Source organism: Leucoraja erinacea, chromosome 30 (assembly GCF_028641065.1).
Source record: "Leucoraja erinacea ecotype New England chromosome 30, Leri_hhj_1, whole genome shotgun sequence".
Taxonomy (NCBI): Eukaryota; Metazoa; Chordata; class Chondrichthyes; order Rajiformes; family Rajidae; genus Leucoraja; species Leucoraja erinaceus.
In genome coordinates this window covers 5,555,709-5,680,811 of record NC_073406.1, presented here as the reverse complement: position 1 = coordinate 5,680,811, position 125,103 = coordinate 5,555,709, and the positions used below count along the sequence as shown (strand labels likewise).

The following is a 125,103-nucleotide window of genomic DNA, read 5'->3' as shown; positions in this document are numbered from 1 at the left end:
TATATTGTTTTTAAATTATAGGAACACTAATCATAGACATATTAAATTGCTTGTGTTATTTTCACAATACCTAATTACATTTAAGTGGAAAGCCCCCTCAGAATCACAGCTGATCAATGACTTTTTTCATGGAACATTGTTATCTTATTTTTCAATATGATTTTGATACATTCCAATGCTGTATATTTTTTGCTAATGCAGTGGTGATAAGAAATAGACTGGCTTAATAATACTACACTAGGAATTAATGCATTACATAAACTAGTTTAAACAGCTATCTTCTTTCGGAATGTAATGCCTTGCATTAAGTACAATGTGATGTTTCAATATGCTATTGGAACCAATTTACTTTTTACAAATTACAATAATGCTCAGGAGAGCATCCAATATACACCACAAGAATATTTAAAGAATATGGGAGTTCTCCCTGATACCCTGGCCAATACATTTCTTCTTCTTCTTGTGTATGGCGTGCACGGCCTAAAGCTGTAGGACAACTTGTTCTATTTGATCTTATTTGATTGTGCACGCGGGGTTGATTGCATTAGTCGAAACAGGGACCACGTGAAGGTTGCAATCTTCCACCCCACTTATTCCTCTAACAACTCAAAACAAATGAACTGTAAATTTAATTGTTGGTTGCAGGAGCTTGCTGTGTACAAATGGTTGCTGTGATTCCTACTGGTTTTAATTGCCTAGTTTTCAACTTTTCTGTAAATTGTATTAGTGCCATTAAAGGAGTGTTCCTTCCAGTACCAGCGTACCCTGACTTGACTTTACCTTTGTTCATTTTAATTGCAATTCCAAAAATTGAACATTTGCAATTAGGGGCAGTGAAATGAGAGGTGGAGAGCTTTGTTCCCATGTGTCATCAGCTGTAGAGGGCGACACACAGAGTGCCAGGATAGAGGCTGAAGACATTTTCAGGCTGTGATGACATTTGAAATAGAATCTGTGAAGAACTCATCCCAAATGGCCAACATGCCATAGTCTTAGCTGCCAGTAACACATGTCAAGGAGCGGTTTGGCTGGAAGTGGTGCTAAAGGGTCCAGTTATGTTTGATGAGGGCTCTGGTAATGGTTCTCACCTTTATTGACCTCGAGCCCAGGAAGGAATAGAATCAGCAAAGTTGAAATACTCGGTTGAGGCATAGTTCCCACTGTCGATTTGATGACTACAAAATTCTTACTTTTCAGATGTATTTTCAGAAAAGCCCTTCAGTATGCTCAGGAATTATGTCTTATAGGTTATACGCACTGGCTAAACAAGTGTAGACAAAATTACTGGAGAAACTCAGCGGGTGCAGCAGCATCCATGGAGCGAAGGAAATAGGCAACGTTTCAGGCCAAAACCCTTCTTCGGACTGATAGAGAGATAGAGAGGGAGGGTGGGAGAGGGAGAAAGAGAGGGGGAGATGATGGAGAGAGAGAATGGGAGAAAGAGAAAGGGAGGGAGAGAGAAAAAAAGAGAGAGAGAGAGAAAGAGGTGAGAAGGTCATGAGAAAGGAATTAAGTTGATGGAGAAAGTTATTTGATGATAAACAGTGATTGTGAATGCAACATATTTTAATTCATTAACTCCACCTGGTTAACCAGTCGTCTTGACTGCTCGAAGCTCTAACTATATTATGTATCCCGACTTAATCATAATTCAGTGAAGATGATGGTTAGGGAAAAATATGCATGCATATAATATAAAATAAATTCTAGTAGGTGGGTGAAGATTACTGACAGTAATATCATCTTCAAATGAGCAATAAGCTGCTTGAGGCTTGCTCACTGATTGTGACAATGTCTGAACCCCCTCAATTGGACATTTTCTTGTAATCCACTCCCACCCATCCCAGTATTTTCTGTCCCACTGCATTCTTCATGACAGTCAGCGTCTTGTCACGAGAATGTTTCACAATGCAGCTGTTGGCAGAATTTTAAAGTGCAGGTGTGCGTGGGTTTGCGAGCAAGTGGGAGAGGGGTGAGGGGAGTTAAAACTGAGGAACCTGACAGTGTGCCGGGTAGTTAGCTCCAATCCTCTGATTCACACATTTAAGTGCAGCGCGTTGTGATATGTGCAAACCACATCTTTAGGACAGGTGGAATGTCAATTTCAAAATGTTAATTGCTCAATTACAGTGACACTAACACAGATATTGGAATTTGACTATGGGTCCAGAACTTTCTCAATCACCTGATGCAAGTATGACAAAAACATGAGGCAACTGAGGAAGCTAGGACATGACGGAGAAACATGCCAATAAATACAAGTCCACCACCAATTTTCCAGCAATTGGTGCCATGGTCTGGCACATCCTTTAATCCAGACAAAATTATGAGAACGCACTTGAAATTCCTCCTGGAGGTCACCGGGAAAATGTGGCGCCTAGGCCGTGAGATGGCCGGTCTTGAACTCATCGGGATTTCCGCAGCTAGACTTCCAATGGCCGGGACTTCCAATGGAATTCTGGTGGATCCATTCCCACAGCCGACTTCCAAGGCTGAACGGAGGTCACAGCCTTCGGGAGGAGTTGAATTGTCCGCCTCAGCCGCCGAGTTCAACTCCTCCCGAAGGCCGTGACATAGAAACATAGAAACATAGAAAATAGGTGCAGGAGTAGGCCATTCGGCCCTTCGAGCCTGCACTGCCATTCAATATGATCATGGTTGATCATCCAACTCAGTATCCTGTACCTGCCTTCTCTCCATACCCCCTGATCCCTTTACGAACAAGGGCCACATCTAACTCCCTCTTAAATATAGCCAATGAACTGGCCTCAACTACCTTCTGTGGCAGAGATTTCCAGAGATTCACCCCTCTCTGTGTAAAAAATGTTTTCCTCATCTCAGTCCTAAAAGATTTCCCCCTTATCCTTAAACTGTGACCCCTTGTTCTGGACTTCCCCAACATCGGGAACAATCTTCCTGCATCTAGCTTGTCCAACCCCTTAAGAATTTTGTAAGTTTCTATAAGATCCCCCCTCAATCTTCTAAATTCTAGCGAGTACAAGCCGAGTCTATCCAGTCTTTCTTCATATGAAAGTCCAGCCATCCCATGCACCTCCGTTGCTGTACTTTATTTCTACAGAGGATAATTTTGTTTTGAACATGCTGCAACATCAGTGCATCACGACGCTCAATACCCTCTGTTTGATGTTGGTAGACATTTGCTGCCTATTGGAACACAGCATGCTACCCATTAGATCAGGAGTCCATACTTTATCAGTGGTTTTCAAGGTCACTGCTGCCAACAAGATTTTTTTTTTGCCTCAGCATTCTTCCAGGACTGAGCTTGAGATATTTGTGGTATCTCATATCTGGGAGGCTCATAAATGCAAGGCAGGTGACTGGTAGCTTGCTTGCTATTGCATATAAACATGCACTCTTTGTCTGCAGCGTTGACAATCAGAACAAAGGGGTGCTTGGGTTTGCAATCCACATCAACTGCATTCACGTTACCAATTAAGGTATCTGATCAACAAGGAATATTTATGAATCACACAATATCTCAAATCATCAGTATGCAGACATGAAGATACATTTGGCTGTGTAAAAGATTTGCCGCAATTACCATGGTACATTGATCGAGGGGCACAGTGACTCAGCAAGTGTCACAGCTTCGCAACTCCAGAAACCTGGGTTTGATTCTGACCTTGGGTGCTGTCTGGGTGGAGTTTGCACAGTCTCTATGTGACCATGAGGGTTTCTCCTGTATGGGCCAGTAATCTCCTGTATCCCATAGATATGCTGATTGGTAGGTCAATTGGTTACTTTAAATTGCCCCCATCCTACGTTGATGATAGGAAATTCAGAATGGAGTTGATGAGAATGTTAGAAAGGATGAGTTGCAAAGAAATGAGTGGGGGGATGACAAAAGATGATATTGCTAATAGCCAGCATTGACTGGATAGCCCAAATGGCCTCTTTCTATGTCCCACATTAAATCATCCCTGATATCACTGCACCCCAAATCAGTTCATTGTGAATGAGGAATGCTCACTTAAAGAGTGCATCAACATTAACACAGTCAACAAGGCAATACAATAATAGTCCCAACCCACAACGTCGCCCATTCCTTCCCTCCAAAGATGCTGCCTCACCCACTGAGTTACTCCAGCGTTTTGTCTCTACAATAAAAGCCATACCATGCACAAGACAGTGTGTCCAGGTTCTCTCTGATGTCAACATTAAATAACAAAGAGTTACTGGCGTAGCAGGAGTAAGCGAGGGGCAGCATAGTAGTACATCTGGTAGAGTTGCTGCCTCCCAGCGGAGATCCAGGTTCAATCCTGACTTCGGGTGCTGTCTGCATGGAGTTTGCTTGTTCTCCCTGTGACCACGTGGCGTTCCTCCAGGTTCTCCGGTTTCCTCCAGATACTCTAGTTTCCTCCCACATCGCAAAGACGTGTGGGTTTAGAGCTGAGAGTGCCTCGGTAAATGACCCCTAGTGTGTAGGCAGAGGTTGCAATAGTGGGATAACACAGAACTGGAATAGACAGGTGATCGATGGTTGGCACTGATTCAGTGGATCGAGATGGACACAAAATGCTGGAGTAACTCAGCGGGACAGGCAGCATCTCTGGAGAGAAGGAACGGGTGACGTTTCGGGTCAAGACCCTTCTTCAGACTGATCGAGGTGGATCAAGTGGATTGATGCCAGTGGGTGGGGTGGCAGTTTCCACGCTGTATCTCTAAATCTCAAAAGTGTAGAGGGCTTTATCAAATGATTTTGCAGAGGAACAATGTATCATGGCCAGTTTACCAGCCGCCACGCACATTTTTCTCTTCACTATCGCCCTTATGCACAATCCATCAGGTCCTCGACAGCTATTAGTCCAATACAATATAACCATATAACCATATAACAATTACAGCACGGAAACAGGCCATCTCGACCCTTCTAGTCCGTGCCGAACACATAATCTCCCCTAGTCCCATATACCTGCGCTCAGACCATAACCCTCCATTCCCTTCCCATCCATATAACTATCCAATTTATTTTTAAATGATAAAAACGAACCTGCCTGCCTCCACCACCTTCACTGGAAGCTCATTCCACACAGCTACCACTCTCTGAGTAAAGAAGTTCCCCCTCATGTTACCCCTAAACTTCAGTCCCTTAATTCTCAAGTCATGTCCCCTTGTTTGAATCTTCCCTACTCTCAGTGGGAAAAGCTTTTCCACGTCAACTCTGTCTATCCCTCTCATCATTTTAAAAACCTCTATCAAGTCCCCCCTTAACCTTCTGCGCTCCAAAGAATAAAGCCCTAACTTGTTCAACCTTTCTCTGTAACAATGTAATCCTCCCAAGTAAAAAACAAGCAACTATTTTACCGGATCCACACAACACAAAATTAATTTAAATCATCATTCACCACATGAAAAAGTCACTTGCTGGTCAACAAAAAAAAACGATAAGATGGGAAATTATTGAAAGGAAATTGTATTTCTTTTGTTAAAAAACATATCAGACTGGCATTGTACAACTGCATACATTATGAAAGTTTACTGATCTTTAATTTGGTAATTCTAATGATCCAGCACCAGCTTCACCAGAGATCAATATAAGCAAATCAAATCCTCGTGCCAAAGGGGAATCTGCGTCTCAAACATCATTATGGTCTACACCACACAATGTGACCAGAGAATTGTCACTGCTCACTGTTCGTGGCAAACTGACGGCTGATGCCTGCATTTCACAACCACTTGAATTTGTTTAGCAAATGCACAATGTGTATTATGCTCGTTAATGCAGTCAATATAACAGTGAAGTCCATACTCAATATATGGAAGCATGACTAATATTTTGCATTGTTCACCATATTAAAGTACCTAGCCTACTGCTTATTTCTACGCCAAGATTCAATGGTTAAACACAACACCAAAATGTCCAGATCCACTTAACACCTGAGGATGCTGTTATATTGCCTTTGAAATTCCCAGTGACTTTTTAAAATTGATTCAAAAATGTTTGGCTTGGGGACTCAAGCCATCTTAATCCAATGATGAGCCCAGGAAAATCATCAGGTCAGTCTCCATTTATATCCTGAAACAGCTGATATTATCCAGAGTGATGCACAGAGTATTGGAGCCACTGGGTTAGAGAGAAGAAATTGGAAAAAGGTTGTCATCTTGAAATATATGATAAAGTTTTCTCTGACATATTTCAGTTTCTCTTTGGAACTTGCATAGTTTTAAACAAATATATGATAAAGTTTTCTCTGACATATTTCAGTTTCTCTTTGGAACTTGGGCTATCCTCCAGTTACTCCCCCATTTTGTGTTTTGATCGAGGTTCCAACACCTGCAATTCCTTGTGTCTCAATCTTCACTATCCTTGTTTAAAATAACAAATTAAATGTAGTTCAATCTAACAAAATGTACTAATTATTGAAAATCATTTCAGTTCATTTACACTTCCCTATTTATCCAATCACTCGCCATTTCTACTAAAATGATAAGAATCCTCAAAATATGATAGAAATTTTGAAATATCTTGCTCGTTTTAAAACGTACAGACTTTATGGAAAAACCCAGAGGACAATTAAATCACGACTGCATATTTTTTTAAATTACTCACAGAAAACTATACTTATTACAACTTCTTTTAATTAGTCATTGAAAAAAATTCTCCATCAGTTGAATAGTGTTTCTTCTACATAATAACAGTCACAATTTGATGAATGTTCCTGACGTGTTAATATAAATATGCTGGCGTCACAGGATGCTGTACCTGAACAACCTCTAACTTGGCCCGTCTCACCACAGATATAATGCTCATTACCAGCTGGCATATACACGATCCCTGCTCCTACAATCATTCACCCATGCATTCACAGAGTCACATCACTCCCTCCTGACGTCACCACCCACTAATTATGAGAAATTTAATTGAAGTAATTAAGAGAAAGTGTCATAAATGACAATTGCCCATCAAACCAGTAATAAAAAGAAACAATATCTATAAATTACAACCCTTTGCATTTATTCCTTTTGTTTAGTAAGAGTGATAAGTGCAAGATATATTAACTCTGGGGTGGTGGTAGAGCCATTACTTATTGTTAGTATTGTTATTTAGGTTGTGGTATTTATTGTCATTGCATACGTTTCGAGTGAAGCACCTCACATCCTCTTGGTCTCTTTCATACTTCTCACCCTGATGTGAAGTACAATAGGGAGATCATTGTTCATTCCAGTATTCTATTTCTGCTTCAGAATCTTTACCTCTTGACATTATTCAACAGGAGTAAAGCTGAAGTTTACAGATTTATTGTTAACATCCCCAGTCACGTAAGCTGCATTAAATTTCTTCCCATCCTTACCCCAACTCTTAAATCCATAGCTAACCCCTTAGATGGTGAAGCACTTTGGAGATACGAAGCACAAATTGACATAATTTAGCAAGAGCTGCGTATGTATAGTTAATCAGGGGATAGTTGTCATATTTGATGACAGATTGTGCAGCTTTGTGAACAGAAGACTGAGTAAGTACATTGACAATTCCTGTAATGATCTTCAGTACAAAGACTAAATTACCATAAAGGCTGTGCAATGAACTATATCCAGGGAAGGGGCAATCAAAGAGTCAGATCCCCACTGAAAATGTTAATGGTCGTTCATTACATCTTTCAGACCGGCATCATTCTTGAAATTGACAGTCTGCAGTGAAATCAAAACCCTGGTGTGTGTCACCAACATACCACACTCTTACACAGGACTCTGATTGCACCACTGAAAAGATGAGCTGTGTCAGAGAGTTCAGAATTTGCTGATTAATTAACAAGTAATGCAAACTTCACTCCAGCAAATTGCTTCAAACCATCATGCAATTAGTTCACATATTCAGGCAATATCATCTTCCTTTAGAAGGTTATCTAATTGAAATGTTAAGATGATTAAAGTTCAAAGGTTAGACAGAGAGAGAAACCATTTTCCTTGGTTCTGAATGTGCAGAAATTCGACAACACCAACCCACAATCTCAGCCACTATTATCTTCTATGGACTATGTTTTCGGTTGCTCTACCGTCTTCGGTTTTGGAAACGTGTTCAGCAGGTGAATAGAAAGTGCACACGTATTGAAGGCATGCAAATACATAGAAACGGTACTTCCTCAGATATCTAACCGGAAAAAAGCTATTTCCTTCGCTCCATAGATGCTGCTGCACCCGCTGAGTTTCTCCAGCATTTTTGTCTACCATCGATTTTCCAGCATCTGCAGTTCCTACTTAAATAAAAAGTGCTAAATTGCTTCCAGAGAACACAGATTTGGAAGCCATTTGCAAAAAAAAAGCTAATGGTAGCATTAAAACAAATGTATACTCCAATTAACAAACTGCTGGAAGAACTCAGCAGGACAAGCAGCTTCTATGGTGAGAAAGGAATTGTCAACGTTTTGGGTCGAGACTCTGAATCAATTCATTTCCCTGCATTGACCCTCTGAGTTCTTCCAGCAGTTTGTTTTTTTGCTCCAGATTCAAACATCTGTAATCTCCCGTGTTTTAATTATGCTACAATAAGGTATGATCTTGAATTCGTTGTCAGAAAAGATGGTTAAAACAGATTTAGTCTTTGCTCACAAAAGGGAACCGGTGAGATATCTCAGGAAGTACCGTTTCTATGTATTTGCATGCCTTCAGTATGTGTGCACTTTCTATTAGTGAGTCTCGTTTCCAATGCAATTCGAGCGACTGTCTTTCTTGCCATCTGCTGAACACGTTTTCCAATCCTTTGCAAAGTATATTTAAATTACAACCATAGTGTAATCATATGTTAATATTCATTGAGTGTATGTATATAATTTTATGACAATATGATTATTACCAGTGACAGGTGATAATTTACTGTAAGGTAGACAAAAATGCTGGAGAAACTCAGCGGGCGAGGCAGCATCTATGGAGCGAAGGAAATAGGCAACGTTTCGTGCCGAAACGTTGCCTATTTCCTTCGCTCCATAGATGCTGCCTCACCCGCTGAGTTTCTCCAGCATTTTTGTCTACCTTTGATTTTTCAGCATCTGCAGTTCCTTCTTAAATAATTTACTGTAAGTTCACTTTACTTCATCCCATTAATGCTGAATTACTGATGTGTGAAATGAACTGGAGTGCAATAATTCCTCAGGCATAATGTGAGGGGAGGAACTGCAGATGCTGGTTTAAATCGAAGATGGACACAAAATGCTGGAGTAACTCAGCGGGACAGGCAGCATCTCTGGAGAGAAGGAATAGGTGATGTTTTGGGTCGAGACCCTTCTTTTTTTTTTTTTTTTTTTTTAATTTTTTATTTTATTAGAAGTAAGCACAGTCATATGGCACCAAAGTGCCTAATATATATTTTCATAATACATTTTATGTACAACTTCTTTTTTTTTTGTTACATTGAAAAAAGATGAGAATAAGAAAAAGAGGTTAGATAGTAAAGGATAGAAAAATGTGAAATATATAGTGTGTGAAGAAAGAAAACGAGTAAATGAAGAAAGTTGAGAGAGAAAATAGTGAAAAGAAAAGGAGATCATTATTTATAGTCTTGACCAACCCTCGTCCAGTCCTGAAACAGTTATTTTTTACAAAGACCCTTCTTTAGACTGAAACTGAAGTTACTCCAGCATTTTGTGTCAAACTTCTATCCAATTCAGTTTTGATAGACCTCCAGCTTGCAAATGTATTGTTTCGGGAAGAAAGTTGCAAATTTCGACTGATTTTCTGAGGAGGAATGCTTGTGATATCACCACTGAATAGCCCGGCTTCAGTTGTAAGTTTATGTCAAGAGAAAGTAAAGAGACAAGTCAAGGCAAGAGTCATATGTACCTGCAACGGAACAATGAAATCCCTTACTTACTGCAGATTAACAAGGCCATTAATGTAATAACACGCAAATAAATATACTATTTGGCAGTCGCAAGAACGACACTGAATTGTTAAACAAATTTTTATTCGGAAATTCACTTTTCAGATTACAGGCTCTCTTGACATGCGAAAACAAGCAGCCCCTCCCGAGTCATGTGACTGCGGCCTCCGAACACCGGGTTCGATACCTGCGTGCGCCAGCAGGCTTCACTACACTATAATCAATAATACAATAAATTAATAACAGTAATGCAATGTAACCATAATAGATCAAAACTGAAGACGGTAGAGAAATCGAAAACATAGTCCATAGAAGATAATCGTGGCTGAGATTGTGGGTTAGTGTTGTCGAATTTCTGCATATTAAGAACCAAGGAAATTATTTCTCTCTCTGTCTAACCTTTGAACTTTAATCATCTTTACATTTCAATTAGATAACCTTCTAAAGGAAGATGATATTGCCTGAATATGTGAGCTAATTACATGATGGTTTGAAGCATTTTTGTCTACCTTAGCACTTTTTATCCTGCCAAGGCCCTTCATGATTATAACTACCTGTGCCTCTAACCAGCATTCAACCTTCTCTGCTTTTGGGAAAACATTCCCAGCTTCTCCAGTCTATCTACATAGCAGAAGTTGCGCATCCCTGGGAACGTTCTATTAAATGTAAAAACTGCAGATGCTTTAAATCTGAAAAAAAACCTAGAAAATATTTAGCGGGTCAGTAAATATCTGTGGAAAAGCCCAGTCACCTGATGGGGCCAGAAAGATCTCTCCCAAGAAAGGAAGTTGGTGAACAGGTATCTCGTGTTGGCAGTGAGATCTGATGGGTCAACGAAAGGTTAGTCGAATCAGAATGATACTGTTTTGTTCAATATATCACAGTATGGTTCTTCTCTGCTGTTACACCCCAGGCCTTCAGTCCACTGGACAAATGCCACCAATGAGTTCTCTGCAAAGTTCCGCACTGGAAGGATAAGTAAACTAACACCATCTACCAGTTTCAGTTCAGTTTAGTTTATTGTCACATGTACGGAGGTAGAGTGAAAAGCTTTTGTTGCATGCTAACCATTCAGCTGAAAGACAATACATGATTACAATCGAGCCAATTACAGTATATAGATACATGATAAGGGAATAACGTTTAGTTCAAGGTAAAGCCAGTAAAGTCCAATCAAAGATAGTCCGAGTGTCTCCAAGGAGGTAGATAGTAGTCCAGGACTGCTCTCTAGTTGTGGTAGGATGATTCAGTTGCCTGATAACAGCTGGGACGAAACTGTCCCAGAATCTGAAGGTGTCCGTTTTCACACTTCTGCACCTTTTGTCCGATGGGAGAGGCGAGAAGAGGGAGTGGCCAGGGTGTGACTCGTCCTTGATTATGCTGCTGGCCTTGCCGAGGCAGCGTGAGGTATAAGTGGAATAAATGGAAAGGAGGTTGGTTTGTGTGATGGTCTGGGCTGCGTCCACAATTTGATGCAATTGTTTGTGGTCATTGATGGAGCTGTTCCCAAAGCAAGCCACCCGCTAGAATGCTTACCATGCTAACAACATTCTCTCGAATCGTAAACTCCAATCAAGCCCTGTCACGGGTTGAGATTATCAGGCAAACGAAGGAAAAGACTCAAAAATATGCTCAAAGCACCCTTGCAGAAATGCAGCATTCATTGATGCCTGGCGACCTTTAGTTATTTTAAAATCTTTGTCTTAAGCTTTGTTCTGCTACAACCATTCTTTCTGTTTCAGATTACTATTTTCCAATTTGTGTAACAATAACTTTGCTAGCCGAGCTATCAAATAGATGAGACGATAAGTAATAAATTCATTTAGTTATGGAGTCATACAGCACAGAAACAGGCCCTGCAGCCCAACTTGTCCACACTGACCATGATGGTGATCTAAGCTAGTCCTATTTGCCCGCATTTGGCCCATTTCCATGTATCTGTCCAAATAAGTTATTTGGCTCAAAATCCTTTAGAACAATTTCAAGTCCTGGAACGTAAGTGCTTAATTTGATGAATAAGGACACAAAGGGTAGGTACCATATGACACAGATAGACTAGGGTATCAACTTATGGATCGGTGCTGAGTCCATTGGTGATCGTTATTTATATTCATAGTTTGGATGTGAATTATAGGTGGCATGTAAACTTGCGAATGACACAAAAATTGGTGGTATAGTGGACAGTGAAGAAATTGGTTAGGTTTACAATGGGATTTTAATCATCTGGGTCAATGGGCCGAGGAATGGCAGATTGAGTTTAATTCAGATAATTACGAGGTGTTGTATTTTAGGAAGGCAAACCAGACAGGATTTACATAGTGAATGAGGAGTGTTGTAGATGTTGTCAGATCCCATAAAGGTGGCGACACAGGTGGACAGGATTGTGAAAAATGAATCGGTCAGGGTATTGCTTTCAGAGGTTATGCCATCATGTTGCAGCTATATAAGACGTTGGTAAGGCCACATTTGAGGGCTGTTTGGGTTGTTCTGCTACAGGAACAAATGTCATTAAATTGGAAAATATGAAATCCAAGTATTGATTCATAACAGCAGAGATGCAGTTTACATATATGGTTTATGTACATGGTTCTTTGATCAATTCCTAGGATCTTCTCTGAAGCTTCTAAACACTTTTATATAAAAGGCCCTTCTGGAATCAATCAACAAAATGCTATTTGTCCGATCTCTAAATTAATGCCCATTCAGCAATTACTAGGACTTTCAAGGGCACTAATTTCTCCATTTAAATTATTATTTAAATGAGAAAAAATATTGAAAACCACTGCCTTAAACTGCAGATGATGGCACTTGGAAAGTTCCCACTCTCCTGGAGACATCGCCTGGAGTATGGAACGTGAAACGTAATCACCCTTTTTCTATGTTAACACCTTGTCTTTTCAAGATTGACCAGTGACGATATGGTGAATAATATAATCCATTAGAACCACTCCAAGCTTCTATCTTACATTTAGATTCTACTTTCAATGATTCCATCATTTAAATCCTTCTCTCTGGGGGATGTTATCAGTTCCCTTATATCCTGCCTTCCCCAATCCCCCACCTATTGCTTGAGCTGGTAAAAGATTTGATGTAAGCTGGAAGCAGGAACTGGACAAAAGCATCACACCACATAATACAACACAACAGTCCATTTTAGCTTCAGTCCAAGTGCACCATTAATTACTAAACATGCTGCAAGATAACTGTAACCTGAGAATTGAAGATGCAATCCATTCATTTTTGTGCAAATAAGTCAACATATCTCAGTAATTGAAGTTTAATGAAAAAGTGATGGTGTATTAGTTCTCCCTGCTTATGATTCATGGAAAGCCATCTCCTAACTCTTGGAGACTTCCCAAATACTATTAAAATAATTGATTCTCTCCCTAAATCATCAATGTGTTTGATTCAGAAAATTATGTTTGACTATTATTATCATACATAATAAAGGTGAATAAATAATTTTAATCCAGAAACAATTATTCAAATTTAATGAACTTGTTTTTGATTATTAAAAGTTTAATTAAAATATTTCCAGCTGCTTAGAAAGTCAGGTTTAGACTTTAAAAACACCACTTATTAAAGTGAACACAGGAAACTGCAGTAATTAACCAGAGCTTGTAATAACTCACAAGACAGCTAATTATTTGCTCCATTATTAAACTGATTTTGAAATCAACGGCATTCTTTGTGGCGCAGAGCTTGCTGATAATGTTAATCATTCTAATGAACAAGAAAAACTGAATCCCATCATTTTAATTCAATAATCAACAATAAAGCAATTTTGCAGAAGGAGTTCTGGAAATTAAATGCAAATTAGGTACTTGGACTAGATGCCTTAAATCTCTTTCCCTTAAGCATTTTTTTGGAAGTGCTGTATATATAAGTCTGCTATATTTTCAGGAGAACATACAATTAGAAAACTTGTGGAATGATCACAAAGGTATTGGATCAAAATAATTCTCATGTGATGCCATTGATGCACATCTAAACAGAGTAGAGGTCAAATGAAATAGCAAGTTTGCAATTCAGTAGAATTATTTGTGGAGTAATCTATGTTAACTAATGTGACATTTCATGGTTACAATCCAAGAAAGTCAATAAGTAGTTAAAACAATTCCACATTAGTGGTCTTCCATGAAAGCTCAGAGAAATCTGATGCCAGGCTGTCAAATATGAGGTCCTGATATCATCTTGGTCATTGTACTGAAGGCTTATGCTGCAGAACCAGTCACACCTCTGTGGAGATTCCCCTATCCTGGATACACCTGATAGAATAGACAATAGACAATAGACAGTAGGTGCAGGTGTAGGCCATTCGACCCTTCAAGCCAGCACCGCAATTCAATGTGATCATGGCTGATCATAATGACCCTCAGCCATGAGGTAAACAGTGGTGATTTATTTTTTATGGAAAGCACATCCAGCCCAATCTCACCTGAGGTCAAGAACTTAGTACTTTATTCAACGCATACCCAATCCATCATCTATAGTTGGGTCCCCTGCGTAGGTTGACAGCTAGGCTCCAGAGTGGAACATCACAACTTCCAACTTTTCTCCATCTTCTTGTTGTGGATACAATATATATCACTACTCCTCCATCACTGGATCAAAATCTCGGAACTCTATGCCCAACAGCAACATTAGAATATCTTTACTTCAGGGATAACATTACTTTAACACGATATCAGGACTTTTTTTAAGTCTGTCGTGGATGGACAACAAACGTTAGGCTTACTGGAAATGCTTGTATCTAAATAAAATAAAATAAAAGTTGGTAAATGAAGGAACTTAATCAAAATTGTTTAGAAAGAGAAAATAAAGTTGATTGTAATGTAAAAAGACAAGCTGGCAGCATAATTGGTACATTAATCATGAACTGTTCTAGGTCCTGTATTGTGAATATTAAGAAAAGGAGAAAGTCATTTCTTGTAACAATGGAAATTGTTACAAGATTTTGTTCATTGGTGTGAAACCCTAAAGCATAAGGAAATCAGGATAACAATAAGTTAATGAAGATGATAAATCAAATTAATTTAACCATGGCCATTATTCATTTTTATAACTGTGGAGTACATAAAACAAATCAAAGTTCAAGACAAAATTAAGTCAGATACATTTGACTTTTTCAAATACATTAATGGCTTTGGAATTTATCTTGGTAGATGGGATTAGATCAGGCACACAGTGAGCTGTACATTATACCACACTGTGATAAACCTACTGTAAGTATTGTGACATCAAGCTGGATTTTGCACATATTATGAAAAGCTATTATCAAATCGCCAGAGATCATATGAAAAATAGACAATAGTCTTTTGGAACAGCCATTACAGGTTGTTAAATTATTCTGCTATTTATTATTATTATAATGATTGCAGATTTTTTGTGTAGATGCAACACAGCAAAACATACATGTTTCTGAGAATGCTGAAATTATGAGTTGGCTTTCTGATATTTCTGTTTACTCCGACCTTTGAATTAAATAGGCACTACATTTTTCTAGTGTTTCTGAGCAAATGTACTGTAATTATATCACTAGCACAGCAATTGAGCAGTTATGTGCATTTAGTGTCTGACCACTTAGTGAGATCCAAAGGATACAACTAACAACATCAACCTACACACTATCAAAATTCAAGAAGCTCTCCGGAACAACAGCTGGAGAATTTTTGTTATGGGAAATGTTCCATTATTTACATGGATACCACATTTTAGCCTCCACAATTTAACCTCTTTGAAGATTAGCAATAAAAAATTGTATCTGTGAGATGCAGCTTTGTATATTAGAATTTGTAAATGCATGGCTTGGTTTTTTTTTAATATTGTTATTTAAAATGTTGGTAAAATTCATGCTATTATCTATGTTAGGCAGTACATCTAATACATATTCCTTTCCTCCGCATATCACATTTCATATGACAAATAACTCACCATCGCACAGATTTATGTGCCAAGCTGCATTTTATACAAAAAAATAATCGTATTTATGTGGTTCAAATTTCTAATACCCATTCCCTGTTAATTTAAAGTTACTTAATTTGATTCATTAGGTCATTTAAGCACCCGTGCCTTTTTAAAGGAATTACAAGTACTGGATATTTCAATTCCTGTGAGTAAAAAGGATTTTCTTTTATCAGCAATGTATTTAATTTCTATCAGTTAATTAAGCGATAGCTAATATAATTACACAATTTATGCAGGAAATATAGCTCAGTGTAGTCTGTGTGTATCGATCAATCCAATTTATGTTCAACATTCATCCCAACATTCCTCATCTAGCAATAGCAATAGAATCATTTTTTTTCTTCACTACTACACACTCTGCAACTTCCCTTTAAATGCATTTATGTAATTCATCTCCATCATAGACCATTGAAAAGTATAGCACAGGAATAGCTCTTTGGCCTACAATGTCTATGCCGAACATACTGCCAAGATAAACTGATCTCATTTGCCTTCACATTATCCATATCTCACCTGTCGATTCCCTCATATCCCTCCCAACACTTGTGGACATGAGTTCCAAATTATCATGAGTCTTTAGGTTGAGAGTATTTTTCTGCATTCCCTTTGCATTTCATGGTGATTATCTTACACTTGTGGCTTCTTTGTTTTTCTCCTCCCCTGAAATGGAGAAACAGGGATTGTCGGCAAATAAATTACTCTGGATGGACCATCACTCCACCAAATGGGGATTGAGATCGGTCAACATGCTGAAGGTTCTCGTCCCTTCTCTCCAGAGATGCTGCCTGTCCCGCTGAGTTACTCCAGCTTTTTGTGTCTATCTTCGGTTTAAACCAGCATCTGCAATTCCTTCTTACGCAACATGCCAAGTACACCTGGTCCATCTGGAGGAAGACCAGGATGAAGGGGATTGCCTGTAGCACCAGGCATCATTCCCAACATCCACACTGACATTGATAAAATTGTGGAACTCCTTACCACAGAGGGCTGTGGAGGCCAAGTCAGTTGATATTTTTAAGGCAGAGATAGACAAATTCTTGATTAGAATAGATATCAAGGGTTATGGGGTGAAGACAGGAAAATGGGATTAGGAGGCAGAGATCAGCCATGATTGAATGGCGGAGTAGACTCAATGGGCCGAATGGCCTAATTCTTCTCCTATAACTTGTGAACTTGTGAAAAGGTGAAAGTTGAAGGGACCAGCCTTTCAGTCAGAGCCAAAAGGTTTATAATTAGATTTTAAATATCTATGACCCGCAAATGTTTCAATTTATTTTTCAGTATGTTTTTTAATTAAAAATTAAAAATACAATTAAAATATTAAAATATGGAAATCTTTCTGATATTAAACTACATATTTATTAAAAATGTACTTTCCCCATTCTGCAGTCCTAAACCCCTGTGAAGTGAATGTAATCTGCAAGTTTCCCATGTCTAAGTATAGTTGAAGATGCTGCAGCATCTTGTACTCAGTAAACACTGAACACCTGGAATTCTTAACCCCCAAAATTCATTCACTATGTCTGAGGACCAACTAAGGAGGGTGGAAACCAGGCGAGATTCATTCTTTCACAGTATAATTCTGTAATTCCTTTTTATAGAAATACATTTATGCCAGCTACTAAAGTTACAGTCCCTGGCCGTGTACTCAGGATCCATGAGGATCAGCTGGCAGAGGTATTCACAGACATCTTTAGGCTCTCCCCACTCAATTTTTAGTGCAAGCATGCATTCTCAGTCACCTACTATACTCCCTATACACTCAGAATTGTAGTCAAATTTGGCTCTAACTCCATCTTCAAGTTTGCAGATGACACCACGGTGGTGGCCGAATCACAAACAATGACAAGACAGAGTACAGGAGGGAGATAGAGAACTTAGTAACATGGTGTCAGGGCAATAACCTCTCCCTGAATGTCAACAAGATGAAAGAGCTAGTTATTGACTTCAGGAAGAATGTTCGAATTAGTATCAATGGTGCCTAAGTGGAACTACTTCAGAGCTAGCTTCACATTCCTTACTGTTAATATTGCCAATGATCTGTCGTGGATCAACCACATTGATGTGGCAGCCAAGAAGACACACCAACACCTCTACATTCTCAGGAGACTGGGGAAATTCGGCATGTCTCCAATGACTGTTACCAACTTCTACATATGCAACATAGAAAGCATTTTGTAGAAACAAGGAACTGCAGTTGCTGGTTTACCCAAAAAGACACAAAGTGCTGGAGAAACTCAGCAGATCAGGCAGCATGTCTAGGCAACATGGATAGGTGGTGTTTCAGGTGGAGACCCTTCTTCAGGCCTTTCTTTTTTATAGAAAGCATTCTGCCGGGTTACATCACAGCTTGTTTTAAGAACAGCTCTGCTCAAGACTGCAAGGAATTGCAGAGAGTTGTAGCCTAGTCTAGACCAGACTTCCGACCATTGCCTGCATCTGCACTTCACACTGCAGAGGAAAAATGCCAACACAAAAGCTTGAAAGAACACAACACCAGACTCAGGAACAGCGTCTTCCCCTCTGTTATCAGGCATCTCAACGTTCCTTCCATACAGCACTGACCAATTCTCCTCTACCCCATTATGGACATTGATTTTTGTCTATGAACTGATGTGCTACAATAGTGAGGACTATACTCTGCACTCTGTATCTTCCCCTTTGCTTGATCTATTGTACATGAGTTTAACTAAATTGTATTTATGTATAGTATTATCTGATCTGTTTGGATAGGGTGCAAAACCTTTTGCTGTAAATCGGTACTCGTGACTATAATAAACCTACAACGAACATTCAGTCAAACTCATCTCGCATTTATTACGATGCAATGTGGTCAAGATACATAAGGCAAATTGGTTAATAAGAAAAAATTGGTACATCTATGTTAGATCTTGATGACTGGTGAAGATATGAAGAATAATTAGAGAGAATAAAAAAGACAATCGTGAAAAAATGAGTATAAAAATGAATACTTTTTATTAAATACTTAGTAGAAAAATACTTCACACAGACACTTCAAACAGCACACCAACGCCTCTCCCACCACACCAACATCTATACTTTCTGTGACGGCTTAGGAAGTTCGGCATGTCCCCAATAACCTTAACTAACTTCTACAGATAAACTGTAGATAGCTTTTTATCGGGATGTTTTGGGAACAACACCATCCAAGACCCCAAGCTATTGCAGAGAGTTGTGGACATAGCCTAGACCATCAGACAAACCAACCTCCTTGGCATTGACTCCATCTGCACCTCATGCTGCCTCGGCAAGGCCACCAGCATAATCAAGGACTAGTCACACCCCAGTTACTCCCTCTTCTCCCATCTCCCATTGGGTGGGAGGTACAGCAGTTTGAAAATGCATCTCTCCAGATTCAGGGACTGGTTCTTCCTAGCTGTTATCAAGCAACTGAGTGGTCCTCTCATCAGATAGATTGTGGTCCTGACTTCCCATCTACCTCTGGAGAATGTTTAACTATCTTTAACCGAGCTTTATCTTGCACTAGATGTTGTATCCTTTATCTGTGCACTGTGGATGACTTGAATGTAATCATGTATAGCCATGTATAGTCTTTCCTTTCAGTGCATAGCACGCAAACAGAAACATTTCATTGTCCCTTGGTACATGTGACAATAATACACTAAACTAAAAAATGCAATCCTATAAAAAGTAATAATGTGAATATTGAAAAGAAAGTGAAATATGTTGAGCCAATATTTACAGCAAAACAAGAATCAAGTGAGATTAGAGACAGACAGAGGCTCACCAAAATGAATATCAGCAAAATTACAGAAATGAAGGCAATAATAGCATTCATGTGTATTGGTCCCAAGGACTATGTGTTTCCATTCCCGGAATGTACGTATTAAATGAGAACATTGCAGATATCCATCCAAAGTTCTCATGTCCAATGTAGAAAAACTGTTATTCTACATTGGACATGAGACAAAAGCAAATATCTGAAGTTAGGTTGCAGAATGGATATAATTTAATTTTCTGCTGAAACAGACGGAAGATTCTAAATGCACAACACCTGTTCCTATCCTCCAAATCTTCAAATAAATATTGTTTACTGATTCCCAATTACAAATAACGTTGAATCATGTTTTTTTTATCAAACATTTTCTGACAAACATCACACACCAGAGTAGCTGCAGCAGGGTGGGAAACTTCTTATTAACTTCCAGATTATTTTTTCTCATCCACCTTCTATTGCTCCGATTTTATAACTCTTTTTACTTTGAATGGTTTGGTTTTCTTCCTTTTCCGTCTATATCTTCATCTAAGCCTAACCCCCCCATTGTATCTGGCAGGTTCAGCTTGCATGCGGCAGGCTCTACATTCTAGCTTGTAACCGGTTCTGAACCTGAATTGTCATTTGCCAACGCACTCAACTCTAATATTGCCAATTGTTACTTATCATCCTTGGAACTCCACATTGCACTAAAATATTTCCCTAAATTGAATTTATAATTTATTTTAACTGTCAAAGAGACCAGAAACGCAACTTTGGAATTGTTTGCTGTAATGGGATCTGTTGTTCAACTATTTGTATTAAATGTTATGAAATCCTTTGCCAGATCCACATGCATACTTACTCAATCATGCACTTACTACCGGAGTGAACAAAACATCTCGGATAGTGAATACTTTGCATAACTGGAACTTATAAGGCAGTTTCTCCTAACCCTTTATCTCTCGTCAGTGACGGAAAGAGACTGATTTAATTCTGGGATAACAATCCTCGGCCACGTGACGTCGGCCCGGGAAGGATAAAAGTCTCGGGAAAAGAACTGGAGTCAGAAACCGATCCCTGAGCGAGAGAAGATCGAAGGCGAACAGACGAGGTATCGACAAGAAAGCAGATAGATAGATAGAAGATGGGCATCTACACAGCTCACTGCTGCGGGCTCCTGCTTGTATTTCTCCTCCAGGTCCACGCTAGACCCAGTGCCCAGCAAAACCTCCAGGTAAGAGAGAGCTCTCACTCCTGCTATAGGAATCACTGCTCGTAATATTCGCTCTTTCGCTTTGAGCCTTGTGCCATGGTAAAACGTGGACCGCGCAGCCACTGCTCTTTAGCAATGAACTAACTGCAATTTTATGCAATGTTTTCAATATTCGCCAAAGATCTAGAGGGATAACTGTGATTGTTATCTCACTGGCCAGCGTCTGGGTGAAGGAGCTTGAAGGCTGTGTCACCAGCGCTGGGGTCCGAGCAGAGCATTGAGCTATGTAATGCTCAGTCTACGGTGAGAAAACTGCGGTCTTATTGACAAGATTTCAGCACAATCTACCCGGTACTGCTGTGGCACCGTGCTCCTTCGAGAGATCGCGGGCTTTGCACTGCCCGCTGTACGTGTGAACACCTACTTTCCACCCAAACAAAAAGTTATAGCCAGAAATACTCTTTGGTATTTTCAGTAAAAGATGTAATTGTCAATTCTTCAGTCAGAAGTCAAGGACCAGTTCTCATTACAAAGAATGGGTCAGAATGACTCTCCCGCGACAAGAGACGCGCTAGCCCACGTTTATCTTTGAGTATCACGGCATGTACTTATCATTTAACCAGAGCTGAACTATAACGTTTGGCCGTCAGGTGAAAACAGTCGTTTCTCAATCATGATTTACAACCGAATTTGAAAAAAGAAGAAATTTTGAGACGATTTCGACATATTACATGTCCTATCCAAAATAGGGATAGCATCAATTTAAGATGAATATCTTCTTATAAAAAGTCTTATTTAAAAAGTTCTACATTGGCGGTCATTAAAAATCCATCTAGAACACAACTACATGGTAGTGGGAATGCCGCATTTGATAGATATATTTCAATAGACCCGCCCTACATTGTTCTGTCATGATTACATATCCAGCTCTATAATTTGTTTTCATGCTCTTAGTTTAGGTTGTTTAACATGTACTTGGAAGTTTACGAAGTTGACACTCCTCATTCCTGTGATTTGCAGGATTTGACTCAACGACTGGAGGAAGTTGAGCGCTTTCTGACTGATGAAGAAGCCGAAGCCGAAGCAGACGACACATCACCAATCGACACCTCCTTCCACCTGCAAGATGGCCAACGTGAACTGGAACGAGGATGGGACAGGGACTCGCAGGACCTCGAAAGCAGACACACCGTTTCTGATGGTTCCCTGCTTAGAATCCTCCAAGACATTGCCAACGGTCCTCTCAGATCCAGGAGCAGAAGTAAGAAAGGGTCATCTCGAGGCTGCTTTGGAATGAAGCTGGATCGAATTGGTGCAATGAGTAGCCTGGGATGTTGATCGTGTCACTTTAGGTAAGAGATCTCTAATTGTGCAAGTATCACTCTTCACCGATCACGTTTACTTTAAGTTTAAAATGAAAGCAGTTACCGGTTGGGTGTAATTAACGAAATTTTTGGTTAAAAAAAGGTTACATGTACATCATGTAAAATAAATTTAGCTTGACAGTGGGCCAACTATTGGGAGGTCTAGAATAAAGGTAGGAATACCATAGAAACAACGTTCCTGCTACTCCACCAATCACGTTTGCAACTTGAAGTTGGCTGAAAACAATAGAGAAGGTGGCAAACTCTGGAGATAACTGGTATTTCACTCTCAACTCAAAGAAAGCTTTCTTAAAGGGCAAAGAATGATGTTTGTTTCATTAATTCCATTGTTGTCTAAATGTAGAAAATGAAAGGAGTACATGCAAACATGCTTTTTGTGGAAGGGAGGTTACAATGCAACTTTCCCGATTATGCACATTCTTGAATCCTCACTCTATTTGAATCAAATCACGATTAAAACAATCATTAGGTTTTAAATCTGAGGCAACATATGAAATTGACGTTCTCTTTTCTTTTCCAGGGCTTCAGTGAAAGCGCGGGACAGCGAGGACAACGCACTTTCCACACTTCAAAGTTTACTTCCACAACAGCTCTTTCGACTCGTTTTCTGCAAACCTATTGTTAAGCTCTAGTGACACCGTAGGATGTTTACAAGTTTGATTTCGCTGGCAACCGTCCTTAATAGGATCGTGTAAATGTTCCCGAATTTAATTTTTGTTTGTATGAACAGCTATTTATATTAATTTAAGAGAAATGTATTTATTTGAAACTCATCTGTGTGATGTTCGTCTAACTGTTGGAACGCGAAGTTAGTGCACTTGATGTTGAAGTCAAAATAAGCCAGTAGTTGTAAAATTAACAAGGACACGCTAACACTACATTATTTATTTTATTTGTACTTTTCCATCGATGCTGAATTTTGTTCATGACATCTTCAGTGTGTGAGATATGAAAACATCCTTCATTTACTTTTGGCTAATCCTTGCCATTGAAAATCAATGTTGTTTCATGAGGGTGTGGGATGAAGATCGATAGTTCACGATGCTTTTCATTTTTAGGTGGGTGTACAATAAAAGCACAAAGCATAAGAAGGGGTTGATAAAAACATCACCAGTAACAATTGAAACCACTTTATAAATGATAATACTTCCATCCCGGCACCTTAGATAGTTATGAAGATGCATCGAGCTTGTTGAGGCGACCGCCATCTGTGCTTCACGCTGCCTCGGGAAATCAGCCAACATAAGCAATGACCAGGCATACATAATCAATGACCCCGCATACACACCACGGCCAATCCCATCTCTCAGAAGCACCTACCATCAAATTCAAGAAAAGCTCCCTCCCGCCGTTATCAGACTGGTGGACGGACCTCTTATATGCTGAGGATGTATTCCCGATCTCCCGATCTACCTCGTCGCGGCCCTTGCACTTTTCACCAGTACTTTCTCTGTAGCTGTAACACTATATTCTGCACTCTGTTTCCTTTCTCTTCTTGCACTACCAGTTGTACTCATGTATGATGTGATTAACCTGGATAGCACTCAGAACTAAGTGTTTCATTGTATCTCGGTACGTTGACAATAATAAAGCAATGCCAAAAAAAAACTGACGTGTTGTTTATGTTGTTTTGCATTCCATGTTTGTGAGATCATTAAAGTTCGGCAACAAAAGTTGAGCTTTAGGAACGATTGGCTGTTGAGCACAGCATTGCTGCCAAAGGGATTGATGCTTTGTGCACCTCATATGACTCAATATAATTCGAATATCTCCGTTTATTGGAAGGGGATAGACAAAGAATTTGGAACAATCTCATCCATCAGCAATGGGGCAGAAGCTTGCTTGTTGCAATGGTCACTAAACTTAGAAACAGCATTTAAATCGTCATTTGAAAGGAATTTAGAAATAGGAGAGCTCCAAGGGCATTCCTCTTTGTTTTACATTCTTTAATAATTAGTTAATCGGTGAAAGGAGCAAAATTAGGCCATTCAGCCCATCAAGTCTACTCCGCCATTCAATCGTGGCTATCTCAAGTCTACAACCCCATTCTCCTGCCTTCTCCCCATAACCCCTGATACCCTAATTCCAGATGCACGACAACTAAAGGAATATGAATATTTGGAATATGAGAAAGACTAAGACATTGGCTATGGAAATTAGGAAGATTGCAGGAAGATTGCTCCCAATGTTGGGGAAGTCCAGGACAAGGGGTCACAGCTTAAGGATAAGGGGGAAATCCTTTAAAACCGAGATGAGAAGAACTTTTTTCAAACAGAGAGTGGTGAATCTCTGGAACTCTCTGCCACAGAGGGTAGTCGAGGCCAGTTCATTGGCTATATTTAAGAGGGAGTTAGATGTGGCCCTTGTGGCTAAGGGGATCAGAGGGTATGGAGAGAAGGCAGGTACGGGATACTGAGTTGGATGATCAGCCATGATCATATTGAATGGTGGTGCAGGCTCGAAGGGCCGAATGGCCTACTCCTGCACCTAATTTCTATGTTTCTATGAAATACATGTTCCATTCCCTTTCATTTACATATATTAAATTGTTCCTCCAGGAGGAATTAAAATTGTACTAAACCACAAACTGTGTCCAATAAAGTTACACAATCATGTCCAGCAACATATTTGTTGTTGCAATCTATGATTTCAGACCCACCTGCTTGCTCAGAATTAGGTTATATGCTTTAAAAGCACAATATAGATGCCAGACTTTATCTAGTGTGGGCAGAGGTGTGAACAGACTGGTGTCAACATTGATCTGATTCCAACATTAAATGCCTGCTGACTGGGCAACATTTGGCAACAGATTACATAACCTAATGCATTTCCCAAATAATCTGGGGCGGACTGTGGTGAGTACCTAATGCCCATGGTCGTTCCTCAATATAACACTGGGGAAATTTCTTCCTCATATAATGATGTTGGCACATTAACCGAATCATTATATCATTTAAGTTTATGACCATATAAGCCATTCAGTGACTGCGAACATTGCAGGCGAAAGGAACTGCGTAATTCCATAGCCTAGCTTTCTCCTCACAACCTTCCTAGGCCAGAGAACGTCAAGTGTTCAACTCAACACTTATTGAGTTGCTAACAATTTACTACCCTTTCCTTCCTTTTCAATACTTAGTTCTTGGCCGTTTCCTCCACTGGGTGAAAACATTGTCTTCCATTACCTTAAATCTGTGCATTTTAGGTATTGACTCCATAGGTGAAGGGAATAGTTCTTTCCTGTTCACTCTACCTAGACTCAAACTCTGATTCATTATGATTTGTCTACAGCCTTGACCTCAGGAGAGCTGCAACCAGTGCTGTCCTTACATATTGCCTTGGCTGTAAGCTCCTTATGCCTGTGTCCTACCATGTGTTAATCGTACCTCCAAGATAACGACTAAATTATATTCACTTATAGTATCTGATCTGGTAACTGGGTGCATAAAACTGAGTGATGATATTTTTAATGTTAACTTTCCACTCTCTATCCATACAAAGGAAAATACTTTATACCCATGACTGCGTAGCCAACCACAGTGCGAACTCCATCATCAAGTTCGCTGACAACACCACCATTGTGGGGCGTATCACTGATGGGGATGAGTCAGAATATAGAAGAGAGATCGAGCAACTGTCCATATGGTGCCAGCGCAATAACCTGGCCCTCAACACCAGCAAAACCAAGGAACTGATTGCGGACTTTGGAAGGAGTAGGAGAGGGACCCACAGCCCCATTTATATCAACGGGTTGATGGTTGAAAGGGTCAAGAGCTTCAAACTCCTGGGCGTGCACATCTCCGAAGATCTTTCCTGGTCCGAGAACACTAACGCAATTGTCAAAAAAGCTCATCAGCGCCTCTACTTCCTGAGAAGATTACGGAGAGTCGGTTTGTCAAGGAAGACTCTCTCTAACTTCTACAGGTGCACAGTAGAGAGCATGCTGACTGGTTGCATCGTGGCTTGGTTCGGCAATTTGAGCGCCCTGGCGAGGAAAAGACTACAAAAAGTAGTAAACACTGCCCAGTCCATCATCGGCTCTGACCTTCCTTCCATCGAGGGGATTTATCGCAGTCGCTGCCTCAAAAAGGCTGGCAGTATCATCAAAGACCCACACCATCCTGGCCACACACTCATCTCCCTGCTACCTTCAGGTAGAAGGTACAGGAGCCTGAAGACTGCAACAACCAGGTTCAGGAATAGCTACTTCCCCACAGCCATCAGGCTATTAAACCTGGCTCGGACAAAACTCTGATTATTAATAACCACTTTCTGCTATTTGCACTTTATCAGTTTATTTATTCATGTGTGTATATATTTATATCATGGCATATGGACACATTTATCCGTTTTGTAGTAAATGCCTACTATTTTCTGTGTGCAAAGCAAGAATTTCATTGTCCTGTACAGGGACACATGACAATAAACTCACTTAAACACTTGATCACTTGAACACTGGAAAAGCATAATAGTAAGCTTGAGATGTGAGAATATGAAATAAAATGTGAACACAAATGCTGTAAATCGTTATTGATTACAGGATGAGGATCAATCAATCAACCTTTATTGTCATCTTGCAAAGCAACAGTTGTACAGTGCAAAATGAGAAGACGTTTCCCAGGGAATACCAGAGCATCGCACATGAAACTTAAAACATTTCACACATAATAACAGTAAAAACAATCCAGTCCCTGATGAAACAGTATAAATAGTTAAAAGCGGGTAAAACAGCAACTTTAAAATACAGTAAAACCAATCATTAAAATGTCCAGGGCAGCTGATTTGAGTGGACAGTGCCAGAGTTATTAAAATGTCAGTGCAAAGCTGCAGAATCAGGTGACTGTGAGTACAGAGTGACTGTTTAGCAGCCTCACAGCCTGTGGCAGGAAGCTGTTGAGCAGTCTGGTAGTCCGGGCTTTGATGCTACGGTATCTCTTGCCTGATGGCAGGAGACCCAGGTGTGTGTGGAGGGGGTGCAGTTTGGCCTTAGCTATTCTCAGAGCTTTTTTCAGACAGCGGCTCTGGAACAGTTCTTGTAACGAGGATAGGGAGACGCCAATGATCCTCTCTGCTCCCCTCACTACCCTCTGCAGAGTCTTCCTGTCTGAGCAGTTGCAGTTGGAGTACCACGTGTTTATGCAGTACATGAGTACAGACTCCACCGTGCCCCTGTAAAAAGTCCTGAGGATGTTGGTGGGGAGTGAGGCTTGTTTGAGTTTCCTCAGGAAGTGCAATTGCTGATGGGCCCGTTTGACAATCCCAGTGTTGTTCCTGGACCAAGTCAGACTGTCTGTAATTTGCACTCCAGGGAACTTAATACTCTCCACTGTGGTGCCACTGATGTTGAGGGGTGTGTGTTTTGGCTGCGCCCTCCTGAAGTCGACAATCATCTCCTTTGTTTTGTCGGCATTTAATGCAAAATTGTTGTTGCCACACCAGTCCACTAGTTGTTTTACTTCCTCCCTATACATTGATTCGTCATCTCCGCTGATGAGTCCCACCACTGTTGTGTCATCTGCGAATGTTATGGTCTTATTGTCCCTGAATCTAGCAGCACAGTCATGTGTGAGCAATGTGAACAACAGCGGGCTGAGCACACAGCCTTGAGGGGAGCCAGTGCTCAGCGTGGTCGAGCCTGAGGTGTTCTTGCCAACACGGACTGACTGCGGTCTCTCTGTCAGAAAGTCCAAGATCCAGTGACACAGGGTGGTGTTGAGGCCCAGCAGGGTTAGTTTCTCCACAAGTCTCTGTGGGATGATGGTATTAAAAGCTGAGCTGAAGTCAATGTACAGGATCCTGGCGTAGGTGTTTTTGTTTTCCAGATGAGTGAGTACTGTGTGCAGCGTGGTAGAGATGGCATCTTCTGTGGAACGGTTGGGGCGATAGGCAATAAGGGTTCGAGCCAGCACTAACTTTTTCCCCATATCCCTTGATTCCCTCAGCCCTAAGAGCTAAATCTAACTGTCTCTTGAAAACATCCAGGGGATTGGCCTCCACTGCCTTCTGTGGCAGAGAATTCCACAGATTCACAACTCTCTGAGTGAAAAAGTTTTTCCTCAACTCAATCCTAAATGGCCGAACCCTTATTCTTAAACTGTGATACCTGGTTCTGGAATCCCCCAACATTGGGAACATTTTTCCTGCATCTGCCCTGTCCAATCCTCTAAGAATTTTATATGTTTGTATAAGATATCCCCTCATCCTTTTAAATTCCAGCAAATACAAGCCCAGTCGACCCATTCATTCACCATATGTCAGTCCCGCCATCCTGGTGAACCTAGGCTGCACTCCCTCAATAGCAATAATGTCCTTCCTCAAATTAGGAGACCAAATTTGCACATAATACTCCAGGTACGGTCTCACCAGGGTCCTGTACAACTGCAGTAGGACCTCCTTGCTCCTAAACTCAAATCCTCTCACAATTAAGGCCAACATGCCATTAGCTTTCTTCACTGCCTGCTGTATCTGCATGCACTTTCAATGACTGATGTACAAGCACACCCAGGTCTTGTTGCACTTCCCCTTCTCATTATCTGACACCATTCAGATAATAATCTGCCTTCCTGTTCTTGCCACAAAGTGGATAACCTCACAGCTTCATAGCATCCTCCTCGCAGCTCACACTGCCACCCAGCTTTGTGTCGTCTGCAAACCTAGAGATATTACATTTAATTCCCTAGTCTAAATCATAAATATATATTGTAAACAAATGGGGTCCCAGCACCAAACCTTGCGGCACCCCACCAGTCACTGCCTGTCATTCTGAAAAGGACCCGTTAATTCCTACTCTTTGCTTCCTGTCTGCCAACCAGTTCTCTATCCATGTCAATACCCTTTCCCCAATACCATGTGCTCTAATTTTGCACACTAATCTCTTGTGTGGGACCTTGTCAAATGTATTTGTTTTTAAAGTCCAGATACTCTCCTCTGTAACATTAAGCCAATGAAGCCTATTAAGCATCGCCATTCTGTTGTTGCTATTGGTGACCGTGTCACATTATCCTCTATGGGAAGGCTAGTGTAATGTGTTTGTGTCATTTGTATTCAAGGAATTAGTAGCTGGGGTCTGTGTGAAATGAGACGCGGGGACAACTGTTGAGAGGACTTATGATGGGCTACAGGAATGCTTAGAATGTCATGGTTTATAAAGATTAATATTCACAAAATGGGGGATTAAACATGGAATATTGTGCCCAGCAGCTGTTCCAGTTGTTTGGAGGTGGGATGTGCTGCATCTTCACTGACTTTTCATTCTCAGGTGAGATTATTAAAGTATTTCGTCCATGCCGTGGGCCTGGAGTAATGATCATGGTGGATCTGAAGAGATCTTTCTTTCTCCTACACTGCAACATCCCAAACCCCATCTGAACATTGATGTTGCCCAGGAACTTTAGAATGGTTCCTAGTCGGGGTTGGTAGCAAGGTCATCTTTTCTTTAGTTGCAGGTACACCTTAATAAACGTTCGCCTCACTTATTTGCTCAGAAGACACTTAGCAACTGCTGATCTGGTGAACATGCCCTGTCAGGTTGAGGGTGGCTAAAGGCAACAGTCGTGAAAATGAGCCCCCAGCAATTTCGGATGTGATCAATACTTCGGGTCAAAGTGGCGGAAGTCATTCCATTATTACAATTCAATTCCCCACCTTCGGGCACGGAGTGGCGCAGCTGGTGGGCCTCACGGCGCCAGACACCCGGGATTTATCTTGCCTGTATGGAGTTTGCACGTTCTCCTTGTGGCCACGTAGGTCTCTTCTGAGTGCCCCGTTTGCCTCCCATGTCCCAATGACGTGCGAGTTAATTGGCCTCTGTAAATCGCCCCCTGGCATGTAAGGAGTGAGAGATACAGTTGGATTACATAGAACTACTGAGAACTGGTGTGATCAATAGTCAGCGTGGACTCGGAGGGCCGAGGAAATTGTTTCCATGCTGCATCTCCCAACTAAACCCTCGTCAATCTATCCCGACCCTTCACAGATTCTGCCTGGCCCGCTGAGTTCCTCCAGCACATTGTGTTTTGGCCAGGATTCCAGCATCTGCAGTTCTTTGTGCCTCCAAATAACATTATTGCTTTATGACAAACATGATATCTGCAACAACCCGGGCATCCCAAATTTGCCCCGAATCCTCCGGGACCACTCTCCTCCCACCTCCCCTCTTCCCTCCATTTGTGGACCGGCGGGAGCCAATGTTGCCACGCGAGCTTACAAAGTACAGGCTACAGAAGTGTCCCATCCCCACCCTTCCTCATTCCTGTACTTCTGGAAATGAACGCGGTTGTATGTCAGTACTTCTTACCCAAGAGAGGTACAAGACATCGGCGGGGCCACGTTTGAGGTATTGTGTTGAGTTTTCGTCAGTCTGTGATAGGAACGGCGTTCTTTTGCTGGACTAGACGGCCCGCGTTATAGGGAGATTTGTGCAGGCTAGGACTTTATAACATGAAGCGCAGGAGAAAGAGGGCTGATCTTATAAAGGTGTATAAGATCATCAGAGGAATAGATAAGGAATATGCACAGAGCCTTTTACCCAGAGTAGGGGAATCAAGGACCAGAGGACATCGGTTTGATGCGGGGCGAGAGATTTAATAGGAAGCTGAGGGGTGGTAGGTCTATGGAACGAGCTCAAAGGGTGGTAGGTCTATGGAACGAGCTGCCGGAGGAGGTAATTGAGGCAGGTGCTATCACAATGTTTAAAACACATTTGGACCGGTACAAGGATAGGATAGGTTTAGAAGGATATGGGCTAAAAGTATGCAGGTGGGATCAATGTAGATAGGGCATGTTGGGCGGCGTGGGCAAATTGAGCCGAAGGGCCTGTTTCCATTCTGTATGACTCTCAATATGAATCGATCAATGTCTATATAAAGTAGCCTGGCCAAAATATTTCATAGTTTGGATGTAAATTAAAAAAACAAACAAAATCAGGTTATGGGTGCCCAGATGGATGATGTGTTACCAATAAGTGTTTGTTTCTCCAGAAAAAAATAGATACGATGAGGTCGAAAAGATGGCAAGAAATCAGCATTGCCCTCATTGCTGCAAATAACACACATTAACCCCGCATATTCCAACACACTTCCAAATCTCCCAGCCAGCCAGACACCAGAATCCTGCGCATGTATTTAAAGTTAAGAACATTATGATGCGACACAAACATACCCCACTATCAAACAGCTCAATTGGGCCGTGAACTAAAATTCACTGATATTAATTGAAGTAAACTGTATTCAATAGGGAAATAAAATTCTAAATAAAGTTTATTTGAGTATAGCGTTTGATACTAGACTATGGGAGACTGCACAGAACATTGTTTATCAGATCTCGCCATCCAATTATCTCCTGTCATGGAGCTGCAGTGTGAATCTACCAAGTTATGACACAACTCCCGAAACATTCCATGCGGCTCAGACTTCCACTGTCAATTCTTTAAAAGGTTACAGCGAGTGTAAGGACTTCCATTGTCACAACTCAAAGTCATCCCACTTATGTGCCTGGTTTAATGAATCCTGGCGCGTCACCCAAACTCTGGGTATCCTACCGTCGGCTTATCATTTCGCTAATGAGCCTGGTTTCAATCGTTTAAGTTGATGCTGGAAAATCGAAGGTGCACAAAAAATGGTGGAGAAACTCAGCGGGTGCAGCATCTATGGAGCATCTATGGAGCGAAAGAAATAGGTTATTTCCTTCGCTCCATAGATGCTACTGCACCCGCTGAGTTTCTCCACCATTTTTGTGTACCTTCTGGTTTAAATCGCCTTTGCTGGTTCAAAGCCACACGAGTAAATCGCACATTTCTTGAGTCTGAAGAAGGGTCCCCACCCGAAACGTCACCTACCCATGTCCCCCATGTATGGTACCTGACCCACCGAGTTACTCCAACACTTTGTGTAATACACACAAATTTCATATAGGCGATGGAGCGAATTGAAAGAAAGATTAAGCCTGATTGGTACACGATTTTCACAACCGTGGCGTATCCCAAAGAGCATCACGATCATTTTTTTTTAATTTTCTGTCCGTGGCACTCGTAAATACAGACAGGTCAAATCCATAACAAAAAATATTAACGTGGTACACCAGACTGCAGATGTTGGCATCTGGAGCAAAAAAAAAGGGAAACTACTGGAAGACCAGGTGAAGGGTCCCCTGAAATGTCAATTGTCCATCTCCCTCCACTGATACTACTTGACACACTGAGTCCACCCACCAGCTCTCCTTTTAGTGACTATGTTACAAATGTTGACACTGTCCACTGTCCCTGTAAGTCCAGATGCCAAATAACATGCCGGGGCGAAGGGAATTTGATTGCGACTAATCATTCCCGATCGCTGGTTAAAGAAAATGTGTTTTTCTTGTGCTATGTGAAGGGGGTAAAAAGTTGATGTGATAGGAACAGAATCAGGTCTACTTCGCCATTCAATCATGGCTGATCTATCTTTCCCTCTTAACCCCATTCTCCTGCCTTCTCCCCATAGCCCCTGACACGCGTACTAATCTAGAATCTATCGATATCTGCCTTAAAAATATCCAGTGACGGTCTCCACTGCCTTCTGTGGCAATGGATTCCACAGATTCACCACCCTCTGACTAAAACGCCAGTCACAGGTTGAATTGCTGTGACATTTGTCCCAACTATTCCTACTCCTCCACCTGAACGCAGAAAGTGCCGATTTTACACTTTGAGCTATCCCAAAGGTTGAGCATTACTAATGCCTGAACATAGACAGTGGCCAAAGTTGGCTGATAGTGGCGAATTCCGAGCATATTGCATTATAAAGCAAGAAGTACTGGATCCGCTAGTGACTAATTGCTGCCTACCTTGTAAGTATTTTGTATTATGAAAGCAGCTTAATTCGACTTCGAGTAATTTATCTTAATGAACAAAAAACATGTCCCTGTGGTAATCGGCGGTCAGGTGAGCTTTGAGCAATGCAATGCGTTCACTTCGACTCGCATTTATCAGGGCAGCCCAAAGATCTGGCATTCGCTTGTCCACGATGCTCAAAGTGAATTGATTTAAAAGTCTGCTTAAAATGACAACGCTCAGATGGCAGTGACTGGCATCGCCACATAAACTAACTCACGTACAGACCATCTCAACTAGTGACACGTGGAAATGTTACCACATTTTCTATTCATTTTATCTCAGAGAAGTGACGGGGAGGTGATGGCTTTATTAATAACCAGGGTGGTAATTCGCGGTGGGATGACGTCAGCCAGGAGAGCAATAAAAGGGACCGAGTCTCAGCACAGAGGCAGTGGAAAAGAGACAGCGAGCGGAGAGTTTGAAGCGCCGAGATCCAATCCAATCAGAAGCTCAGAGATGAGCGGAAACGTGAACTTCTACTGCGGACTCTTGCTTCTGCTCCTCTTCCAGGTTGACGCCAGACCGAGCTCCGATGAAGGTTTACAGGTAAGATGTCCAACATTACCTAGGGAACAACAGAGCAAACCAAACTCTGGCCATTGAATCAGTTCCAATGGCCACAGCGGTCTAGACCTCTCCGTAATGGGCGATCCGTGAGATTAGACAAAGCGAGGCCAGTGATGTATTTCGTGCCTCACTGTGACTGTTGGTGACCAGGTTAAAAAAAAAACCCCAGCACATTTCAACTGTTGATCGTGTGCGAGTGATATTTCGGACATTTCCTTTCCGATGAACGGAAGTGTCTCTCGTAGTAGTGGTCGACCAAGCAGCAATCATGAACCGATTCCTAGTTAGGAACTGGTGCTTCGGGGGTCGCTTCGCACCTAATGAATCGCGGCTGAGTTAATCGGCGTTTGGAAATGTCAGCTACCTCTCTCTCCAGGTAGGCGCCATACTTGATATAAATTCCAACACAAGTCACAATAGCTTTCCCCTGACATGGGTAAAGTTTAACGGAGATGTGCGAATCATGTTTTTTCTTTTATACAGAGGGTGATGGGTTGCTGGGACGCGCGGTCAGGGATGGTGGTGGAGGTAGATATGATAGTGATGTTTAAGAGGCACGAAGATGTGCGGAAACTGAGGGATATGTATAACATGCAGGCAGAGGAGATTAGTTTAACTTGGCATCATATTCGGCACTGGCATTTTGGCCAAATGACCTGATCCTGTTCCTGTTCAGTTTTACATTCAATGCATACAGTGGACAATTAAATCCGACCTCTCAATCCTTACGGTTTGTTCTTGTTCCCAGGCTCTGAGCAGACTGCTGGAAGGCGAATTCGGCCGCTACTCCACCTCCGAGGACCTGACCAATGAAGCACCCCCAGCCGCGTCCCGGTCCGATTTCAACGATGACCAGTCCCGGGAGATTGCCAGCCTCCCCATCCTCGCGCGAATCCTTCAAGACCTCAACACCAGCCCCCTCCGATTTCGACGCAGAAGCAAAAAGGGACGATCTCGGGGCTGCTTTGGAGTGAAACTGGATCGAATCGGGTCCATGAGCGGCCTGGGCTGTTAGCGGCTTGCGTCGAGGTAAGTGGGACACTGCGAGATATCGTCAGGGAGCATGTGGCCAATTGGGAAAGCAAATATAGGCCGTTCAGAGTAAATAAGTTAGCTGTTTTCCGGCTACCGCGGGAAACGATTGCTTAAAATATGTAACTTGAACTGCAGTTCTTTATCAGTGTACAACTGGTCGGCGAAAGAGTGAGCCGCTCTCGTCTCATTTGAAAGGCATTCATACAATGAATTTTCAGTAAATAATCACAAATGTATTCCCTACAATTCGGAGAAAAAACATTGCAAACCTACCTTAAACTTCAATTTCAGCACCTTGGACACGTCCCTTCAGCTCGTCCGACCCCCGCTTCCCACCCACGGTCACCACCGCCCATTCTCTTCCCTCCCACGGTAACCACCACCTAATCATTCATCGTTCTCCTTTCGCCATGAAAGGTAACTGCTTGCCCTATTCTGCAGGAACAAGCACCAATAGCTGGATATGCAACTCATCCATATGTCACTAAATTAGGGATCTTGCATTTTTTGATAGTTTTTCCATATTAAAGTGCCCTTCCATTCTCAACATGTTTGAAGAGAAACACACATCACACCCAAACTGATTTAAGTTAATTTTATTGACTCTGGTGTTCTGGATCCCGGATATTTGTTCTGTTACTCTTACTTCCTGATTACTTAATTCGTAAATATTCTTTACCCGAAGGATGGAAGCCCTGGCAAGGCAACCTCCATTAAAAGTAACAATTTCTTGAACCCCCTGCTGTGCCACCAGCTATCTGCGCCAATTGTAATCCTACTACCACCTTCCTCTCTCTCCCTATCCGTACAATCAGCTCATTGTTGCTATCCTTTATTGGTATCACCAGTTTCCTCTCACTTCGTGGTGATACAAGTAACTGTAAATGCTGACTTTTAGTGGGAAAGAAAGCTTGTCCCAGTGAATCCCATCACCTATTAACACAAGACAAAAATGCTGGAGAAACTCAGCGGGTGAGGCAGCATCTATGGAGTGAAGGAATGGGTGACGTTTCGGGTCTGAAGAAGGGTCTAGACCCGAAACGTCACCCATTCCTTCTCTCCTTAGACGCTGCCACACCCGCTGAGTTTCTCCAGCATTTTTGTGTGTCTTCCATTGCTCCAGCATCTGCAGTTCCTTCTTAAACCTATTAATACAAAGTTGCTAAAGCAATTTTAGATGGTGGGTGTTAAAATTCCCATGTTAGATTTTGTACTGTGGGCATTGGCTCCTTAACTCACACAGTTGATTTTTCTCTCCCATTCCCAGGGTCTGACTCCAAGAGCAACACTGCCGGCACCGCCTGCTCATCAATCTTCCCGCATTCAGTTCACTCTTCCGACCTTTTGCTCCACTATCTCCGACCGACAGCGAGTAGCTTCCCACCTGTAGACTGTTTACAAACTGGGATTAAATCCTTAATGTACATACAGTGTCAGCTGCTATTTAAACCATATTTAATTCTATTTATATTAATTATTAAACTATTTATTGTAGCGTGTTTGATTTTCTGTTGCTAGGGCACTGACGGTCAGTCACTTGCTGCGAGCTCATGTGCAGATTAAACACAGCCATCAAGTTGAGTTGCTCGTTTCAGTAAATGTTGACACAGTGTGTGGACTCATTGCAGAATAAAATTTAAAGGAAACTTGCTCTTGGGTTATTTTTAGTCCGTCATTTCAAGTGCTTAACCTCCTCGGGATTCCGTTTCAGATTATTTCACACCTTTGCCTTTTCGTCAATTGTAAATGCATTGTCAGCACCTTGGCATAACATTTCCTGCCACTTTAGTTCACAAAGTAAAGCTAAAACCCTGAGACAAAGTGCTGGAGTAATTCGGCGGGCCATGCACCATTGTGGAGGGGGTGGACACGCGACGTTAGTGGGTTCCTTACTCAAGGCCCGACCCGCGGGGATTCCGGGGTTCATCCGGCTTGTTACCTCGCTAAATGCGCGGGCAACTGCGGGCCGGGCCTGCAAGGGGAGCCCTGGACCGGGTGGAAGGGAGAGCTCTGATCCTGCCCCGGGAGAAGGCTCCGACTCTATCCCTGGGGGAAGGACATGGGTTGCGGGCCGGGCCCGAGGAGAGGGCGAGGGTCGGGCTCACAGGGAGGAGGTCCGGCCCTGCCCTGAGGAGAGGGCAAGGCTGGAGCAGCCCCACGACGTGTCCCTGAATGAGTCCCAGAACATGAATAGTTGTCCACTTGCTTTGTACCTTCTGACTCTTGGTCAAGTCCTGGACGTTAGCGGCGCCCCGGACACAAGGCGCCCACTGACTAGACACCGGCCTCACTTCGCACAGCTGCCGGCCTCACGGCCCCGCCCGCTAACCCGAACCCGCGCCCATCGTGTATCCAGACTCCCAGTCACCTTTTGGGTCCCGCCAATCCTCTGCTCGATTCCCGCTGACTGTGGTGCAACAGGTCACTGTGCAGCGAGTCCTAGCCACGTCGCCTTAGAAAGTTTGATCATTAAAATACAATTCTCTCAGCCTCCGCCACAGTTGGCAGAGCCGTTGCCTCACAGCGCCAGAGACCCGGGTTCGATCCTGACCTCGGCCGCTGTCAGTGTGGAGTTTGTACTTTCTCCCTGTGACAGCGTGGGGTGCCTCTCACATCCCAAAGACGGGCGAGTTTGCAGGTTAATTGACTTCGGTAAATTGCTCCACGGAGTGGATTAGAAAGCGGGAGAACATAAAACTACTGTGAACAGGTGATCGATGGGCAGCGTGGACTCGGTGGGTCGAAGAGCCTGTTTCCGGTCTACGTCTTTCAATCAATCAAGTCCAGCCAACATCTGTTGCACCATTTCTGCACCTTCCTGTCAAGTCCTTCCTGTAGTGTGGTGACCAAAACTGCAAGCAATATACATACATGGCTTACACTATATTCCATAAAAATGGTGTCTCACATTTTTGGCCCCAGCCAATGAAAGCTAACATCTCAGTTGCCTTATTCAAAACCCAATCTACATTTGTTGTGACTTTCTTGGACTTGCTCACTAAGGTTCCTCTGTTCCTCGATACTGCTAGGATTTTATTACTCATGTATGCATACCTTGCCATTATTAATCTCCCCAAAGGATTACATTTGTATCCAGCTTTGAAGATATATCAACTCCCTCTTGCAACAATGATCCTGGTCCCTATCATATCAACACCACCACCAATTCTTACCTCATCAGCAACTTCAATTTAGTACAAACTTATATAAATAATTCAGAATTGAATGTAAAAGCAGATTCCTGTGGTACACCACTGGCAACAGGCTTCCCATCACCAAGCCAATTTTGTATCCAATTTACCAACTTGCTCTGGAACACATGGGCTGTAACCTTTAGTACCAATTTTTAATCGTGGAATTTGTGTAATGCTCTATGAATTCCATGCGAGTTATAACAGCATTGATTTCATCAAGACATTTATTCTCAAATTGATCAAACAATTTTACTGCCCTAACAAAGTCATGCTATCATTGATGTACCCTGTCTTTCCCAGTGTAGACTAATCCTATCCCTCAGTAATTCCTCAACTAGTTTTTTTGGTAGTGAGTTCCATATACCCACCATCCTCTGTGAATCTTTCCCCTCTCTCATTAAATCAATGCCCTTGGTTCTTGATTATCCTCCTCTGGGAAAAAAAATGATTACTATTTATTTATTCCCCTCATGATTTTATATACCTCCATAAAATCACCCTTTACCCTCCTGCACTCCAAGGAATAAAGTCCTAGCCTGTCCAGCTTTTCCCAATAGCTCATATCCTCGATCTTCTTAAATGATCTCTGCAATCTTTACAGCTTCATGGCACCTTTCCTACAGCAGAGTGAACAAAAATGAAGAACAAAACTCCAAATTCAGCCTCACTACTCGGAATGCGGTCATTTGAAGAGAGCAGTAAAATGGTGTTCAAACCTAGACTGGATCAACCCCGATCTTGAGGAATGGTGGAGCCGGCTCAAGGCACAACCATGTGTACTTCTGCTGAGATCTTAACATCTTTACAAATGGCTTGGATGAAGAAATAGAGTTGTATATTCATCTTTGCAGGTTGCACTTTTTAAAACAATAATAATGAAGCAGTTGCATACAAGTCAGAGTACATAAGAATAGCAGACTGCCTTCCAAAAGACATGAGTGAACTAGGTTTGTTTTTTAATTAATAACCCACTAGTTTTGTAAATTCCAGATTAACTGAAATTAGATTGAAAGTTCACCATGGTGGGATTTGGATGTCCGATTCTTAATCCAGTTGTCCGTATTACCAGCCTGGCAAGTTAAGGAAAATGTTTAAAAGAGCACATGGGGCTCTGAGCGTCATAAATGTAGGTAGAGCTCAGGAGCAAAGTTAACATGAGCCTTCACTAACTACTAATTTAACCAGAATTTGCAATCTTCTCAACTCAAGAGTAATCATGTAGAGTTTATGCTATTTGTAAGGTCCAAGGAGCTGGAGTATATAAAAATCCCTATAACATCCACTTACTTCAGAAATCCTCGATGTGTGGAAAATAAAAATTCTGAACTGACACCCCCAACACCACAAATGGGAATGTTTTATTTTACTGTCACCTAATCTTAAAAATAAAAGATACGAACAGAACATTTAAAAACATGGAATAAAAAAAATAATGAGAATTACATTTAGCTTCAGAAGCTTTCTGATGTGAAACAATGAATGCATAAAATAATGAGTGCAAACACAACAATATAATATTCTGGTGGCAGCAACTTAATATCCATCATTCTGAGTATTCAAGGCTTTACAGACAATTGTAACATAGGTAGAAACTGGAACCTATGGCTGACTTACTCACCAGGAAGTCATTTTTTGCATTCTTTGAAATGCTGCAAGCCTGAAGATTCAGGAACCGTTTTCAGCCGTTGCAAATGTTAATGAATTACTGGAACCTGGCATGAATCATAGAAACATAGAAATTAGGTGCAGGAGTAGGCCATTCGGCCCTTCGAGCCTGCACCGCCATTCAATATGATCATGGCTGATCATCCAACTCAGTATCCCGTACCTGCCTGCTCTCCATACCCCCTGATCCCCTTAGCCACAAGGGCCACATCTAACTCCCTCTTAAATATAGCCAATGAACTGGCCTCAACTACCCTCTGTGGCAGAGAGTTCCAGAGATTCACCACTCTCTGTGTGAAAAAAGTTCTTCTCATCTCGGTTTTAAAGGATTTCCCCCTTATCCTTAAGACGCATTTGATTCCAGTGCTACATGGTAAGTGAATGGATGAAGGATAGGTGATGCCATAAATGGGGGGCAACAATTAGACAATCCAAAGTTATGTTGCAACTTTGGGTGTCTGCGAGAATTAGGGTGGATTTTGTGGAGGGCTGTTGCAACTAGGTGCTGACAAGACAAATCTATAGAAAGTAGATCCAGCCTAATTTAAGCATCACAAAACCGTGTTAAAATATAAAGTTATTCTCTGGCTCAGAAACCAGGCTGGGATTCACCCAAATAACAACCCAGGTTCCCAGGAATTCTACATTGTCCCATATCAAAAAACAGAACTGCTTTGTAATAAGCAGCAGTAATCATCTGGACCCATTATTAATGTAATGATATTTTGCTTTTGATCATTGCAGATGGCCCAAAGCTCACACACCATAAGTATATCTGAAACATGAAAATGTAAATACTGTTGGTACCAATGGCTATTTTTACACAGGGTACAGATCCCACAAGGACTGCACAATAAACTTGTATCAAAATGATGTTAGGTGACAGTCATGGCAGATTAAGTGCAATGAACATACTGAAAATAAAACTTAAGACTTCTAATAAAAACACATAATGTCCCAAATTACTTTTAAAATTCTATAATCGAAGACAAAAAACCCTATTAAAAAAAACAGAATTTAAAAGGGAATTGAATTTAAAAGGGCATCTCAAATTTTCCCTTTCATTTTATGATCCAGCAGCTCAGAGGTTTCCTTTGCGTGGTTTAACCTTTCATTGGTCCATTTAATTTTTCAATTGGCATTGTCTTTCAGTTGTATAAAACAGAAGAATAACCCTGCCTCGATACTCTCCCAAACCTCACTTCCCTTAAACTAATAGAGGTGGTGGTGGAGGCTCAGCTCAAACAGTAACACCAGCCAAGACAGAGTGGCAGAGATGGTTGAATCACTAGCTTCCTTCACACAAAACATCAACCAGCAGCTCCCTTTTCTCACTTATTCCCAGCAATTTTAGTGTATTCTTTTGCACATTAACAGTTAATTTATCTTCCATCACCTTAGCCCCTCTTCTCCTTCACGGCAAGGGAGAATTCCGTTATAATTGCAACTATAACCAAAAAAATAAATAAATAAATTCTAATGTAGTGCTAAAATGCAATACTTTATTTGCATCTATCGTTATAACTTGATGTCCAGCTCCACCAACTGCTTTACCATGGAAATTACAGTAACTGCATGATGGCAAGCTTCAGACCAATCTGTCATGGTAACTAACAACAGAAATTTCTCTAACCACAATTTTCATATATTAAAATCATGAGGCCCTTTGGCCAAACACGTCCAAGCCAACCAAGATGCCCCATCTAAGCTTGTTCCATTCACCACGTTTGGATCATTTCCCTCTAAACCTTTCCAATCCATGTATCTGTCTAAATGTATTTTAAATGTTATGGTATCTGTCCCAACTGTTTCCTCTTGCAGCTCATTCCATATATCTACCCACTCTGCATGAAAAATATTGCCCCTCAGGTTCTTAGTAAATATTTCCCACTCACTTTAAACCTAAGCCTTATGTTTTTGATTTCCACAACTCTCAGGGGAAAAATTGTGCATTCACCCAGTGTGTTCCCCTCATGATAAGATCACCCCTTAAGCCTCTTGAGCTCCAAGAAATAAACTCCTAGCCTGCACTACGTCTCCCTAGTCCTGGCAACATCCTCACAATTTGTTTCTGCACTCTTTCCAGCATAATTATTTATTTTCTAAAGCAGGGGTGCCAAAACTAAACACAATACTCCATGTGCAGCCTCACCGACACATTGTACAACTAAAACAACTTCTATCCTCACTAACCTAACTGATGAAGGCCAATCTTTGTCAATAGACAATAAACAATAGACAATAGGTGCAGGAGTAGGCCATTCGGTCCTTCGAGCCAGCATTCAATGTGATCATGGCTGATCATCCACAATCAGTACCCCGTTTGTCACCACCCTATCTACCTGTGATGCCACTTTCAGGGAACTATGTACTTGTACGCCTGGATAGCTCAGCACTGCAACAATCCCCAGAGCGCTACTGTTCACTGTGAAGGAAGGGCCTAGGTTTGATTTCCTAAAATGCAACACCTCACACTTACCTGAAATAAACTCCTTTTGCCATTCCTTAACCCACTTGCACAGCTGATCAACACTCTTGATCCCCACTATCACTGTCTAAGATTTCATCTACTTTAGTATCATCTGCAACCTGTCACTCCTTTAGTCAGATCTCAGTAATGGCTCTAACGTCCCAGCCACACCGAGTTCATCACCTATCTTTCTAGTCCTACCCTTAATAGCACGTGACACTGGGAGTAATCTGGAAATCACTGCACTCGAGTCTCTTTTAATCCTTTGCTCAATATTCAATCTATCTATTTCATATCTTTTGCTACTGTGTCAAATTTGCACAGTAGTTGCTGCCTACTCCTTTTACCATCCACTTGCTGTCTGTACCCAATACATGACCACCTCATCATAAAACCTACCAAATATGTTCTAATTCTCCTAGATAATAGTGAGGTTGACCAGTAACAGCTCCACTTCCTGCAGTCAGATCCCAAAGTGTGGTCCTCAGAGATACTATAAGTATCCCTGACTTCCAACATCCTGCAGGAGGAGCATTCAAGTGCCCTAAATGTCATCTCTACTGCACTAACAAGGAAGAGTTACACAAAAGAAAACACTGCCCTGTCTTGCCGACAGCCTCTCCTCAACCTCCTCACAGAAGCCTCACAAGTCAATACCTTCAACAAATCATTGCACCTCAACAGCCTCTCACAATATGGCCACTCTGCGAGTACCTGCCTTCCTTTTATACACCACTAGGAGCAGTCACCCCAGGATGCTGACTGCTGCCTTTTAAAATTCCTGTGCAGTTCCACCTCTCAGCTGCTCAAATGAAACATGCGTGGAGAGATTTTCCTAAAATCTGAGCCAAATCACTAGCTAATTCACTCACCCTCGTCAGAACATATTAGTCAGAACAGATTTGTCACAGCGCCCCTAGTTGTAATCAAAATATTGCCAATTAAAATCCCTTAATAACAGGGGCCACGAAGAATCACAAAAATCCAGCCATGGTTTTTATTGATCTCAATGGTGTTAAAACTCTTGGCAGGATGGGGGTTGATATGAACATGGATACTTTTATTGAACATGCAAAAATTAGGACTGGGAGCATTCTTATTTAGGGTGAAGCAGGGTGACCCACTTTCCTCTATGTTATTCAATATTGTTATGACATTATATTATGCTCTTGGGATACAGATGGCTCAGGTTTGAACCTTGGGTCAGAGAATATCTTCATTAATGCCCGTGCTTTCGCTGGTGTTGTCGCCCTTGTGAGTGATTCTCACAAGGGCATGGAGAACCCCGGAGAATTTTAGCATAAGGACAGTCCTAAGGTAAATATCAATAAGACATCCGCTTTGTACATGGTCAACTCTCGCTCCATTTAACTGGAAACTGTATTACGAGAATTTACTGTCTGCGTTTTTTAATAAACCGAACCCCCGAGTCTGTGCCAAGCGACAAATTTATCTGAAGTACATTATTCAGTTAATTCACAAATTTAGTGTTAAAAACAAACTGACGGAAATATCAATCTATTTCTCAATAATTCCATTAGCAAATTGTGCAAAACTCAAATTGCTGGAGTGACTCAGTGGGCCAGGCAGCATCTGTGGAGGGGATGTCCAGGCAATGTTTCGGGTCGTGGCCCTTCTTCAGACTGGAGACCGCAGTCTAAAGAAGGCTCCTGACCCAAAATGTTGCCTGTCCATTCTCTCCACAGATGCTGCCTGACCCAGAGATCCTCCAGCACTTTGCACATTATTCCAGATTCTGCAGTTCCTTGTGTTTCCATTAGTAAATTACTCCATTTACTGTATAGTTGGTGCTTCATGTTTTGAGACGTCCTTTTGATACGAGAAAATGCAGCGTCAACCATCTCCCAAATACCACATAGTGTTCAATCGACTGCCTTTGTGACAAAATTCTCAGGCCTGAGGGAGGTCCAAACTGTAGTAATTTACCTCAGAATAAATCATTCCCTTTCACTGCTGCCTGCCTCACTTGAGAACAAACTAGCTCCACAATTAATAACATTCAGCCACGGAAACATTTAGTGATCATGACAGAATCCTCCTCGTTGCGATCCCTGGAAGCGACGACGCGATGCGCTCTGTGACGCGTCGGGCAACAATTCTGTCAACATGTTGGACGACGACAGAAGCCAACAGCGAGCTACATCGCCTGACACACGAGCGAGCGAACGAGCCATGGACTGAACAGATAAGCAATGCTGCAAACTATATAGGCTAACGACTGGGGACATACACCCTTCAGCAATTGTTCATGAACAGATGGGTGAGAGGACTGATGCCAAAGAATGTCCTGCCTTTTCAGATGGCCTCGAAAATCATTGCCTTTGCAATGCGTGGCAGAGGCGTCGGGAATGTTGCACCATGAGGGCGAGAATCAGATTGTCATGTTGTGGTGTCGCAGTTTCATCAATAGAAAATCGTGGCTCAAATTATGTCTTGTGATGATTCCAACAATCTAAAGGAAATAAAATTTGAAAATTTGGTAAGATTTTTAACTGCTCAAGCACACACAAAGTTGCAGAAACTACCTTGCCTCTCATCTTCCCGTTATCTAATGAGATCCTTTTAAAAAAAAATAGATCAATCTTTTTCTTTTAAACACATGACCATTTGCATAATCTTGTAAACTGATATCATTAATGTCGCTTGAAGAAATACCCAAACATTCGACCCAAATTCCTGTAGGGAATTCGAGGGAAACCAATGATTGTGTCCTTTCAGGGAGGGATTTCAGCATCTCCATAGACAAATGGACATACCTCCACTGAAATCTCTCACACCACTCATCCAGTTGCCTTCCCCAAATGCTGAACCACTAAACGCCACCATTCTTTAGCTTCATCCAACCAACTAACTGACCCATTTCCTGGTACAATTCCCACCGATCCTATATATAATCAGGAAACCCCGGGCCCGCAACTCACCTCTCCTACTGCATTGACCACCGGTAGGTGCCTCAGTCCCATGGTACGAAACAGGTTGAAGACCTGAGACACGTGTGTGCTTGGCGAGACTGTATATGGACAAGGATTCATGTATGGTGTGATATCCTATTGCAGAGAAGATAACTAGTTCAAAATAGATATCTGACAATCAGAGACAGCCATTTGTAAACTGTTGTCCAACAAATTAACAGCTTTGGCACAAAATGCAAAACTGCTCCAACTCATGCTACAACTTTAAAAATTTTTTTTTTTTTTTTAAATAATTTTATTTATTAGAAGTACAGTAATAACGGGAAAAAAATAATAACTTAATAACGGGAAAAAAGATTATACTTAAATTCTGGAATAAACGCTCCTATACCAACAATAAATGCTATGACTTTTTAAACAACCATTAACCCCCCCACCCCTTCAAAAAAAAAAAACTCTGCTGGAGGAACTCAGTGGGTCCAGCAGCATCTTTGGTGGGAGCAGGGGTGGAAAAGAAGGAATTGTTAATATTGACATTCTGCAAGAGGAAGGATGCCTGGTTGTAGAGATGAACTAAAATATCTCAAGGAAGTGTTCTTGCCCAAGGGATTAAGAGATCCAGCACAAAATGATGTTAAGGATTAGATGGGTAGATCTGATAAATCAACAAGGATCCTGGTGGATAAGACAATGCCACTCAAAGTGACTGTCGCCATTCCATGGCAAATTGATTTCCCAAGTCCTGACTATGACAGGAGGAAAGGAGGGCTCCACCAGCACCAGGAGGGGAGAGAAAGGATACAGAGCATGTATATCCGAGCTGAATTTGCTATGCATTACTGGGAGAGCCATGAAAAGGGAATTACCTACTTCCCCAATAGGTCAGACTTTGTGCTAATCATGAGATGGGGACCACAGCATTCTTAAACACGAGGGGTAATTTACAGAGGCCAATTAACCAACAAACCCGCACGTCTTTGGGATGTGGGAGGAAACCGGAGCAGCCGGAGGAAACCCATGTGGTTACAGGGAGAACATACAAACTCTACTCAAAATCAGAATCAAACCTGGGTCTCTGGCATTGTGAGGCAGCAGCTCCACTAGCTGAACTAAGGATGCTGAAACAAGGCACAAATGTTCTGGTTGATTACATTCTCATACAGACTAACAATATAGATGTGTGGAAAGGAGTGATGTCAGAATGTGGTGCCAGCAACCATTTTCAACCAATCTATTGTTTCTTACAAGCTCGTCTCTCCCCACACTTTTGAAAGCAATTTCTTGTCACAGATGCATAAAAGTAAACCACCAAGATCAGGGACAGCTGTTGATTAATGCTTTGTTTGAAGCAGCAACGTGAACAAACACTTACCACAATCATGCGAGGATTGAGGAGAGTCAGATCAAGGTCATGAACATCAGGATATCGTGGATAATCTTCGGTCATTTCAGAGTACGATAGCCGTGGTTGCGTTGAACTCTGAAAAGCAGAGAGAACAAGACTGAGCCAAGTAGCCCAGAAACACAAGAGAAAATACTAAAACAGATAATTAAAGGTGAGAATAATTTATTTCCTATATTTTTCATCACCTAGCTATAATAATTCCTATTTCTACACTGTTGCTGCAACTGTTTCTCAAGTAAATCCTACTGATGCAGAATGAACTCAGTGTAAATGGTACAAAAGGTGGGTCCAAACTCTAACTGACCCATTTATGGCTATCTGCTGGTTTGTGTTTTGGTATATTCCCCATTTCTCAGGCCACTCCACTTTATCTATTTGGTTAATAGTAGATACCTCCTTCCAACGCTCGAAACACAAAGTTTTTCATCATGCAACCCATGACTCGGGAGATCAGCCTTTGTTTCCTCAGCATTATAATGGCCGTGGAGAGTGCTGCCCCATTTAATTAGTATGTTCTCTACTGTAATTTTTGCAAGGTAGTTAAATACGATTTGTGCATTCTGTGTATTCCACCAAACGGGGCATTCATATCTTTATTATTTCAGTACCATTCATGGAGTCTGTGGTCTTTAACTATTTTTATGCATGTTTAATGCTAATCCTTTCAAATGTTGCATTTTCCTTTGCCTGACATACAACTGAACAAACTTCCCCAGTAACTACATTGCTTCTTCATAATTGTCGCAATATAAATTAAAAGAAATTGCAAACTAACTTTACCTACCCTACTATATATCAGCCCTAGTAACTAGTTATGTTAAACTCTAAGAAATACTCCATCGCTCAAAACATTCTATTAAAAGTTATAAACATTTCCAAAGAATATTTCTTAAAATTCAGCATTTTATTAAATGGAAGTACAAGAGTTTTGTTGTGCACTTACTGAATGGGTCTCTAAGTAGCAAACCCCACGTACGAGTAAGGTAACCAGCTGCGATCTCCGAATAATGCCATGAAAAGTTAACGGTCGAAAGCGCTCCTCCATTGTCCAGTCCTCACTCGGAGACTGGTCAGGGTAGAGATTTGGATACGGGACGTGTCTGCACAAACAGGAAGGCAGGCAGTAACTGAGCGAGTACACTTAAAGGTTGTGCAGGACAATTACAAAACATACTCATGTTTAAAATAATCTCTGTGGACATGGTGCAAAAATGCAGATACATTTCAGAGAACATCGCCAAAATTTCAAAAAACCTTTTACTTCACTAGAAACCCATTAAACAAAATTCTAAGACAGCCCATGACATGATCTTGAGTCCATACTAAATAAATAAATAACATTTCTTCAAAAGCCACTTTAAAATGTGTAATTTATTGGCCTTGGACTACCAGACAGCACATGGCATCACATTGGACAATGGTGAAAGGTGCCCACCTGGCATTTCTCATTTATATTATCACTCAAGTCTTCCTGCACCTGGACATCCTGTCAAGGATTGTAACCAATAAGGAACTAACCCATTTGCTGCATATATATTAGTACAGGTCCACAACCTTTTATCCGAAAGCCTTGGGACCAACACTTGTCGGAGGCCGAATGGAAGATTTTTAGGAGAAGGTAATTCCGAAATATGAAAAGTCTGGAGCCATGCGGAGACGGGGAAAATAAGTTGTAGTCGTTACTCAGCCAGTTTGGACCCAGCAAGATATTGGGGGGTGGGTCTAAACTTTAATTCTTTACCTGGTCGGCGCCCTGGAGACTTACCGCAACGGCGACCCGTTAAAGGGTGGTCATTGCCGTAGCCCAGCGCTGCGAACATAGCTGGGGGCTCCGTCCGGCCGCAGGCGGCGCCGGTTGGAGCTCCGACCCCGTCGACCCCTGGCTGCGAGGCGCTCCAAATGCCACCCGTGGGCTCCAGCTCCGCGAAAAAGAAATGCACGGCGACCCGGTAAGGCATTGCCCGCTTCCCGCTGGTATGAATGCGGAGCTGGGTGGGGGGGGCGTCCGGCCGCGGGCGGCGCTGGATTTGGAGCGCCCCGCAGCCAGGGGTAGAGTTGCCACAGAGCTACAACCGGCGCCGCCCGCAGCCCCAGCTTGGCGGCCACAGCGCTGCGGAGCTTACTGCACGTTGTAAAACCGCTCCCCGTCTCTCTGACCAGGTAGGGGACTAAGAATTAAAGTTTACCCCTTCAACCCCCCCTTCGCATAAAAGCCCTCCAAACTAACTGACTAACATTTAAGCAATGATTTACAGATGTTTAAGTGTCTCCCCGGTCTCCGGGGAGGAGGCAGCCGCTCCAGTAGTACAGACCGGGGTTGACCGTGGGTCTTCAGTTGGCGCCAAAAGCATTGCAGACGACTCCAGCTCGGAGTTTTTCGGTTTGATGGATAAAAGGTTGTGCACCTGTACTTTCAGGCACATTGAAATATCAAAACTCCAAGCGCAAAATAAGCTGTACTCCACTCAGCCATTTACCCAGCAAGATATTAGTCTAAATGTTTAAGTAATATAGTTGTCGTGAGAATGTGGGCTCCAAAAGAAATGACGGGTGAATCAACCACACCAACCTACGCTCCAGCATCTGTTGTAAAATGTCCTCTTTGTAATGATGAACACCGTGAACCTCACACACCGTTCCTCACACAAAAATGTAAAAACAAGTCTTTACAACTAATGATGTCAACTCTGACTATACCTTGATTGTGGCTAACAGTCCTAATCCTTGCATAACCCCTTATAAAGCAAGAATCATACATTAACACCAAGATAGACTTTTAATTCAAGGGCAGCATAGGCCAAATTCACCTGGACCAGATCCAACAACCACAACTCATCTTGATCAGATGTAGAGAATTTATCCTGCTGATCCTCTGCATCTTAGAGTCAGGCAGCAAGCTCTCAGCAGCCAGTCAGCCAACACATTGGATGCTCCACTTGCAGAATCTGACAGGTTCTGACAGATGAATATGCAATGGCTAAAACCCAGCATCCTCTCAATAACTTAACTTTAATATATTAAAGCACATGAAAATACTTGGAAATAATTTAAAATGTGAAAAGAAAGTAATTTATGCCTAATTCAGAGGCCATGAATTCCTATTGAAATGAACAAATTCTTCGATCCCACTTGGCATTGGATTGGAAATGTGATTTTGCAGCATAATACTTGGAAGGCCAATAAGGCTGGATTCTACCTCAGAGAATGGAATGTTCAATGCAACAACCTGCATTTATTGAACATTTTAACATGCAAAGAGAAACAATATCAAAGATAATTCAGTCACAAGGAGATATTAAGACAGAATGTGCTGGAGGCCAGCTTTACATATCATAAAAGGTGGAAAAACAAAGATTTAAGGAATACAGGAAGCTCTGCTGTAACAAGGCAGCTGCAATCCTGAGAAATCTAATCTTATAGAGAATTAAGTTACAAAATAATTGTGTCAATGGGGAAAAGGGGGTTATGGGCCAGAGAGTTTCAGACTTGCATAAGTTATTTCACCATTTTCAAAAATAAAGGTAATTTTAAAAGCATGTTTAGCTTGCAGAAACAAAAATAAGCTATGGGCTCCATGTTACATCGGTTAATAGAAATATCATTGCACAAATGCCAAAAGAAGCTTGTCAATTTCATAGCTTCCTTGGTGAAAGTAGCAGCTGTATTGTTATAGTGTCTGATTAACATATAACATATAACAATTACAGCACGGAAACAGGCCATCTCGGCCCTACAAGTCCGTGCCGAACAACTTTTTTCCCTTAGTCCTACCTGCCTGCACTCATACCATAACCCTCCATTCCCTTCTCATCCATATGCCTATCCAATTTATTTTTAAATGATACCAACGAACCTGCCTCCACCACTTCCACTGGAAGCTCATTCCACACCGCTACCACTCTCTGAGTAAAGAAGTTCCCCCTCATATTACCCCTAAACGTCTGTCCCTTAATTCTGAAGTCATGTCCTCTTGTTTGAATCTTCCCTATTCTCAAAGGGAAAAGCTTGTCCAAATCAATTCTGTCTATCACTCTCATCATTTTAACGACCTCTATCAAGTCCCCCCTTAACCTTCTGCGCTCCAGAGAATAAAGACCTAACTTATTCAACCTTTCTCTGTAACTTAGTTGTTGAAACCCAGGCAACATTCTAGTAAATCTCCTCTGTACTCTCTCTATTTTGTTGACATCCTTTCTATAATTGGGCGACCGATTAAAGAGAAAATAAAGTCTATAATCCACAAGTGGTCTCACAACACACAAGCAATTATACAAGTGAACTTCAAGAAGGTGAAAGTTGAGAGAAACTTCAATCAGGGAAATGATGGATCACAAGCGCACTCTAGTGGCTACAACCACTACTGCACAGAACTTTATGAAATCACAGAAATTTCAGGCACAGGTGATTGCCATTTGGCCCATGTTGTCTTTGTCGTACTCAAAAGTTATCTACCCTCTTCACTTTTCCCTCTTCTTGATTTGCAGTTTCAGATTTGACATTTTTTTTAAATTAGACCAGAAAATGTTGGAATAACACAGCAAGTAATCTTACATCTGTGGGCAGAGAAACGGGGTAAAAAATGCAGTTGGTCTGCTGCAAATGTCCAGAATTTTGTGTCTTGTTTTAAGATTTCCAGCACTAGCATTATTTTGATGTTCATCTGTCAAAATGATTTCTGTTTCTACTACCTGATAACATCTAGCTTCAACCTGCTCCAACTTCTGGTTGAAAAGGATCATTAGCCTATTTCCTTCGCTCCATAGAGGCTGCTGCACCCGCTGAGTATCTCCAGCATTTTTGTGTACCTTCAATTTTCCAGCATCTGCAGTTCCTTCTTAAACACATTAGCTCCACTCTAATCTTTTAACCAATTATCCAATTGTGGGTCGCTGAACTAATGGGAAATAAGGTCAATATGAACGTTCCATAGATTTGACATGGATTTACTTGGAAGTAGCTATTTCTAGCCATTTTTGTCAAATCATGTCTCTGTAAAACTAGCCTTTCCCCGTTTGAGAAATGTTGTCTCTTTCTTAAACTTACCCCTATCCTCTGCCTTCCAAGCTTTATTGCTATTTTCATGTTTACCTCCCTTTCTTTTGAAATTGCAGTTATACAAGTTAGTGAAAGACATATACTGACATTACAGGTTTGATTTTGGCATCAGTGAAGCAGCAGCCATTCAGAATCAGATTACTACAATTGATACATATGAAATAACTGTGGGTAACCTTATCAGCTGGAATAAGTGTTTATGATTCAATGGCATCAAAACCAATCACTTCATCATTAATTTTGTTTCTGTTTTGTGGGAACATGCCATGTGTAATGATGAATTTCCTGATATCCTACGATATGCATAGGAAATGCTGTTCTTTAAACTACATTGTCTTGGAGACACCCAAGATCATAAAAAGCGCTAATGAAATTCATGGCATAAAATGTGATGATTTAGCTCATTTCTTTCATCGCCACAGCAATCTAAATATAATCCAACTGCTTGGCTTTCTATCAATATTAATATCCTAATATCTACCGTTTCCCAATGTCATCCCAAAGCTGAAAAGTGTCACTATCCCAAGGGCTTAATTATAATTTGTTGCAAGGGACCATACTCCACACATCTAAGACACATCTGGTGACATCACTTGCACCATGCTTGCATTTGCTGTGCTCCCATCAACTTCTTCTCATCAACCATCAGGCTTTCAAATCATCCCGCACAACCCCAACCATAAACCTACCTCAGGACCAAACTAGTATGGAGTTTGTACAGGTTGCACTAAGCACTTTAGTTTACACTACTATTGTCTGGTTACCTGGAATATCTGATAAATATACAACCACAAATTATTTGTTGTGTTGTTGCATTAACATGCCTGTAAAGTTTCAGCAAGTAAGAATTTCATTCTTTGCCTCCCAGTGCATATGCAAATTAAACACTTGACATCATACCAATGGAAGTTTACCTTAAACCTAATATTGTTGCTGATGAGGATGTTTCCCTTCATGAATTCCTTCTCATTCCCTCTATTTTCCGTGACGACAGGGTATGCATGATGTGCTGTGGTGCGCAAAATACTGACTAATGATTGGATCCGGGTATGGGGATAGACGTAGGTTAGATTTGGTTCCATGATATCACTGGCTGTCAACCTGAGATTGAACATACATCAAATTAAATTCCATTCTTTCAAACTTGGGGTTTATTTTACAATGTATTCCCATGAGCCTCGTCAAATATACACTGGAGCCACTGTACTGCCCCACCTGTTACAATATGCTCAATGTGAATGGGAAATCTGAAATCAGAGAGGTACCCCCTGATACAGCCATCATATTACTCTGCAAGAACCCTGACATCTGGTGCATCAGCAACTACCACATTAGTCTTAAAAACCTTCCTTGGATTTGTTTCTCCATGCCTTCAATGAAGTCTCTAACACAATAAATTGCAACCAATAGATCCGAAGAATTCAGAGAAGAGAAATAATTTCATTTCTCAGAACTAAGTCTTTGGCTTTTTTAAACATGGGTGTTAGGTGATAAAAAGGGAACTGCAGATGCTGATTTATATCAAAGATTGACGCAAAGTGCTGGAGTAACTCAGCGGGTCAAGCAGCATCTCTAGAGAAAATGGATAGGTGATGTTTCGGTTGGGTCTCTTCTTCAGATTGATTGTTGTAGAGTGAGCAGGAAAAAAACTGGAAGTGAAAGAGGCAGGACAAATCAAGGCCAGCAACATATGACCTCAGGTGAGGGGGGTCCCTGATGAGCAAATTGTTGGATAAAGACAGGTGTGAGCCCAAGAGGGATACATAGTTGTGAACTATAAAACTGAGAGAGCGAGAGAGAGAGAGAGAGAGAGAGAGAGAGAGAGAGAGAGAGAGAGAGAGCGAGAGAGAGAGAGAGAGCGAGAGAGAGCGAGATTATGAGAATGTTCAAATATGAGAAATGAAATTGGCGTTATGTGCATCGGTCAAATAGGCAAACCATGATTTTAAATCAAACCCAACCAATCGCTAATTCATTAATTGATCCCATGGGTTAACTATCTGACAAGCAAAGATCCTGCTCGCTATAGATCTTTGCTGACAAGAGTCTTAAACGATTAACACCTACTTATCCATTTCAGCCTCAGTCTCCCATTCAAGCAATGGGACACCCCGAAGTGCCACATGCAAGTCGTAAATTCCTTTATTGAAGAAATCTCCAGTCCACTTTGCCACCTGGAGAAACATGAAGCGAAAAGGATGAAAATCTTTGAAAAAAAAATGTAACTGAAGCCAAAAGTTAGAAGCATTTGGTACTTTGCAGATCAAGTCTAATTGTTATTAAGCATCAGTCTCGTGACTCCACTGCCCATAAGGCAGCTCAGAGGTCACTGAAACCATAGCTCCAGATATTTTACCAACTATTTAGTAAGTGCAGCTGCAATTGGAAATGCATATAGCTACCGCTAATTCTGACAGTGCCAATATTCCAGCCTGACATTTACCATTTATCTATGAACATAACAATTCAGAAGGATAAGGCGCTCAGCATTCAATAAGATCAAGACTGATCTGATTTTTACTTCCACCCCATATTACTGCCTATTGTTTGTAGCCCTTTACCCCCTTGTCCATCCAGAATCTATTTACCTCTGCTTTAAAATTATTCAATGCCTTTGAGGAAGATGGTTCCAAAGACTGATGATCCTTAGGAGGGGAAAACTTCAACTCATCTGTCTAAAATAGGCACCCACTTATTTTTAAACATTGGCATAAAATTGTATGTTTTCCCACAACAGGAAAGATCCTCAGTACATCCACACAATCAAAATCCATCAGGGTCTTAAGTATTTCAGTCAAGTCATTTAGTTTTCCAAATTCCATAGTCAAACCGAGCACAGGCTGTCCAACTCTTCCTCAATAATACAATTGCAAGATTATTCAAGCGTTCCATTAATTTGCAGCAGCGCAGAGAAAATCAATTCCCAACCTTCATACCAACCCCACTGAATGGACCTACCATCAATGTGACCATGATGGGCAATCCATATGTGATTTCATTGGTTGATTCAATGAGAATGACGGTGAGACTGATGGTCATACGAACCACACCCCCAAGGAATGCAGCAGCTCCCACTAAAGCAAAAGTTCCAGAATAGATGTGAGACATCCCGATGTACCTGGGGCAGTTTAAAAGAAAAAATCTCTTGAAAGCAATTACATCTAATACATTGCAATAACACTGGGTATGAACTGAAAACGTCACCTGTCCATCAATTCCCCCCACAGATGCTGCCTGGCCTGCTGAGTTCCTCCAGCATTTGGTATTTTGAACCACCCAACTTTTGTCTGCAATGTAACCACATTGTCTTTTTTTTAAATCCCTTCCCTTATCCTTAGATGTGAAATATATACTTGTGATGCCTGTTCCTCTGCATGTAATCAGATGCTTGTTGCAACTCATTGCACATCCAACATTTGCATTAATCATGAAATAATAGCAGTCACCACAGACACAGATTGCACTAAACATATCCAAACAACACTCACGTTTTCAGAATATTTGCCACAAGTCGACCATAGGCAGCACCGCACAGCAGCGAGGGCACAAAGAGTCCACTGGGGACAGATAAACCATATGTCCAACAGGCCAGAATAAAGTAAAGAACAAAGAAAATGCTCAGAGTGACAGGGCTGAAGGTTCCTGTGAGAACAAAAGCAGTTGAACAGTTGATATTAGAAAAGAGCAAAATCCTATACCCGATCCAACATTAAACATTGCATGACACATTGGCTAGACCAGTCTGTATATACACCTGGATCAGATGAATAATTTTAACTATCAACTAATCTGCGGCATCTGTTCTCTTTATTTATGAGTAATAAAATTGCCAGCGAATTGGAACCAGTCGTCTGTGAGGGTACAGAACTAGAGAACATTTAGCCTCTCGAGTCTGCTGTATCACTCAGATCTTAATTCAATTTATCGATCTCTTTAACTTGCCTGCAACAAAAATCAGGTTTTAAATATCACATTTTCCCTGCCCTCTCCCTCTTCCCACCCCCCTCCCTTACAAGCAGACATTTACTACATGGAGCCAAAACAAATGCAAATTACATCACCAAATTTGCTGTGACTCACCATCTTGGTGGAATAGTTGGAGTATGGCAGTCTCTTGTGGGTTGAAGAACAAAGTAGCCATGTCATTATAGGTATTATTGAGACAGAAAAAGGTTTTGATGCTCGAATTCACATCCTCCCCAGCTGGCTGAGGGAAATTAAATTGAAGTATTTTACAACAGATTGCAAAGTAGCAGGATTAATTCAGCTACAGGAGCTGCTGTTTGCGATCCAGTGGATCCATCCAAAAACAAAACATTGCCAGAAATTTAAAGTAAGAGCAGAAAATGCTGGAAATCCGACATTAGCATATGCCCATATTATATAGTCTACCCTACACTAGGGAAACCAATCAGAGAGTGAGTGATCACAAGAGTGGCCCCAACTTTTCAGTTGCCATCATTTTAATTAAGCTTCATTTTTTTTTAATTGTAAAAGGATCTCACAAAATGCTCAAGTCTGATGATGTCAGAACGCTAACAATTTTGAACACGTACACCTTAAATAAAAGCCCTTTCTTACTTTGCTTAAAAATTAGTTTGCTATTGTCAATATGATTCTTATTGAAAATGCTGACAGCAACAACTGTTAGTAGGAGGGAAATAAAACCAATGGTGTCCGCTAAAATCATCAAGATAACAGTGAACCTAAAACATTTCCTCTCCCCCAAAATTATTGCAAACAACCCAGTTTCCCCAAGAATACAAGACTGTATTCATGCACATGACACTCACCTGCTGTGTTACATTGTTGCTGTGTGTGTGCGAAGGGATCTCCCTACACTCTCCCAAAGTCACAGAGGCTATAAAAATGACCATCGTTGTAACCATAGCAACTAACAGACTCTCCAGGACCCTGAAGATGAAGCGAGAGACAGTGATGATAAACTTTCACATGATGCGTCAACTTATTTTCTACATGTTTTTTATGCCCAACTCTTTCAGCATTTTCATCACGAGGACCGGATTTAAAACAATACTCAAGAAATGTGTGGTTTACACCCATCTCTCAAGAAGAAAGTTTGTATTGCACGCCACCACAAAAATTGAGTAGGGCAAGATCGAGTGACAAAAAAAAAAAACCTACATAGTCATCCTAAATTAATCATAACAGGTTGGAAGACGTAAATTAAAAACGAATGTCTAGGTTGAACTTGTTTTTTAACGTCTTTCACAGAGGTAGCCTGGTGATGATATTTACAGTCTCCGTGAAATCTCATTCCAGCACGTCCCTCACACCACCATCTTCAAGCAAGGGCATCCATGCTAGTTCACAAATGCAAAATGATCTGCTGAGAAGTCCCCCAGGCAACAGCCTAGTGACCTGCAATGCAGGACTATTTGCATGCCAAACAGAAACCATGTCCTTAGCAGAACTATTCAATCTTATAACCAATGGATCAGATTGTTGTTCTGCAGTCCTACCATGTCTAGTTGTGAATGGCAGTGGGCAATTAAATACCAAATGGGAGAAGACTCCATAAAACATCCCTATCCTCACCAACGTTAGGACTCAGCATGTGGGTGCTAAAGAGACTGCAATTGCAAACATAGAAGTGTCAAATAGAGAAACACCTCAGAACCCCACCATCACAAATGCAAGTTTCCTCTTACTTCAATTTGTTTTAAGTGATGTAAGCAGTAGCCGAGGACACTGGATATTGAAAAGGCAGCCAAGAAATATGCTAGCTGCAGAATCAAAGACCTATTCTCCAGATTGAGAAGAGCCTCCAACAGAGCAGTTCCAACACCGGCATCTACCACACAATGTGGAACATTGCCATGCTCTGTCCTGTCCACAAAAGACAGAACACCAAATACAAATAATTACTGTCTGGTTAAGTCTATCTGCCAAAATTGCAGAATAAATCATTGACAGCGCTATCCAGCAATATTTACACAGTAAAATGTTGGTTTAGCCAGAAACACAATGCTCCAGATTCAGCACAGCCTTAGTCTGAATATGGACAAGAAGCTGAATTCTGGAGGGAAGGTGAGAGTGACTGTCTTTGACTTCAGACAGAATTTGACCAGGTACGGCATATAAGCCCAGGTAAAACTGAAGTCAATAAGCAGAATGAAAACACTTCAGTGTTTGTAGTCACAGCTCACACAAAGGAAGAGTACTTGGTTGTTGGAAGAGAAGTTGGTGGTTGGGGCAGCACACCATTGCAACGGTGGAGTTACTGCCTTACAGAGACCTGGGTTCAATCCTGACTACAGGTGCTGTCTGCATGGAGTCTGTACGTTCTCCTTGTGACAGTGTGGGTTTCCTCCCATATTCCAAGATGCACAAGTTTGTAGGTTAATTGGCTTCTGTACATTGTCCCTGGTGTGTAAGATAGACCTCGTGTTTGGGTGAATGCTGGTCGCCACGGACTCGGTGGGCCTGTATAAACATTATATTTCTAAACTAAACTAAATTGACCCAACCACAAGACATAACTACAGGAATTCCTCAGAGCGTTGCTTTAGGCCAAACCACCATCAGTTGTTTCATTAATGATCTTCCAGGCATCAAAAAGCCACAAGTATTTACGATTGCCCTTGTTCATAACTCCTCAGCAAAAGTATTAACCCGTCTCTGCATGCAGTAAGAGCCAGGCAAAATTTAAGCACATGCTGATTAGTGACAAGTAACATTCATGCCAATGTACCAGGCAATGCCCATCTTCAACATCAGTCTAATCACCTACTCCTTACATTTATTGTAATTAGTAACACACATAATCAATGTAATGGGGTCATTGTCAGCCAAAACATTGGTCAAACCAGGCAAAAATTCCATAATGATAAACAGGCCAAAAGCTGGCTATCCTGCAGCATGTGACTCACCAACCGACACACTAAGGCACAATTCAAGAACTTGGTGTACATTTGCTTGGATGAATGTAGCACCAACAACTCACAAGAGGCATGTTACCATCCAAGACGAAGCAGCCCGCTTAATTGCCCCCCCCCCCCCCCCCCCCCGAGGCTAAAGATTCATGCCTTCCACCAGCAGTGCACAATGGCTGCAGTGAGTACCATCAAGGAAACGTACCACTTTTACTTGCCTAGACTACTCCAGCAGAATTTAGCAAATCCATGACCTCTCCCACCAAGATGGATAAAGGCAGAAAGTGCATAGATACGCCACCATCTGGAAGTTTTCCTCCAAGTTGCACCATCCTGACTAGGAAGTACCTGGTTTCTAAATCGCAGTGGCTATATCTTGGAACTCCCTCCCCAACATCACCATGGAAGTATCTTCAGGTTGGAGGACTGCAGCGCCACCTTCTCATGGACTATTAGGGACGGGCAACAAATGCTGGCCTTGCTAGCAAAACCCAGATCCTGAAAATGAATAATAAACAAGTAGAAGATTGGGGCACTGGGGGACAACCAGCACCTGTGCAACTCTACTCTGGCCAAGTACAGCATGATCAGGAGTAGTCTGAATAAGGTTAAAAGATTAATAATTTGGAATATGGTCAAAGTTTGTGAAATCTAAAATGTCAAGAACTTTCTTAGTGACCATTGCTTACCGGACAAACTTAGCCTTTGGGTGTACATTTCGCATGCGGTACTTTGCCAACCTTCTATTCAAACAGTTAAACAATGCTCCCAGAAGTCCACCGATCAAGCCCATGATAATGAAGAATGCTAGATCCACCGCCGTCCACAGATGGCACTTCTTGTCTCCATCTGCACACTTAAAGACAATGGCAATAGCAACAAGTCATATATTGAAACTGAGAATCAATGAAACTTTGAAAGACATTCACAATCCAGCTCACGTGTACAACGAACAGCTCGACCACCAACACAAATTGCAATAGGTTTACCAAGAGTCGAGCATCAGTACAGGAAATATTGAAAACATCGTGCAATAGATTGAGAAAACATGCACATCATAGCCATTGATGTTAAGATAAGAAATCCGAAACATCTAACAGTCAGACTTAACTTAGGACTATGGTAGAGTGCGAAAATGTGCCAGAGAGCAAGCAAGCACATGAACGCTCCAACAAGGGGGCGCCGATGATGGTTGCCTAGCCAACGGTCTGTCTGTCTTTTCTTTCTGTTTTGTTATTTTAAGTATGTGTTAAAAGTACGTTTTGGTGTTTCTTGGTTTGTTTTGTGTGGGGGTGGGGAGGAGGGTTTGGAGGAAACTTTTTTCAATCTCTTAACTCGACGGAGATGCGATTTTTTCCGTGTCGTATCTCCATTGAGGCCTAACATCGTGGAGCAGTGCGGCCTTTCCTGGAGACCAACCTGGCGCATCAACACAGGAGCGGCGCGTGGGGATCCCGAGGGCCTCAGATCGCCGGCTGCGGAACCCTTCATCACTGTGAGGAATGTGAGCCGCTGTGATGGGGTGTGGCTTTTCATTCCGCGGGGCCGTATGGCAACTCAAATTTCACTGTACCTTATGGTACAAGTGACAATAAACCCATCTTGAATCTCTTGAATCATGAAAAAGGCAAGTGGTTAGAGCATAAGCCATGCACAGGGAAACAGAAACAGAGCAAAGACAAACATGGGAATTGATGCCCTTAAAAATCTCACAACAGAAATGAAGATAACCAGATAATCTGTTCTTAGTAATTTTTTGTTAGGGACAAGTGAAATAGAGAAATCCTTTTTCCAAGTCCTGGGACCCCTCTTGGCCAACCAAGGCTGTCACAGCATTTTGATTTAATCTCTCATCCAAACAATAGCACTTTTGACAATGACATGCAATCACTTAAATACTACACTGAACTGTCAGTATCAATTTTGTGCTCAAGTTTCAGAAGAGAGTCTTGATCCTAACTTTTGGTTTGACTCCAAGGTGAAAGCACTATTTATTGAGGCTAGAAGATACACAAAAATGCTGGAGAAACTCAGCAGGTGCAGCAGCATCTATGGAGCGAAGGAAATAGGCGACGTTTCGGGCCGAAACCCTTCTTCAGACTGATGGGGGGTGGGGGGGAGAAGGAAGGAAAAAGGGAGGAGGAGCCCAAGGGCGGGGGGATGGGAGGAGACAGCTCGAGGGTTAAGGAAGGGGAGGAGACAGCAAGGGCTAGCAAAACTGGGAGAATTCAACGTTCATGCCATCCTGACGCAAGCAACCCAGGCGGAATACGAGGTGCTGTTCCACCAATTTCCGGTGTTGCTCACTCTGGCAATGGAGGAGACCCAGGACAGAGAGGTCAGATTGGGAATGGGAGGGGGAGTTGAAGTGCTGAGCCACCGGGAGTTCAGGTAGGTTATTGCGGACTGAGCGGAGGTGTTCGGCAAAACGATCGCCCAACCTCCGCTTAGTCTCCCCAATGTAAATCAGCTGACATCTAGAGCAGTGAATGCAGTAGATGAGGTTCGAGGAGATACAGGTGAACCTTTGTGGAAATTGATGAAGTCGGTGATGGTGCTAGATATGGTGGCCTGGTGCTCGTCAGTGGGGTCATGGTCCTAGGGTAAGTATTATTGAGGCTATTCTACTTCAATAAGTAAAATTTCAAATATCGTTAAATTATTGACAAATTGTGGACACATTTTTTCAGATACCAAGTTAAGGCTGTTACAAAAAATAATGAAATTAACAAAATACCTTGAATTCACCAAAGTTAAGCAGCCCTGGCAATTGGAAGGAGCCCCAGCTCCCGTAGCGGATACCTGAGCGGAACAGATTCAGCGTGAAGGTGGCAGACATTGAACAGAAGAGCTAGAAAATGGAGAAGAGCAAATTGTCAAAATATAGGACCATGACTTATCACAGAACTCCAGCCAAAATACTACAGCTCTGCATTGAGCATGCCCCATTAAAACAAACATCATATTCCAAAGAAGGATGCTGACCCAAAATATCACCTATCCATGTCTCCAGAAATGCTACTTGACCTGCTGTTACTCCAGCACTTTGACTCACGCTCAAGATTCCAGTATCTGTAGTGCTTTGTATCTACAAACACCATGGTCACATACTTTCGCCTCCAAAAACCTGGCAATGCAAACTATTGTATCGCCTGCAACTCACAAAGATTACCAACATCCCATCTTGCACCCCAGCCTGCAAATGACCCAACAAAAACATTCTATGAAAACTTGAACTCTTTTCTCCTTGCTACCTGCGTCTGACAGTAACCAGTCTTACTCACCACTTTCCAGGTTAGTGCCTGGTTCCAGAAAGAGGATCCTTCCTCCAGACTGAAGAGTGTCCCTCCAATCGGAGCCCCAAAGGCTGCAGCAACTCCTGCTGCTGTCCCTGCCGAGACAAAGTCTCGCTTGTCCCTGTGAAGCCAACATAGCCTGTAAGTGTCAGTTTCATAGGATCCCACATTAGTGGAGAATCCAACCATAGACAACATTATCCAACTAGTAGGGAGTTTTAATTCACTGCTTCGTGAAAGTGGGCAATCTGACCCCAAACTGCCTCCACTATGGCTTCATTGAGCTTAATCAGGAGCAACTTGGAGGCAGATCTACACTCCATCAATATCTGCAATAATGAGATTCAAGATTCCTGAATTCCCCATTAATCAAAGTCCATTGAACGTAATAAGGGCATCACTTTGAAGTGGGATTGCAGTTGCACAATCAGGAAATGTTATTTTATTTTATTTTACGGTGATAGATGGTAATCCCTAGTTCAAACAGCAAATGTGCAACATGCACCTCAATCTCTTCTATTGATATTGTGATGTTTGCCAAAGATATGCAATGGCTCGCCTCAGAGGAAATTTTAACCTCATCCTGCACTTCAGTGGAAGCTGTGAATTTGCTCCACATAACACAATATTCTGTATCAATATGCTTATTGAACAGGGTGCCACCTCCCCATCTCTCTCTATGGTTGTGCATACATCAGTGTCCACCTTGAGACCCCACAGCAATGTTCCGTTGCTAAAATAAACTATATACATTAAATCATAATGAAATACAACTTCTATCATTCAGCGTTACACAGAATTGGGCTAGTTTACTTAGCATTTAACATAAACATTTTCCTGAAATTCTTCAGAAGGACTTTTGAAACCAATGCAAAATGATTTACTGACAAGATTAAAAGGGCCATTAATTTACAGCAATTAAGTTAAATTTGGTTCCATTATATGCAATTCCAAATGTAGCACTTTTTCCCCCCCAGAGTAAAATACCACAAATCATGGTCTAGTCATAACCCTTCAAGGTTACAGTATTCAGCAACAAACTAAGAACATTGAAGTTTTATTTCACATTACCTCAAATGCAATAAATTAATTAAATAGCTAACAATTCTATACATTTCTTCAAGCCTTGATCTAACAAAATTTATCTCTAAACGCGGAACAAAACAGATTTTCACAGCAGTGACAACAAGCGCACATTACATTTTTATTCTTCAATATGGCTAATAACAACTTAACAGACAGCAATCAAATGACTGAGTTCTAAATAAGAATGGTTGAAAACAGTGGAGAGATTTGTGGCTCTGCAAGCTTAAACTAATAGAAATATATTGTATTTCAATAACATTTCCTATTTTGGAGACGAGGATTCCTACCTGTCACTGCGGAAATAAGGGAAGTTGAACTGGATCTTGCGGAAAGTGATGCTCTGAAACTGTACCAGAAGAGGCAAAAAAGCGAAGCATCAGATACAAAGCAAAACACAGCAAGAGCCTGAAAATTCACTCCATCCACCTCTGCACTCTGAACTCACTCTGCACCACAACACACTGCACCCTCAATCCTAATTCTTTGCCACACCTCCACAGCCCACACAGTTCAATACTTCCTCTCAGTCCACATTTCACCATACTCAATCAATACATCCTGGCCAGAGCAATTAACAGTCATTATAACACAGAAACAGGCCCTTCAATCCAATTTGCCCATGTCCACCAAGATCCCCCTAGTCCACCTGCTCACATTTGGCAAATAACTTCACTAAACCTTTTCTATCTATGTACCTGTTCAAATGTCTTCTAAATGTTCTTAATAGTATATCATTCAACTACCTCCTCTGGCCCAACCACCCACTGTGTGGAAAAAGTTGCCCCTCAGATTTCCATTAAATCTTTCCCCTCTTATCTTAAACCTACGTCTTCTCGTTCTTGTTTCCCCTAATCTGGGTATAAGACTGTATATTCACCCTACCTATTACCCTCATGATTTTATACACCACTATAAGGTCATCCCTCAGTTCCCTGTGCTCCAAGGAATAAAGTCCTAGCCTGCCCAGCTTCTCCCTTTAACTCAGGACTTCCAAGTCCTGGCAACATCCTCATAAACCTTCTCTGTAGTCTTTCCAGCTTAACAACGTCCTTCCTATAGCATGGTGACTGTAACTGGACACAACCCCCCCCAAATACAGCCTCACCAACGTCTTATACAACTGTAACATAACAACTTAACCTCTATACTCAATGGTCAATGCACTAAACCCTATTGACCACTATCTACCTAAAATCTCAATAGGCCCGAGTGAGATTTGTTCATATACGCCCCCTGGTTTACAAAACCACCCCTGATCTACGGAGCCAAACTTCATTTTTGTACAAAAAACAGAATCTGATAATTTTCCTTTTTCTTCAGTCAAAGAATATCATAAATTAAACACCATCACAAACACTAAAGTACATTTACAGAACTGCTGTCACACACCAAGACACTGGACAGATACCAAAGTCCAGAAAAAAAGTGTTAATACTCAAAACCCGCAGATTATCACTGCTGTATTCCCATGTTATTCTGCAATAGACAACATGCTTCTTGCATCTCAGAGTCCTGCAGAGTTAAATTCCTTTTGGCAGTGGCTGAACCACATGCTGATTAGTGTTCTAGATAATGACATGTATCCAGCATGAGCTCAACTGAAGACAAAGACAAATCAGATCCCACCCACTCATTACTTTACTCTTTTTCCAAGTAGAAATCAGTAAACACACTGAAACAGTTACCCAGATAAATCACAAGGAGGGTAACTTCTGATCATATATACAATGATTTTATTGCAACACCAAAAATGACTGGCGGTGGGGTGCGGTGTGTCATAACATGCAAGAGATTCTGTAAATCAAATAGAAATGTTAGTAGAAGAATCCAATTAAAAAAAACATGGACCTTTAAGATGTTTAAGAAAGAAATGCAGATGCTGGATAAATCGAAGGTAGACAAAAAGCTGGAGAAACTCAGCGGGTGAGGCAGTATCTATGGAGCGAAGGAATGGGTGACGTTTCGGGTCGAGACCCTTCTTCAGACTGATGTGGGGGGGTGGGGGGGGGAAGAAGATTTAAGAAGAGAGACATTGAAGATGATCATCTGGGGGATGAAACATTATAATGTACCAAATATATTACACGTAAATCAGATTAAATGTCAGAGGTATCTTTGCTTACTTACCTGAGGTAGTCCTGCTCCCACCACAGCTCCACTGTGAATCATTGGGCCCTCCTTCCCCACAAATAATCCTGGAAAGTAAAGAAATCTGTAAGGTTATACAGGCAGCAACTAATACCCACTAATGTGGAAGCATTCTCACCAAAAGAAACAAATCAGCTCAAACTACAGAAGGAGAGGACAAAGTGTCCTCTCATATCAGAAAACGGGAAGAAATATTTCATGCATTAATTAATTCCCCATCTCCCAGTTTTCCAGGTCTAGTAAAAATAAGTGTGCCGTCCGACCAACGAAGCATCCTATTTATTGTCAGGATATTTTTTATATAAACGATGTTGTAAATTAAAATGCTCCTCAGTATTAAAATTATTTGCTCTTCATCTTGCACATGAAATGAGCAACACCCAGGTGGAGTAAATGACCCACCAGACACAAAGTAAACCCCAACCAGTCATCACTCTTCGCCAAATCACATGCAACCCTTCTGTTATTTGCAGAGAGCTCCATTAAAATTAAATCAACACCTCAGCGAGTATATAATAAATGCATTGTGGAGACAGATAAATTGAAACTGATCCAAAAGCACAGGAGTTTATTTAACACGAGTTACTGAGTCATGGGTTAATTCCTAAACAAATGCAATTTTACCACCTGAACTATTTAATAATTTACTTTGGCAGAGGTCTGAACTCCATTAGTGCCAAATTAAGCAGATTACAAGACAGCTGATTGACACAGTGCTGTTTGTACATAAAGCTGTATCACTAAAAATCAGTAGCAGTTCTGGGTTTTACAAACACAAGGACAGAATATTTTATTGAAAATTCCATCCAAAATATCGTCATTTATGTGTCTTCATCCTGATTAACCCTCTGCGTATAATCTGCAGTGTTTCATTTTCTTTAGTTGCTGGTAATCATAATGAGACTTGGCATATTTCAGCTCTGCTTGTATCTGATGAAGAAACAAATGTTCTTTACCTCCGGACACACAAAAGAGCACACCCAGTGCTTTGCAGACCAGGGTCCGCAGCCTGACAATCCCAGGAATCTTCACCCCATTTAGGTAGCATTTGATTTCAGGAATTCCAGATCCAGCTGCAATGGGCTGTGAAGCAAACAGAGGTCTTTCAAAATTACATCCTTCCCAGGGCAGATAATAAAGTCAGTCAAAGAATATCCTTTTGCAAACTGTACAAAACCATCTTTTCTGAAGGAAAACAGAGATATGTAACCCCCGTGAGCATTCAGCAACATAAAATAAACAATATACGAGTATTCACTTGACATGAAGCATCGTGCCATTGCTACCTCATATAGTTTAAGTTTCCTATTTGATGCAAAGCCTTTAGCAAGTCACGTGTGTTGGGGAACATGTTTGCAAGTTTTTACCTCAATCAGCACCAGCAGGCTGGCCAAGAAGATGAAACCAATATTGAATGCCAGAATTTCAAGGAGGGAGAGCACAAGACAGCCTCCCTCGCTGCAATCTTCCACCGCTGAGGAGCAAGAAGTCAAGGAAAATGTATAGCAATCAGAAATCAAACCATCTTCAAGATCACAGTTTCTTTCTACAAAAGCAGAGCAGGGAAGCTGTTGTCACAAGGCGATAAAATCAGACAACAGAACCTGGGATATTTGAAAAGCTTTTATAGAATGTAGCAAGGCTAAATTCCAGAGGGCAATTTATAGCATGTCTGGCATGTGGAAGGTTTAAAAATCATCATCAGTCACATTTTTTAAATTCATTCATTCTTAGGATGCGGATGTCGTTTGCAGGTTCAGTATGATGTGCAGTGTTTATCCTCCAGTCATGACATTACCACAAGTTAAAGGATACATCGCCCAATAATTTGAAACTTGAGATTTTGGAAGAGATGAACAAAGTAATCGATAAAGAGCCCAACCTAAAACAATGGGATAGAAACAGTCATTCAAAATAAGTTAATGAAATATGACCACGAAGTGATGACTGACAGTTTATTAACTGTCAAATACATTTTTGTGGCTTTCCCGGTTAACTTTTCTATTAAATCAGTATCGATTAGTTGGTAGCACTCCTGTCATGATCTTGGTTTCAAGCATCATTATAGCATGTGAACACGTAATCTAGTCCAAATGGTACTGCACAAGGTGTCGCTCACCAAAGGTTGACGATGTACATTGTGAATAGCTGGGGCCAAAGTGCCAATTCCCCTCGTAGTTCACGAGTATTGGCTTGCCAACCTGGAGCATCTATTTATTCCCACACTTCTGGAACAGAGCAAGTTTAGGTCTTGCTGACAACATTTTTACAGGTTTAGAATGATTGGATGTAATAAGAAACTTTTCTCTGCTTCTGGAGTCCAGAAGCAAAGGTCAAAATATGAAATTAAGGAATAGACTGTTTAGGATGAAGGTAAGGAGAGATTTCTTCACTCAGAGGGTGGTGAACATACAAAGTTTGCTACACCCAAGACTGAGGAGATACAGGTTAATTCAAAACTGAGATCAAAAGATTTCTGGATATTGGATGAAACCTAGGTATCTGGGAATAGTCCAGTAATAATTGTCCTGAGGTAGAAGACCAGCCATGATTTTGATCCGGCCCCACCATTTATACTGTAGATATGTTATGTTTATCGAAAAGTAAAATTAGTGATCATGGAGGAGCTGAAGGGGTTAGTCATAGAGGGACCTCTCGCTTGGAAGTACAATAATCTTTCCCCCCATTGCCATTATCACAGGGGGAAAACAGATACCAAGTTGAAGTAGACGCTTTTGTGCTAGAGAAGACTGCAAATACAGGAGCAACATTTAAAAACACGGACAAAAATAAACAATTCTGAACAAGGAACCAACAATCTGTAGAATCAATAAACAAAACCTAGAATGACATTCTGCACTTTCTGGGACGGTATAATAATTGACAGCTAAATTAAGGCAGGTCAAAGTGGGATAAAGATTTACAATTGCATAACAGTAGAAAGATAAGGCTCATTGTGATAATTACCAAGGGTTAGTAGTTTAGCACTTGCACTCTGAATGCACAATATCACAGCTGTTCCAGTTGCTCCTTGATACCAGGGGTCAATCAGCTGTCCAGGAATGATAACGTGAGCTACCCAATTCATCAGTAATACAGAAATCTCAGGACAGACCCTGAAGTTGTCAGTTTTGCCTATTTTATATTAAACACAAACCAACATATACTATGATCAATAATTCACTTACCAAACCAGTGCAGACTCCAATACAAAATACCAATATCCATTTCACCGCCTCATATCTCCTGACTCTCTGTTCAAATGAAACAAAGATAACATACACACAGATCAGATAAACCAAAGAAATACAAACACACATACACACTCACTCTGATTAAAGCAAACAAACTGGAATTAACAATGGAGATGTGGTGTAGAATGGTTGAGCTGTGACAAATTTGAAGTATTTGTCTAATTATAGTTTGGAACAAAACCACAAAATGCTAAAAAAAAACTCAAGAGTCAGCAAATGTGAAAGTGAAAGAGTTCTGGTGTGTGTACGTTGCAGGTTTCGTATCCTGTTTGCTCACCACAGGTGCTGATTGCCATCTTGAGTACAGGTATTTCAATTTTATTTTAATTGTTTATTTTCAATTTGGTAATATTTAATTCAATAATATTAAATCAGTTATGTTATAAAGGATTTTTCACAGTAAAAATAGTAGAAATATGTAATTCCCTTCCCCCAATAAGCGACTGGCCTTCTTTGTAGTGACAGGAGGTGGAATTAATTGATAGTATTTCTTAAAATAAGGCATAAAAGAATTAAGAAAATAAACAAGCAAACGCATTGTGTTATAGATCAGCAGTGACATAATTAACCTTGATCCACCAATCGATGAGGGGGATCTTGTTTCTAGGTTATAAATATTATTAGCACAGTTGACTGGGTGTACCTTAGGAAATTACGTGCCTTGCAATCATGTCAAGCTGCACACTCCAAATTCAACTCAAGATTAGGATAAATCAATCCACATTTATCTATTTATTTATTTAATTCTTTATTTCGAACAGAATAAAAGAATAAAAAGCAAGTGTGAAACAGCATACAAAAAACAAAACAAGAATATTTATATAGTGTCATAAACAATATCTATAAATAAAATCGTATGTGTCCGAAAAGGAGGAAGAAGCCAAAGCTTATTAATTCCCACCCCTTATTCAACTGCTTATAATTATCTTATACAAATTTAGCAGCTATATGTACACCATATGTACACCAGCAGCTATATGTACACCAAATTATTTACATTTATACACTAATCAAATATTTACAAAGCCATATAAAAAAAAGAGAAAAAAAAAAAAAAGAAAAGAAAAAACCCTCATACACTATACAGTATCTCTTAGTCATATATACAACCCATCACCCTATAATCACCCTTCCCAATACAATCAGTATAACAAGGTTAGTGTGTGAGGAAAAGCCTTCCAATTAAAAACAATTTTTAAAGGAATCATAAACCCAATAGATTATGTGGATAAAGTTAAGTATTATTGTGTAATATATCATTTAAAGTGTTTCCTAACATTGATTATAAATTTATATTCAATTACATAAGTTGCTGTTACTCAGAAAAAAGTGCAAGTCAATCTTCTGGAGGAGTGATTTTATAATAATGTAATCTTTACAATTATAGATCAGATAAAAACACACCAATTTACAAAGCAACACTCACAACCTCAGGTTGCCCTTTGGTGTTTCACAGTGTGGTGCAAGGAAAAATACAGATAATATTCTCCCAGTAAGATTTTGCATGATAATCATTCTTAGAGGTATTTGCTGAGGAGTGAATATCAAACTAGACCAGACAACTTTCCTTATGTTTTTAAGATGTTGAGATAGGTTCAGCTGTTCATATCTGGTGCAATGGGCATGGACTTAACATCTCATTCAAGTAATTCTACCTCCAACATTCTCTTAATATTAGAGTATCAGCTTAGTTTCTGTACTCATGTTTCTGAGGGTCGGGCTGGGATGTTTCAATCCAATTCAGAAAATCACGAGTGCTCAGTTGTCAAAGACCATCTCCACAGGAGCGGCTCAACACCCACTTTTGACATTCATTGCCATTACTATCCACATCCTGAGGGAGACAGCAAGATAGTTTTTTTGTGCGCCATACAGGACACTCAAGATTTTCAAAGGCCAAGAAAAAATTTAAAGCCAGGCAAATGAACCTATGTTCACCAGATTTACACAGAGATCAGAAATAGTGAATGTGCTGTTATACCATGAATGAGCAAAAATACATTGTCTATTGAAAATCTAGTAACCCTTCAACCTATATTTTGTCACTGTTTTCCCTTTATTAACTCCCATGTCCCCAATTAGAATAGAAACCTCTTCTATTTAGAATGTTAGCCTTTTGAATTTATTTTTTCCAAGATCTTTACCTGCTTCTGAGAAAGTAATGGTGACAAGAAAAAAAGGTATAATAGCTGTTGCTTTACACACCTTGTTATCCAGTGTTTCCAGCACCTCCAAATATGGCTCATTGATGCACTTATCATAATCCAAACTCTGCCAAAAGAACATAAAATTATAAGAAACAGTGGCACCGCAAATTAACACAATCTTGGTTGATCCACAAAGCCAACTCTATTTTCCAGCTTGATTCCCCCCAAAATTTTATTCTATTAAGGGTCCAAAATTCTAATGATGTGACCCCAGAATATATTCAACAACTGCGTACCCTCACCTCTTTGAAATTGCAAACAAAATTTATCTCCTAAACTGCCAGTTGCTTTTGCCGATATCATGTTTAAGTTTATGTCCATTATGTTTAAGAAGGAACTGCAGATGCTGGAAAATCGAAGTTGACAAAAATGCTGAGGAAACTCAGCGGGAGAGGCAGCATCTACGGAGCGAAGGAAATAGTCAACGTTTCGGGTATGAAGAAGGGTCTCGACCCGAAATGTCGCCTATTTCCTTCGCTCCATAGATGCTGCCTCACCCGGTAAGTTTCTCCAGCATTTTTATCTACCTTCATGCTCCATTATACTCTCTTGCAAAAGGAAACTGGTTCTCAGTTTCCATTCTGACAAGTACTTGACTTGTTTTTCAATGAGATTACCCACCATTTTATTCTTCCTCTTATTCTGAACTTTAAACAATTTTCATCCATATTAATATATTTTCCTGCGACCTTTCCTGTGGCACATATTGAAAACTGTTGGAATATCTAATTGTGGTAATGCTAGTATTTTCCCTGTATTTACCCTTCCACTTACATCCTTTACATGTATCAATTTCAGTCCATAAATTTATGATGGCTGTCTAATAGTTATATATATTTTTTAAATACATTTACTTCTATTTTAAAATTTGATTTTCCTGACAATTTATATCAGATTAATAAATTTGCAGTTCCCCATCTTCTCTTCCTTCTTCAAATAGGTGGAGTTGCATCCACAGCATTTAATCTGATGGCATTGTTCCAGAAAGAGAATTATCAGCATTTAACATCAGTGCAACTTTTTTTATGAACTAATTTTGATTCTTTTAAGTTCCTCAGTTTCCCTGGACCCTGGTTCCCCACTATTCCTCATATGTATTTAGTCTTTTTATTTTTAATAATAGGCAGAACAATCATATTTCAGCTAATAGGGAACAAACTGGGCATAAGTACAATAAAATTACAAATCCAATGCATTGCGTTATCATTAAACTGTGCGCCATTAACTGCAATCATGAAACGCACAGTGAAGCATACAACAAAAGAATAATTAATTAAAAGACAAACTGTGATGTACATGGAATGTAGAAAATTAGCATCAAAGTATTGTCATGTAACAGTGATATGCCTAGAAACTAACTCACTTAAAAGTTATAATTTATTATCCTTTATTATCTGTTGATAGCCTGAATAATTGCTAACTGATCCCATTGCTTGTACATATTCTGTACATAAACCACACAAACTCAATTGGATTTCTGCGTGTAATTCACACCAATACGTTATTCTGTGCAATAACTAATCAATTCCCATAGTTAAATTCCAGTCTGCATCTCACTCTTTGGTATTAAATTAGAGAATTACCAGAAAGCTATTTTAAGGGTATATAGTGCTGTAGGGTCTGGTTAGGTGATAAGTCTGACAGGCGAGGCCTATCATCGGATCCCGGCCACTCACAGGCCGGGCCTACTGCCTAAAATTCCTTGTTTCTGCAAGTCTGATAGGATCAGGTCTCAAAAATGTTTTGAGACCAAGGAGGTTTCATTATAATAGTAACCATCTCTCCAGCTTCTGGATGGATAACACCAATATATACATACAATATGTACATACTGGGAAGATCAAAAACCTAGTATTCACTCCAATGCAACCCCATTAAAATGGGATTTGGCTATGAATCACGTACCAGCCTGAGAGCAAAAAAAGAGCACAGGTCTGGATTGGATTGAAGCTGTGATTGTATCAGGTTGAGTTATAATATTATCCTGTAGCAGACGTCTACACTGCCACACGATAAGGGTGTACCAATCTATTCCGTCTCCCTATTGCTGCTTTTGAATCACTGCCATTCTGTTGAGCACGTGAAGGTAATGTTCAGGGGAATTTTCAGCAAAAACAGACCTGCATTACACGCCGGCACTTTAATCATTATAAAGAAGTCTCTTTAAAGAGAGTTTCATTGCATGCAGGTTACAACATCTATATACAAGGAGCAACATCTATTCAGGTGAAAACGATTCCTCCGAATGTAGGGAAAAAATAATTTGAGCAAAGGTGGAGTAATTAAATTATTTAAACAAACAGATGGCCTACTACAGTTCATAAATCTTACCTAACAACATCTGTGGCACCACAGAAATATAGAAGCAGTTTCCCTGCTCAACTCCCAGCTTGTGGAGTGTAGGAAGGAATTGCAGATGCTGGTTTAAACCAAAGAGAGACACAAAAAGCTGGAGTAACTCAGCGGGTCAGACTATTCAGACTCTGAAGAAGGATCTCGAACCAAAACGTCACTTATTCCTTTTCTCCAGAGATGCTGTCTAACCTGCTGAGTTACTCCAGCTTTTAGAGTCTATCCCAGCGTGGAGTATAGAAAAATAGAAAATAGGTGCAGGAGTAGGCCATTCTGCCCTTCGAGCCTGCACCGCCATTCAATATGATCATGGCAATTGTATGGTTGAGGAAAATAGAAAGTAACGAGAAAATGTGGGATGGAGGGCAGAACATTGCACCATTGTCTGTTTCACTCCTACCCTGGAGTATTATATGCAGCAGGTGTGCAGTGGACAGGAAGAAGTGAAAATTGAATGCACCTTTACACCAGGCTATTGTATACCTCATAATCTTTTCGTGGTAAAATTTCATCTTCTTCCTCATGTGTCTCTCCCAGAATAGTCTGTCACAAAAATAGAATATTGCATTAATTCCAGCTCATTTAGATAACACAATCAAAAGTCCAAAAGTTGACAAAACCCTTGTCAACCTCGACACAAACAGTTGCAGAGAAACAAGGTTTCATAGAAAACTAATAGCCAACACAACGATCTATTACACTAGGCACATACAAGACATCACTCAATGCTGCACTTGAATTAAATTTGCATGGTGGAAGCTTTTGGGAAGGGTACCAAGGATAACATAGAACTGAAAAATTGAGTTAAGGTGGGGACTTGCCATGATCTAAACAAATAAACTTGAGGACTAAATGGTTCCATCTTCCTGTACCATGTAATGTTAACTTTTATCATTATTTATTCAATTTTTATTGACAATAAACTAAACTCAGAATGATTACAGCTTCACAGTAGCCAAACCTCAACTGGTCAAGAATCTCACGAGATTGTGCACTTAGGGAGGGGCAAAGGACAACAATCACTAACTAAATCCTCAACCCTATTGGTTGCTGTCCACCGTCATCCATGCACTGGGGACTAAAACCCGACAATACTGCTCATTACCTCAACTTTGGGAAACTGTTGTAATGATTTATAATTTTCCTGCATTAAATCCATCCCACCAGCAAGTCCAAAAATAATGGAACGATTCAGGCCTGAGAGATAATGTTGAATATCATATTACACATCCTCAGAGTTTCATCGTCGTTACAGTGAAATCATTGGGCAAAGCGAAGCAAGGACTAAGGACGAAGCGGGGTGCATACAACCCTTCAAGTATGAACTACTTCTAAAGGTATTTCTTGTTGCAGCAGAGCTTCAACATTAACTCCATTTAAGCGAGTATATTTAAGGCATTGGTAAAGGATTCATTTCATTTACCTAAGGTGATCTGGATCTGGAACAAAATCTTTGAAAGGCATGAAATTTGGAATGAAAAGTCTTTGAACCATAACCTGAGACTAAATACTGAAAGATGTAAAGTGCGATTTGCCTACACAACTGATTATTAATTGATGTAGACAAAAAAGGCCAAAACCCTTCTTGCTATCCTGTAAATTTTATGATTCTGACATTACAGACTGATCTTCATATTCTTCCAATATCCAAAAATCTATTGACCTGGTTTAAACACTTCCATCGTATGAACAACCAGAGCCCTCCACAAAAGAATTCCAAACATCAAGTCTTATCGACCATTCAATCATGGCTAATCTATCTTCCCTCTCAACCCCATTATCCTGCCTTCTCCCCATAACCCCTTGCACCCATACTAATCAAGAATCTATCAATCTCTGCCTTAAAATATCCATTGACTTGGCCTCCACGCCCTCCAGTGGCAATGAATTCCACAGATTCACCATTCTGAAAAAATTAATTCCTCCTCATCTACTTTCTAAAGGTACATCCTTTTATCCTGAGGCTATGGACTCTGGTCCTAGACGCTCCCACTAGTGGAAACATCTCTTCCACATCCATTCTATCCCGACCTTTCAATATTCAGTAAGTTTCAATGAGGCCCTCCCTCATCCTTCTAAACTCCAACGAGTACAGGCCCAGTGTCGTTAAATGCTCATCGTATGTTAACCCAATCAATTCTAGGATCACTCTTGTAAGCCTCCTCTGGACCCTCTCCAATGCCAGCGTATCCTTCCTCAGATATGGAGCCCCGAAGGCTTGAAGGGATATAGGCATGACACTGCCAAGTGAGACCAGATTTGTGACAATACTTGGTCAACATGGATGAGTTGGGCCAAAGGGTCTGTTTCTGTGGACACAAGTAACTACAGATGCTGGATTCTTGAATCAAACACAAAGTGTTGGAGTAACTCAGTGGTCAAGCAGCATCTCTGGTGAACATTGATAGGCAGCTTACAACCCAGCGTGAATATTGATTTCTCTAACTTCAAGTAACCCTTGCTTTCCCTCTCTCTCAGTCCCTCCCCCACCCTAGTTCTACTGACTAGTTCTACAGTCCTGATTAAATATTACTGATTGTATACCTCGTTGTCACCTTCCCCTCAGCTAACAATGAACTATTCTACATTTCCTTCTCATCATCTGCTTTCATCTGTCATTTTCAAACCTTACCGTTCCGTATCCCTAGACTTCCTCTCCCCTGACTCTCAGTCTGAAGAAGGATCTTGACCCAAAACGTCACTCATTCCTTCTCTCTAGAGATGCTGCCTGTCCCACTGAATACTCTAGCATTTTGTGTCTATCTTTATGGGTACGCGACAATTAGGGTTGGGTCCCATTTTCATACTGTGTCCGTTTTTGTGCTTTATAGCTCAGTGAATCACGAGAACAACGCACCTCAGTCCACAGAAATCTAATATAGCAAAAAGAGTTCTTCAACCTTTATATGGCAAAACCTTTACAATACGTAAAGGATACAATCTGATTATCCCTTGCCTGTAATACAAACTTTGTGAGTTGCATACAAAGTCCTCAAATCCCTTTCAACAGCAGCATCCACTGGCCTTTCAATAGACGTTCCCCTTTTCTGTTCCCACTACCATTGTGAACAATTTCACACTTCCATACACTGTACGCCATCTGCCCCCTCTTTTGCCCAGTCATTCTCCATCAATTTGCAGCCTTCGAACGCCTACAATAATGTACTAGCCACAACCTGTGACACCGAAAGGGCCCACTTATTCATTGTAGGACTTTGCAATGATACAGCCCACGGTAGACGGATGTGCGAGGAGGGGGACACCCGGTGGGGATGAGGGGAAGACGAGACGGGAGGGAGTTACAGAGCCCGGGGCGGAGCAGGTGTCATCCCGGGAGTTTCTGCTTATCTCCAGTGCGGGGATTGCTTTGTGTGAGCCCACACACCCATATATATATCCCATCCCGGTTGCCCGCGGCACAGCAGTGACAGCCGGCTGCCACTCACCAGTTCCTCCGGACTGCGGCCCTCTCTCTCCCCGCAACAGCAGCGGCAGCAACAGCAGCCCCACGGCGCACCCCGACCGCTCGCCATCGCCGCCCACGTGACCCCGCCCACCGCGCACGTGACCGCTCGGGCCACCCAAACTGCCGTCACGTGCTGGGAACCGGCCTATCGCGGCGCGCGTAGGAGGGCCCGGGCGGCGCGTGCCCGGTTGTCCGTTGGCCTGGTCCGCGCGCGCGCGCGCTGGGGACGGGCTGAGGGAGCTCGAGACGCGCGGCGTTGCCTGCGGCCATTCGGTCAGCGAGTGGGTCCGGGTGACCAGCGGACGGGAGGGTCTGAGGGCATTATGGTAACTATTAGCCGCGAGGGGCCGTGGAGTCAACACGAGCGCCGGGTTGTTCTATTCATTCTCAGAATGGGTGGCGTAGCGGGTAGAGCTGCAGCGGTGGAGACCCGGGTTCGATCCTGACCTCGGGTTCCGCCTCTGTGTGAAGTTTGCACGTTCTCCCCGTCAAGTCAAGTCACATAATATAGCGCATTTAAAAAACAACTCTCGTTGGCAAAAATGCTTTACATTTGTTATAAGAATAGCACAACAAAACAAGCTACATACATATATACATGTAGCCCTCACTCAGAGGACGTCAGGAAAGGCTTGGGAGTATAGATAAGTCTTTAGTCTTGACTTAAAAAAGTCGATGGAGGGGGCAGTTCTGATGGGAAAGGGGATGCAGTTCCACAGTCTAGGAGCTGCAACCGCAAAGGCACGGTCGCCCCTGAGCTTATGCCTAGACCGTGGGATATTCAGCAACCACAAGTCGGCCGATCTGAGGGGCCTGGAGGTGGAGTGGTGGGTGAGAAGACTTTTTATGTAGGTGGGGGCAAGCCCATTGAGTGCTTTGTAGACATGGAGGAGAATCTTGAAGTTTATACGGAACCGCACAGGGAGCCAGTGGAGAGAGGCCAGGGTCGGGGTGCTGTGGTCCCTTTTTCGGGTGCCCGTCAGGAGTCTCGCTGAGGCTTTTTGGACCAGTTGCAGGCGGGACAGGGAAGATTGGCTGATGCCAGTGTAAAGGGAGTTGCAGTAATCTAGGCGTGACCGGGTGGGTTTCCCTCGGGTGCTCCGATTTCCTCCCACATCTCAAAGGTGTGCGAAGTTGGAGGTTAATTTCCCTCTGCAAATTGTCCCCTAGTTTGAAGGGAGTGGATACGAAAGTGTGATAACATAGAACTAGGGTGATCGATGGGTCGAAGGGCTTATTTATTACCACGTTTTATCTCTAAACTTATCTCAGAACTCCGAATGAGTTTGCCCCCAAGGATGTGACGATGACCTTTGATGTGAAGTTTGGCATTGTGTAGCTATCATTTAACATGAGTAATTCAGCGGGTTAGGCAACATCTGTGGAGAACATGAATAGACGACGCTTCGGATCGGGTGACAACTCAGTCTGAAGAAGGGTCCGTCATTCCCCTCCACGGATAGTGCATAACCCGCTGCGTTTCTCCAGCACTTCGTGCTTTATTCGAAAATATACGATCCTTTTGAATTGGTTTGAAAGTCAAGTGGCGATTCTGTTCTTCCTCGATGGGAAGACGCTCGTGGATGTCATAATATCGAAGCGACTCGAAAACGTTTTAACGATCCCACAGGTAGGTTGGGATAAAGTTTCTAAAATACTGACCCAACTAATGTTTCTAGGTCTGCTGCGAAACCGGTTAAGCGAAGTAAACCACCTACACCATGCCCCAGATCCCCTAACTCTGACGGTAGAGTAATTGCATCGCTACTGAAAAACAGACGACAACGACGACGATACCGACTTGGATACTTGTGAAACGAACAGACGAGTGAACTGAACAACAGAGAAGACTGAAGTGGTTTTGGCAGGAAGCATATGGAAATAATAAGTTTCGTGGAATCAAGAACGCAATTCGTGCAAAAGAAGACTTGGTTTATTTAGAAAGCGACAGGGCAATCCTACTGAGAATGAACGTGGGGTTTTGGGTTTATGAAATAGCCATGAAGACGAAGGGGAGAAAGGCCGTGGAAGGTGTGAAGGACGAAATAAACACAAAGGTTAGAAATTCACGAGGTAGCCCAAATATATTTTTTAAAGTTAAATACACAGAAGCCTGCAGATACTGGAATCTTGAGGAAAATACAAAGTGCTTGAGTAACTCAAAAGGGTCAGGCTGCATCTGTGGAGGGCTGAATCTAAAGACGCGTCCCAACCCGAAACGTATATTTCCTCAGTGCTGCTCTGTTTTTATTAACTCCGTTTTTCTACAGCTGTTTCCTGACCAGCTGGGTGTTGAAACAACATTTCGTATTTCAGTTTCAGATTCCCAGAATCTACACTGTTTGATTCAGTTTCAGATTGAGATCCCTAGAATCTACACTGTCAAGCCTGTTCCCCAATTAGGAAGATGGTGAATTGGGTCCCAAGTCCACTTTGCTCTCTGATTTATCCCATATCCATGGATATTCAAAAATCTGTTGATTTTGTCATTTCTACCCTTGAAGAGCTTTGAATCCTTAACTATAAGTTACATTATAAACAAATCAATAAATTACAACTATAATGACTGAAGGAATGTCTCATCAGCAGTCCTGAATGTTTGAGACCCCCCCCCCAAATGTCTGACACTGTGCCATTGGTCTGCAAATAGAACACCATTCACTCTGTTAAACGCTTCAATAAGGCTGATTCATAACTCCAGAGAGTAGAAACTATCTACTCAGTATCCCTAGGATAACCCCCTAAACACTTGAATCCAGTGAATGCAAGTATAGAGGTCAAAGCTGCACACTATATTATGTTGCTGGAGTAAAGAAAGATTGGTTATGGGCTAAATTGACAAAGGTGTTTAAAATGTGTTTTTTTAAAAAATATTAACACACGTTTGTGTTTGTTCAATTAATTGTTTTGTGTTGTTAAAATCTCTTTTATTGTGTAGGTGGTTTTCAGATATTGTGATATGATTCGGTCCAGCTTTTGGTGCTCTCAGCTGGTGATCAAAATTGTGAACATCTGTGTATGCATCGAAGTATAGAAGTTCTTCAGTCTTTGAGATTGGGTGCCTTGAGTTCAGCTTGCCATTCATTCGACAGCATGTCAGTTGCATTCAGTCATGAGAGTTGGGTTTCCAACTGCCTCTGAATCTGCAGTGGGAGAGTCTGTGGTTAGTTGTGTTGTGAAGAGAACCACATTTTACTTTCACAGAACTCCAATTTGGTTCTAATTGGGAAAGCAGAGTGAAAATAAAGCCCAAAGGAAAAGGGAGCGAGAGAGGATAGGGACAGATGGGGAGGCTGCAATGGATTTTACTCACTTCGTGTGCTGATTTTGACCGTGCCAATTTTTAAATTGTAAAAACGAAACTTGAAGATTCCAAAGGATGACTTCAGGAAGATCATCAGAGAAGAGAAGGGAGGAGACTTACATGGATAATGAGGATTGGGGCTACTGGATAGAGCGAGGATGAAGTGTCAAAGTGAACTGGCTGAGTATAATTGGAGGGTGGACAGTGAGAACCAGGGGCTGGATGTTTAGTGTGCTGTGGGATAAAGTCAGTGGTGTTGAGGAAAAATGATGAAGTTTGAGGTGTTAATTTCTATCCTGAGATTGTTTTCTTTTGTTGTATGGATGTTATTTGAAAAGATATAGGAAGGTTGCACGGCAGTCGAGGTCACGACCCGTGACCCGTACTGTTGCCACGCAACGCCTTCTGGAGTACACGCGGTGAACGTAAGGTAAGCACTTACTATGGCTGCCAGTATAGACAGACGTCTTCTGTCCCAGCATCCGGACTCCACGCTGTCTGGTTCCACACTCACGGACCCCGGGCCCGTCTATCCCCATTGGGGGGGAAGAGGAGGTCGGGGTGCCCGTGCAGCACGGTCAGTGACTCTGGGTGAGGGGAGGAACCAGACTGTCCCCAATTCTGCTGCAGCTGAAGGGGGGTGGGGGATAGTCGGGGGTCCTGTCTCCAACTCTGCTGCAGCTGACGGGAACGTTGCCGGGTTTTTGTCCCGTGTGTCCGCTGCCCGGAGCCGAGACCCTGCTACCCCAGGCCCAGTGTGTTGGCGCTGCCGACCCACAGCCCGTGACAGTGCAGCCGCACAGGGAGAGACGGGGCGGAGGGCGTGCGTGGCCGGACAGTGCTGACCCCTGGGGGAGAGTGTGGGCTGTCCCTAGGGATCTGCTCCTTCGGCCGCTTATACCTTGGCGCTCGGGTTCAGAGCAAAGGTACTAGAGCATTTGGTTAAGAGCGCTCAGTCATCCTCCACAATTATTTCCAGTGCATAAATTGACCATTTCGGCGGTATTTAACAGGTAAGAAAGTACGCTTTTCGTGTGTTAAGTGTATGCCGGAGGCTGCCGTGTCCTCCAGAAGGATTGAGCTGCTCCGTGCGTCACGCCCTTTGACCCGATGACTTTACGTGCAACCCCCCTATAGATGGTGGCATAGGAATGGGAATCTAAATGGCTGGCAGTGATTGCCATTATTGCAACCACAACCCCAATCCCTCGCAACTAGCAGGTCTTACCCCTTTACTACCCCCCACCCATCCCCATTCCAGTCTCCCGTTGAAGTTTTAATGAGAGACAGATATGAGGAAGTCACGTATCAGCCTTGATTCCATCAAAAGGCTGAATTTACTTAAGAAATTAATTAGCTTATGTTCAAAAAAGTTGCAGTTGCATCACATCCGGTTTGAAAATTCAAGATTCATCATATAAATAGCAACATAATTCAGTTGCTTATCATATGTAAGATCTGTCACCAATTGATCAGTTTTGAGGATTCTGGGGCATCTGAGAGTCACATTTATCTGGTGGAAAAATATGTGTGATGTGAGCGAGTAAAATGGTGACATGTATTTTGCTATCATAGTTCATCCACCAGTGATACCTTTTAGCACCTGCCAATGAGAAGATATTCTGTTGGGACTACAACACCTTTGACTACAGCTCTTCAAAGTCGGCAGTGTACTTTAAAGTATATTGTAGATAGCCTTAATTTCCAGTTGATCAACAATAACTAGTTAAAGATTAGGGGAGAGTTAAAATTGTCTTGCTGATTCTTGGCTTGGACCACTATGTGGATCAGAAGTAGGGAATATGCCAGGTACAGATTCACTGAGTCCTTGGATGACCCATTGCCAATTACCAAACAAGTTGTGTGCTGATGCACCATTTTCTTCTGCTACTTATTGCATGAGAGTAGCAGTTCCAATTAATTAAGGAGCTGGATTTTTTGTTTGTTTGCAGATAACTAGTGATGCCGATCGAAGGACATAAAGGCATGGGGCGTGTGTCCAAATCTGATGAGGGTTCCAGAGATGGTTCGAGGGGAAGTTCATGCAGTTCAACTCCTCTGGCTGACACCGATCGACTCAAGGATAAAATGCGCCGCCGTATTGAATCAAGAGATACCTGGTTCTCCCTGGAGTTTTTTCCTCCACAAACGGCCGATGCTGCTGTTAATCTGATCCCCAGGTGAGGCTGATCATGACCTGGTATGTTAAAGCTCAAGAGAAGACTTAGCTTGGTGATGAGTCTGACTATTTGATTTATTTATGGAGTGTGGGTATCACTAACAACCCCAGTTTCGTTGTCCATCCCTAAATGGTCCAAAGGTGCAGGTTCATTGTGCATTGGACATGTACAGTTAAATGGTAGAGAACTCAGAACTGTTGGGGGACAAGTTCAGCTCCAAGAAAAAGACACTACAGGTGGATAGGGTCATGAAGAACGTATTTAATGCAGAAGAGATTCATTAGGTTGATGCTTGGAATGTAGGGCTTTAAGTTGGGAGAGATTGTTTATTCTCACTTGAACATGGGAAGCAGGGACAACCTTATAGAAGTTTATATAATTGAGGGGCATAAATTGGAGAGATAGTCAGAAACATGTTGGCAGAAACATCACAATTGAACACATTTTTACTTTGGGACTGGAATTATTTTTGTAATTACTTGATAACTATTGAGGGTAACCATCCAATGTTTACCAACCCCTGATGCAGGTCAGTTTATTGTACAGATGAACGATTCTCCTGCATCATCAAATGATCCATACTTGGGATTTTGCAATAGATTATGTGTTGTAACTTGTTGACTATGACTTTTGCTTGGTTAGGTTTGACCACATGGCTGTTGGTGGGCCGCTCTTCATTGATGTCACCTGGCGCCCTGCTGGGGACCCAGGTGGCGACAAAGAGACATCTTCTATGACCATTGCCAGTACAGCAGTAAATTATTGTGGCCTCGAGACACTGTTGCACTTAACCTGCTGTAACCAAACTAAGGATCAGATCACACAGCACCTGAAGAAGGCTCATAGCCTTGGACTGAAGAACATATTTGCACTCCGTGGTGGTAAGAAATTGAACAATGTTCTGCTTTTCACTTTTTCTGTAACTCATTTCCCCCTCATCATGTCACCCACCCCACCTCGGTGTGAGAGCATGAATCCAGCCTTTCTATTGCCTATGTTAATTCTAATGTCCATGGATATAGCAAAGGTGATTGTCAAAAGAAACTCAGGCTTGTGAGTAAATCTGCTTTCTATGGCATTATCCATATGTTATCCTTTCATATTCTTCAATCTGTGAGGTATAGTTATTTTTCTATTGGACCTGTTAGGCAAATTACATTGGGGAGAGGAAAGGCAACTATAGACCCCATTAATGTGAAATATTTGTCACCTTCCTGTGAACAATACCATCACAGTTAAACACTGTTTGCTGCAGAGTTGGCCCTGTGTTAAACAATTTAAATATTATAGTCTATTCTGCATTTTTCCACATTAACAATGAAAGATAGGAATGAAAACCCAAAGTTCAGAGTTAATGGGATGTATGAGTCAGTAACACATGCTGTTTTACATTCTTTAGATCCCCTGGGTGATGAGTGGAAGACTGAAGAAGAAGGATTTAATTATGCTAGTGACTTGGTCAAACACATTCGCTGCGAGTTTAATGACTATTTCGACATCTGTGTGGCTGGTAAGCCAAGCTCTGCAAATCAAGTTGGGTTTTTTTTTGTATCTCCGTCTTGATGTCTGACTTGAGGCAAGATGCTGATTTAAATGTTGTTTCATTGTAGGTTACCCAACTGGGCACCCTGATTGCGGCAGTTACAAGGAGAATCTCAGACATCTGAAAGTAAAGACAGATGCTGGCTCAGACTTTATCATCACCCAACTATTCTTCAAACCTGAGACCTTCCTAAAGTTTTATACGGACTGCCGTGCAATAGGAATTACTTGCCCCATTCTGCCAGGGATATTTCCCATTCAGGTATAGTGGTCCTAGAACAAGCCTTTCCGGCTGTGCCTTTGGTGATATAACTTGAGATCCCAGAGCAGGAATATCACCAAATTTGCTGTAGTGCAGTACAATGCTTCTTGTGCTGGTACAACTACTGCTATTAATCTCATTCTTCTCATACCTTGTGTAACAGAGTCATCACTCACTGCGACAACTGGCGAAACTCTCCAAGCTGCAGGTTCCACAGGAAATCAAAGATGTCATTGACCCAATCAAGGATAATGATGATGCTGTTAGAAACTATGGTATTGACTTGGCCACTGACATGTGCAGGGTTCTACTGAAGTCGGGGTTGGTGCCAGGGCTCCACTTCTACACCCTGAACCGAGAGGTGGCTACTGTTGAGATTTTGAAACGACTCGGACTGTGGACTGAGGACCCTAGGTGGGCTTGAACAAACAATTTAATCACGAACATGATTGCTACAACTCGCCGCACTTAAGTTTAATGGCCCAACTACACAATTTGCTAAATATTACTTAAATTCTGCATGTACGTGCTGCCCCAGTTTATTAACTTGCATTATTGATAAAGGATACCATATTTATTTTCTCTGTAAAGAGATTATTGCTTTTCTATGCTGGTGCTGTAATTGTGCTTGGGAACTATTTGGATATTTCCCAGCTTTGGACCATTCTTTAAAAGGCTCATGGCATAAATTGTGTGCAAACGTTTTAATTGGTAACTTTTTGCTTTCGTAGGCGAGTGTTGCCATGGACCATCAGTGCCAATCCAAAGCGAAAGATTGAGGATGTCCGACCGATATTTTGGGCTTCAAGGCAGAAGAGTTATATCTACAGAACCCAGGACTGGGATGAATTTCCAAATGGAAGATGGTATAATTATAAATCATTACTGCACTCTTTTGACTGAACGACTGCGCTAAAGTGCAATAGCTTATCATGCAAGGAAATTTACATATGTAATTATTTGGCATTATACCAATCTTGGATTTTGTCAATGGTGCATGTGGAACATTCTCACTGTGTCAAAGAGAACAGCCTGAGCTGTGGAGAGAGGTTGGGCAGGCTCGGACCTTATTCCTTGGAGCGCAGGGGGATTAGGGGTGGGAATAGATAGGGTGAATGAACAGAATCCAGGGTAGGGGAATCAAGAACGAGTGGGCATGGATTTAAGGCGAGAGGAGAAAGAATTAATATGAATTTGAGGGGCAGCTTTTCCGTACAGGTGATGGGTATATGGAGTGAGCTGCCAGAAGAAGTAGTTGAGGGAGATACATTACATCAGTTTTTACATAAGTTCTCTGCAGCTCGGGCTGTTGAGTCTCTCATTTTAATTTTTAAGAGGATGAGTATGGATTTCATTGTGGAATTTTCTCACAGATGTTATGTTATTGAACAGCCCTGCCTCCAATGTGGAGCACTTAATTTCCTGAGGAAACAACTGTACGGAAGATATTTACTGATGAAATCAACTCAATTGGTGGCTTTGCTTTAACTATGTTACTCAGTGTCATAGTGGTATGCTTTTTATTATATTTCAGGGGGAACTCATCATCTCCTGCATTTGGCGAGTTGAATGATTACTATCTTTTCTATCTGACGAATAAATGTCCCAAGGAGGACCTGCTGAAGATGTGGGGGGAAGAACTGGTAGACAAAAATAGCATCTTCGATGTCTTCACAGCATATGTCACTGGGCAGCCCAACAGCAATGGGATAAAGGTAATATAACGATAAGGTCCAAATAAAAACAACCCAAGATTTATGAAAATAACAATTTTTGACCAATTCCGAAGACAAGAGTTAAATTATAAATCCCGTAGGAGTTTCTGGAAACACTATTTTTAAACTAAATGTATAATTTAATAATCATGTCTTTATTATATCCAATAAACATCTTGAGGAAAGCTGGGTATATGTATTATTTTGTCGTTGATTGGGATAAGGTTTATTCTGCTAGCAGTTCACTAAATTTGACTAGAACATGACTTTATGTAGCAAATGCAAACACACAAAATCTTGAATTCTGGAACCCAGAGGCAATTTTCACTGATCATATTTTAAAAAGAGTGCAGTAACAATCATTCATGAGAGATGTACTCGGGTTCAGTTCTTTCCCTTTTATTCTTCCCTTCTCCCTCAATATCTATTCTCTCCCAGTAACATGGCAGCTGAGATTTCACATGTAGCTAGTTAACTTGTTCAATTAAAGTAAGCCTGGCAATCTTCCATCTTAGAGACTCAATGGTTTAAAGGGTCAAGCCAGTCCAGTTCTTAAATATAAATAAAACTCTGTATTTCTGGTTTGTACTTCAGGTGACATGCATGCCCTGGAACAATGATGCTCTGGCACCAGAAACATCCTTGATGAAAAATGAACTGGAGAAGGTGAACCAAATGGGAATTCTCACCATAAACTCCCAGCCCAACATTAATGCTAAACCTTCAACTGACCCCATGGTGGGCTGGGGGCCTGAGGGAGGCTATGTATTTCAGAAGGTAAGATTCCAATGACACTAAAAATAAAGAGATCCATTTGAGATTTCAGGTCCTCGATTTAGAAATTAGACCATGATAGACCATTGTTGCCTTTTTTTTTACCTTTGCTTTAATCTTGCTATTCCTATTTTAGGCATATCTTGAGTTTTTTACCTCCTCTGAAAATATATCTACTCTGCTCAAAGTTCTGAAGAAATATGAAATGCGTGTGAACTACCAGATTGTGAATGTGAAGGTAAGGAGTTATCATCACCAGCACATGAACACCAAAGAAACAAAATGATTACAGTCCAATTCATGGGGTAACATTATGCAGATTTCCAGACATATTCAGATGTAGTATTCTATCCAACCTGACATAGCTAATTATGACTACAGCTGTGTTTTTTGTCAGATTTGTCATCTTACCTTGTACCATTTGTGACCTTTTGTAGGGCGAGAATATAAATAATGCTTTCAATCTGCAACCGATTGCGGTTACATGGGGTGTCTTTCCAGGACGTGAGATAATTCAGCCCACAGTGGTCGATCCTATCAGCTTCATGTACTGGAAGGTAATGAAAATTGAACTTTGTGGAGAATTTAATAAAACAACTGGTTGCTTTGTAAAGAAGTGACAATATATACATTTCATGTCCTTTAGCTGCAATTGGCCTCAGCCCATTATCTGTACATGTGTAACAGTTCTCAATACAATGCTCTGGGATTCCTGACTGTGCTTTGCTTGTTATTTTGAGTGGTTAACAAAACAGAAATATGACATAACCTCCTTCCATTTGGATAATCAACAATTATTAATTAATATGTGATCCATGTGTTTCTGTAGCTAGCTAAAAAGGAGAAATACTTTTGACTCGAGAGAAGGGAAAAGTTTGTTTGAGGTGGAGGAGAAGGAAGCAGATGATAGAATTGGTAACATTGCCATTTTGTTTTTAGGATGAAGCCTTTGCCCTGTGGATTGAACAATGGGGAAAATTGTATCCTACTGGCTCTCACTCTCAAAAGATAATTCAAGATATTCATGATCAGTATTACCTGGTCAATCTTGTGGATAATGACTTTCCACTTGAGAACTGTCTCTGGCAGGTTATTGATGACCTCTTTAAGTTAAAGGCATCAGAACAGACGCATGGTTCAGCTTGAGACATACCAGTGGAGTTAAGTTGTCTCAATGTCCAGGATAACTTGCAATCTCAAATAGGCATTAAATGTTGATGTGCCCATGAACTCAACATGAGAGGAACACCACATCTCAGCCTGCCGTGTGCAAATCAAGATGTCCCTGAACTGAGCAGAATGGATTTCTAATAGTATTTGATGGTGTGTTGTGATTTGTGTTGCTTTGCACAGAACGAGCAGTATTTCTATAGGTTTCAGCGGAAGAACAGGATTGAATAAGTACTTGGTTCTGGCAAAGCTGTTAATAATGGAAGATCATTTATTTATTATGTCTCCATATCTCCATTGTTCAGCAAATGCCAAATGACCATTTTTCATTTGGATGTAATGGTAAGTACTCTGCAAGAGTTAGGAAATTGCACCTGAAGCTTGACTGCTTTTGCCAAACATCTAGACTGGAATCATTCAGTATCTGCTAGTCTAATCAGAGCAGGCAATTGTTGTCGCTTGTTTACATCCCCTTACCACTTTGCACACGTGTAACACTTGTTGTATTGTAGTAGTTGAGATCCTAACCAAAAATCTCATTCTAAGAGTAAGTAGTGTGGATTGGATAAATTACATTTCCACAGTGGAGTGGGGTGTCACAGGTAATAGGGTTCAGTGACCAACATCGCCTGGGCCCATGACTAAACCAATTTTTGTTGTCTCACTACAAGCCCATATTGCAATGTTCAGTGATGAGATCAGAGGTTTATGGGGTAAAGTTGTTTAAGTCTAACCCACTGAATTGATAGCTTACAATTTAGACCTGCCACCAGCTATTCTCTTGAATAATTCTGATCTCTTCTTGTTTTCATGTTTTTCTTAATATTTGCTGGAAGACAGATGCTTTTCCTGGACTGTGCAATGAACATGTCTTGATATAATCTAGGTATTAAAATAACCCTGAACCCATGTTTAAGTTTAGTTTAGAAACTGGCTTAAACCGTCTTGTTTTCGATTCTACATTGTGGAAAGCCCTATTGTTGGCTGCTGAGCTGCAGTATATTTATATAACTAGGAATCAGTGATGTTACAGGGTCCTAGCATGAGTGTGGCAGTAAAGATGCCAAATGTCCCTCTATAGATTCCATCAATCCCATGTGCAGGATCTGTTGAAATAATCTGAGCAGCCTGGAAATGTGAGGAATAGATAGTGCCATAGTATTTTTTAATGTTTGTCTGAGGGTGCAGTTGGAGGTGTGTTCGAATCACTAGCGAGGGATATAAAATCATGTATTTATTTGGGTACTATTGTGGGAGTTTGCGACATGTAAATCACTGCTGTATTTCTTTAACTTCCAACAGTAACCACTTCAATAAAATGCATTGGCTACAAAGCTCTAACAATAAAAGGGAAAAAAAACTTGGATATAGATCTGGCACTAAATTCAGATTATGACAAAATTTCTCAACATCAACCTTGCAAAGTCCAACTCGAACGGCTGTCTGGTGTCTAAATTTGGACAGCTGTTGTAACAAGTTATAGCTGATGTAGGCATACTCCTAAAGCCATAACTTACTTAAAATGTGCCAAAATGCTTCCTCAATCCCCGAGTATATCCTGTCCTGCTGGCAGGACAGACCGAGTAGGAGTAATAGCATAGTAGTATTCGGGTGGGAGAAAATAGCCCTGCCAGTCCTCAATATTGACTAGCTCCTGAGAAGTCTCCTGGCATCTGGTTGAGCACAAAAAAAGAAACCTTCCCCTGATTATTGCCAACAGCTAATGAGACGTCTCTCCATACCTGTATTACACAATGTTTGGAAGTATCAAAGATACAGAATGTACTCTGGACGGAGTGCGAAAGTGTTCACCACCAAGAATGCTTGGGAGCGCCAGCACTGATTAAACTAAAGGACATGGCTGCCAAACTGAGTCTTAATCAACATGAGCTATAATTCAGCTCAATTTGGGGAAATTAAGGAATTTGCCAACACCATTTGCATTTAAATGTCACTGCCAACATTTCTTAAACAGCCAAGAGAAAAGTAAATGTTTAAATTATGTCAGCTTGCTGATGTAACCCACTTATTAAATGTAACCATTGCTAAACGACTAATTTTGTAAGACATTTGTAAACGGTGAAATAATCACCTGACTGCATAAGCTTGGTGGTAGTTGGACATATCCTTAGTTTGAGTTGCCTCTGGCCTTTTGTGGGATGGGCACTGTGGGAAGTCCCCAACATTAGGAGATGCATAGTTGCCAAGGGTAAGTGAGCTTGTGGAATTCGTGGGAGATATTTTGGGTGAAAAATTCTGTGGAATATGAAGATCTCTGAAAAGAAGCATTGGTAATAATACTCTTTGACATCACTTCTACTGATTATTAAAATACTATGCTTTACTTCGAATTGCTGGCTTTTTCTTCATGGCTAAAAGTACTACAGAAGGTGATCAAACACCTTGGCATATGCTATGGATAGGCTACAGTTGGGATAGGCTACAGTTCATCACCTTTCATCTGCATGCATGTGGCAAATTCAGTTGTCAAGGGGCAGCAATTTATATTAGACACCTGAATCTGCTTCAAGGAATCCACTGGTCCTGAGATATCTAATTCAAGGTTCTCTTCTCCAATGTCAGCTAAATGCTAGGATTTAACTTGTTTGGTGCCAGGCTATGCCCTCAAAGATCTAGTATCTGGTTTAGGCTAATGTTTTAATACACATCTTAAGTTGTTTTTAACTAAAGGAACAAAAAGAAAGTCTGAAGAAGGGTGTCGACCCGAAACGTCACCCGTTCCTTCGCTGCAGAGATGCTGCCTGTCCCGCTGAGTTACTCCAGCATTTTGTGTCTACCTTCAAAAATAAATACAATACTCCCCCATAAAATGGTCTTGAAGCACTTTAGTGCTGAGTTTTGTTCAGGTTTCATATTGTTACTGTTAGATGAAATTACCCTACAGGTTTACTCATCATATATTTGAGAAATTGTGTTTCAGCAGCTGATAGCCCATGCAACAATATTTTGTTTTCTGTTCTTCCTGCAATTCTAGGATAGTGGTCTAGTAGCAATAATGTGTCAAGACTGAAACGGGTCTAATGTAGCCTGGATGAGCTTTGTGAACCTCTGCGTAATATACATCTAGTTCAGGCATCCTGAGTGTAACACTATTCAAAGTATAACTTGCATTATATTCTCAATGCCTCGATCTAACCTCTCATGATGCACTCACAACTGAACGATTGGACTTTTGTGGTCAATGTTGTGAGTTGCCATGTAACAAATGTAAATTTTAATCACTCCATATTTTCAATGCACTATTCATTATTTGAGTATTTTTTACTCAAATGTTCAAGTTCTGAGACATTGTGCTACAGGGGGAACAAGGTCACTTGTTGCTATTGAAACCAATACTTTCAGCTGATTGATGGGAGGGGATGGGGGAAGCGATTTGTAGTTTAATCCAATAAATAAGTTTGGTGAGTTCACAAACGGAATGGATGCCTCAGGAATGGATTATAGCAACACCAGCTGTAGTGTAGGTTGTGCTGCAGCATGATCAGTCTACTCAACAGAAAACTCTGGGCATGGTCTATAATGTTACAAAGACCTCAAAATATAAAATGCTGGAAACATTTAGAAAACATTCAGCAATAGCCAAGCAAAAAGGATAAGTTTTTCAGTTACATGCTAATTTTTCATCTGCAGAACCTGCCTTACCTGTTGACTATTGGCACTTTTTTTGGATATGGCCAAAGTTTCAGTTATACACAGCCATGAGCTCCCCACTTGTATTTCAATAAAAAATGAAACCACACAAACACACTGCTGCACCTCAAACAATCAAAACTGGGGCTTGGTAAAACAAATAGAAAGTTCCCCAATGCCAGATAAAATTTATTATTCCATCAAAAGGATTTGGGAACACACATTCGAAAGTGCAGAAATAAAACTTTATTTTAGAACAGGTTTTATAAAGAAATATACCCAAAGTACAACTTATTGAAAGTAAGTCAAAAATGAATGCAGTTAGATAAAGTCCACAACAAAATCTGCAGGTGAGACTGGATAGAAAACACACCAAGTTATAATTGCAAGTGGATTACATTTTGAGAAGTGTCCTAACTGTACGATGTCTCCTCACTACGGTCGTCAGTACCACGAACCAGGCGTTGGGCTAGATCTTGAGGCCACTAAACCCAACTTTTATCTCTGAAGTTGTTTGTAATCTAATTACTGGCAGAGCACAAAGTTAGAATTCCCTTACAAATACGATTTCCCTTATGAAAATGCACCATCTTCAACCTGTCCAACGAGATTGGAAACTGAGTGAACCAGAACAGACTGACACTGGACATTTGGGTTTTGTTGGAACCTTGTGGCATCATTCTGTTCATCTTCAGAAGCAATGTCAGTGGGAAGCCCCGAGCCTTTGTTTTGGGGCAAGCTTAAGATTTACCCACTATCTCGTATTTCTCTGTTTTTCAACAACCAATCTTATCCAGGTCGTGAAAACCTAAGAATAAAATAGACACATCAGATTTACAGTGAGTGGGTTCAGTGTGAGTGAGGATCAGATTTATGTTGCTGACGTGTATAATTCAAAATCATCAGAGACTGAAATGTTATATAACAATTTTGCACCCTATTAGTGAAATTTTATGCTGTAAAATTTGAGTGAATAGTATTGAGTGAAACAAAATACTAATTAGGAAAGTCATTATTTCTGTGTTACTGCTGCTGAAACATGCCTGCCTCAATTACATCCTCTGGCAGCTCATTCCCCATACCCACCACCCTCTGTGTGAAGAAGTTGCCTATCAGATTCCTAATGAATCTATCCCCTCTCACCGCAAACCCATGCCCTCTAGTTCGTGAAAATAATTGCCCCCTCAGAATTAGCAGAGATTTAAGATGACAATTTTAAACATTTTTTTTGTTTAGGCCACCTTTGGTTTGCCTGAACCAAAGGGTGGCACTCAGTCAGTTTAAAAGATTTAAACATGTGCCTCTACATTTACTGGAGAATACAGGTCTGTAGAGTAACAGGCTGAGAATCTTGATATAGAAACAAAGAAAAATAGATGCTGGAATAGGCCATTCGGCCCTTCAAGCCAGCACCGCCATTCAATATGATAATAGCTGATCATAAGTACCCCATTCCTGCTTTTCCCCCCATATCTCTTGATTCCTTTAGGCCAAAGAGCTAAATCTAACTCTCCTGAAAACATCCAGTGAATTGGCCTCCACTGCATCAATGTAAATTGTTTAGAGAAAGTGGAAATCAGTAACTGTTCCTACTGCTGATCACAGAGAGTTGGGGTGTGGGGAGCACATAATATGAGAGCCTTTTATGCTCCAGAATTTACTGCTGGGTAGGAGAGAGAAAAAGCAGCCAGGCTCCCTCAGCACACCTCTGATCCCGAGGTAAAGATTTTAGGGAGGGGGGTGGGGGTGGGGAGGGGAATGTTGTAATTCCTGGAAAAACAGGAAGACAACCAGACTGCTGATCCTCAGTATTTGGCTCAACCATGATGAAAGGTGACTGAGTGATACACCAAGGCATTTAACAAGAGAGAGACGTGACCAATATTGTAATGGTGCTATATGTAACTTTGGTACCTACATCCAACAGCAGGATCCTGTCGTCCTGAGCTGCAAACGCCTTTGACACCTGCATCTGTATGAACCGTCTCCGCCACAACTGCCATGCGTGCAGCTCCAGCTCCTGCTCGTACTGTGGGGGAGAGAGAAGCTTCCATCAGTGAAATACGCTATAAACAGAGCATAGATCCAATAGCACCTGACTGTTTACTAGTAGAGGCTTCCAGATTATGAGCTGATTAAAGTGGAGTGAATTCCCTATTGCCGTCATTCAGGCAGGGTGTGTGTCTCTTGTTTATGTCAATAGGAGGACAAGGATCAGCTGCAGGATGGATCCCATTATCTCAGTCCTGCCCATAAAGACAGCCGACAGATGGATGGCGAGGCTTCTTCAATGGGGAGATTCTCAGGGGAGGCTGCCTTCCCCTCATATATCTTTGCTGTAACGTATGATTCAACATATTACCAGCCAAAGCAGGTGAACAGAATGGCCCAGAGACCACAACAGGTTTCTCATCCCCAGAAAAGAGGATGATAAATGACGCTGGAGCAGGCTATATTTGATTATTGCTGAAACTGACAAACACAGCCTAGCCGATGTCTGTGGATGAAACAATTAGTAGCCAAGGGGCTTTGAATGGAATGGCAGACTATTCCCATTCAGTCAGGATAACACTTTTAACACTCATATTTTATTTATTTGTACATTGTACAGTTTATTGTCACGTGTATCGAGGTACAATGAAAAGCTTTTGTTGTGTGCTATCCAGTCAGGAGAAAGATAATATATGATTACAATTGAGCAAATTGAATCCAGACCGGATAACCGGTTGAAGATTGTCAAACTCAAGAAATAATTATTTTTACAATAAATCTTTATCAAAATCATTGCAAGTCAGAAGTGGGCAGCTGTGTTTAGTCCTCCCTGTCCTAGTCTGCTGCGGCCTCTTTATCATAATTTACATAGAAAGTGACATTAAAATTGCTATGGAAATGTAAAGCTAGATTAAATTAGTCACAGCTTAAACTGATTAAATTTAAAAATAATTTCAAATGAGAACTGCTATGCTCACCAGTCCCCTGGTCACCAGCATGCTCACAGTGAAGGTCCTCCACTGCTCCCAGATCTCCTGCAGCTTCTCGACTCTTTTCTTCTCCAGAAGTTGCTGTAGGAGTGTTTTGTTCCACCAGTTTATCAACAGTCGTTTGCTGTGGGGGGAAAATAGAAACAGCTTGTAAACTCATTCAAATGGGGATGCAGCTGACAGAGCTGCTGCCTCGTGGTGCCAGAGACTCGAGATCGACCCTGACGTTGGGTGCTGTATGTGTGGAGTTTGCACGTTCTCTCTGTTTCCTCTGGGTGATCCCATTTGCTCCCACATCCCAAAGTTGTGTGGGTTTGTACATTATTTGGCCTCTATAAATTGCCTCTAGAGTGTAGGGTGTGGATGCGAAAGTAGGATAAGAGAACTAGTGCAAACAGGTGATTGATGGTCTGCATGAACTCGGTCGGCCTGGGTCCTTTTTTTATGTTGTCTCTTTCATTCAATTAAAATCCACAAAATGCTGGAGGAATTCAGTGGGTGAGGCAGCATCTGTGGAGTTCCTCCAGCACTTTGTATTTTGCTCAAGATTTCAGCATTTACAGTTTCTTATGTCTCCCTTGTAAACCCCTGTACATTCACAACTCATCAACCCAGCACACCCCTCCTATTTCGTATAGGAACATTCTGTGTCCTAAAAAAATGAGACAGCCAGAGAAAGTCTTTCAGTGACCAAGCAAGACCAATCACCATAATTGATTCCTGTGGTGTTGCTCTGCACGAGATTCCTCCACATCCCACCGATCTGTCTGCTTCTGTGCCAGTACAAAAAGAATCCACCGTGACACAAATTTCCGCGACACATATCTGACACGATATCTGATTGCTTGCAGCTGTGAAAGAAGGGCAGATTTAAGCAGTGCCTCAGATAAAGATCACAAAGTAACAGTCAATCCTCTGTCAATGCCTTCCCGCCTGCATTTCCATTGAACAGGGAGCACCGTTAGAAATTAGTGAACTATTCAATTAAATTTCAATTCTACCCATTTGTCTGACTTTTGCTCAGTCGCTCAGCACAGATCAGTCAAGCTTTTTGTCACCTAACCCCCCTCCTTTCACCCCCCACCTTCCACCCCCCTCACCTTCCCTCCCCTGGACTGCTATCTATTTCTCCCCCCCCCCCGCCCCGCCATTTTCCTTCCTCTGACTTCCTAGTCTGCAACACTTGGAACCAGTCTCACACCTGATACCTGGCCTTTGTTCCATCCATCTGCCTATCAAAAAAAACCCTCTACCCTCTTGTGTCAAGAAAGGTCTCAACCCGAAACGTCACCCATTCTTTCTCTCCAGAGATGCTGCCTGTCCCGCTGAGTTACTCCAGCATTTTGTGTCTATCTTCGGTTTAAACCAGCATCTGCAGTTCCTTCTTGCACATTCCGCCTATTACCTGCCAGGCACTGTCCTTTCTATACCAAGCTTCCATGCTGGAATCAACTAGAACATAGACCAGCGAAGCACAACAGTACGCCCTTCAACACACAATGTCTGTGCCGTACAAGAAGCCAAGTTAAACTAATCTTTGCCTGCATGTGATCCATATCCCTCATTCCTGCATATCTATGTGCCGATCCAAAATCCTCTTAAATGCTACTATCTGCCTCCCCACCATTCTTGGCTACACGTTCCAGGCACCCACCACTCCCCATGTAAATAAATCTTGCCCTGCACATCTCCTTTAAACTTTAACCATCACATCTTAAAGCTGTGCCCTCTTGTCTTTGGCATTTCCACCCTGGGAAAAAGGTTGTGACTGTCTACACTATCTATGCCTCTCATAATTGTATATACTTCCATCAGATCTCTCAACATCCGACGCTCCTGACAAAAAACTTCCAAGTTTCTCCAACCCATTCCAGCTAATACCCTTTAATCCAGGCATCTGGATCTGATTACTTTGTACCACCGTGAGATCTTCTTTTACCTGTTTGGAATGCAACCAGCAACTAAAGACATTTTATTTTCTTTGATGACAGGCCATAGTAAAGCAAAATCTTTTGAACTGCGAAGGTAGACAAAAATGCTGGAGAAACTCAGCGGGTGAGACAGCATCTATGGAGCGAAGGAAATAGGCAACGTTTCGGGTCGAGACCCTTCTTCAGACATTTGAACTACTGTAAGTTAGCACACAACTCTCCATACCAACCTCCATATACCAGGATATCAATGCTTTGTGCAAGATTCGTTCACTCTGTCGTTGCACAAATGAGGCCATCTTATATTGCAAGTGCAATTGACTTCTCCAGATCACAAATGTCGAGTTTAGCCGCAACAATAAAACTTGAGCCAATGCAGTCAATGCCCAATGCTTCTGCTGATGTACGTTTCCTTCCCAAGTGAGAAAGCACCTAGGGTTTGATGGGAAAGTAAACCGATTCAACTCAGTTTATCCAATGTGCAGAACAACACACCAGTAATCTCTTTGTTCAATCTCCAATATGTGCTATGTTAGCAGCAGCAGCTGGGTCACAATAGTTCTTATCAAACTGAGGCTGCATCTCTTTACCAATATTTTAATTAATTTCAAAATGAACTTTATTATAAAAAATACATACAAAACAAAAACCGTGCAAAACTCTGAATATATTCTGAGTATGCTAATGCATACAATAATGCTAGTGTTATACCCGGTAGTGTTTGAACAACTCTACATCTTTGGCACTCATGTGGTCCCCTGGGGTGATATCCTGCCCCTTATTTGAGGGGTGTCCTCACTGGATTCAGCCCTTGAATACCCAGCAGCAGAAGGACCCAGGATGTGGTTCTCCCCCACCAAGCCTTCACGTTAGCTGCACAAAGCTTCAGTGCATCCCTCAGCACATACTCCTGCTGGGGCCTGGAATGGGCCAGTCAGCAACATTCCCTAATGGGCATCTTGCTGAGCTGGAAACTAACACGTTTCGGGCAGACCACCGAATGAATTGGTCTTCCAGCTGCACTTGATGTCTGTCTCAGTAGGTGTCCCAGGGAACTGCCCGTAAATTAGAGAGCCCTCTGTCATGCAGCTGCTTGGGATGAACCCGGAGGAGGACTCTTGCATTTTTTGCCAGGCCCTCTTAGCAAATTCACACGGCAAAGAGGTGGGAGGCTGCCCCCAGGGCAGCATCCATTGAGAGTGAGACCCCAATGGCACAGGAAGGTTTCCATATGGTTCTTCAGTTTACATTGTGAAATGTAAAGAATTCCACCTTGTGCTCCTCTTGCTCTGGAAGCAAGTATTGCTGAAAACTGCAGTGCATTGGATTAAATTTAAACAGGCAGTTTCCAAACAGTTCAAAACAAATGAATTATTTTAATAGAATATAGAAAATATTCGGGTGGTGCCGTACGATGGCAGCCTTGCCAACAGTCTGCCTCGTCCTTTTCTTCTTTTGTTGTTTTTAGTCTGTTGTTAAATGTATGTTTCAGTGTATCTTTAATTTTGTATTATGTGTGGGGTGGGGAAGGGGAAACTTTTTAAAAACTCTTTCCTCGACGGAGATGCAACTTTTTCCGTATCGTATCTCCGTCCGCACTGCGGCCTAACATCGTGGAGCTGACGGACCCATTGCTGGGGATCGACTTCGGGAGTTCCAACCGCAGAAGCCTGCGGACCTAACATCATGGAGCTCGCGGTCTCTTTGTCAGGGATCGACTTCAGGAGCTCCAACCACAGGAGCTTTGACCGCCCCGATCGCGGGAGCTTCAATCTCCCCGACATGGGAGCTTCAATCTCCCCGACTGCAGAAGTTTTGACTGTCCCGACCGCGGGAGAAAAGGAGGGAGGATAATACATTATTGCCTTCCATCACAGTGTGCTGTGGTGGATGTTTATGTTGATTTTTATGTAGCTGTGTGTCTTGTTGCTGTTTTGGTATGACTGTATGGCAAATCAAATTTGTTGTATGTTTTTACTTGGCAAATAAATTAATTACAATTACAAAAAGTCAAGAAACATTATCAAGGCAATTATACTCACAAGTTTTATTCTAATGATCTATGATGGGATGCAGTTTTTTACCTGGCAGCAATGAAATAAAGAGCAGCAAAGGATGGGGAGCTGGGATTTGAACTATAATGAAATTAGTTTCAGTGTGTGTGTGTGTGTGTGGTATGAGAGCTCAAGGACTGCTCTGGACGAGTCATACCTGCGGAGTAATGTTTGCTGGGAGTGCATGACAGCCTCTCTTTGCTTCAGACACAATGTTGCCATCTGATGAAATGCAGCCTGCACTACCCGGTGCCGTGATGCAGACATCACCTTCCTCTGCCTCACACCCTCGTCCTTTCGTTCTGGAGAAGCAAGGGATTGATTGCTGCTCATTTATCAGCACTGATTAAAATGAACAAGACTACAATATGCCCGTCCGTTCCACACCCCCAGATACTATTCCTTGGACTTGCTTGATGTAGAAGTGTTGGAGTTACAGTGATCCACATGGATGATATGTAGTGAGGAGGCAAAATTTGGATGACTAGTCTGCTAGCATACTCAAGTAGTAGTCTCACCCCGGTCACTCTCCCTTCCCTCCTCACCCGTCAGTTTTTCAATGTACTTCGGTACACGTGACAATAATAAACTAAAATAAACTAAAACACAAAGTGCTGGAGGAACTCAGTAGGTAAGGCAGCATCTGTGGAGGGAATGTACAGGCAACATTTTGGGTCGGTGCCCTTTCTTCAGACTGAGTGAGCCAGGAGAGTTGCTGATAGAAACATTTTCTGCATTGTTAAATTTCACTCTAATTTCAGTGCAATTTTCTGTGGTGATATCTCTGTGGCCATCATCTCAACTTTAATGACAGTTTATTACATTTCTGGCCTGTTTTCTATAAAAGAAAGACAAGCAACTCATGCAATGTGATCTTAAGAAGAATTTCTCACCTTTCACCAATCTGGCCCAGGCATGGAGCAGGTGCTTCAAGTGCCTCTCTCCAATGTTACCAGCAAATTGCTGGGACAGCTGGGATAATCTGACAGCCTCCTTCCAACTATTGAACAACTGCAAACAAAACCACTCAGAAAGGGTTAAATCATGGTGCAGTCACAGGAGAACATAGTAGTATTAGGACTATCAAAAACTAATTTAACTGTCTGCCATGAGGCTACATACACATTGTGAACCTCAGGGAATCCCTTGTGGATAATTTTAGATGGGTAATATTAAATGTAACTCATCTCAAACTTGGTCGTGAGATACATCACAACAAAAAATGACCTTGTTTTCATCTAAAACTCCTCCAAAGACAGCAGATCCTGAATGACAAATACTGTTGGAAAATAAGTGTGGAAATGTGGTAAGAGATTGGCTTGGCTGGACCCCAAGGATACGCCTTCCTGGCATCCAGTTCTTTAATGGCACATAGGAAATGTATGCACAGTGAGGCACCAGAGACCCTGCTGCTTGTGAATAGGAACCAGCAAGAATTAATACCTTCATCAGCGTGGTAACAATTATAGTCTACAACCTGTGGGTTGTTGTACTGACTCAGCATTGATGAATAGATTAAGGACCTTGTTAATGCACATGGACAAATCAGAATTAACAAGCTCGGGCTCCAAAAGCACCAGCTGATACGTGGAAGTGGTCTACGAGGGAGTTCTACTCGAGCTCACACAGAGTAACAGAGAAAATAGGTGCAGGAGTAGTCCCTTCAAGTGAGCACTGCCATTCAAAATGATCATGGCTGATCATCCAGAATCTGTACCCCATTCCTGCTTTCTCCCCATATCCCTTGATTCTGTTAGCCCTCTAAGCTATATCCAACTCTCTCTTGAATACTGCCAAATGAGATGAGTTTTCTCACCCTAGATGTTTTACTGGTGAATCCTGCACCAATAACACACAGATGATTAGGGATAGCAGGGAGTTGTGTGTGGGAAATGGTGTCTCATTAATTTGACAGTTTGTTGAAGAGATCACCAAGGGGATTGAGGAGGACATTGTCTACGTGGACTTTAGCTTGGCCTTTGACAAGGTAGGCTAGAACAGAAGGTTAGATAACATGAGATCCAGGGTGAGCTAGCTAACTGGATTCAAAGTTGGTTGTGTGGAAGGAGTCAGGGGGTAATAGTTTTTCCAATTGGAGGCCTGTGACCAGTGGTGTGCCGCAGGGTTCTGTGCTGGGCCCACTGATGTTTACCATCAATATAAATGATCTGGTGACAAGAGAGTTCATATTGTTCGTGAATCTGCAGATGACACCACATTTGGTGGTATAGTGGACAGTAAGAAGGTTATTTCAGTTTGCTGAATTAACCAGGGAAGTGAGTCAAGGAATGGTAGATGGAACTTAACTTGGGACAAGGGTGAAGTGTTGCATTTTGATAAGTCAAAACAGGACAGGACTTACACAGGAAATAACGTGGTAGAGCAGAGTATAATTACAGCATAATTTTCCCAAAGGTAATGACACAGATAGAAAGGGTGGTAAGGGAAGAAGACAGAGTTTGGCATGTTTGGTGAAATTTGAAAAATTAAAAAGGTACTATAGTCTCCGAAAATGTGATTTTGTTTGTTTGAATGGTTCAGGAATTGTATATATTTATCAATGAATAAAGTCTATTTTGAAATAAAAAAAAAAAAAAAAAAAAAAAATATTAAGTACAGGAGCAAAAAATAAAGTGTAGGAGGAACTGAGTGGGTCAGGCAACATCTATGGAGGGAATGGATAAGCGATGTTTCGGGTCGGGACCGTTCCCTAGACAGAAGTCTGAAAAAGGATCCCGACTCCAAACATCGCCTGTCAGTCTGAAGAAGGTCCTGACCCGAAATCTTGTCTGTCCTGTGTACCCGAGGCTGTGTATCACTCAACACAGTTTCAGACATTACACTTTGAATGGCAATGAATAATGCTGCCATCTCATGGCCCCTGCTAATTTTGTTTTGTAAGTTCTGCCCTCTTGTGGCCTCTGGATAATGCTAACTTGTATCTGTCTAACCAGCAGTCAGAGAACACAGAACAGCATAGGAACAGGCCCTTTGACCCACAATGTCCATGCCAAATAAGGTCAGCCTGGCCAAGATTCACCAGGAAGCAATTATGGTGTGATTATGTGTTTTAATCAGTCAACAATTTGTTTGAACAATCATTCAAAGGAGCATAGACACAAAATGCTGGAGTAACTCAGAGGGTCAGGCAGCATCTCTGGAGAAAAAGAATGGTGACGTTTTGGTCGGAACCCTTCTTCCGCTGAGTTACTCCAGCATGTTGTGTCCATCATTAGTGTAAACCAGCATCTGCAGTTCCTTCCTGCACAGTAAGAGGAGCGTGCCCTGCATGTGGATGGAAAGAATTGGAAAGAAAGGGAGCATGCTCTGGTGTAATTGTCCAGGCACTGCAGTGGAGAAAAAAGAATCAGAATGGTTTGTCTCAAATCTGAGTGCTGAAACATTAGGAAGGGGAATTGGGTTTGGAAGAAATCTGGCGTTAATAATTCACTGAGGCAATCCTCAGAAAATTAAAAGTACACCCAAACGTAAAGTAACCAAGGCAAGAGGCAAAAGTAAATAAAAACAAGAGGCAAAAATAAAACCCAATAAAAACTGTTTCAAATGAAACCGAAATATCTAGTTTTAGTACAAAAGGTAATGGGGAAATCAAATGGTTTGAGAGAGCCATGGGTGCAAAGTTTTGTTTACTTGAAGGAAATATTGTTTGAGCAGAGATAGGATTGGGATGGAGCTGGAAACGGGGATTAGAGACAAAGCTGTTCAGGAAAAATCTAATTTCACCTACTATTTGAGTGAGGACAATATCTCGATGTCTCAGAGCTTGGTGTAGTATTGCCCTCTGTCTCCAGCACCGGATGACTTTCTGTGCTGTTCTAAGTTTCCTGTGATTCTCTGAGGAACACTGCAGCACCAAGTGATATCTCCATTTACTGAAAGACTCCAGCAGGACCCGCAGGTTCTGTGTGGTTTGAAATGCCCACGATTTCTGCCACATCTTCTTTTTCTGAAGTGTGGCGGAGTGCCAAACCCGTATATACCTGTGCCAAGGAAACAATGAATCAGTAACAGTTCACGGGGATAGAGGAATTAAGAACAAAATCAGAAACGGATCTTTCAGCCCATTGAATTAAATGCTGCCAGATTCCAGTCAGCAACCTTTGCATCCTTTAATATATCAATCTTTCAATCTTGAATTATCAATTGATCTTGCACCTAATGCCATCTGTGAAAGTTTCAACTGTTTATGTAGAAATATTTCTTGTCTTCACTTATGACATGCCTGACTCCAATGAGTTGTTTTTGTGCCTTTGTCCCAAATTCTCCACGAGCAAAAAGTTTATTTTTCTCCAACCATCAGTTTTTAATTAATATTTCAAAATCTTCAAGTAAGACTTGGTCTTTTAAATTTCAGGATATATAACATTTGTTTGCGTAATGCAGGCGAGCTAATTGAATGAAACGCAAAGAATCACTAACTCACACAAATGACACTAACTCACAGTAATAACTATGTCAGACCTGCTCTGCACCAGCTTGTCTGCCATTATCTTCACATTTCCCCGTCTCGCTGCTTTCTGCGTCCAGGTGCGTAGAATCAAACGCTTTATTCTCAGTGCGTGGATGGAAAGGAAACGAGCCTGGAGACCTTGGACCTGCTTTCTTTCTGGAAGAGGCAGCACAATTTGCAGAATATGAATCACAAGAGGAACTGGCAATTAGTTTTACTGAACAGATTGCACACATCACTAGCACAATAGAAATATAAGCAAGAACTTGTCCCAGAAATTAAGGGTGGACTATACTGATGCAGCACAGCTCACCAAGAACCACTTTGGTTATGGGTCCACTGCTTGGACTTACTGGATGTGTAAACAACACCTAACATGCTTGTGGTGCAGAATATTGTGTAGTTATATCCAAATGATCACTCTACTTTCACACTACCGCTAGTAATTAATTTATTCAGGCAAAGCCAGAGTTGGAAACCAGTCCAGCTGGGCAATACTGGTCTCCTTGCCCAACATCAGTTGATAGAAAATGTTCTTATTCTGCTGGAGATCTTAATGCATCATCTGCCCTGATGAGGACGACAGATAGCACAATGGGCTAAGAGTTCGGCTGGCGACCGGAAGGTAGCCGGTTCAAATCCCGCTTGGAGTGCATACTGTCGTTGTGTCCTTGGGCAAGACACTTCACCCACCTTTGCCTGTAATGGAATGTTACGGCGGCAGGCGCGGGCACACCGCGACGCCCTGTGTCTCCCTTTCAAGGGAGATGCTAAAAATGCATTTCGTTGTCTCTGTACTGTACACTGACAATGACAATAAATTGAATCATTTCATTTTTTGTAAATAACTGTTCTGTCTCATGGGCAGCACAGTGGTGCAGCTGGTAGAGCTGCTTCCTCACAGGGCCAGAGACCCAGGTTCAATCCCGAACTTGGCGTGGAGTTTGCATGTTCTTCTTGTGACTGCATGGATTTCCTCCAGTTTCCTCTCACATCCCAAAGACGTATGGGTTTGTAGGTTCATTGTAAATTGCCCTAGTGTGTAGGGAGTGGATGCAAAAGTGGGATAACATAGAACTAGTGTGAACGGGAAATCGATGGTCAAGGGGCTTGTTTCCATGCTGCATCTTTCAATCAATTAAAACTTCCTGCGCTGTCACTCACTCTCTGTATACTTGTGCCAACAGGACATTGCCTTTTGGATTTTCTGGTGCAACATCTTTCTGCACCTTCTGTCAGTTTCCTGTTTTTGTAATAAACGTATTTTCCAAAGAGTCAGCACGACTTGACACTGTTGGCCAAAAGAAAACTCAGCAACCAATTCCCGATATGTCTTGCGGGTCTGCCTCCATCTGCTCCAACTCTGAAATACTCTGCAGGAGAAAAGTAACACATAAATTATTGATTGTTTGAAAGATAGAGCTTGGAAAAAAAGATCTTTGGCCCACCAAGTCTACGCCAAGCATCCATCACCCATTCACGCCATTTTTCTTATCCCACTTTCATATCCACTGCGTTACAGAACACAAACTACATCTGCTGCGCCATTAACTTATTCTAGACATGGCAAAAGTAAGACACCGTGATGAGCCCTATTTCTTCTGGTTGCCAAATAGGAAAGAAGAGACACAAAAAGGGAGATGAGGCACATTTGGTGTTGTTGTCCAGTGGCCCTCACTACTGTTGTGGCATGATTACATTTATAGAGAAAACATAAAAAAACTGCAGATGCTGGTATTTGGAGCAGAAAACAAACTGCTTGAGGAACTCAGCAGGTCAGGCAGTATCTGTATTTTGGGTCTAGACCTATCCTCAGGACTGAAAGAGTAGAGAGGAGGTAGCAAGTTTAAGGTGCTGAGATGGGTTGGATGAGGAATATGGGAGGTGGATTGGGCAGATGTGAACGGGGGGGGAGGGGGCGAGATGATGGGATGAGTGGGTGGGAAAGAAACTGGTTGAGGGGGGCAAATGTTGTGGGACAGAAGGGTAAGTGTGGATGTTTCTGGGTGGAGAGATGGACTGGAGGAGGAACAGATTACCTAAAATTAGAGAATTGATTGATCAGATGTTCATGCCACAAGACTGAAATCTGAGGTTTTGTGCTCTAGTTTGCATTGTAGACTAACGAGTGGTTATATGTAACACTCTTGTGAATGAATAGTCTATCTAGGCATGCATACGTCAGAGGCAGACACTGCTTGCAACCCAGTGAGAGCTAGCACCTCCAGAGGAGGGCTGAATCCATGTGGAGGGAATTTCAATCTCCCTGACTGTAGAAAGCTTCTGGAGAGAGGGGGGAAGAAAAATACAATGACAATAAAAAACAATGAAGCAGCTGGCAGACAGTGGAATAACAGAACCAACACAGACGTACCTTGTCAGCAGGGACTGTCGGCGAAACCGATCCACCTGGCACACCTGCCACAACCGCGCAGCCCAGAGCATCAGATGCTCTTTAACCAGACGCTCCTCCAGTTTACACTGAAGCCATTTTCCTGCTTTATCCAAGTCAGTTCTGTTTGCTGGTCTTGCATCACTCTGAAAAATGCTCTACAAATGAATGCCACAAATAATCGGTTTGAACTTCATCACATTCAAATTTACTTCTTATTTTAGAGCTCTCTGGCTGGATATAAACCCAAACTATTAGATTAGATTAGATTAGATTAGACTTTATTAAATTTTATATAAAAGAAAAATAGAGCACAGTTAGAAAGGATAATATTTTCAAACAGGTAAACAAAGGTAAAAGCCTGAGCTGCATGGAGGTGGTGGTAAGTTTTATACATAGGAAGCTTGGAGGTCCAGGTGTTGCTTGGCCAATCTGTCAGGGTCTCATGCATGTATTCTCCATCTACCTGTTCAGGTGTGCTGCAGCCAGACTCCTCCGTACCCTGTGGGATTGTGCTGTTCTGCAGAGGCAGGTACTTGCTAAATCCTTGCAGACACGGACCCTCAGGCCAGAGTTTCAGAATACCCTGTAATCGGATCCAAGTTGGGATCCTGTAGAAATCACCACATTTAAAAAATAAAAATTAATTCAGTGCCAAAATATGATCATAACCTTCAGATAACCATCACACTGTTTGTCTGAATTCCAATACCTTCCCCGATAATGTTCCAGAATGTATCTGTTTTCTCTCAGCAAAGATTAAGGTAACCCAAAGTAATCTTAACCCTGTTACCCACAGCACACCACTTACTCCAGTGTTCAGATCGTACTTAGCCAGCTGAAGTCTGTGAAGCTCCTCTCTCCAGTCTTGAAATCGTGGCTGATGTGTCTGCTCAGAGCAAACAATTGCTGGTGAATGTAGTTCTCGATGAGTTGCCTGGACACTGACCAGTTGAACTGAGGTTGCATATTCTGCCTTTTGGTTGCAGTCGTTATCTTTCCCGTTACTCTGACAACTAAGAACTAAGCATGGAAATAAACAAACACCAGGTCAATAGAAAGAATGAAGGCACTGATTTTCCATTTGTGTAAGATCACTTCTTTCCGGTGGGCGGCGCGACTCTGGTCAGCAGAGGCCTCTGCAGTCTGTCCGCGTTTTATTATTTTCTGTCTGTGTTTTTATGTAGTTTTTGTTATTTTTTGCTGGGGTGGGAGGGGGGGGGGAAACTTTTTAAATCTCTCCCTGCACGGGAGACCCGACCTTTTCTCGTCGGGTTTCCGTTGTCGTTGGGGCCGCAACGAGGAGCGGCCTCCAACAGGAAGAGACCAGGGACTCTGGTGCTACGACTCACCGTCACCGTCGCGGGGCTGGCCGAGTCCGGAGCGGGTGGAGCGGTGGAGGAGCGCTGCTGCTGCTGCTGCTGCTGCTGCCTCGGAGGCTGCAACTGCGGGTCTGGCGGACGGTGGCACTGGGAGCCCGCGGGTCCCTGGAGGGAGACCGCTTTTCAGGGCTCTCGCAACGGCGACTTCCCCCGCCCGAGTTGCGGGGTTGAAGAGCTCCTGGAGCGGGGCCTACATCACTGCCCCGCGCGGCTTGGAATGGCCGCGGGACTCTGCGAGCACACGCCGGGGGCTCTAACACCAAGACCCGGTGTGCGACCTCGCACCACCCGGCGTGGCTTTAATGGCCGCGGGACAATCGCCATCGCCAGCCGGGAGCTTTGACTTTGACTCTGACATGGGGGGGGGGGGGGGGGGAGAGTGCAGTGGAGAGATAAGTTTGGTTACACAAAAAAGCTGGAGAAACTCAGCGGGTGCAGCAGCATCTATGGAGCGAAGGAAATAGGCAACGTTTCGGGCCGAAACCCTTCTTATTTGGCCTTCCATCACAGCGATGTGATGGATGTTTATGTAAATTATGTTGTGTCTTGGGTCTATTTGTTTGTAATGTATGGCTGCAGAAACGGCATTTCGTTTGGACCTCAAGGGGTCCAAATGACAATTAAATGTATCTTGTATCTTGTATCTTGTATCTTCCTCGTGAGAGGGGGAAGATTAGGAGAGGAATGGCAAAAGCTGGAAGAAGTGGTATGGGGAGTGATAGGGAGCAAAAAAGGAGAACCACTCTCTGAATTCCATTGTAAGATATCAGGTTTCTGCCCCAGTGCAATGGACAATCTATCAAAAAGCTTCAGGGTACTCAACTAAATTATTAAAATTACTTCTTTAAAAATAAAGGCTCGGATGAACTACTGCAGTACCTGGCAAAAAGCAGCAGAGGGTACCAGTCAGCCAGACATGTTGAAAAGACAGGCACAAAATGCTGGAGTAACTCAGCAGGATAGGTGGCACCTCAGTTGAGAAGGAATGGATGACTTTTCGGGTCAAGAACATTCTTCAGACTGTCTTGTCTGAAGAAGGGTCTCGACCCAAAACATCACCCATTCCTTCTCTCCAGAAATACTGTCTGACCCGCTGATTTGCTATAGCATTTTGTGTCTATCTTCGATGTAAACCAGCATCTGCAGTGCCTTCCTACATATGTTGAAAAGACAGTTGGACTCAGCAACTTCTATTTGATTTCTAATCATCCATCAGATTCTCTGCAGGACCAGCAAGACCACAGACCCTGAGACAGGTGTGGCTGAATTGGTTTGTTGGCATCATATAATTTTGATAAAGACAAACCAAGAGTATAACATACAGGTTCAATCCATTCTTAATACACTCAAGATTTATCTATTGAATTATATAGGATTTACACCACAACAGCAGGCAATTAAACCCAAGTGGTTTATTTTGTGTTTCAGTCTTTCTCCAAACTCCATCAATTTCCATCTCTCTCATGTACTCAACAGACATTCCCTTAAATTCCTTTCCTCCCAGCTGCACCACACTGCTGAGTTCCACATCTCAATCTTTCACCATATATACAGGGTAGTAGTTTCCCTTGAATTCCTTAATTATTGGTGAACAATTTATACCACCCCTACTTTAGCATCCTCCAACAAAGTGGACCATCATTTGTATATTCTCCTCATGAAGCCATTTCATAATCTAAAATAGACACAAAAGTTGGAGTAAGTCAGCGGAACAGGCAGCATCACTGGAGAGAAGGAATGGGTGATGTTTTGGGTCAGACAGAAGAAGGGTCTCGACCCGAAACATCACCCATTCCTTCTCTCCAGAGATGCTGCCTAACCTGCTGAGTTACTCCAGCTTTTTGTGTTTATCTTCGGTACAAACCAGCATCTGCAGTTCCTTCTTACACATAATCTAAAATGATGGCTACCAAGTCATCTGCAAAAAAGAGCTTGGGCCATTTCAATCTTTCCTTTATATTTAATGGAAATGTTCAGTAAATGTATAGTTTATAAAGATGAAAAGAAAAACCTGCCCAATACATACCAGTTAACCATTATCACTAAAACAAATTACCTGGACATTGAACCAGTGAAAGAAACTGGCCCTTCGGCCCACCGAGTCCACGCTGACCATTGATCAACTTAAGACACGCATGTATTTCTGACTGTTGTATGAAATTTGGCTGCCATGTATCCTATATATGGCTACATTTACAAAATAGCAAAATAGCTGTCAAGTGCTTTGAAGGAATACACTTTTTTGAAACTTTTCTCTTAAGCTCTAACTGAAATTGACTGAGCAAGTCAATATATTTGATACATCAAAAGAGTATAACATTCTCATGCTCAAACCTGCAGTTTGTTGCTGTGTCTGTACATGACACCATTGGAATAGATGCAGCAAAGCCATTTTCTTTCCCCATTTTACATTCAATAATGTGTGCCAATGCAGGAGGCAACTCTCCACATTGCCAGAATGAATCCTGACACGTTGGAAGATAATATTGTGTGCAAGAAACCATGTCTGTGCCTCAAAACAATCACTAGGAAAAGAAACGCATAAAACATAGGTCAGAGCTGTGGAAATACACAAATAGCAATTTCATTAGTAAATGATGATGAAAAATGATTTAGCTCTTTGGTGCTGCAGGGTATTGCATGATCAGGTAATTATTGTAAACATGGACAGCCTTGCTTCAAACTGTGCATCACAATTCATAGCAAGGGCCAATCACTCACAGCAAGAGGAACCACTAAATGCCGATGGCTACTTCTACAGGACTTCGCAAGCTCTCAGCATTTCTGTTGCAAGGGACAATGTTCAAAGAAGGTACACAAAAATGCTGGAGGAACTCAGCGGGTGCAGCAGCATCTATGGAGCAAAGGAAATAGGCAACGTTTCGGGCTGAAACCCTTCTTCAGACAATGTTCAAAGAAGGTTTGGAATCTTTTTCTTTATAGTCAACCCTCCCACATTCCTGGGAGCACTGAGTTTGATTCCTTCTGTGATGGTTCCCTTCTGACAGTTCCCTCAATGGCCTTCTTCAGGTGAGCCTGGACTGAGCATTGAAATACCAACCTTGCCTACGTTTGTCCTAAATGAGAGTCACACGAGTGGACCTTCCATAGGCAATCAACCAGAGCAGCTGCGGCCAGTTGTAGAATTCCTTATGTCAACCAGCTTTGATGGGTTTGTCTGTGCTGAACGGTGTTGAAATGGTAAGTAAAGACAAGCTGTTTCCACAGGCAGATTTGTAATGACTACATACGATTCAGAGACCACAAAGGTTATAACTACAAAAGGAGTAGCCTTGATCTGGGATGTTGTGTCAGCAAAGGAGATGGAAACAGAATCAATAACTATCCCATGGGATTTGGTTAAATATTTGATAGGTACTGTGTGGAAAAAGAGGAGCAAAGTGGAGAGGAAAATATGCAAGGAATAAAACTAGGACTTATGTGAATACAATAAATAATTATTGTGTTATACCTCACTGCATTGATGTATAAAAATAAATGGGGATCATCTCATCTTGTTCCGCTCTCCCTTTCTAAGTTCGAACATTTGGAGTTGCAGCTGTCCACAGCAGTCTCCAATGAGCAGTGGAAAATTACTTGTGGTTTCTTGCTGTGAAGATGCCACGCATTACCTTTGCACACAACTGTCTCTTCCCCACCACAAGGCATAACTTTCTTTGACATGCTGTTAGTTTCCAGTTGAAGCTATCCATCAGTGGCCAGGGATGAGGAAAAACTGCACTCTCAAAACGAAACAACTCTTTAAAACTTCATCACGTATCATTCCGCATAAAGGATACTAATCTCACCTGCTTGTGCCCTCCTGTCTCACTTGCCATGGATATTCAGTGACAGCTCTCTCAGTCTCAAGGTGGAAAGTGCATAATGCCTTTCTGGAAAAAGGAGAATATTGAAGAAATATAACGTCAAACTGACATCCCGGAAATCACTGACACTTCAAAACTAGCAGGTTATGAATCTGTGCCAATTTATAAATATTCATAATTTTAACATCCCAGTATGTGGCAGCTACCACGTTTGTGGTCATCTGTGGTTTTAGTGGGTCACCTGAGTACATGTTGGATGACGACACAAGACTATGAATCTTGAGCAAAACACAAAGTGCTGGAGGAACCCAGCGGGTCAGGCTGCATCTGGGGAGAGAATGGACAAGTGACTTTTCAGGTCGGGTCCTTTCTTCAGACTATATCCTGGGTTCTACCTCTGATTTACTCTGGAAAAGGACAGTCCGGTCAATTAAATTCAAGTACCGGTGTTGGATTTTGGAAGATCAGAGGGGCCTCAGGTGATGAGTTCCAAGGCAGAGGTTAATGTCTTTGTCTCGCGGGGGTAGGATGGACCTCAGGAAATGGTGGGTTGGTGGCGGATGGGGGTTGGGGTCAGGAGGATGAAAGACAAATTATGAAAATACAGTGATCCTTATCCAACCTTGCTCTGTGAAAAGCAACTTATCACTGGAATGGCTTACAACTGTCGCTGGTCAAATTCATCAGCAAAAGCCTGAAAGGGAACGATATTATCCCTTGTAAAAATTGCATTGAGTGCACAAGGATAACTTATGTCAGAAAAGATCTTTTCAAAATTTTTTAAAGATTCAAAACATCCTGGGACATGGTACTTGTTATTGCATTTCATTCCAGAAAAAAAATCAATTGCTGAACACTCATAAAAAAAAGCAACAAAATGTGATTGAATTTCTCGGCAAAGAACTCAGATCCCTGTCGGGGGTCCCACTTTAAAGCAGTTTATCTTCAGCTCAGAATTGATTACTGCCACAGTTACTCTAAGTGAGAGAGAAGGCCGATCCTCTATCAAGCTGCACCAGCTGGCTCTACGCTATATACATAATTCATTTCCTCTGGCTATATTCACACTTCAGCTTCAAACCTACATCATCTCTTTACACTATATATATGTATTTTTAACTTGAAAATCTTGCAGTTTGATGATTTCACACCAGCTGCAAAGGTCAAATGCAAAATACATCCCAGGTGAGAATAGAGAATATCATAATATCCCTACGGGTGCGTGGTCTGTCTGATGTGGGACTGAGCTCCACAGCAAGCAGGTACCAGGTTTGGTTCCAAACTCTGCCGCAATAGCATCTCTAAGAATAAAGAACTCCTGACAAACTGCTGTAATACCACCGTCCACTCTTACCTGCCATGAAAACTTGCCAAACGCAGGAACTGTACATCCTCATGTTGTAAATGCTTGCGTTGTTTCCACATATGTCTGTAAATTTTCGTCCCAAGTGGCTGCAGTGTGGCCGACATCCTCAGGTGAACAGAACAAGATTTGCTGACTGCATTCGGAGCTTTGGCCATCAGCTGGCATTGGCCAGCGTTTGCTGCGTCTCTCCACTGTGCAAGACAGAGGGGATATAAGGATAATCACAATATAACCACCTTCATAAAGTTTTTTGAAAAAAATAATATGCCCCAAAGACATTATTTCACAAGGGGAAGTCAAGAAAATAAATCTCACCTTTAAAACATTTTGTGGTTTCTGTACCTTTTTAAAAAATATGTTAGGCTACATTGCTAGTAAATGGGAATACTACATGCTCAGCATATACATAGTGGGCTGAAGGGCCTGTTTCTGCACTGTATGATCTCAGGTGTAAGTTTTATTCCTTGTTTACAAGTTATCCTTGCCTTGAGTGGCAGGCAGAATGAAATCACCAAGGTTTCAACTGCTAAAAACAAGCAAATGACTGAATCGTCAGTAAAAACATGTGTATTTAAGTAATGTTTCCCAACCGTCAAAATATCCAGTAATGCTTGTAGATCATAGTTCTTCACTTTTTCTCACCATCAGACTTAACTATTCACATCAAAACTGCACCACTTTCTTCACGATCAACCACATTATCTCATAATGAAAGGTTCCGCTTTATATACAGAACTTAAGATACAATGCATTAACCTTCATAATGTACGTGTGACTAGCAAAGCATGGGGTGCTGGATGTTCACGTGGTTTTGGAATCCATCCACTTGTCTTGAGAATTACCAGACTTTCTTTCGTTACAATGAAGCTCATTCATATGATTTTGCAGAATGTATTTCTTACCGCTCAAATATATTCCAGCAAATTCCATTCCCTTCCTCAAATGTCAGCAATTTTGTAGGAAGCAAGTGTGCGTGTGTGAGCCGCAGAGGATGGTCTATAAGATATTTGCGACAACAAAGACCTTTCTCTCAAAATGTAGAAATGAGGAACTGCAGCTTCCACCCATCCATGTTCTCCAGAGATGTTGCATGACCCGCTGAGATTCTCCCAACATTTTGTTGGAGTGGATACTCCGCCCACTCATGACTCCATGCTGTATTTTTTAATCATCCCTCTGACAGCTACAAATATCTATTTGTGTCCAGCCTTGCTCTCAACGTCAGCAAAACCTATGAACTTATTGTTGATTTTAAAAGAGGAAGGCTGAACATCCATAAACCAGTCTTCAACAACGTTTCGGTGATGGAGAGAATCAACAAGTTCCTGGGCATGTCTATCTCTGAAGATCTGTCCTGGATCTAGCATATTGATGATATAATTTTAAAAAGCCCATCAATGCCTCTACTTCCTTAGAAAATTGTGGACATTTGGTATGTCACCAAATTATTGAACTTCCACATGTGTATGGTGGAGAGCATATTGACTGGTTGTATCACGGCCTGGCTCAGCAATTTAAACACCCAGGAACAAAGGAGATTATAAAAAGTGAACACTGCCTGTTCCATCATTCCTCCCCACCATTGAAGGAATCTATAAAAGGTGCTGCCTCAAAAAGACAGCCAACATCATCAATGGCTCACACCATCCTGGCTACAGACTTATTTCACTTCTGCCATTGGGAAGAAGGTATAGCAACTTTAACGTCCAGGTTCAGGAACAACTTCTTCCCAACAACCATCAGGCTATTGAGCACTACGAACTTCAACTAAACTAAGAACTGCCTTGGTTTTACTGGGGACTTCGGGCTTTGTTTTTGTTTTGCACTGCATTGTTTTTTTTAATTTATTGATCTTCATTTTTTTGTTTGTTTATTGTATAATCTATTGAGTAATGTGTTTATAAACCTATTTTGCTGCTGCAAGGAAAAAAATAATTGTTCCTTTATATGCATAAAAATAAAATGCTCTTGACTCTTGAATGGCAGAGTGTGAGTATAAATTAGAATCCCCATCCAAAAACTAGCATCTCACTCATCTACACTTCGACATTTTATCAAAGGGAGAGGCGTGACCCGCTAACAAAGATAATTAAAGTTAAGCTTACAATATTTGTGAGGGACAGCCCATGTTCCCACTTGCTAACTCTCCATGATTCTGATAACACTCACTTGGTTAAAGCAATGAGCCAAGACTTGTCTGTATTGCCTTCTCTCCAAAAGTTCCTTCTGCATTTGGGTGAACTGTACTGCCCAGTACAACGCATGTAGTCCTTTCCTCAGCAACTGATGTTTCTGTAGTGATATAGCTGAAGCATAATGCTGTTGCGTAGCATTGCGCCAAGCACAAAGGCACCGTGAAAGAAGCCTTTTGTGACATGGTTTTAAATAGCTAAAAGAAACAAATGTCAGAATCATTTACACACACACACATAGCTCCATGCTCAAGGTGAATAATGTATCCCTACTTTGCCACCAATATTCAATCAAACTTTTAAATGAAACTGAATCGCCTTTTCTCGCCTGCTGAAGCCAGTTTTCTTCCTCCTTCTGAAAGTGCGATCTCTTGGTGAAATTCAGGTTGGTATTGGTTTATTATTGTCACTTGTACAAGATACATTAAAAATACATTGTTTGCCGGCTATCCAATTGAATCATATTATCTATTAACACAATCAAGCCATACATAAGTACAAGACGTAGTGCGGTACGATACTGAGAACTATATTCTGCATTCTGTATCTTTTCCTTTGTTCTATTCATTGCACTAGGGTTTGATGTTAGTGCAGAATATAATTTCACAGCAATACCACGAGGTTCCCATATCTTTCTGAGGTCCTGAACTAATTTCCACTCAACTGGACAATGGAAGATAAACTGAATCATTAAAGGTCCGATTTTTGCAAAACTGTACATCCAGCAGGCTAGTTCATTATCAAGTTGGTGTACAACCAGTCAACATGTGACCTCAAAGTGTCAAGCATCTCTAAAGGCAGAAATAGTGTATTGGCCTGTGACTACTCCAGCATTTTGTGTCTATCTTTGGTGTAAACCAGTATTTGCAGTTCCTTCCTACACCATTCTTCAGAAACAGTTTCTAATGAATAAAAAGCATTGACTGAAATGTTAATTTGTTTCGCTCTCCAGAGAAGCTGCCCAACCTCCTAGTATATTCAGCATTTTTTTGTCTTCCTTCAGGTTTCCAGCATCTCCAGTATTTTCCATTTGCAAAAACCTTAAACTGCAGTCAATATTTGATGGTTTGATTGCAACAGTGCCTATTGTGAAAGGTGTTTAGTAGTGAATGATTTCTTTCCCCATTCCCTCTTTACACTATTTTTTGAACAACAAAATGCAATGCCTCCACTTTTGCATGCAATTCGGATTTACGAGTAAAAAATAATAATTTGACATTCATAGTTTATTGTTACACTGACTCTGTCGGGATTATATAGGTGTTTCTTAAAATTCCTCATGATTTTGATGAGTGTATAAAAAAAATATTTTCAAACTGTTTGCCACTTCTAAATTGATTTAAATGATTTTTCAGAATATACATCATAAATCTTCTGCAATATTGAACCCCAAACAAATTTTAATCTAATTGTGAAGTCTGTCAGGTTTGACTGCAGTCAAATTTTTCTGATCTTTCCATTACACTCTCCTTAAGCACATAAATCTACCACATTGCGTGATTTATTCTACATCAGACTACTCCTAACCCGCTGAGCCCCATCTGTACTCATCTCCATAGAAACGCAAAAGTACAAGAGACGTCCCACTGACCCTGTGTTGTTACAGCGGGAAGCAGACACAGACTAACAGCAGTTGTTGCAAATGCTTCACTTAAAAGAAACACTTAAGCAAGTCCAACTGAGATGGGAATGAGATGCTGACTAAATCATCTTTCAAATGGTTCTCAGTGTTCACACAAATGCTTCATTTCCGTAGGTTGTGTGCAACATCTTTCAAAGCCATGAACTCAAAAGAGACATTTTGCTGGGTGTGATTTTGGTTTTGGTAATATAGAGCTGTTACTTGCCAACTGATATATATTTTTAAAGATACAGCATGGAAACAGGCCCTTTGGCCCACCAACTGATTCACACTCATTCTATGTTACCCCACTTTCTCATTCATTCCTCACACACTGGGGGCAATTTACAGAGGCTGATTAGCCTACAAGCCCGCCGTCTTTTCGGATATGGGAGGAAACCAGAGAATCCAGAGGAAACACACACAGTCACATGGAAAACCTGCAAATTCCATACAGACAGCACCCAAGGTCAGGATTGAACCCATTCTCTAACACTGTGAGGCAGCTCTACCAGCTGCGTAACTGTGCTGGCCGTGTAAATCTGTGTTCATCCACTTTTATTACTGGAAACAGGTTCTCCACATTTATTCTATCAAAATCTTTCATGCGTTTGAAAACTCCTATTAATTCTCTTCTTAAGCTTTCATGGAACAACTTATGTTTCTTCACTTTACTGAAATCATTCATCCCTGATATAATTCTTACAAATTTTAAGTGTAGGACCCCAACACTTAATTTAATATATTGCATGGAGAACTGGACATGATATTCCAGCTGCTACATAATGGTTCAGTATTGTAAGAGTGTCAGGAGATAAGTAAAACAAATTGGGTCTGAAAGAAAATTGTGTTATATTACACCCTTGTAACTACTTATTAGTACCAAATGCTGAATATAAATATAATATATCACCACATTAGTACTATTCCAATCCCTCATGCATTGCATGAAATTAAGACATGATAATTAAACTTGAAGAGAAAGTTTCCATTATCTTTAAAGCACAAATTTGCCATCTGTGACTCATTCGGAAATTTCTAAATGTTGCCACTGGTTCTTACATTAATTAGATCTTTGCAATCTCCATTTTGACAACATAAAATCTTTTTTTAAATGTAATGGCAGCTCAGCAGGTAATGCTGCTGCCTCACACCTCTAGAGACCCAGGTTCAATACTGACCTCGGAGGCTGTATGTGTGGAAAGGAACAAAGGAGGATGCAGCCTGGGGGGACCGCCATCAGGGATAAGACGGGGGAGGGGAGGGGGGAGAGAACAAAGGGGCACCTGGCACGGAGGTACTTTGTAACTTTGTAAGCGCCCTCTATGTGGCGACTATTTGCTTACCTTGGGGATGCATGCAAAGAATTTCACTGTGACTTGTCTCTGAAATTCTAAAGGCATGCCTGTAAGTTATTTGGTTGCTGCAAAATTGATCCTTCGTGTAATTTAATGTCAATAGAATTAAAGACTTGATGGGATGGACCTTTTTTCAGACTGTTCCAGTCTGCTGAGTTACTCCAGCACTTTGTGTCTTTTCAGTTTAAAGTTAGGCGCCAATGCAGCTGGTCTGCATCAGTGGGCCCTTATTCACTGGCTACCGCATGGTCCCGTTTACATGGCTGTTGTTGCAGCTCACGTTGTAGCCTCTGGAGACATCACTTTCTTCGGGCCACCGCCACCAACAGGACACGCTCAGTCACCATGGGGCTCCCTCCCCTCTCACCAGCTGCTGCTTCTCCATGTCAGCCATCACTTTGTCTGCTCCCCGCTCCACCGCCACCTCCTCCTCCTCCTCCTTCTACCCCGCAGTCGCCGACATCTGAGGAGGTGGTGGTGATGGGAGGAGAGGCCGACTGGACAAAGTGACAGCTAACAGGAAGAAGTGACAGCTGTTGAGAGGGGAGGGAGCGCCACAGTGACTGAGTGCGTCCTGTTAGTGGCAGAGGCCCGAAGAAAGTGCTGCCCCAGAGGCTATAACGCGAGCCGCAACAGCAACGGCATCAACCTGACGGTGCAGCAGCTGCTGAAGAACGGCTCTCTGGGAGAGGCGCTGACAGAATCAGTAGGCCCGTCACTATAACCGAAATCCATTAAAAAGGCGGTCCGTTAAAATGAGGGTTTATTGTACTGCAAACTTTAATTACACCCAAGGTTAAAAGCCTTCAGCAAAACTAAACACTATTGCACTTTTTCTTCACTGAATCCAGAATGAGGTATCAGAGCAGTGATGTTTGGTCAAGGGAAAGGGGCATTGGAGCCTGATCATGGATGGTTAGAGTGATGTAGAGTCAGAACCCTGCTATAGATGAGAAGTAGAAAATTAGAACCTGGTGATGCATGGTCGACAGGTAGGAAAACAATACATGTATGTGTTCAATGGTGTAGAATAGGACTCATCAGAACCTAGTGTGTGGATGACTTTGGGGTGGGAATTACCTGATCAGTTTGGATGTTGTGAAAAGGAGGAAATGGCGCAAAGAATGAAATGTACTTGAGGGAGTTAATCAATAGACATTCCAGTCCATCATTCCAATGGGAAGACCAATTGTTCAACATGGTCCGAGCGAACCTAAAAAAAGTTGCATGAGAGATGACGTAATCTGCACACTTCAACAGAGAAATTGGATTGGAACAGATGGTGAACCTCCTCTGCATCCTCTTAAATGCCTTTACATCCTGGTAGTATCTGGTCATGTTCCTGGAATGATGCTAAATTACCCAGAAATGATCATGATGATATTTCACACCAAAAAAAGAAATCAAATGTCAATTGCATAATAGTAAAAAAAAATAGCACTATTATATAACTATGTTTCTTGACAAATCAGTGACATGGATCTAAAAGAAATGGAGCACAGAACTGTGGAAAGGTATTAGTTAAACCTGACTTAAATACAGTAATTAACAAAGACAGTTCCTGTGCTCTTATTGTTAATTTAGCTGCACACAGATCTGTAATAATCCTTTACCATTAACTAAAAATGTTGATGAGAATTAAACAATCAGCAAATGTGTTCCAAAAAGTGTCAGTCTTGAATTAAGTGTTTGTTCTGCACGCTGCCAGATTTCTCCTGATATTAGTCGGTGGAATTCACATTTTAAATGTTAATTGTGAGTGCCACGCTTCACCAATTTTTGTACTAAGAAATATTTCCAAACTTTGCTGCTGAATAATTAATGCTCTAGCTTAAAGGTTATCTCAATTATCTTACACACCTGCATTAGCAGCAAATGTGTCTATCATATCAGTTCCTTTCAAAGTATTCCTTAAAGTTCTATATTCTACAGAATGCATAAGATGTATATAATCTATTTTTTCCTAACTGTTCCTTTGTTGTATGGTTTCTAGACTGTTGGTGCAAATAAAACTGAAATTCTGTTTCCAAACCCTCTATTGTCTTGACTGTTTTGGTGGGGACTGAAAACTGCCTGTACTTGTATCAAGCAGTCTTAAATATCTTTCACTTATTCCCCACACAATGCTTTACCTTTTCACGGGTATCTTTGTCCTATCATCCAAAGAAAATCCTCGATATTTAGTTCTCTGTCAAAAACAAAACCCAAGTCAATAGGCATTCCAGTCCATCGTTCCAACGGGAATATAGCCAAAGTTCAACAATTTAAGACAAAATCACATTTATGCATATTACATCATGATCACAGATTTGCATCGATTTTGCAGCAGGCATATTTTATCAGTTATGCGGGGTTAGATGGGCGACAAGTTCACTCCCTATCTACATGTTTTACAAAATCTTTGTGTACGTTTTTATCATCCCAAGGTGAAATATTTTGTGCAAAACATAGACTCAAATTCAAGTGCATTGTGGAGATGAATTTATGTTTATGGACTGGTAGAGTTTTCACAAATTAAAAACTGAAGTGGCCGCTCCCATTATATATTTTTGAATCTAATTTTACAAAGTCAATTGTCATACATGCAAGGAATTCCAGCAAAGTATTAATGTTAATACACATTAACATTACCAAGCCCACTGTATTTATTCAACAATCAAGGATCCTACCACCCATCCACACTACAACCTAAATTTCACCCAATGACATAGAAAAAAATGAGGACTGAAGAGTGTTTTATTGTCATATGTCCCAGATAAGACAATGAAATTCTTACTTGCTGCAGCACAACAGAACAAGTAAACTTAGTACAGAACGGGATTAAAAAAAACGTTCAGTGTGTATACATACACATTCAACATACTCAATAAATAAACAAATATAGTACAATAATTCAGTGCAAATAAACAAATATAGTGTACAATTCATGAGATGAATCTATAATTCATCTCATGAATTCTAATTAACTCTAAATTGCATGGTCTTAAAAGTCATTTAAATATCTGGGCAGGATTTAGGGGGGGGAGGCCCTGTTTGCCTTGTTCTGCAAACTTACTCTACTTAGAAAGAATTGTGCAGTTATTCAGTGCTGTCACAATGTTTGGGCCTAAACACTGACAGAACACTCCCAATTCAGATTGTACATTCTGTTTAAGTCAGTAAAGATAGAGAATTGTGTTAATCCTGAACACAGAAGATTACAATGAATACTACAGACTTTAAAAAAAAAAGTACACAGTTAGTTTAATAAAAATGGAACCAGGATTACATGTTGTAGAAAATAGGATTTCTCTTGGAACAGAACGGTTAATGAGAGATTTAATCATAGTATTGAAAATGACAAAGCATAAGGAGTAAATAAGAAGAAATTGTTTCCAGTGGCAGAATAATCTGTAAATAGACCACATTTCAGGGGACTGACAATTGAATAATAGGTCGGGCAGTGCGAGAATTTTCTATTAAATTCAGTCACTATGAAAATCAGGAATGCACTATCTGAATGGGAAGTTAAAGCAGATTCAGCTTCTGCTTTATGGAATAACCTTCAAAATTCAGTTGGATAAATACATGAAGGAGAAACATTTGCAGCAGGGTAAAGGACCAGTGTAAGTTGGGCCGAAGGATCTGTTTCCACACTGTATACTCTATGACTCTATGTAACTCTTTCAGGAAGTCAACACAAAATCTACAGGCTGAATAAACCTTATCTGAACTGCAATATTTATGATCCTGAAGTTGAAGTCTAATTTGCAGTGTTCCTCCAAACTTCACAATGTGTGCTGTCTGACTTAATGATCAAGCACATTCATCTACGATGCAATGGATTAGACTTAATAAGTCTCTCCACATCCATAACTTTTTTTTCTGACATGACAAATGTCGAACGGCACAGCGCACACAATAAATCAAACAGCATAACCAATAAACAGAAAGATTCTCCCATTTGAAGCAACTAAATGAGAAGTCACCATAACCCAAGCTCAGAAACTCTCATCAAAATCAAGAGCTCTCATCAAATCACATCACCTCATACTTTCAGTCAAGAGATAATTGATTTGGGAAGTCATATTTTTGTTGTACAATTATTATCATCTTACCTGTAACATCTGGCTGTCCATCGGTGGGAATGTTTGCAGGAGCTTCTTTGTTGTGACATTACATTTTAAAGATACCATTAGGATTGGTTCATGTTCCCAGCTGAAAGAAGTTGTATTATCTGCCACTGTCATGTTAAAGTTTTTTCCATCGTTATTTCCCTCTCCTCGCCAAGGAGTGGAATTCTCTGAATAATCTGAATTTGGATTCATTTCCACTGCTCCGTTTTCATCCGCTATGGTCTCCAGATCAAGTATTTCTTCCCCCTCTTCCTTGCTGCAGAAATCTCCCGAAGTTGAATTGTTCTCACACGGTGCCAGGGAGAGACCTCCATAAACTGGGCTTTGGCCAGACTCCTGTTTCCGCAAATCATTCATAGTTCTGTGGTGTTTGTTGTAAATATTACTAATGATGCCAGGATAACGGGGTTTAACTCGATGTTTCAGGCTGGAGTCCATAGACTTTTCTGATAACATTTTCTCATTTTCCACGTCATTTGAAAACATGTCTTCAGTACCTGATTTTTTTCCTTCATCTGGCATTCTCCGATTAGTCTCCATTTCAATCACAGAGTCAGACAAGTCTATTGACTTTGTTGGAATATAACATAAAATACCTGCACATGTTCGACGCAAAGCACAAGGGTGATGCAAGCCTTTTATGTCCTTTTGGGAAAATGTTAGTGTGCCAGTCATTTCCTGGATCTTCCTATCAGAGGCAATAACATGGGAGGTTTTGTGACAGTCACCTACAGAAACCTCTGATTCAGAAATTATCATACCACTGGCAGCAATCTCATGTCTGCCATAAATGCATGTTAGCCCAGGAGGGCACAACCAACTCTTGATATTTGAACAAAGTTCAGGCACATGCAACACAGGATGTGAACATTTATCATTCAGAAGACAATCGTTATATAAAACCGAACAATCGCAGTCCGGTGTCTTTGATATATCTTGGCTTTTTGTTTTATTTGGATACATTTTTACTGAAGATTCCTCTCTTTCATTACCAAGAGGAAAATGTAAATAGTCTAAAGGGTAGTGGGCCAAATTAGTGTGTGCATCTTTGCTTGAAATGTGTCTTGCTTTATAGTCACTATCACTGAGCCTGATCATTGAGTGATGCAGACTTGCAGATGTTCGGGATGATTTCAAAACAGAGCGTTGTGCATTGGGTTGCCCATTTATCAACGATTGGCTGACGTTATTTGGAGAATCAAAACTCATTGAATCATAATGATTCTCAAAGACGTGCGAGAGATATGTGCCACAAACATCTTGACTGCTTAACCTTGTTGGAGGCAAATTCTCATCCCCATGAAAGTATTTCTTCTGCTTCCTGTGGGTTTCTTTCTTAATCTCAGCAGATCCCTTACTCCGATTAATGTTTATATTTCTCTCAGAATCCTGTGAATATGATCCCCACTCTGTTGGTAAAACCTTGGATTCTACGAGCGACATAGAGTTTGTATTGCCTCTGTCCCTCATGGAGTTTCCAAGTTTAGGCTTCTGTCTGAAGGGTTCTACATTGGATTGCTGTCCACAGTGTGAAACTGTTGCCGGTAGTGGAAACACCACTGGCTGCCCATAGCTCTGAGAAACGCAGGTCAAGTTGGTTTGTACCAATCGCTGGTTGCGTATGTCCTTGTTGAAGGCCATAGTTTTTGCATTGTGCCTTGTATTGCTCTCGAACCAGGCTTGCGTTGTATTCTGTCTGAAATTGCCAGAACAAACCAAGCTTGGATGTGGGCCATAATATAATCCATCATTCTCTGTACAAATTTTCATCTTCAGATTCTCCTGAATTTTTCTGGAAACTAGAAAACACCAAAAGGCTTAAAAATACTGAATCACAAGGGTGAGAAAGAACAACTGAAAGTGTTGAGTATGAAAGCACTTTATTTTAAGCAAGATTTCCAATTTCCGGTGTTGCTCGCTGTGGCCATGGAAAAGGACAGATCAGTCAAATACTGAGCCACCGGGAGGTGCTTGGGTATTGCGGAAAGAGTTTTGGAAGATGTCTCAATGATCTGCTTCTTTGTTTAGAGATGCAGGTAAACCTCTGTCGCAAGAAACTGAACAGATGGGGGAGGTGACAAATCTTGAGCAAAGTGCCCGGGGATTAAGTTTTAACTTGAGTCTTTTAACGTGAGAACTCAGCTGGCCATGCAGACGGAGGAACTTTTTGTATGTGACGGCTGGTGGGGTGAAAGGTGAGGACAGATAATGTTTCAGGGGGAGAGAGAGCAGTGTTGCGGGGTATGGAAGAGACCCTGGTGCGAGCCTCATTTATGGTGGGGAGGGGACAACCCCCGTTTGAATAATGTTTCAGATGTCCTGGTGTGGAACGCCTCATCCGTTGCGGCGTAGACCAGGGGATGGAGTCCTTACAGGAAGCAGGGTGGGAAGAAGTGTAGTCCAGATAGCCATGGGAGTCAATGGGTTTATAGTGTATGTCGGTCAGAAGTCTATCACCTGCAATGGAGATAGTGAGGTCAAGGAATGGTAGGGAAGTGTCGGAAATGGTCCAGGTGTATTTGAGTGCCGGATGGAAGTTAGTGGTGAAGTGGATGAAGTCAGTCAGTTGTGTGCGGGTGCAGGAGGTGGCACCAAAGCAGTCGTCGATGTCGTCGAAGATGCTTAATGTGCTTTTTGTTTAGAGACACAAGAAACTGCTGATGCTGAAATCTTGAGCAAACCATTATGTTTTAACTTGAGTTAACGTGAACTCAGCTGGCCATGCAGCAACTGTGAAGGGAATGAACAGATAATGTTTCAGGTTGGGACCCTTCTTGAGTTTGGGGACCACAACTTGTAATGTTGCCGGTCCATTCCCTCCACAGATGCTGTCTGACCTGCTGAGTTCCTCTAGTACTTTGTGTTATTTGTTTACATACTTTTCACTCAAATGGATTAGAAACAGGACTCTATTCAAATTCAGAGAAACAGTGGAGTAATAACAGCAAGACACCGAAGAACTCATATACAAATTACGGGTGAATTTCTGGGAAATAATTTTTCATAATTCAGTGATGTATACAAAATTAATCAAACGCAGTTCATGAATAATGTGCTCACTACAAACAAGGCAATGATTGAAGCTCTAATCCTAATTCTACTGAGTCCTTTGGTCAAGATTCCCACTAATGTATACTCAAATTGTGAAATGTGCTGGAGCACAAGTTTCAATGATCAAGGAGATGCACGGAACTGCAGGCCACTGTTGGAATCTTGAGCAAAACACAAGTGTTCTGGACGAACTCAGCATCTGTGGGGGAAAAATAGGTAATGTTTCAGGTCGGGACCATTCATTTTTTCTGTTCTTCATCTGGTGAATCTTGAAGCATAAATGTCCTCAAGAAACTCAAATTAAAAAATGAGTCACAAGCATTTTGTCTTCAACTCAAATGACAAACTTTCAGCCAGGGGCATATTGTCAGGACCCGAGGGCAGAGGTTGGGCAGGCTAAAATTGGAACTTGAGGGGTAATCGTATTGAGCTGTGTAAAATAATAATAATAAGTATAGATAGTCTTTTTCCCAGGGTAGGGGAATCAAGAACTAGGGAGGCAGAGATTTAAGGTGAGAAGCAAAAGATTTAATAGGAACCTCTGGACCAACCTTTTCATAAAGGGTGGTGCGTATACTTGAGGCAAGTACAATAACAATATTTAAAAGACATTTGTAGTTACATAGATAAAAAAGGTTTAGAAGGATATGGGTCAAGAGTGGGTAAATCGGACCAGCTTGGATGGGGCATCTTGGTTGGCATGGACAAATTGGAACGATTGGCCTGTTTGCGTGCTGCATAACTCTATGACTCTAAATGTCATCCCACTCCTCAGCAACTGTGAGTTTCGTTTATTTACTTCCTCAGATTCCAATAGAGTTTGAAGGCACTGGAAAATTAAAAAAAACTTGATGAAGAAATGTCATCAGCACTGGGGTCCCAATACACAATCAGAGATTTCTTACTCTAGGCTAAACAGCTTTACATGGTTTGCAATTTGCTATGTAAAAAAACAATAACATTGAAGAACAATGTTCTTTTCATGAATTAATAAGGTCTTGTTCCTCCAACTAACTGTGTATTGTGTCCACAGTGCATGTCACAAACATTGTAAAACTGGGCTTCACGTTCTTCCCACTGCAAATAATTAAATTACAGTCGATAAATGGGTTGGGGGATCACGATAATTGGTTAAAAATAATCTAAGAAAGCCACACAAAGTAGATAATTGGAAAATCTCTATCATGCCTAATAATTTAGGCTACAATATATTGTAGAACAGTTACGTACAGTACATTGTGGCTCAGGTGTTTCTTCACCACCATTGGCTGGAGATCGTTTTGTTTGAAAGAAACACAAATAATTATTTGCAATGGAACATTAAAACAAAAGTCTTGAGTTGCTCTTACTGAACAGCACAACTCCTTTCTCAATTATTATATGCCTTCACCTAAAGTTTTAAGCAGATGACATAGACATTCAGTGAATTGGGACAAAGGTTCATGCACTCTAAGCACAAGACAATGTTTTGCCTGTCCCTCATTAATGACCTAGTGACCACAGCTTACTTTATCTACCAATCAGACAAATGTTACTAAATATATTCATCACATTAAGCACACAGTGCATCTCAATTTTTTTCTTCAACCATTCACCCTTCCAATCATGCTCGCCATCTCAAAATAAAGAACTGCTCAGTCATATAACTGTCCCCGTGTAGCTCAAGAATGGGCTAAGTGTAAGACATCATTCATCGCTTGCATTCCGATATCCTCCTCGGCCCCCTTCATTC

The 125,103-nt window shown here is 41.5% G+C and overlaps 6 protein-coding genes across 8 annotated transcripts; 3 read left to right on the top strand and 3 right to left on the bottom strand.

The window, feature by feature from the left end:
- The first annotated feature begins 20,619 nt into the window (after positions 1 to 20,619).
- LOC129711420 (C-type natriuretic peptide-like) lies at positions 20,620 to 23,769 on the top strand. The gene is made up of 3 exons (XM_055659028.1): positions 20,620 to 20,775; positions 21,775 to 22,106; positions 22,660 to 23,769. Exons 1-2 carry the CDS (start codon positions 20,686 to 20,688, stop codon positions 22,090 to 22,092), a joined length of 408 nt encoding a protein of 135 aa, XP_055515003.1. The 5' UTR covers positions 20,620 to 20,685; the 3' UTR covers positions 22,093 to 22,106; positions 22,660 to 23,769.
- A 9,558-nt stretch (positions 23,770 to 33,327) lies between these two features.
- Positions 33,328 to 36,271, top strand: nppal (natriuretic peptide A-like). Its single transcript, XM_055659248.1, has 3 exons — positions 33,328 to 33,549; positions 34,319 to 34,599; positions 35,873 to 36,271. Exons 1-2 carry the CDS (start codon positions 33,343 to 33,345, stop codon positions 34,583 to 34,585), a joined length of 474 nt encoding a protein of 157 aa, XP_055515223.1. The 5' UTR covers positions 33,328 to 33,342; the 3' UTR covers positions 34,586 to 34,599; positions 35,873 to 36,271.
- Positions 36,272 to 39,138: 2,867 nt separating this feature from the next.
- clcn6 (chloride channel 6) lies at positions 39,139 to 76,142 on the bottom strand. Its single transcript, XM_055659003.1, has 24 exons — positions 76,013 to 76,142; positions 73,050 to 73,109; positions 70,213 to 70,278; positions 67,942 to 68,007; positions 66,569 to 66,635; positions 66,121 to 66,227; positions 65,710 to 65,836; positions 64,733 to 64,800; positions 62,893 to 62,951; positions 61,508 to 61,640; positions 60,961 to 61,074; positions 58,913 to 59,079; positions 56,121 to 56,241; positions 55,408 to 55,534; positions 54,816 to 54,969; positions 54,286 to 54,445; positions 53,395 to 53,501; positions 52,152 to 52,428; positions 49,441 to 49,498; positions 48,842 to 48,911; positions 47,216 to 47,372; positions 46,240 to 46,347; positions 44,877 to 45,002; positions 39,139 to 44,407 (listed from the first exon to the last, which is right to left on the bottom strand). The coding sequence occupies exons 1-24, from the start codon at positions 76,097 to 76,099 to the stop codon at positions 44,327 to 44,329; spliced, it is 2,667 nt and encodes an 888-aa protein (XP_055514978.1). The 5' UTR covers positions 76,100 to 76,142; the 3' UTR covers positions 39,139 to 44,326.
- Positions 76,143 to 76,200: 58 nt separating this feature from the next.
- Positions 76,201 to 89,805, top strand: mthfr (methylenetetrahydrofolate reductase (NAD(P)H)). Of its 3 annotated transcripts, XM_055659245.1 has the most exons (13): positions 76,201 to 76,358; positions 77,712 to 78,089; positions 81,289 to 81,516; positions 82,159 to 82,397; positions 82,916 to 83,026; positions 83,127 to 83,320; positions 83,484 to 83,734; positions 84,052 to 84,186; positions 84,855 to 85,035; positions 85,630 to 85,812; positions 85,946 to 86,047; positions 86,247 to 86,366; positions 86,749 to 89,805. In XM_055659245.1, the coding sequence occupies exons 3-13, from the start codon at positions 81,299 to 81,301 to the stop codon at positions 86,953 to 86,955; spliced, it is 1,941 nt and encodes a 646-aa protein (XP_055515220.1). In that variant the 5' UTR covers positions 76,201 to 76,358; positions 77,712 to 78,089; positions 81,289 to 81,298; the 3' UTR covers positions 86,956 to 89,805. The 3 variants fall into 3 exon arrangements, with proteins under 3 accessions (XP_055515220.1, XP_055515221.1, XP_055515222.1); XM_055659246.1 differs by lacking the exon at positions 77,712 to 78,089 and having other exon boundaries at positions 76,205 to 76,358; XM_055659247.1 differs by lacking the exons at positions 76,201 to 76,358; positions 77,712 to 78,089 and adding an exon at positions 76,394 to 77,662.
- A 1,056-nt stretch (positions 89,806 to 90,861) lies between these two features.
- Positions 90,862 to 108,286, bottom strand: LOC129711554 (protein SFI1 homolog). Its single transcript, XM_055659244.1, has 14 exons — positions 108,176 to 108,286; positions 105,290 to 105,482; positions 104,926 to 105,070; positions 104,442 to 104,605; positions 103,232 to 103,440; positions 102,079 to 102,223; positions 101,345 to 101,597; positions 98,490 to 98,607; positions 97,754 to 97,898; positions 95,773 to 95,974; positions 94,320 to 94,462; positions 93,600 to 93,735; positions 92,549 to 92,659; positions 90,862 to 91,438 (listed from the first exon to the last, which is right to left on the bottom strand). Exons 1-14 carry the CDS (start codon positions 108,231 to 108,233, stop codon positions 91,385 to 91,387), a joined length of 2,076 nt encoding a protein of 691 aa, XP_055515219.1. The 5' UTR covers positions 108,234 to 108,286; the 3' UTR covers positions 90,862 to 91,384.
- A 9,875-nt stretch (positions 108,287 to 118,161) lies between these two features.
- LOC129711419 (uncharacterized) lies at positions 118,162 to 122,200 on the bottom strand. The gene is made up of 2 exons (XM_055659027.1): positions 120,303 to 122,200; positions 118,162 to 118,393 (listed from the first exon to the last, which is right to left on the bottom strand). The coding sequence occupies exons 1-2, from the start codon at positions 122,088 to 122,090 to the stop codon at positions 118,334 to 118,336; spliced, it is 1,848 nt and encodes a 615-aa protein (XP_055515002.1). The 5' UTR covers positions 122,091 to 122,200; the 3' UTR covers positions 118,162 to 118,333.
- Positions 122,201 to 125,103: the final 2,903 nt, after the last annotated feature.

Excerpts from the sequence above, each read along its gene's own strand:
- LOC129711420 (XM_055659028.1), top strand. The coding sequence starts at position 20,686 with ATGGGCATCTACACAGCTCACTGCTGCGGGCTCCTGCTTGTATTTCTC. Across the intron at positions 20,776-21,774 it reads GTGCCCAGCAAAACCTCCAG|GATTTGACTCAACGACTGGA; the intron begins GTAAGAGAGAGC and ends TGTGATTTGCAG.
- nppal (XM_055659248.1), top strand. The coding sequence starts at position 33,343 with ATGACGTCAGCCAGGAGAGCAATAAAAGGGACCGAGTCTCAGCACAGA. Across the intron at positions 33,550-34,318 it reads GCTCCGATGAAGGTTTACAG|GCTCTGAGCAGACTGCTGGA; the intron begins GTAAGATGTCCA and ends TCTTGTTCCCAG.
- clcn6 (XM_055659003.1), bottom strand. The coding sequence starts at position 76,099 with ATGGCGAGCGGTCGGGGTGCGCCGTGGGGCTGCTGTTGCTGCCGCTGC. Across the intron at positions 62,952-64,732 it reads TGGGAGCAGGACTACCTCAG|TTTCAGAGCATCACTTTCCG; the intron begins GTAAGTAAGCAA and ends CTTCTGGTACAG. Across the intron at positions 45,003-46,239 it reads TCAATCCTCGCATGATTGTG|GATATCACACCATACATGAA; the intron begins GTAAGTGTTTGT and ends TCTCTGCAATAG.
- mthfr (XM_055659245.1), top strand. The coding sequence starts at position 81,299 with ATGCCGATCGAAGGACATAAAGGCATGGGGCGTGTGTCCAAATCTGAT. Across the intron at positions 82,398-82,915 it reads CATATTTGCACTCCGTGGTG|ATCCCCTGGGTGATGAGTGG; the intron begins GTAAGAAATTGA and ends TACATTCTTTAG. Across the intron at positions 84,187-84,854 it reads GAATTTCCAAATGGAAGATG|GGGGAACTCATCATCTCCTG; the intron begins GTATAATTATAA and ends ATTATATTTCAG.
- LOC129711554 (XM_055659244.1), bottom strand. The coding sequence starts at position 108,233 with ATGGCTTTGCTGCATCTATTCCAATGGTGTCATGTACAGACACAGCAA. Across the intron at positions 98,608-101,344 it reads ATATTGTCCTCACTCAAATA|TTGTTCAATAGTTGGAAGGA; the intron begins GTAGGTGAAATT and ends TTTTGTTTGCAG. Across the intron at positions 93,736-94,319 it reads CACCACAGGAATCAATTATG|CAAACGACTGTTGATAAACT; the intron begins GTGATTGGTCTT and ends TTCCCCCCACAG.
- LOC129711419 (XM_055659027.1), bottom strand. The coding sequence starts at position 122,090 with ATGAAAATTTGTACAGAGAATGATGGATTATATTATGGCCCACATCCA. Across the intron at positions 118,394-120,302 it reads TGGACAGCCAGATGTTACAG|AGAACTAAATATCGAGGATT; the intron begins GTAAGATGATAA and ends TGTTTTTGACAG.